This window comes from Python bivittatus, unplaced genomic scaffold (genome assembly GCF_059951505.1).
Source record: "Python bivittatus isolate LINGU-HERP-01145 unplaced genomic scaffold, Pbiv_v1 ctg000820_np1212, whole genome shotgun sequence".
NCBI lineage: Eukaryota > Metazoa > Chordata > Lepidosauria > Squamata > Pythonidae > Python > Python bivittatus.
The window spans coordinates 1,428,578-1,571,153 of record NW_028277107.1 but is presented as its reverse complement, the minus strand read 5'-3'; the positions used below and the strand labels follow the sequence as shown (position 1 = coordinate 1,571,153).

General features: G+C 44.9%; 5 protein-coding genes, 2 long non-coding RNA genes and 1 other non-coding gene across 8 annotated transcripts; 4 read left to right on the top strand and 4 right to left on the bottom strand.

The window, feature by feature from the left end:
- The first annotated feature begins 2,301 nt into the window (after window positions 1–2,301).
- LOC148214046 (uncharacterized) lies at window positions 2,302–7,739 on the top strand. Its single transcript, XM_088128906.1, has 5 exons — window positions 2,302–2,733; window positions 3,035–3,149; window positions 3,277–3,344; window positions 4,704–4,833; window positions 5,751–7,739. Exons 1-5 carry the CDS (start codon window positions 2,317–2,319, stop codon window positions 7,607–7,609), a joined length of 2,589 nt encoding a protein of 862 aa, XP_087985032.1. The 5' UTR covers window positions 2,302–2,316; the 3' UTR covers window positions 7,610–7,739.
- A 10,410-nt stretch (window positions 7,740–18,149) lies between these two features.
- Window positions 18,150–18,221, top strand: TRNAE-CUC (transfer RNA glutamic acid (anticodon CUC)). Its single transcript has one exon. It is a non-coding gene; the product is annotated as a tRNA-Glu (tRNA).
- Window positions 18,222–23,590: 5,369 nt separating this feature from the next.
- On the top strand, window positions 23,591–32,104 carry LOC148214045 (uncharacterized). Its single transcript, XM_088128930.1, has 5 exons — window positions 23,591–23,802; window positions 25,076–25,685; window positions 25,984–26,098; window positions 26,226–26,293; window positions 31,555–32,104. The coding sequence occupies exons 2-5, from the start codon at window positions 25,572–25,574 to the stop codon at window positions 31,597–31,599; spliced, it is 342 nt and encodes a 113-aa protein (XP_087985056.1). The 5' UTR covers window positions 23,591–23,802; window positions 25,076–25,571; the 3' UTR covers window positions 31,600–32,104.
- A 22,971-nt stretch (window positions 32,105–55,075) lies between these two features.
- On the bottom strand, window positions 55,076–103,834 carry LOC112543067 (uncharacterized). The gene is given in 11 exon segments (XM_088128880.1): window positions 55,076–56,181; window positions 57,069–57,177; window positions 77,179–78,140; window positions 78,143–78,466; window positions 82,786–82,939; window positions 97,416–99,253; window positions 100,143–100,272; window positions 101,150–101,217; window positions 101,345–101,456; window positions 101,763–102,366; window positions 103,620–103,834. Coding segments are annotated over 10 exon segments (5,118 nt in total). The 5' UTR covers window positions 102,255–102,366; window positions 103,620–103,834; the 3' UTR covers window positions 55,076–55,252.
- Window positions 57,188–59,329, bottom strand: LOC112543063 (uncharacterized). Its single transcript, XM_088128929.1, has 4 exons — window positions 59,140–59,329; window positions 58,722–58,833; window positions 58,527–58,594; window positions 57,188–57,807 (listed from the first exon to the last, which is right to left on the bottom strand). Exons 1-4 carry the CDS (start codon window positions 59,302–59,304, stop codon window positions 57,769–57,771), a joined length of 384 nt encoding a protein of 127 aa, XP_087985055.1. The 5' UTR covers window positions 59,305–59,329; the 3' UTR covers window positions 57,188–57,768.
- On the bottom strand, window positions 90,288–93,764 carry LOC148214044 (uncharacterized). Its single transcript, XR_015793538.1, has 5 exons — window positions 93,532–93,764; window positions 91,814–92,383; window positions 91,390–91,504; window positions 91,195–91,262; window positions 90,288–90,463 (listed from the first exon to the last, which is right to left on the bottom strand). It is a non-coding gene; the product is annotated as an uncharacterized LOC148214044 (long non-coding RNA).
- A 10,358-nt stretch (window positions 103,835–114,192) lies between the features above and the next one.
- Window positions 114,193–121,505, bottom strand: LOC148214043 (uncharacterized). The gene is made up of 3 exons (XR_015793543.1): window positions 121,446–121,505; window positions 115,578–115,747; window positions 114,193–114,559 (listed from the first exon to the last, which is right to left on the bottom strand). It is a non-coding gene; the product is annotated as an uncharacterized LOC148214043 (long non-coding RNA).
- Window positions 121,506–127,096: 5,591 nt separating this feature from the next.
- On the top strand, window positions 127,097–129,884 carry LOC148214042 (uncharacterized). The gene has a single exon (XM_088128921.1). It carries the CDS (start codon window positions 128,534–128,536, stop codon window positions 129,791–129,793), a length of 1,260 nt encoding a protein of 419 aa, XP_087985047.1. The 5' UTR covers window positions 127,097–128,533; the 3' UTR covers window positions 129,794–129,884.
- Window positions 129,885–142,576: the final 12,692 nt, after the last annotated feature.

Below are 142,576 nucleotides of genomic sequence, written 5' to 3'. Positions count from 1 at the left end.
AGCAGGCAGGGTCATGGACAGCACCCTCTGGAGAAATGATCCCGTGCCATCCGTGTGAAGTTGCCTGGGCTCGGTCCGCTGACCCGGTTAGACTCGGGCTCCTGGCTGCCTTGCCAAATTGTTAGAGAGAAAGCTTATGAGGTTCGCCTCTGAGCCAGGAATAAACACGCAGGCAGTTGCTTGAAGGAGAGGGAAGACTTCCACCATCAGGACCTCAGGAAGGAGGAGACCCACTGCAAAGCAGGGCATTCCCTCAGACACGTTGCAGAAGAAGGCCACGGTCAGGGGGACTGAAGGCCACTGAGAGACCTAGGAGGACTGCACTCCCCCAATCCTGGTCTCTCCATAAGTCATCCAGAAGTGCAACCAATGCGATTTCCATCCTGCATCCAGGCCAGAATCTGAGTGTCAGCCCTTTCAGGCAAGCCAGGTCAGGAACTGGACACCAAAAAGCCTGTGGGAGCTCTGCGATGTTGTTGTGGGGCTCAAGAACAGAATCTTGAAAGCTTGTCAGAGTTTCCCACTGACCTCTTTTCTGGATACAGAATCAAGACAGGATTATTTTTGGTCTCTTAAGTTAGAAAAATGCTGAATTTCATTTCCTGTCTGCTCCAGAACCTCTCTTAAAAATGGAAGCCTGGAGATGTTCTACAGTTGTCGAAAGCAGCTGGATGGAGAAGGCTTCCTGATCAGGGGGACACCACAGCCCCCTTCCTCCTGACCCCATGGAAATAACCCCCTTTCTCCCCTCCTTGCACGAGGTCTTGCATTGCACACGGCATCCACCAGGGGGCTCCCTCTGCAAAGAGAGGGCAACACCATGTGTTCCACTGGGGATGGGGGGAGAGGGGAGGGGGAGAGTTTGCATTGCAAATCTCCAGCAGGGAAGAAGAAAAGCCCTGCAAGGAAGGAGGGCTAGAGATTGTGCTGCATTCTCACCAGGCGCTGATGAGGCTGAAATAGTGCTGGATCCTCTGAAATTCAACAGGAGGGTGAGTGAACCAGGAGATCCTCTTAAGCTTCCTTCCTGCAAGCCCTGTGCTTTGTGTGAACTCGGCCCCTGCGGTTGGGGGATGTGTTTGGGTTTAGGGCATGTTGTCTGAACCCGCCTGGGTGTCCTGGTGTGACTTGGCTCTTAAAAGCAAACCCTGAAGAAGGGGAAATGGAGCATCCCAAGCCAGGCTCACTTCACTGGCATTTGATTTATCTGAACTGAACTTTGGTGGTTTCTTAACCTGTTTGGGGTTTGGCATGTTGTGTGAATCCCGCTTGTAGAGAAGTGTAGATATGGGTTTTTGAAAAGCCAGCCCTTCCTTCTGAGAAAAAGAAAAGGAAAATGCTCCGAGATGCATTTATTGGGCATTCCAAGTCCCTGATGGAAGTCAGTCCCCTATTTTGCATCATACACACCCACACACAGAGTACACACACACTACACACACACAAGTAAAGAAACACAGGACTGTTGGTCACAAAGTCTGCCAGATTCGTTTACCGGCAGGCAACACCAGCCAGTCAGGGGAAGTCTCCTGTTGAAGCGCTTCGGCAAAGAGGTCCCGTCTCTCCAAGGAGAGGAGCCTTGAGCGAAGCTTTCTGTTAAATGTTCTGCATTTCACGGATGAGGAAGTAGCTACAGGAAAAATTGAATCGCTTGCATTTTGTCACATTTTCGGGCAAGTGTCCTTGGTTCCATGCTACATGCTACCATCCCATAATGAGCTTAGCATGTTCTATGCTTTCTGAAATCTCCACCTTGGGCGGGGGGGTGTTTTAGTACGTTAATTAACTTTTAGGTGACAAGTAGGTCAGCCGGTGGACTCACAATTGTGGTTTTTGAACATCTCAAAACCTTATCTTCCCCTCCCCAGAGCACCCTCCCTGCCAAGTACCCACAACAGCCAAACCTTTCACTTGTATCATCCTCTTGCAGCTTAGTAGTATGCAGCCCTTAAGAGGTAAGATTCAGGTTATGCCAATCAGCTGCCCGCCCCTCAGTTCCTATCTGCTCAATGCCACCCCAGTCCTCTACCAGCTCAGAAAAATGGTGCCCTCCATGGGGATGAGTGTTGTTCAATGGTGAAATCCATCACTTTCTAATTCTTGGAATGTCTTTTCTTTTCCATCCCAGACACACAACCTCGAAGCCTTTTGTAGGTCTTTGCGTACAGACAAAATTCTCCCTTGGGCAAAGAGGGCTGAATGGCCTGCTGTGGTCATTCCTGCAGCTAGAGGAACAATCCTGTGAACGAAAAGGCATTTGGAGAGCCACAAGATTCCTCAGACCCCTTTGGAGTTGCATTACAGGACAGAGAAAGAATGGAGACACAACCCTTAGCAAGTGAGGGAAGTGGAGAAGGCCCTTCTGCTGTTCAGCCTGGGAGCTGTGGGGAGATCTGGGCAAGAACTGGGCAGAGGATCCTGGAGGAGGAAACCATCCATTCAGACGTTCGGCCCCAGAACTTCAGGAGCATCCAATACCAGGAGGCTGAAGGTCCCCGAGGACTTTGCAGGCGTCTCCACTACTTTTGTCATCAATGGTTGAGACCAAAAAAGCACACAAAGGCACAGGTGCTGGACCTGGTTGTTCTGGAGCACCTCCTGGCCCTTCTGCCCTTGCAGATGCAGAGCTGGGTGTGGGAGTGTGGAGCAGAGACCAGCTCCCAGGCAGTGGCCCTGCTGGAAGGCTTCCTCCTGAGCCAGGCAGAGGAGCAGAAGGAGCAGGTCGAGTTGCAGGTGAGAGACCTTCATTTTGGGAGCCCAGAAGGGGTCTGAACAGAATAAACTATCTGCTTGAATTCTTAACCCCTCCCGATGAGAGTTTTCTGGCATTTGTAATATGTGGAGATGTTTCACTAATTCTTATGGGACATTGTTGCTTTATCTATTCTAGAAGATAGATTTGGGACAGCCGTTCCTTTCTCACTTTTGAGCCTCGCTTCTGGACAATGGGGGGTTTAAAGTTGTGTTTAGAATCCACTTCATGTTGTGTGATGTCTGTTAATTCTTCTTCTCTTCTCCTGCCTCCTATTTCAAGTCCTTCGCTGTGGACATCAGAGATCCTGAGGGAAGGAGGAATCCATCCAGTCCCGCTCAGGAGCCGTTTTTCAGGAGGATCTCTCAGGAAGATCCAAGTGAGGACACCTCAGGAGGTAATCGAAGTCCCTCCCATTCCCCAGAGAGATCCCAGCTGTCTCATCTTCTCTATGTCTTCTCTTCTCTAGAATGCCTCCTCCTTTTTTATTAATTCTGCACTTTAAAATTCTGTCTCCCTCACAGGGAAGACTCGAACGAAGTTGTCTGCTCTTTCTGGTGGAGCTGAAACAGTGGCTGAACCTCCAGCTCCAGTAAGAGGAGGAAATTTATCTATTAGATTTGTATTCTCCTGTTGCTTCAGGAAGTCAAGCTGGTGAATGCAGAACTCTGTCCTTCCATTTCCCCCCCTTTTTTGGCCTTCGGTGTTTTCTTGTCTGTGAGCAACATGGAATTGGGAATGGAAGATTGAAGTTGCCCTCAGTCAGCTCAGCCTCATCTGAAGTCTTTGGTTTGGATGCAATGGTTTGTAATTTCTCCCCTGAGATTCTTATCAGGAAATCTTTTCTTTAAACACCAGCACTTAACTCTCCTTCTGCTAGTTATTCTTCCTACTAGTTGTTTACAATAACTGATTTTTTAAAAAAATTCCTCAAGTGATAGGAATAATATTATTACAGCCATAGCAACCGCTAAAGAGAGACCCATTCTTTTTTTAATTCTTTAACTTGGAATTGTGCAAGCCTGCTCAAAAATAACTAAATACTCAGATTGGCACATTGACATTTTTAAAAAGCCTTGTATCCAGCCAGTGATAAGAAATATAAGCAAATCAGATTAAGACATGACCCAGGAAAATCAAAATCCAATGAAGGTGGCCAAATAGAAAAGTCTATAAGTAGAAATTGTTCTGAAAGAGCATATAATCAAGGCCCTTTTGCCTTGCAAAGTAATTTCTAATCCTCTGTTTTCTACCTGGATTTGGAGGCCAGGGAATCCACCTTGGCAAAGGCTGAGAAATGTCCTTCCCAGAAAATTGCCTCCACTTTCTTGTCTCCCATTCAGCCAATGGCTCAGACTACTAGCAGCTTTCTTGCAATCTGAGGAAGAGAAGAACCCGGCTTGTGTGCCTCTGGATATTCATGGCCCCCCACCCAAATCCCTGGGCTGTGCTCTCCCAGCACTTTATGAAGTTGTTGAGGTGGGCACAATTGGTCCTTCTGGGGACACTGTAAGCCCTTTGCTAAAATGCTAGAAAGAATCTCCCCGCCCCCCGTTTTCTTCTGCAAACATAGGAAGGATTGGAGACACTGATAGGTGGAGTTTCTGAAGACGATCTGCCAGTTGGTCATCTCAAGGTGGGTGCATGGATCGCTTGATGGATCGATCCAGAAGAAAATTGGGGTTGCTTTCACTGAATGTCACTGGAAGCCCTGCAGAAGCAATCAAGTTGATCAAACCTGCCAGAAATATTTCTTCTGTCAAAAGCTTTTGGCTCTTTCCATTTTCTGACCTAGACCTTGGAATCCCACCAAGCGTTGCCATTTAACTTAGTGCATATCTTTGCTTTGGGAATTTGTGAAGAATAGGACAGATCTTGCAAATCCTCCTCTTCTGTTCTGTTCTGCTCTGCTCTGCTCTGCTCTGCTCTTTTCTTTTTTTTCCTTTTTCAGGAGGGTCTTGTGTCCTTCGAGGAGGTGGCTGTGTATTTCTCCGAGGAGGAGCAGTCTCAGCTGGATCCTCACCAAAAAGCGCTGCATTGGGAAGTCATGCTGGAAAATTATAGGAACGTGGCCTCTCTGGGTAAGGGTTTGCTTCTCTCCCATCAGAGAGTTTGGAAGACATTTTGTAGTTAGATGCCATCAGCTCTATCTTATTAAAACATCGCCAGCCATATCTCAACTCTTGGGAGGGAGAAGGAAAAGATCTGGCCTTCTCCTGCTCCAAGGAAGGAAGGAGGTAAACGGCTCTCTGCTTAGATGCATCCCCTGCCATTTCTCATCTGGTGGATTTTTCCATTTCTTTTTAAAGGTATCAGTGAGAAACTCACTCCTTGGCTTGAGGAGATGCTCAACTCCATCACACTGATTTCATCCTTTTGGGCGCAGATGTTTCCCTATCTGTCCTCTGAAGGATTGTCATTTCTTCAGGCTGTTGGGTTAAAGACTTGTCTTCCTTTTGATTTCTATCCTGAGACTTGGGGTTAAGGGCAAAATGGTGCTGTTTTTCCATTGCAAACATGCTGTTTAGGGTTAATAGAAGAGCTCTAGAATTGTTTTCTCTGCAACCATTTGATTTTGGCCAGAGAAAAATGAATAGCAAATGGAAGGCAGTTTGGGTAGGAAAAAAGGACAAATTTCAAAAGTGATTTAGTTCTCACTGGTCTTTCCTGTTATTGAGCGCCCTCCGATAAATGTTAGGTTTTCTCCTAATGCCTACCTGGATGTTTCCCCAGATTCTTCCTGAACTCAACGCTGACTCTGGGTAAGGTTTGACTATATAAGGATAATTTTAAACAAACCGGATGCTGTAGATGTTTTCAAAGCTTTTATGGCTCATGATTATAGAAATTGTCAAATCTATACCATGTGATTGTAAGGATATAAATGTGCAATATATTGGAATTTGGCAAAAATTCAGAAGGAAAATCATATGACCTCCTACAGTCTGATCTTTTCCCCCACCCTTGCTATCACATTCATTTCTCTTTTCCTTCGAAGGTGATCATGGCTATGAGAATAAAGATCCCAATGAAAAATTCCAAATGATCAGGGATGGAGGCGGAATGGACAAGGAACTGGAGATGCAACTAGAAAGTCATGAGAGAAGCCAGTCAAATAGTTGGAATCAGGAAAGCTTATCTTCCATGGATGCCGAGACGCAAGGCTTTCTTGCCCAAGAAGGAAAAATAAAGGAAATTGGAAAAAGTGAAAGACTATTAAAAAACCAATTAGTTGTAAATGAACACTCTCCAACCGAAAGCAGAGGAGAAGATTCTATCTGCAGAGACAATAGAAAAAACCACAATTGGACTTTCATGCTTTCCTGTGAAAATGGGTCCCTTACTTCTCATAAAAGGATCCACACAGGGGGAAAACCATATAAATGTTTGGAATCTGGAAAGATTTTCAGGACAAGTTGTCAAGTTACTTCACATGAAAGGATCCAGACAGGGGAGAAACCACATGCATGCACGGAGTGTGGAAGGAGCTTCAGGACAAGCAGCCACCTTATTTACCATACAAGGATCCACACAGGGGAGAAGCCATATAAATGCATGGAGTGTGGAAAGAGCTTCAGAATAAGTAGTCACCTTATTGCACATAAATGGATCCACACAGGGGAGAAGCCATATGAATGCATGGAGTGTGGAAAGAGCTTTCGTACTAGGAGTGAACTTACTTCCCATAAAAGGATCCACACAGGGGAGAAGCCATATAAATGCATGGAGTGTGGAAAGAGCTTCAGAGTAAGTAGTCACCTTATTGCCCATAAATGGATCCACACAGGGGAGAAACCATATGAATGCATGGAGTGTGGAAAGAGCTTCTCTAAAAATATATGCCTTATAAATCATAAAAGGACCCACACAGGGGAGAAACCATATGAATGCATGGAGTGTGGAAAGTGCTTCGCTCAAAATGCGTCCCTTATGCGTCATAAAAGGATCCACACAGGGGAGAAGCCATATAAATGCATGGAGTGTGAGAAGAGTTTCTCTAAAAATACAACCCTTATGATTCATAAAATGATCCACACAGGGGAGAAGCCATATAAATGCCTGGGGTGTGGAAAGGCTTTCCGACAAAACAATACTCTTATTTCCCATCATAAAAGAATCCACACAGGGGAGAAGCCATATAAGTGCATGGAGTGTGGAAAGAGCTTTACTACTAGTAGTGATCTTACTTCCCATAACAGGATCCACACAGGGGAGAAGCCATATAAATGCATGGAGTGTGGAAAGAGCTTTCGTGGTAGGAGTGAACTTACTTCCCATAAAAGGATCCACACGGGGGAGAAACCATATAAATGCATGGAGTGTGGAAAGAGCTTTACTTACAGCAGTCATCTTATTTCCCATAACAGGATCCACACAGGGGAGAAGCCATATAAATGCTTGGAGTGTGGAAAGAGCTTCTCTCAAAATGCATCCCTTATGAGTCATAAAAGGATCCACACAGGGGAGAAGCCATATAAATGCCTGGAGTGTGGAAAGAGCTTCTCTCAAAATGCATCCCTTATGAGTCATAAAAGAATCCACACGGGGGAGAAACCATATAAATGCCTTGGGTGTGGAAAGGCTTTCCGTCGAAACAATACTCTTACTTCCCATCATAAAAGAATCCACACAGGGGAGAAACCACATAAGTGCATGGAGTGTGGAAAGAGCTTTTGTAGTAGGAGTGAACTTACTTCCCATAAAAAGATCCACACAGGGGAGAAGCCATATAAGTGCATGGAGTGTGGAAAGAGCTTTACTACTAGTAGTGATCTTACTTCTCATAACGGGATTCACACAGGGAAGAAACCATATGTGTGGAGCGTAGAAAGAGCTTCAGGAGGAGGAATGACCTAATTTCACATACGCAGATCTGTTTCGGTGAGAATCTATGTAAATTCTAGATTTGGTTGTTTAAATCTATACATTCTCTATTTGTTTACACTGACCTGGGAAAAGAAGGTTTCTTTGAGTCTGACCCTCATAACCGGCAACCCAAGGGAAATTAATTTACTACTGAAAATAAAAGGGCTGTTTTAATTATCAACTGGATTTTCGAGCATACTCTTATTAGAGGTGGCCAATTCTATTGCACACCAATAAGAGGAATTTATTTTTTATTAAGTTTACGTTTATCCCATTATGCCTAATATTTGATTGTTAGAATGAAAGCTTACAAGGTTCATCTCCCAGCTGGGAATAAACCCGCAGGCAGTTGCTTGAAGGAGAGAGAAGAGCTGATTTTCCAGAGCCAGATACACAAGAGGATCAGCTGTGGGGCAGCCATGCTCGGGTTTCCCCAGGAGTTCCCTTATAGGGCAGATCCTCTTGTTCCTGGAAAGGTGTGAAGGAATGCTGGCCCTCGAGGAATGCTTGGAGAAGGTGATTCCCGGATTCCAAGAGAGGTGAAATTGGTTGGATCTTTAGAAGGGAGCGGTTTAAGACCAGGTGCCCTCCTGCACTGGGGTTTCCTGTGGTTCCCTTACCTGGCATAGTCTAACTGGCATCTAGATACCTTCAGAGAAGAAATCTTCAAATGATCTGATTAACACTTCAAGGAATGTTGGCCCTTCCTGCCAGGTCTTTAGTTATTTAATTGTGGGCTGGGCTGGAGGACTCTTGATTCTTCCTGCTACATTTTTATCCCTTTTAGGTGAGCCCGTTCTTACTATAATTTGATCATATGCATTGATTGCTGTTCAGATAAATGAGCTCCAGGACAAGGAGTCAACTTATTGGCCATAAATGGATCCAGACAGGGGAGAAGCCATATAAGTGCCAGGAGTGTGGAAAGAGCTTTCGTACTAGGAGTGATCTTACTTGCCATAAAAGGATCCACATGGGGGAGAAACATTATAAATGCATGGAGTGTGGTAAGACTTTTTGTCAAAACTGTAAACTTACTTCCCATAACAGGATCCACACAGGGGAGAAGCCATATAAATGCATCAAGTGTGGAAAGGCTTTTAGTAAAAACTGTAATCTTACTTCCCATCATAAAAGGATCCACAGGGGAGAAGCCATATAAGTGCATGGAGTGTGGAAAGAACTTCTCAAATAAAACATGCCTTATAAATCATAAAAGCCCGGCAATGTTTGGTAATCAGGAGGTAAGCCATGAGAAATCAAAACAGCCTTGACTGTAGCCAATGTTGTCAACCAAAGTTTTGAATTCCTCTATGCTTCCCTCTATCAATTTGGAATTATCAACAAAATTAAAACAGCAAATGTCTCTAGGAGGGAGAAGGAAAATGGCTCAGGCGGGTGAATATAGGGCAGTCCACCCCTCGGGAGTCCTTGGGGCTCTCTGAGCTTGGTTGTTTTCTTGCAAACGTTTCTTGCTATTACTGAAGATAATAGCAGGTAACGAAATGTTTGCAAGGAGACAACGAAGCTCAGAGAGCCCCAAGGACTCCACAGTTCGACCCTGAACCACAGATATTCTCTCCTATTGGTCAGTCCACCCCTGTAAGCTCTCTTACGATCAGTGCGCCCAGCCCTCCACAGGATCCCCCGAGTTTCACTTGAGGGGCTTTACCTGCCCATCGTATGTATTTTAGACAACAATAAAAGCCTATTTAGAGTTTTGGTTGATCATTAGAGAGTGCTGAATTCGCATCCGCTCTCGTGCAAACTCAAAATAGTCACCAATCTTAGTCATTCAGTAGCTTTGTATTGACAGGGAATGTCCCTTGCCAGTCGTGGAGACCCAATATTTATACTGCTGTTCAGCGATGGCAGTCAGGCAGTTGAAATGTCAGTGAATGCAGCGGGCAGGGTAAGAGGCAGGCGTTTTCAGCCAGCACAGGCACCTTTGCTTTAAGCAGATCCATGCCCCAAGTCAGGAGCTTGGAAGACTCCTCCTGAGGTGACCGCAATCCTCCTTGTGAGTTCCTATTGACGTCCACTGAAGAAAAGGACAATCCTTCACCACTCTTGTAGGTAATATTATATTTGGAGATGCGAAGCATTTTTCCCTGCAGGGCAGAATACTTTGCCTGCTTTCAAACGCCCGGTGCCTCCCTTCACCCACACTTTTGCTCCTGTGGCCCCGAATTGTCTTTCCCCCTTTCCTCTCCTCTGGGCAGGGGGTTCCCTTTGTCACAGGAGGGGAGGGGATGTTGTGCAGGATCAGTTGCGCCGCTCTCTCTCCTGCTGTGAGGCTCCCTTCAGGTCTCTCTGGGCCTAGCTGGAGAAGCATTCCTTGGTGCCCAGGGTCTATTGCATCCCCCCGCCCCACTTACATCTATGCCCAGTAGCACCAAGTTAGTTATTTTTTATTGACATTGATGCCGCTGGGCACTCTCGGTTTTGCTCCTGAAGCTTCCTTGGTTCCGAGTAGCAGCAGGAGAGCATCAAGGTCCGACGTCCATAGATGGAGCATGTACACCTTCTCTCCTGGGGGAGGTTTTGATATTGGGCAAGACTAGGTGGGGGTCAACAAAGCCTTGATGGAGCTTCAGGATGGCTTGATCCAATAGTGGTCTCCTCCCCTTCAACCATTTGTGGCCAGAGAGGAGGTGGACTGGCTGCCTTGGGAGGCCTTCCGTGTGAAAGCCCAGTGCCAGTATCCGAAGAGATCTCCAAAGATTGGCTTTGCCTCACAGGGCAGAGAGTGGCCAAGTCCCAGATCCAGTTGATCACCTTCGTGAGGATCCTTGAGCCTTGTTAGGGTTAATTCCCTGATCATGCAGTGAAAGATGAAGCTGCTCAGCTGATTCTTACTGCCACAGGAAAGACAAATCATGGGAGGTCAGCATAACTCTAGAAATGCACCCCCAGATTGCAGGCCCTCGTGCTGTGAACGGGTGTGGGTGAATGCCAGCAGCCCTGAGACAAAACATGGACGGCTCATCGCATTTCTACTTCGATGAAAACATCAGTATATACTTCAACTGCTAAAGACTTTAATACCTTCTCATTCCTAATAATTTTCTAGAATGAGATCTTGAGAAGCTGGAGAGAAGGAATCTACATTGACATAGGATTCTCAGGCATCCAGGTGGAATTGTCTGGAGGTTGAGTCCCGGCAACTGGACTTCTTTTCTTATTCTCTCAACAAAAACTAAAGAAGTCCAGTTGCTGTGACTCAACCTCCAGACATTGACACAAGAATTGATAGAGTATCTGGATGGCCTCCACAGCCAAAGGTTGTTAAAAAATATTTTCCCTGTTTTCAGATAGACCATACCAGTCCATGGAGGCTCTACCAAATATTGTCCTAAACTACGTTTCCCTTTTGTCCTTAATATCCATATTGAGGGACAAAGATGAAACCTAGTAAACGTTTCCTCATCACCCCTTTAGTTTAAAGGGAAAACACAGGAAGACCCTCTTGAGGGCCAATGCTGGATTCTCCTTGCAAAGCAGAGAAGGAGATTGCTGATCAAAGTGGAAATGCAAAGCACTCCTGGGGGCAGCCCAGCAATTCAGAAATAGGGCAAAAATGGACCTCCCTCCCCCTTCTCTGAGCTATTGCTCCTCTGAGGTTGCCAAGGTCTTCCTGAGAAAACTGATCTCTTTTTCCTAACTAGCTGCTGGAAGAAAATAAATTTGCAAAAGAAAACCTTTGAAATGCAGGTCTTTATTCTAAAAAGAAAGACTGACATTGTCCATTTCCTGCAATCACCTTTTTTACCTTAGAGGGGAAGCAAGCTCCCCCCCACCCCCCCACAGCTTCAGGTCTGAGAGACTGGAAGGAAAGTGGATCTTTTGAAAAACAGGATCAATATCAGAGATTACAAGATTGGTTACACAGTTGAGCATGCGCACTTAATAAGTAACATCCCATAATAACATTACACGTTTTCAACCCATAGATGTGACGGTGTCCATGATGACCTGTGGTTTTCTGCATCTGGGACGCCTGGGGGGCTTGGGGCCTTTGCTGTGTTAAGTCTTGCCTGGGCTTATCTCTGCCTTTTCCTGCTTTAAGCAGTCTGCATGCTTAATCCCAGAGCTCCTTGACATGTCCTGTGAGGGAATGCGAGTCTAATGGTGTATCCTTGACATGTTCTGGTGGGGAGTGCGAGCCTGATAGCTTATGACTCCAGTCTGACTCCCATTTCATTAATTAACTCCCCTTTTGCTGATATCACCACCTTGATATCAGCCCCTCAGACAGAGTTGCCAGTAAACGGACGTCCACCTTCATCTTCCCTGTTCACAACACACTAACCCCTCACACACCCTCTTACAACATACAGTGTTCTTTTCTTTGCTTTCATCCGTGTTCATCGTCTGATGCCTTTCAAAAGACCACCTCGCCCCTTCGCGCTCCCTCTTCTGCAACCTCGCCCAGCCCTTCCGCCTTCATGGAGACCCACTCCCAGCAGTTCAAAGCAGTCCACACAGACTTCCGTCTTCCTCTACTGAAGGTTGCCACTTCCTGACCACGGGAGCTCTCCTGGGCCTTTCCACGGAGAGGAGATTTCCTCTCCTCTGACCCAGAGCTCTATTAAAAGGCCTCAGAATCCCAGATCTGTTGGAGGGCGGGAACACGGATAGGTCTCCTACCCCCACACCACCCCAATGGGTCAGGTATGTATGGCTTTGCTTCACCTGATAACATTGTGAATTGGCTTTACAAACCATACAGCAGCACACATGCCTCAAGAAGAGAAATGAAAAGGAGAAAAGGACAGTTCTGAAAGAGAAATACACAGAAATCAAAGTACAAGAGGAGTCTCTATGAAAGTACTTTAAAAAAGATTAAATATATGGCATGTCAGGAATGTGCACCACCAAGTATAGAACTCCAGTCATCATTCAGATTTTATTGCCCATTGGCAATACTTGGTGGTGCCTCTTCTCTTCTCTTCTCTTCTCTTCTCTTCTCTTCTCTTCTCTTCTCTTCTCTTCTCTTCTCTTCTCTTCTCTTCTCTTCTCTTCTCTCTTCCCTTCCCCTTCCCTTCCCTTCCCTTCCCTTCCCTTCCCTACCCTTCCCCTTCCCTTCCCTTCCCTTCCCTTCCCTTCCCTTCCCTTCCCTCCCCTCCCCCCTTTCCTACATTGGTTCAGTAGGAATTTGTGGAGCAACCAGGGGCAGAGAGGAAGACAAAAATCAAAAGGGCAGAGTTAAGGAAAAGAGCAGCCTTACATTTTCAGCTAGAGTATTAGCTACAATAGAAGTTTGTATATATTGCATAGACATATATTTCATATTTAGTATTTACACACAAATATATATACACATATTTAGTGTTGAGGCATTTGGGCTTTCATTAAGGATTTCTGAATCCTGTTTCCTCCCTTAATTTTGTAAGCTTGGAGGCCTTTTTACTAACTTTGAGACATCCCAATCTGTCCCCATAGAGACAAGTTAAGGTCTCCATTCCAAGGACAGTTTTCCTGGGGAAAAGGTGCTTCGTTAAGGGTCGAGGGGCCGGGAAAGGAAGGAAGGAAGGAAGGAAGGAAGGAAGGAAGGAAGGAAGGAAGGAAGGAAGGAAGGAAGGAAGGAAGGAAGGAAGGAAGGAGGGAGGGAGGTCCGTCCGTCCTTGTATGGAATGGTGCTGAGGTGGGACACGGGGGGCTGAGGAAGGGGTGGGATTCTGAAGCAGGGCCTGAATGAAAAGCCTCCATTGTGCCAAGGGGGGGGGGGTAGTCAGGCGCAGCCGCCCACCTATCAGCCTGCCATCACTGCTCTGGCTTTCGGGTGAAGAATAAAGAGCTGAATTTCGTGCAACTGCCTGTTGTCTCTTTGATCCTGGCTCAGAAACGAACTGGGAAGAAATAATTGTAATAGCTATACGGGCTGAGACTTCGGGAAATCCAGGGTTAGGGGTGGAAGGTCCCAAGGTCTAAGGATATCCATTGGAAAGAAATCTCATGTCCCTACTTACATAGAGCTGAGGGAAAGGGGAACACACACACACACACACACAACATTGGGAGTAGAGCAGGAGGCACACACAAGAACTTAACCAATTAGTGGAGGCATTAAAAGTTACACTCGGGATTAGAAAGTCCTGCCCAGAAGAACCAACAGGGCAGATGGGAAGCTCTTAGTTTTGATCGCAGAGATTTTAATATGCCACCATCAAAGGTCCCCATTGCTGGCCAAATTGGTCTACCAGCGGTGTGAGCCCATCCCAGACACAAACCTTGTGCACAACTCTTCCTCGTCCCCACCTGTACGGGTAATAACCCACATCCCAGGCGAGGAGCATCTTTCCGGAGACCTTGGGCTGCTCCCCAACCGATGACACGCATGTCCCCCAAGGTGTTAGGCGTATCCTTTACCCCCAGAGACATCCCAGTGAATTCCTGGCCCTCCTCCTCACTCCCTGGTTCTGGACTAAGAGAGGGACAAGACAAGCAGGCCGGTATTTGCCAGATAGATAGTCTTGTCAGCCCCCCTGGCTTTCTAGGACCTCCCAGTCCTTGTTCAAGAAGGACTGGCGGAAGTCTGGAGGCGGCTGGAACTAAGTTTTTAGACCCACAGCCGTGGTCAACAGTGTGGATTGAAACATAAAGAGGGAATCTCACACACACACATTCACTGAGCACAAGACGCAAAAAAGGGCACTTGCCAACTATGAACTCTCAGGTTCAAGCAGCTGTTGGGCTCAAAACCAAAACCAAAGCAGGGTCAGGGACAGCACCCTCTGGAGAAAGCAGGGCATTCCCTCAGACACGTTGCAGACGAAGTCCATGGTCACGGGGACTGAAGGCCACTGAGAGACCTAGGAGGACTGCACTCCCCCAATCCTGGTCTCTCCATAAGTCATCCAGAAGTGCAACCAATGCGATTCCCAACCTGTATCCCGGCCAGAATCTGAGCGTCAGCCCTTTCAGGCAAGCCAGTTCAGGAACTGGACACCACAGAGCCTCTGGGAGCTCTGCGATGTTGTTGTGGGGCACAAAGACAATATCTTGAAAGCCTGTCAGAGTTTCCCACTGACTTCTTTTCTGAGATACAGAATCAAGACAGGATTATTTTTACTCTCTTAAGTAAGAAAAATGCTGAATTCCATTTCCTGTCTGTCCCCCATACCCGGGACGCAACTTTCTCCAGAACCCTTCTTAAAAATGGAAGCTTGGAGATGTTTACAGTTGTTGAAAGCAGCTGGATGGAGAAGGCTTCCTGATCAGGGGGACAGCACAGCCCCCTTCCTCCTGACCCCATGGAAATAACCCCCTTTCTCCCCTCTTTGCATGAGGTCCTGCGTTGCACAACGCATCCACCAGGGGGCTCCCTCTGCAAAGAGAGGGCAACACTAAGCACTTGGGGGGTGGGGGGAGACGGAGAGTTTGCATTGCAAATCTCCAGCAGGGAAGAAGAAAAGCCCTGCAAGGAAGGAGATGCAGAGATTGTGCCTGCATAAACAGGGTTGGATCCTCTGCAGTTCAACACGTCTTAGGAGGGTGAGTGAAAGCTTCGTTCTGTTGGATATTTGCAAGATCTGCAGCTTTAACAGAATTAACTATGGAGTTAACAAGAGACTGTTTTTGGCTGTGAACATCATTGAATCAGGTGGCAAACTCTGTATAAGAGAAGTCTTCTCCTTCTTACTTGTTCTCCTGCTTCTTTGATTTTACCTTTTTAGGCTCACTGCTTCTTCCCTGTTGTCTTGGTACATTTGTATTATATTATTGATATTCTTTGTTGTCACTTTTGTATTGTTGAAGATCTATTTTATGCTCAAGTTTTCTCTTTTGTATATTTTAAACAGAGATAAAGGTTGACATTTATATTCCTTGTCTCCTCTTAATCTCGTTTCCCAACAAATGGGTAGCAGAGGATGGTTGGGCTTGAGAAGCTGATCAACCTTTTTAAGAGAAGACGTTAAAAGTGATTATTAAGTTTGGTGTTTTTCCTTTTGATCCAGACAGCAAAGCAAAGAGGGCTTTTTCTTTTTTCTTTCTTTTTAATGGTAAGAATTTTTTGAAGAGATAAGGTGATTTATGTAAGTGAAATATTGATAATAAATCTTTTAAACTAAAGGAGAATTTAGCAGAGGAGTTTGCATAGAGTGGCTTTAAAATGTTTGTAAAGAGATGGAGGTATTCCATCTACTCAAGGTTTCCAACAGAGTGTAAGTAATAACAACAGCCTATTTGTAATTCCAAAGTTGAATAGGAATAACTTTCAAATGTGGGCTGCAAGGTTAAGAGTTTCCCCTCAAGTACAGGACTGTTTGGACATCATAGATGAAGATATGCCTGAAAGCCAATTGGAGCAAAAGGAGTATAAAATGAAAGAAGCAAAAGTCTGAATGATATTTTATGCCTGTATAGAAGACCATGAAAGTCCACAGAAAATAAATAAAGAACAGCTAAAGGTTTATATAATGCTCTTAAGGGAAAATTGTTTATTATATATGGCACCTTTTATTTCCCAAGTTTCAAACAAAAACTTGAGATGAGACTTCTTAAAAATAGCAGATGTATTTTGATCAAGACACAGCTGGGTGACTCCAATCAACACCCGTTAGAAAGGAATGTTGAAGGAATCACACCTCACAAAGCAAACATCAGAGTTTTATGGGCATTCACAAATGTATTCAGATGGTACATTCCCCTATATCCATACAAGGAATTTTTGGGATGGTCTAAGGAGGGGTTAAGGTGGTCCCTAAAAAGGTGAATCTAAGTTTAACTTTTTTCTTCTTCTTATCTCTTCTTTGGAATTCAAAACTTCTTTCTCTGGACACCAGCCTAACACCAGCCTGGTACGGGATTAATTTATGGCTACAGGCATCTGTGCGAAGAGAGATCTCTTTGGAGAAGACCCTGATGCTGGGAAAGATTGAAGGCAAAAGGAGAAGAGGACGGCAGAGGATGAGATGGTTAGATAGCATCACTGAAGCAATGAGCATGAAACTGAGCAAACTCAGGGAGGCAGTGAAGGACAGGAAGGCCTGGCACAATATGGTTCATGGGGTCACGAAGAGTCGGACACGACTTAACGACTAAACAACAACAACAACAGGCATCTGGCTAATTGCTTCTAAGGGAGATGAGGTGGGGGAATGGTGTGCTCTTTATAAAGTAAGTTAACCCTTTAAAATAGAGTGCACTCTTACAGGTATGGTTATACATTATGTGAAACATATATATATATCTATAAAATATATATAGAATATAAAATTGTGTACTAAAATAATGGCCTTCAATTAGATCAAATAAGAATGTGATATTTATGAAAGAAAGATTGCATAGTATGAGGCTGAAAGAAGGAACTAGTATTGATAAGCACTGAGAGGAAAGGTTAAAGCTTATTTCAGAGCTTCAGTCTGCAGGAGCAGAGATATCTGACTCTGAGTTTCACACCTGTATGTTACTTAGTCTACCCCAATCCTTTGCAAACCAAAAGACTATGCTTGAGTCTATTGCAAAAGTGGATTTAGATTATACAATTGCTTATTTGAGAGACTCTGGCCTTAAAAGGGTAATGGATACCACACCTGGGGAAAGGTCAGTATTAAGAACAAGACCTGATCTTAAGGAAAGGAGATGTTATGTGTGCTCAAGGATTGGGCATATTGCTAAGTATTGTAGATTTAAAGGGGTAGAAAGTCAAAGGCCAGAGGAGTAAATGTTCTACAGAAAGAATGTCTTTCAGTAAACAAGGACATTTTAATAGCCACAGAGACTTTAAACCATTAAATGGTAGACCAAATAAGAGATATAATCAAAGTTTTAATAATGGTATGAATGCTTGCAATGATAATCGTTTCAAATATCTGATTATCAAGGTGTAAATGATAGAAGGCATTTTCTCCTTGATAGTGGCAGTTTTATCCATATTTGTCGGTTTAGAGAAAGTTTCAGTGAACTTGATATGGAAAATCAACAAAGGCTAAATGTTCTTGGAATTGGAACTGCACCTTTAAGAGTTTTTACTTCTACAGGTGAGGTAGTGAACCTGACATTAACAAGTGTTGCTTTTGTTCCTGAAGCCTCAAATAATTTGCTTGGTACCAAAAGGATCGTGAAGAATGGTTATCCTGTAATCCTTAAATCTAATACAGGAAAAATGATCAATGATAGAACTGGTCTGGTGCTTAAAGTTGATGAAAAAGATGGATTCCATTCTATCATTAATGTTAATGATAATATAACAAATGAGGGGAGGCCTATATGTCAAAGTAGGCAAGATATCTGTGATCATAAAACTTGTCTTTATTCATGGCATGTGAAGTTTGCTCATAGGAATATGCAAAGTATTGAAAAGTTATTGACAGAAAGTGGAATTAATGCTGTTAAATGCGATAAAGCAAAAGAAAGGTGCGAAATCTGTATAAAAGCAAGTTATTCAGGAAAATCCAATGTACAAGATAAGGATTTTCTGGAAGAGGTTTATTCAGATCTAGTGAGTCCTATGCCATTATCTGCAGGAAAGAACAGATATTTTCTTCCCTTTACTGAATTTAAGAGTGAATATAGTTATGTAACTTCCCTGGTGGTCTAGTGGTTAGGATTCGGCGCTCTCACCGCCGCGGCCCGGGTTCGATTCCCGGTCAGGGAACATGTTTCTCCTTCATGGATCACTGCCTTGTCGTGGCAAAGGGACTTGCGTAACTCAGTGAAGCCATGAGCTATACCGTGCAGGGCCACCCAAGACGGACAGGTCATGACAGAGAGTTCTGACAAAATGGGGTCCACTGGAGAAGGAAATGGCAACCCACTCCAGGATCCTTGCCAAGAAAACCCCATGGACAATGTTAGAAGGCTAAAAGATATGACACTGGAAGATGAGCCCCTCAGGTCGGAAGGTGTCCAATATGCTACTGGGGAAGAGTGGAGGGCATTTCCAAGTAGCTCCAGAAAGAGTGAAGCAGCTGGGCCAAAGCCGAAAGGACGTTCAGCTGTGGATGTATCTGGAAGCTAAAAGAAGGTCCGATGCTGTAAAGAACAATATTGTATAGGTACCTGGAATGTAAGATCTATGAACCAAGGCAAGCTGGATGTGGTCAAACATGAGATGACAAGATTGAACGTCGACATCTTGGGAATCAGCGAATTGAAATGGACAGGAATGGGTGAATTTAATTCAGGTAACCATTATATCTACTACTGTGGCCAAGAAACCCTTAGAAGAAATGGAGTTGCACTCATAGTGAATAAGAGAGTGGGAAAGGCAGTAATGGGGTACAACCTCAAAAACGACAGAATGATCTCAGTGCGTATCCAAGGCAAACCATTCAACATCACAGTCATCCAAGTCTATGCCCCAACCACTGATGCCGAAGAAGCTGAAGTTGACCGGTTCTATGAAGACCTACAACACCTTCTAGAACTAGCACCAAAAAAAGATGTCCTTTTCATCATAGGGGATTGGAATGCTAAAGTAGGAAGTCAAGGAGTAATCGGAATAACGGGCAAGTTTGGCCTTGGAGCACAAAATGAAGCAGGGCAAAGGCTAATAGAGTTCTGTCAAGAGAACAAGCTAGTCATAGCAAACACTCTTTTCCAACAACACAAGAGACGACTCTACACGTGGACATCACCAGATGGTCAATACCGAAACCAGATTGATTACATACTTTGCAGCCAAAGATGGAGAAGCTCTACACAGACAGCAAAAACAAGACCAGGAGCTGACTGTGGCTCAGATCATGAGCTTCTTACTGCAAAATTTAGGCTTAAATTGAAGAATGTAGGGAAAACCACTAGACCACTCAGGTATGACTTAGATCATATTCCTTGTGAGTACACAGTGAAGGTGATGAATAGATTTAGAGGATTAGATTTGGTAGACAGAGTGCCTGAAGAACTATGGACGGAGGTCCGTAACATTGTACAGGAGGCAGCAACTAAAACCATCCCAAAGAAAAAAAAATGCAAGAAAGCAAAATGGCTGTCTGATGAGGCCTTACAAATAGCTGTGGAAAGAAGGAATGCGAAAAGCAAGGGTGAAAAGGAAAGATATAAGCAACTGAATGCAGATTTCCAGAGAATAGCAAGGAGAGATAAGAAGGCCTTCTTAAATGAACAGTGCAAAGAAATTGAGGAAAACAATAGAATGGGGAAGACTAGAGATCTCTTCAAGAAAATTGGAGATATCAAAGGAACGTTTAGTGCAAAGATGGGCATGATAAAGGACAAAAAAGGCAGGGACCTAACAGAAGCAGAAGAGATTAAGAAGAGGTGGCAAGAATACACAGAAGAACTATACAAGAAAGATCTTAATGTCCCTGATGTCCATGCTGGTGTGGTCACTGACCTTGAGCCAGACATCCTAGAGAGTGAAGTCAAGTGGGCCTTAGGAAGCATTGCTAACAACAAAGCTAGTGGAGATGACAGTATTCCAGCTGCGTTATTTAAAATACTAAAAGATGATGCTGTTAAAGTGCTGCACTCAATATGCCAGCAAGTTTGGAAAACGCAACAGTGGCCACGGGATTGGAAAAGGTCAGTTTATGTTCCAATTCCGAAGAAGGGCAATGCCAAAGAATGCTCAAACTATCGCACAATTGCACTCATTTCACATGCTAGCAAGGTTATGCTCAAAATCCTACAAGCTAGGCTTCAGCAGTACGTGAACCGAGAACTACTGGATGTACAAGCTGGGTTTCGAAGAGGCAGAGGAACTAGAGATCAAATTGCCAACATTCGCTGGATCATGGAGAAAGCACGAGAGTTCCAGAAAAATATCTACTTCTGCTTCATTGACTATGCAAAAGCCTTTGATTGTGTGGATCACAACAAACCGTGGCAAATTCTTAAAGAGATGGGGGTACCAGACCATCTTACCTGTCCCCTGAGAAATCTGTATGCGGGCCAAGAAGCAACAGTTAGAAACAGTCACGGAACAACCGATTGGTTCAAAATAGGGAAAGGAGTACGACAAGGCTGTATACTGTCACCCTGCTTATTTAACCTATATGCAGAGTACATCATGAGAAATGCCAGGTTGGAAGAATCACAAGCCGGAATTAAGATTGCAGGGAGAATCATCAATTACCTCAGATATGCAGACGATACCACCCTAATGGCAGAAAGTGAAGAAGAACTAAAGGGCCTCTTGATGAGTTTGAAGGAGGAGAGTGCGAAAGCTGGCTTGAAACTCAACATTAAAAAAACGAAGATCATGGCATCTGGACCCATCAATTCCTGGCAAATAGAAGGGGTAGAAATGGAAGCAGTAACAGACTTCATTTATTTGGGCTCCAAGATCACCGCAGACGGAGACTGCAGCCATGAAATTAAAAGACGCTTGCTCCTTGGGAGGAAAGCTATGGCAAACCTAGATAGCATATTAAAAAGCAGAGATGTCACCTTGCCAAAAAAGATCCGCATAGTCAAAGCTATGGTTTTTCCAGTAGTAATGTATGGCTGTGAGAGCTGGACCATAAAGAAGGCTGAGCGCCGAAGAATTGAGGCCTTTGAACTGTGGTGCTGGAGAAGACTCTTAAGAGTCCCCTGGACTGCTAGGAGGTCAAACCAGTCAATCTTAAAGGAAATCAACCCTGACTGCTCATTGGAAGGACTGATAATGAAGCTCAAGCTCAGATACTTTGGTCACCTAATGCGAAGAGAGATCTCTTTGGAGAAGGTCCTGATGCTGGGAAAGATTGAAGGCAAAAGGAGAAGAGGACGGCAGAGGATGAGATGGTTAGATAGCATCACTGAAGCAATGAGCATGAAACTGAGCAAACTCAGGGAGGCAGTGAAGGACAGGAAGGCCTGGCGCAATATGGTTCATGGGGTCACGAAGAGTTGGACACGACTTAACGACTGAACAACAACATAGTTATGTATTTATACTTAAACCTTTCAAGGGTCTCATCCTTGTTTTTAAGTGCTTTGTTGTTGTTTAGTCTTAGACCCTTGCCAGTCATGAGGCACAGACGTGGAGACCAAACAATTGTACTGCGGTTCGTCTACGGAGCGGTCAGCGGGAGGAAGAGGCAGGCGTTTTCAGCCAGTGCAGGGACCTTTGCTTGAAACAGATCCATGCCCAACTCAAGAGCTTGGAAGACTCCTCCTGAGGTGACCGCAATCCTTGTGAGTTCCTACTGAAGTCCACTGAAGAAAAGGACAATCCTTTGCCACTCTTGTAGGGGAATCTTCTGTTTGGAGATGCGAAGCATTTTTCCCTGCAGGGCAGAATACTTTGCCTGCTCTCAAACGCCTGGTGCCTCCCTTCACCCACACTTTTGCTCCTGTGGCCCCGAATTGTCTTTCCCCCTTTCCCTTCCTCTGGGCGGGAGGCTCCCTTTGTCATAGGAGGGGAGGGGATGTTGTGCAGGATCAGTTGCGCCGCTCTCTCCTGCTGTGTGGCTCCCTTCAGGTCTCGGCCTAGCTGGAGAAGCATTCCTTGGTGCCCAGGGTCTATTGCATCCCCCCCCCCCACTTATATCTATGCCTAGTAGTGCCAAGTCTGTTATTTTTTTATTATTATTTACACTGACATCACTGGGTACACTCAGGTCTCCTCCTGTAGCTTCCTCGGTTGCAACCAACAGCAGGAAGCATCAGGGTGTGACTTCCACTCATGGAGCGTGCAAAGCTTCTCTCCTGGGGGAGGTTTTGGTATCAGGCAAGACTAGGTGGGGGTCAACAAAGTGTTGATGGAGCTTCAGGTTGGCTTGATCCAATAGTGGTCTCCTCCCCTTCAACAATTTGTGGCCAGAGAGGAGGGTGGAAGGTCCCAAGGTCCTTGCCCTACCTGTGAAGGCACATGAGTCTTGTCAGCCCCTCTTGCTTTCTAGGACCTCCCAGTCTTTGCCAAGAAGGACTCTGGGGGCGGCTGGAACTGAATTTTTAGACACATAGCCCTGGTCAACAGTCGGGATTGAAACAGAAAGAGGGAATCACACATTCACTGGACACAAGACGCAAAAAAGGGCAATTACCAACTATGAAGTCTCACGTTCAAGCAGCTGTTTGGCTCAAAACCAGAACTCCTTTTACTACGAATGTCAAAGCGGGCAGAGTCTGGGGCAGAACCCTACCAACTAATGGTCTGGTGCCTGTTCGGTCCGTTGACCCCGTTAGTCTCGGGCTCCTGGCTGCCTCACCAAATTCTTAGAAAGAAAGCTTATGAGGTTTGCCTCTGAGCCAGGAATAAACACGCAGGTGCTTGCTTTAAGGAGAGGGAAGACTTCCACCATCAGGACCTCTGGAAGGAGGAGACCCACTGCAAAGCAAGACATTACCTCAGACATGTTGCAGAAGAAGGCCACGGTCAGGGGTACTGAAGGCCACTGAGAGACCTAGGAGGGCTGCACTCCCCCGATCCTGGTCTCTCCATAAGTGCAACCATTGCAATTTCCATACTCTATCCTGGCCAGAATCTGAGCGTCAGCCCTTTCAGGCAAGCCAGGTCAGGAACAGGACACTACAAAGCCTACGGGGGCTCTGTGATGATGTTGTGGGGCTCAAGAACAGAATCTTGAAAGCCTGTCAGAGTTTCCTAGTGACCTCTTTTACAGGATACAGAATCAAGACAGGATTATTTTTGCTCTCTTAAGCAAGAAAAATGCTGAATTTCATTTCCTGTCTGCTCCTTTGCTCCATCTGAGGATGCAACTGTCTCCAAAACCTTTCTTAAAAATGGAAGCTTGGAGATGTTCTACAGTTGTCCAAAGCAACTGGATGGAGAAGGCTTCCAGATCAGGAGGTGGGTGGGAGGACACCACAGCCCCCTTCCTCCTAACTCCATGGAAATAACCCCCTTTCTCCCCTCTTTGTGTGAGGTGCTGCAGTGCACACAGCATCCACCAGGGGGCTCCCTCTGCAAAGAGAGGGGACACCATGCGCCTCAGCGTTGGGCCACCGGAGGGCGATGGCCACAGGTGTCTTTTCAGAGGAAGGTGGGAAAGGAGTGACATCACTACTTCTTGCCTCTCTAGGAAGCTGCGCTCTCTCTCTTTAACCCTTTGAGCTTCGCAGGAGGTAAAAGGCTGTAGAAAAGTCTTGCAGGGAAGAGATCCAGAGGAGGCCCTAGGGGAGGAAGGAGAGTTTGCGTTGCAAATCTCCAGCAGGGAAGAAGAAAAGCCCTGCAAGGAAGGAGGTGCCCAAGATTGTGCCTGCATTCTCACCACGTGCTGATGAGGCTGAAATAGGGCTGGATCCTCTGCAGTTCAACAGATCTTAGGAGGGTGAGTGAACCAGGCGATCCTCTTAAGCTTCGTTCCTTCACGCCCTGTGGTTTGTGTGAACTCGGCCCCTGTGCTTGGGGGGTCTGTTTGGGCATAGGGCATGTCGTCTGAACCTGCCTGGGTGTCCTGGTGTGACTTGGCTCTTCAAAAGCAAACTCTGAAGGAAGGGAACTGGAGCATCCCAAGCCAGGCTTTCTAAAACCATTTAAATTAAAAGGGTTTGCTGACCAAGTTTCCTGCAAAAGAAGACAATCAAAAGAGGTTTAAAAATTTATAAAATCCATGTCATGCATTTTGTTTCTCCACCCTGCTACGTTCCAGGAGACCAAACTCAAGGAACCGGGGGGGGGGGTTATAAGTACTTAGTCAATCCAGCTCAGTGATGTAATTCAGAGAATTCGAAGGATCATTGAATATGCAACCATTTTGGGGAATGGACTTTGAGGCAGAGTGTATGGCTTCCGTGGTTGTAAAGCTTGAGTCAGTCAATACCTCCTGGGGGTTAGGAGTAGTCAGGCTGGTCTTTAAGCCTTTAGGGATCATTAGGGTAGGCTTCGCAGAAGGACTCAGTGGAGAAAGGATCATAGACCCTTTGTTGTTCACTGCAGAGCAGGGAACCTCATCACCTCTTATGTTTTGTAGTCTCTTTTTAATTAAATCTAATATTTCTAAAATCATTTGTTGTTGGAGTGGGTAGCGTTCCAAAAGAACAAAGAAGATCTTCAACTGAGTTTTCTAAAATATTGTAGAGTGTACTGCTCTGAGGTTGAGTCCACTGTTCACCGATGGGTTCTAAGGGCTGTTGGAATTATTTCACTGGCATTTCATTGTCTCTGAACTGGACTTTGGGGGTTTGTTAACCTGTTTGGGGTTTGGCATGTTGTGTGAATCCCGCTTGTAGGGAAATGTAGATACGGGTTTTTAAAAAGCCAGCCCTTCCTTCTGAGAAAAAGAAAAGGAAAATGCTCCAAGATTCATTTATTGGGTATTCCAAGTGCTTGACCGAAGTCAATCCCCTATTTTGCAAGACACACAGAGAAACACACAAATAAACACTTGTTATCATCCTCTTGCAGCTTAGTAGTATGCAACCCTCAACAGGTAAGATTCAGGTATGCCAATCAGCTGCCTGGCCCTCAGTTCCTATCTGCTCAATGCCACTGCCATCCTATACCAGCTCAAAAAAGTGGTGCCCTCCATGGGGATGAGTGTTGTTCAATGGTGAAATCCATCACATTCTAATTCTTGGAATTTCTTTTCTTTTCCATCTCAGACACAGAAACCGGAAGCCTTTTGTAGGTCCTCGCGTATAGACAAAATTCTCCCTTGGGCAAAGAGGGCTGAATGGCCTGCTGCGGTTATTCCTGCAGCTACAGGAACAGTCCTATAAATGAAAAGGCTTTTGGAGAGCCACAAGATTCCTCAGACGCCTTTGGAATTGCGTTAGAGCACAGAGAAAGAATGGAGACACAGCCCTTAGCAACCCTCCTGAGGGAACTGGAGAAGGCCCTTCTGCTGTCCAGCCTGGGAGCTGTGGGGAGATCTGGGCAAGAACTGGGCAGAAGATCCTAGAGGAGGAAACCACCCATCCAGACATTCAGCCCCAGAACTTCAGGAGTGTCCAATACCAGGAGGTTGAGGGTCCCCGAGGGCTTTGCAGCTGTCTCCACTACTTTTGTCGTTGATGGTTGAGACCAGAAAAGCACACAAAGGCGCAGGTGCTGGACCTGGTTGTTCTGGAGCACTTCCTGGCCCTTCTGCCCCTGCAGATGGAGAGCTGGTTACGGGAGTGTGGAGCAGAAACCAGCTCCCAGGCGGTGGCCCTGGTGGAAGGCTTCCTCCTGAGCCAGGCAGAGGAGCAGAAGGAGCCGGTCGAGTTGCAGGTGAAGGACCTTCATTTTGGGAGCCCAGAAGGGGTCTGAACGGAATAAACAATGTGTTTGAATTCTTAACTCCTCCCAACGAGAGTTTTCTGGCATTTGTAATATGTGGAGATGTTTCACTAATTCTTATGGGACATTGTTGCTTTATCTATTCTAGAAGATAGATTTGGGACAGCCGTTCCTTTCTCACTTTTGAGCCTCGCTTCTGGACAATGGGGGGTTTAAAGTTGTGTTTAGAATCCACTTCATGTTGTGGGATGTCTGTTAATTCTTTTTTTCTCGTGCCTCCTATTTCAAGTCCTACACTGTGGGCATCAGAGATCCTGAGGGAAGGAGGAATCCATCCAGTCCCCCTCAGGAGCTGTTTTTCAGGAGCATGTCTCAGGAAGATCCAAGTGAGGACACCTCAGGAGGTAATCGAAGGCCCTCCCATTCCCCAGAGAGATCCCAGCTGTCTCATCTTTTCTATGTATTCTCTTCTCTAGAATGCCTCCTCCTATTTTATTAATTCTGCACTTTAAAATTCTCTCTCCCTCACAGGGAAGACGCGAACGAAGTTGTCTGCTCTTTCTGGTGGAGCTGGAACAGTGGCTGAACCTCCAGCTCCAGTAAGAGGAGGAAATTTATCTCTTGAATTTGTATTCTCCCTTTCCTTCAGGTAGTCAAGCTGGTGTACATTGGACTCTCTCCTTCCATTTTCCCCCCTTCTTTGGGCCTGGGTGTTTTCTTGTCCTTGAGCAACATTGAATGGGGAATGGAAGAAACAGATTGCTCTCAGTCACCTTAGCCTGCTCTGAAGTCTGTGGTTCAGATAAAAGGGTTTGTAATTCCTCCCCTGAGATTCTAATTAGGAAATCTGTTTTTTTAAAGACCAGTACTTAACTCCTTCTGCCAGTTACTCTTCCTACTATTTGTTTACAATAACCGATTTTTTAAAAAAGTTCCTCAAGCGATAGGAATAATATTATTACAGCCATAGCAACCGCTAAACAAAGACCCATTCTTTTTTTAATTCTTTGACTTGGAATTGTGCAAGCCTGCTCAAAAATAACTAAATACTCAGATTGGCACAGTGCCATTTTTAAAAAGCCTTGTTTCCAACCAGTGATAAGAAATACAAGCACATCAGATTAAGACATGAGCCAGGCTATTAACATCCAATGAAAGTGGCCAGATAGAAAAGCTTTTAAGTAGAAATTGTTCTGAAAGAGCATATAATCAAGGCCCTTTTGACTTGCAAAGTAATTTCTAATCCTCTCTTTTCTACCTGGATTTGGAGGCCAAAGAATCCAGCTTGGCAAAGGCTGAGAAATGTCCTTCCCAGAAAATTGCCTCCGCTTTCTTATCTCCATTAAGCCAACCGCTCAGACTACTAGCAGCTTTCTTGCAATCTGAGGAAGGGAAGAACCCGGCTTGTGTGCCTCTGGATATTGATGGCCCCCCACCCAAATCCCTGGTCTGTCCTCTCCCAGCACTATCATGAAGTTGTTGAGGTGGGCACGATTAGTCATTCTGGGGACACCGTAAGCCCTTTCCTAAAATGCTTGAAAGAATCCACCCCGCCCCCCGATTTTCTTCTGCAAAGACAGGAAGGATTGGAGACACTGATAGGTGGAGTTTCTGAAGCCCATCTGCCAGTTGGTCCTCTCAAGACGCTGAGAGTCTTTTGAAGGTGGGCACATGGATCGCTTGATGGATCGATCCAGAAGGAAATTGGGGTTGCTATCACTGAATGGCACTGAAAGGCCTGCAGAAGCAATCAATTTGATCAAGCCGGCCAGAAATATTTCTCCAGTCAAAAGCTTTTGGCTCTTTCCATTTTCTCACCTAAACCTTGGAATCCCACCAAGCGTTGCCATTGAACTTAGTGCGTATCTTTGCTTTGGGAATTTCTGAAGAATAGGACAGATCTTGCAAATCCTTCTGGGCCTGTTCTGTTCTTTCTTTCCTTGTTCAGGAGGGTCTTGTGTCCTTTGAGGAGGTGGCTGTGTATTTCTCCGAGGAGGAGCGATCTCAGCTGGATCCTCACCAAAAAACGTTGCATTGGGAAGTCATGCTGGAAAATTATAGGAACGTGGCCTCTCTGGGTAAGGGTTGGCTTCTCTCCCATGAGAGAGTTTGGAAGACATTTTGTAGTTAGATGCCATCAGCTCATCTCTTGGAGGGGGGGAAGGAAAAGATCTGGCCTTCTCCTGCTCGAAGGAAGGAAGGACGTCGATGGCTCTCTGCTTAGATGCATCCCCTGCTATTTCTCATCTGGTGAATTTTTCCATTTCTTTTTAAAGGTATCAGTGAGAAACTCACTCCTTGGCTTGAGGAGATGCTCAGCTCCATCACGCTGATTTCATCCTTTTGGGCCCAGATGCTTCCCTATCTGTCCTCTAAAGGATTCTCATTTATTCAGGCTGTTGGGTTAATGACTTGACTTCCTTTTCATTTCTATCCTGAGACTTGGGGTTAAGGGCAAAATGGTGCTGTTTTTCCATTGCAAACATGCTGTTTAGGGTTAATAGAAGAGCTCTAGAATTGTTTTCTCAGCAACCATTTGATATTGGCCAGAGAAAAGAGAAGACCAAATGGAAGGCAGTTTGGGTCGGAAGAAAAGGACAAATTTCAAAAGTGATTTAGTTGTCACTGGTGTTTCCTGTTATTGAGCGCCCTCCGATAAATGTTAGGTTTTCTCCTAATGCCTCCCTGGATGTTTCCCCAGATTCTTCCTGTACTCAGTGCTGACTCTGGGTAAGGTTTGACTATATAAGGATGATTCTAAACAAACCGGATGCTGTAGATGTTTTCAAAGCTTTTATGGCTCATGAGTATACAAATTATCATTTCTATACCATGTGATTGTAAGGATACAAATCTGCAATATATTGGAATTTGGCAAAAATTCAGAAGGAAAATCATATGACCTCCTACAGTCTGATCTTTTCCCCCACCCTTGCTATCATGTTCATTTCTCTTTTCGTTTGAAGTTGATCATGGCTATAAGAATAAAGATCCCAGTGAAAAATTCAAAGTGATCAGGCATGGAGGCGGGATGGACAAGGAACTGGAGATGCAACTAGAAAGTCATGAGAGAAGCCAGTCAAATAGTTGGAATCAGGAAAGCTTATCTTCCATGGATGCCGAGATGCAAGGCTTTCTTGCCCAACAAGGAAAAATAAAGGAAAAATATACTGGAAAAAGTGTAAAACTATTAAAAGATAAATTAGTTGGAAATGAACACTCTCCAGCCCAACCCAAAGGAGAAGATTCTATCTGCAGAGACAATAGAAAAAACCACAATTGGACTTTCACTCTTTCCTGTGAAAATGGGTCCCTTACTTCTCATAAAAGGATCCACACGGGGAAAACCATATAAATGTTTGGAATCTGCAAAGATTTTCAGAAGAAGCCAAAAAGTTACTTCACATGAAACGATCCAGAGAGAGGAGAAACCACATGCATGCACAGAGTGTGGAAAGAGCTTTCGTACTAGGGGTGAAGTTACTTCCCATAACAGGATCCATACAGGGGAGAAGCCACATGAATGCTTGCAGTGTGGAAAGAGTTTCAGAATAAGCCGTCACCTTATTGCCCATAAAAGGATCCACACAGGGGAGAAACCATATAAATGCTTGGAGTGTGGAAAGACTTTTCGTCAAAAGAGTACTCTTACTTCCCATCATAAAAGAATCCACACAGGGGAGAAGCCATATAAGTGCATTGAGTGTGGAAAGAGTTTCTCTAATAATACTATGCCTTATAAATCATAAAACCATGGCAATGTTTGGTAACCAGGAGGTAAGCTGTGAGAAATCAGAGAAGCCCTGACTGTAGCCAATGTTGTCAACCAAAGTTTTGAAATCCTCTATGCTTCCCTCTATCAACTTGGAATTATCAACCGAATTAAAAGAGCAAATGTCTCCAGGAGGGAAAAGGAAAATGGCTCAGGCGGTTGAATACAGGGCAGTCCACCGCTGGGGAGTCCTTGGGGCTTTCTGAGCTTGGTTGTTTTCTTGGAAACGTTTCTTGCTAGCACTGAAGATGTAACCTAGCCAGGTAACGAAACGTTTGCAAGAAAACAACCAAGCTCAAAGAGCCCCAAGGACTCCACAGTTGAACCCTGAGCCACAGATATTCTCTTCTATTGGTCAGTCCACCCCTGCGAGCTCTCTTACGATCAGCCCCCAGCCCTCCGCAGGATGCCCTGAGTTTCACTTGAGGGGCGTTACCTGCCCATCGTATGTACGGTAGACACATGGCCTATGAAGAATAAAAGCCTATTTAGAGTTTTGGTTGATTATTAGAAAGTGCTGAGTTCGCATCCGCTCTCTCACAAAGTCAAAATAGTCACCAATATTAGAATCATTCAGTGGCTGTGTCAACAGGGAATGTTCCTTTCCAGTCGTGAAGACCCATTTATACTGCTGTTCGGCGATGACAGTCTGGCAGTCGAAATGTCACTGAATGCAGCGGGCAGGATAAGAGGCAGGCGTTTTCAGCCAGCACAGGCATCCTTCCTTTTAGCAGATTCTCGCCCCAAGTCAGGAGCTTGGAAGACTCCTCCTGAGGTGACCGCAATCCTCCTCGTGAGTTCCTACTGAAGTCCACTGAAGAAAAGGACAACCCTTCGCCACTCTTATGGGGGAATCTTCTTCTATTTGGAGATGTGAAGCATTTTTTTCTGGCAGGGCAGAATACTTTGCCTTCTCTCAAATGCCCGGTGCCTCCCTTCAGCCACACTTTTCCTCCTGTGGCCCCGAATTGTCTTTCCCCTTTTCCTTTCCTCTGGGCAGGGGGTTCCCTTTGTCACAGGAGGGGAGGGGATGTTGTGCATGATCAGTTGTGCTGCTCTCTCTCCTGCTGTGTGGCTCCCTTCAGGTCTCTCTAGGCCTAGCTGGAGAAGCACTCCTTGGTGCCCAGGGTCTATTGCATCCCCCCCCCCCGTACATCTATGCCCAGTAGTGCCAAGTCTGTTGTGTTTTATTGCCACTGATGTCGCTGGGCACTCTCCGTGTGCTCCTGCACCTTCCTCATGGTGACCACCAGCATGAAAGCATCAGGGTCTGACCACCTCACATGGAGCATGCGAAACTTCTCTCCTGGGGGATGTTTTGATATTGGGCAAGACTAGGCAGGGGACAACAAAGCGTTGATGGAACTTCAGGATGGCTTGATCTGATACTGGTCTCCTCCCCTTCAACCATTTGTGGCCAGAGAGGAGATGGACTGGCTGCTTTCGGAGGCCTTCCATGTGAAAGCCCAGTGCCAATATCCCAAGAGATCTCCAAAGATGGCTTTGCCTCTCAGGGCAGAGAGTGGCCGAGTCCAGGTCCAGTTGGTCACCTTCGTAGGGATCCTTGATCATTGTTAGGGTTATTTCCCTGATCATGCAGTGGAAGATGAAGCTGCTAGGCTGACTCTTACTGCGACAGGGAAGACAAATCTTGGGAGGTCAGCATAACTCTAGAAATGCACCCCAGATTGCAGGCCCTCCTGCTGTGAGCGGGTGTGGGTGAATGCCAGCAGCCCTGAGGCAGAACATGGACGGCTCATGATGTTTCTACTTGGATGAAAAGGTCAGTATATACTTCAGCTGCTGAAGATTTTTATACCTTCTCATTCCTAATAATTTCCTAGAATGAGACCTTGAGAAGCTGGAGAAAAGGAATCTACATTGACATAGGATTTTCAGGCATCCAGGTGGAATTGTCTGGAGGTTGAGTCAGGGCAACTGGACTTCTTTTCTTTTTCTCTCAACAAAAACTAAAGAAGTCCAGTTGCCGTGACTCAACCTCCAGACATTGACACAAGAATTGATAGAGTATCTGGATGGCCTCCAGAGCCAAAGGTTGTTAAAAAATATTTTTCTTGTTGTTTTCAGATAGACCACACCAGTCCACGGAGGCTCTACCAAATATTGTCATAAACATCATTTCCCTTTTGTCCACAATATCCATACTGAGGGATAAAGATGAAACCCAGTAAACGTTTCCTCATTACTCCTTTAGTTTAAGGGGAAAACACAGGAAGACCCCCTTGAGGGCCAATGCTGGATTCTTGTTGCAAAGCAGAGAAGGCGATTGCTGATCAAAGTGGAAATGCAAAGCGTTCTTGGGGCAGCCCAGCAATTCAGAAATAGGGCAGAAATGGACCTCCCTTCCCCTTCTATGAGCTATTGCTCCTCTGAGGTTGCCGAGGTCTTCCTGAGAAAACTGATCTCTTTTTCCTAACTAGCTGCTGGAAGAAAATAAATTTGCAAAAGAAAACCTTTGAAATGCAGGTCTTTATTCTAAAAAGAAAGACTGACATTGTCCATTTCCTGCAATCACCTTTTTTACCTTAGAGGGGAAGCAAGCTCCCCCCCACCCCCCCTCAGCTTCAGGTCTGATGGACTGGAAGGAAAAGATATCTTTTGAAAAACAGGATCAATATCAGAGATTACAACACCTTCTATATTTATATTTATATTGTATGGCACCTTTTCTTTCCCAAGTTTCAGTAAAGCCAAATAAGAAGACTTGAGATGAGGCTTTTAGTTAACAGAGGTTTTATTGGCCAATAAACCACCTGGATGGCTCAAGGAGTGTTGCCCAGAACCACACCTTGCAAAGCAAGCAACAAAGATTTTATAGGCATATTCAGATGTATTCAGATAGTACATCCCCTCATATCCATACAAGGGAATTTTGGGATGACCCAGGGAAAAGTAAAGGTGGGCCTAAAGAGGTGAATCTAAGTTTAACTTTTTTCTTCTGGTTATCAAGGAAATACCTAACTTCTTTGGAATTTAGGGCCTCTCTCGTTGCAACTTCTTTGCCTGATACCGATCTAATTTATGGCTTCAGGCATCTGGCTAACTGCTTCTAAGGAAATGGGGTGGGTGGGTGCTGTGCTCTCTTAGAAGCCAATCAGGCATTCAACAAAGAGATAAGGTGGGGGAAAGAAACGCTGTGCTCTTTACAAAGCAAGTTAATCCTTTGTAAATAAGATAGAGTTCACTGTCACATGCATGCCCACACATTATGAGAGAATGTAAAATTGTGTATCAAAACAATGCCCTTCAGTTGCAGATGTTCTAACTTTGTCCAAAGCAGCTGGATGGAGAAGGCTTCCTGATCAGGGGGGACACCACAGCCCCCTTCCTTCTGACCCCATGGAAATAACCCCTTGCTTTTGAACATAAGATGCTTCTTATTTATGTGATTCCACTTATACATTTTCGGAAGAAAGCGAAGGATCATAAGTTTGGCAAATGTTTGGGCTTGATTTCTGGGGGCTGCAATTACAGTTAAACCATCAATTGTGGAAACTGTCAGGTTCGGTCAGCACAGGGCTTCGGGGAAGCTCGCAGCCAGACCACGCGGAATCCACCGGCGGTAGCTAGCGGGGAAAAGAGGAACTGAAAGCGCTGCTAATTAACGGGCCACCTGCGCCCAGCCAAACAGGAAAACCACAGCGGAAGCTTTTAACTATAAACTGATAACGGCGCTCCCGGGTGGCTCCGACCGTCCCTCCTTGAGTCTGGGTTCCTCGTGCTCCAGCTGACCCACGGATTCCTCGTCGCTGGTCATGCCTGTATTGGAAAAGGAAACGCTCCTCGGTGGTACCGGGTAGCGCTAACGGTCAGTCCTGGCTTTATGTAAGGTTTACCCCGTTCGACAGAGAAACTCTCGTGACACGTGTGGTTCACAAAGAAGGTTTACTCATGCGTAACGTAGTAGTCACAAGCACCTCAGCCGGCACTGCCCACGATGCCCCGGTCGGTGGACCGACGGGCGGCAGACGCCCTGAGACTTCGAGGTATCACTGGGAAGTTCTCAGGGGACCCTGAACAGCTGCCGCACTTTTTGACTCACGTTAGGGGGTTCATGCAGAGGGGTGGTCACCTATTCGCTAGGGACGAGGATAGAGTATCCTACGTGGCCGAGCTGCTAGATGGTCAAGCAGCTAGCTGGGTGATCGGACTATACGATGCCAACGCGGCGGAACTACGGAGTTTCCCGGACTTCATGCAGGCACTCCGGGACAGATTCGAGGACACATTGAGCGCCAAGCGGGCGGAGGACGACATCCTGCAGTTCAGACAGCGGGGCACGTCGGTATCAGAGTACGCCCTGGAGTTCCGGAGGTTGGCAGAGAAGCTCACGGACTGGCCGGAGTCCCTGAGGGTGAAGTATTTTAAGAGGGGGCTCAATCCAGAGATCCTGGAGCGGGCACTGGGGCGGGACGACCCGTCCACAGTGAAAGATTGGATCTGGCTGGCCGGAACGGCGGAATCAGCATGGCGGCAGATCCAACAGAGCGCGAGGCGACGGGACCAGACGAGGGACCAGCCGAGGGAGAGAACCCCCGAGGAAAGGCGGAGCAGTCGGCGGCAGTCCACCGGGGTGCGAGAGGCGACCAGAGCCCCGAACCTGTGCTTCCGGTGCGGAGGCAGAGGCCACCGAGCGGCGCAGTGCCCAACGGAGCGGGAAGGAGCCTCACCACGGCCTGAAGTCAAGCCCCCGCATGCGACCGGGAAAGGGCCGGCGACCGACCGCAGAAGGGGGCAGTGGCGGCGGTGACCGAGAAAGGACGCGGGGGGTGGTCGACCCCGGAGACGGCGTCCTCCGGAGAGGACTCGGAGCCGGCGGGAAACGAGGCGTGCTCGCACTGAACGGCGTCCCAGTGCGAGCAGGGGAGTCGAGGCACACGGACCCAATAGGAGATGAGGACTGCCCTCCGTTCCGGGTGAGAATACACATCCGGGGGGTGAGATCCGGAGGGGAGGCACAGCTGCGGGCGCTACTGGATTCAGGCTGCACCCACTGCTTGATGCACCCAGCTGTGGTCTCGGGACTCGGACTACAGCTGAGGCGCCTCCGGGAGCCCATTGCATTCAGCCAGCTAGACGGCACGCCGGCAGGGGGGGGCAGCTCAGTATTACACCGAGCCGGTCCAGATGACGATCGGGAGTCACCGGGAAGAACTGAGATTTGTGGTGGTCCCAGTGGCCGACTACGTGGTGGTACTCGGCTTGGCGTGGCTGCGGCAACGGAACCCACGGGTCGACTGGACGGCGGAGGCAGTGCGGTTCGGGGTCGACAGACCGGCGAAGTGCGAGAGCAGAGGGGACCGAGCCGTGGAGACGGGTGCGGCCGCAACCACAGACGGGCAAGTGAAGGGTCCGGGACACCGGGAGACGGGGCGAGAGCAGACGGAGCCTGAGACCCGGGCGGCAACAGCAGCAGCAGCAGCGCCGGGACCCCGGAGACCCGCAACGATCCCGAGGCGTGGGGAGGCAGCGGCGACTGGCGAGACAACCGCAAAAAGAGAGGCCGGGCCCGGGGAACCCACGACGGGCGGCAGAATCCCGAGGCAGTATCGAGACCTGGCGGCAGTGTTCGGGGAGAAGGAGTCCGACCAGCTCCCACCACACTGGCCCAGTGATTGCGCTATCGAGTTAGAGCCAGGGGCGACCCTGCCTAAGCCAAAAATGTACTCCCTGTCAAGGAGAGAGATGGGGGCTCTGCGGGAGTTCATAGACAAGAACCTAGTGCGGGGATTCATCCAACCCGCGAAGTCACCATTAGCGGCCCCGGTACTATTCCGGGAGAAGAAGGATGGCTCGCTCCGAATGTGCGTGGACTACCGGGGGCTGAACGCAATCAGCACGGAGTACAAATACCCCCTCCCCCTGATGAAGGACTTGATGTCGCATCTGTCTAAGGGGAGGGTGTTCACAAAACTGGACTTGCGCGAAGCTTACTTCAGAGTCAGGATCCGCGCAAAAGATGAGTGGAAGACGGCGTTCAACATGCCGCTCAGAAGCTACCAGTTTTCTGTGATGCCGTTCGGATTAAAAGGGGCCCCGGGGGTATTTATGCAGCTAATAAATGAGGTGCTGCACGACCTACTCTACCGGGGCGTCCTGGTCTACCTGGACGACATCCTCATCTACACCGAAACCCTGGCGGAGCACGTGAGCCTGGTGCGCACGGTGCTCCAGAGACTGCTGAAGGCACAGCTGTACGCGAAGCTATCGAAATGCGAGTTCCATCGAGAGCAACTAGACTACCTCGGCTACCGAATATCCAGCCGGGGAATTGAGATCGACCCGGCGAAAGTAAAGGATGTCCTGGGCTGGGAAGTGCCGCGAACCCGGAGGCAACTCCAAAGCTTCCTAGGGTTTGCGAACTTCTATAGACAGTTTATCCCGAACTTCGCCCAAATCGCCCTTCCCCTAACCGACCTGCTAAAGACCAAGTGCACTGGGAAACCCCCCAAGCCCAGCATGGCACTTGCGTGGACTGCAGAATGCCAGGGGGCGTTTGAGGAGCTAAAACGACGGTTCACAGCGGAGCCGATCCTGCGCCATCCCGACCCAGATCGGCGGTTTATAATCCAAGTAGACGCGTCAGACGTGGCAACGGGGGCAGTCCTGCTCCAGCCCAGCCCGGAGGGGGCCATCCACCCATGCGCCTACGCCTCCCGCAAATTCACCGAGACGGAGAGGAGGTGGATGGTGTGGGAGAAAGAGGCGTACGCAGTCAAGTGGGCACTGGCCACGTGGAGGCATCTACTGGAGGGGGCAGCTGAACCGTTCAAGGTGTGGACAGACCATAAGAACCTCGAGGCCCTGAAGACCCCGCGTAAGCTATCCCCCAAACAGGCGCGGTGGTCCCAATACTTCGGGAGGTTCAGGTTCACACTAAAACACATCCCCGGGAAGCGCAACTTCCTAGCAGATGGACTGTCTCGCATGCCCCAGCACGCCAGCCTACGGGAGGAGATCGTGGACTCCATCATCCCTGCCAGCAGACTGGCTGCAAAGGCGGTGACCCGAAGCCAGACCAAGGGGGAGCGACGGGACGCGGCGCCTGAAGTAAGGCAAGGGTTCGCGGAGGCGGCGGAGCGGGACGCTTGGCTCAAGCAGAACCGAGAGGCGCTAACCAGCCAAGAGGGGCTCTGGTGGCACGAAGGAAAGCTGTACGTGCCGGAGGGTTGCCGACGGGAGGTCATGGAAAGAGCCCACGACAGCCGGAGCACGGGGCACTACGGTTTCGTAAAGACGCTCCACTTAATCCGGCGGCAGTTTTGGTGGCCCACGCTCCGTAAGGACGTGGAGGCGTACTCGGGGGGTTGCCCGGTGTGCGCGACGGCGAAAGGGGCCAAAGGCAAACCTAGAGGGCTACTCCAATCGGTAGCGGAACCCGACGGCCCATGGCAAGAGGTCGCCATGGACTTCATAGTAGAGCTCCCGGAGAGTAAGGGGAAGACCGCCATTTGGGTGGTTACGGACTTATTCTCTAAACAAGCGCACTTTGTAGCGTGCCGGCGAGTCCCCACGGCAGAGGGGTTGGCGAGACTGTTCGTGCAACATGTTTACCGGCTCCACGGCGCGCCCCGACGGGTCGTCAGCGATCGGGGCGGCAACTTCATCGCGCGGTTCTGGAGGGAGTTCCTGAAGCGGGTGGGGACGAAACAAGCCCTTTCTTCGGCGGCGCATCCGCAGACGGACGGAGCCACGGAACGCCTGAACGGGGGGCTCGAACAGTACCTGCGCTGCTACGTGGGGCACCAACATGACGATTGGGTGGAGCTACTACCATTCGCGGAAGTGGCATACAACAACGCCGTCCACAAGAGTACCGGGTTCTCTCCGTTCAAAGTAGCCACCGGGAGAGACTTCGTCCCCATGCCGGAGTTGCCTCAGCCGGAATCCCAGATCAACTCCCTGTACGCCTGGTTCGCCCAAATCGACGCAACCCGGCGAGCGGCGCACACGGCATTGCAAAGAGCCAAAGCCGACTACAAGAAACACGCGGACCGCAAGAGGCTCCCCGAGGAGCAGTGGAAAGTGGGGGACCAGGTGTATCTGTCAACCAAAAACCTAAAGACGCACCAGGCATCGAAAAAACTCAGCCCGAGGTTTGTGGGGCCGTTCCCCATTGCAGAGGTCATCAATCCAGTAACCGTCAGGCTGACGCTCCCGAAAAGCCTCGGGAAGATCCACCCGGTGTTCCATTGCAGCCTGCTAAAGCTGCACCAGCCGGGGAACGCCTGGCACAAGACAGAGGGAGTGCCACCACCCATCATGGTCGGGGGGGAGCAGCATTTCGAGATCAACCAGATACTGGACGCCCAGAGGCACAAGGGGCAGACCCAGCTCCTAGTGCAATGGAAACATTTTCCCAAGTCCCACAGCGAATGGGTGAGTAAAACCCACATAAGGGCACCGGACCTAGTGCGGGACTTTTACAAATAACACCCCGGGAAGCCGAAATAGAGCCGGGGGGGGAATTGTCTTCAGGGGGGCGGTATGTCAGGTTCGGTCAGCACGGGCCTTCAGGGAAGCACGGGGCTTCAGGGAAGCTCGCAGCCAGACCACGCGGAATCCACCGGCGGCAGCTAGCGGGGAAAAGAGGAACTGAAAGCGCCGCTAATTAACGGGCCACCTGCGCCCAGCCCAACAGGAAAACCGCAGCGGAAGCTTTTAACTATAAACTGATAACGGCGCGAGCCAGCAATCAACGGGGCCGCAGGCAGCGAAACAAGATCGCAATGCAGCACAGAACCCGCGGGCTTGCACGTAACGGGGAGGAACCAACCCAGCCGGAGGGGGACTGGGAATCAAGGACAATGGACCCTGACCGATCCTGCCATCATGAACAATCAAGGGGGATTATTGGGGGTCAATAATCCGCAGCTGCAACGTGATCGCGGGGCGGGAATAAAAGCGCGGGAAGAGGGGAATATAACAAGTGATGCAATTGTACCAAGCCAGTCCTGGCTTTGCTTGTGACTACTACGTTACGCATGAGTAAACCTTCTTTGTGAACCACACGTGTCACGAGAGTTTCTCTGTCGAACGGGGCAAACCTTACAGAAACAACAACAACCTTTCCTTTCCTTTCCTTTCCTTTCCTTTCCTTTCCTTTCCTTTCCTTTCCTTTCCTTTCCTTTCCTTTCCTTTCCTTTCCTTTCCTTTCCTTTCCTTTCCCTACATTGAAAGGAATGAAGAGATTGCCCTTCATTCAGCCAGTCATCTTTTTGATTTCAGGTGAACCACTTGTGTGGTTGCGTTCACACAGTGTACTTTCCACTGTGCTTTTCTAATGCTAATTTTCTTACTAAAGGAACTATACATGGAATGAATATTAATCCAGCAAATGAACATAAGAGCAAAAATAATACTTGCCTTATCCAGGCGCTTCCAGGTAGCCAAGATAACCATTGATCTGCATTTGTAAGTCTTTGTCTTATTTCAGAAGCTTTTTCTTGCAGGTCTTTAACAACCTGTCGAACTACTCCGGATTTGTTAGTATAAAAACAGCATTCTTCTTCCAAAAAGAGACAGAGGCCCCCTTTCTCAGCTGTGAGAAGATCCAGGCCTCGTCTGTTTTGGAGAACTACAGCTGCCAATGAATCCAGTTGGTTCTGGAGTTCAAGTACTCCTTGTGCAATTTGATTCAGGCTACTTTGGAAATCTTTTGACAGTTGTTGAAATGTGATAGCAGAATGGGTTATTCCGGCAATCCCAGTTCCCGTGGCTACTCCTATAGCTATTAACAGGGGAAGAAGAAGTGGGACTCTCTTCCTCCGAATATGTCCTATCAAAGGGATTGGCGGTTCTTGCTTATTTACAATAACCCCAATATCAGGAGACAGGAAGGCTAAAGTACATATTCCTTCCCAGTCAAGGGACAGGCCTTGGAACGCCTTGTCTCCACAGAGAAAGAAAACTCCTCCCTCTTCCAGGCATGGTCTCAAAGTGAATTCAAAAACTTTTTCCCGTGAGCTTTCACTAAACCTCCCAGTGAAAGTCTCAGTCAAATACATCCCAACCAATGGTTGCACCCCTTCTTGTGGTTTTACAGGGGCTTCCATTGATTTGTTTACTACCACGCCTGGCAGGGAAGGGTCCACAAAATATGAGGAGTCTTCCCACTGTTCCTCTTGGGACCTTTGGGGAATAGGGAAAACAATTTTGTCCCTTCTTGCTCTTTAAGTCCCAAGGGGGGAGATCGAACTGGGCGCAGGCAGGTTTATCCAGACTCCAGTTCTCTCTCACTTTTCCTTGCAGAATAGTTATTCTGGATCCTTTGGTTAAATACACATTTTTTATCTGTTTTGTAGGTGCATACATAGCTTTCATCATCGTGAGGGTATGATTGCAAACCATTGAAATCACCATAGAACAAACATTCACATCAATTCTTCCCACTTCTACTCCTTTCTTAAGTTCATGAGGATCATGTTGCTGAACACATTGGTGGTTTTATCCAACATTTCTACTCCAAGAACAACAGGCCCATCTATGGGGAGGCCCTGTTTCAGTCCCATTCCCAATATCATCCTCTTAAGTGTATCAAAATAAGCTTGAGCAATTCCACTCTGGGATCTTTTCTCAGTGAAAATCAACTTAGTCCTGATTTTGTACCATCATTCTGCTGGGACAGGAAGGGCTTAGTGAACCCCTGGGGCTATAGGTAAACATATCCAACAATCCTTTACTATTTTGGGGTTGCCTTCCTGCAGCAGAGTTTGGGACAGAATCACAATATGCATTATATCTCTTATTAAGCCATAAACGGGACACAAACTCCTCTTTATCTTTCTACTATTACCTTATAAGTCAGTGCAGGAGGAGTGGTTTCCAAACTCCATACCTTTGGATATAAGCATCAATATTGTCAACCAAAAGGAACACTTCAATTATCAATAGGCTTATGATCAAATTTTTCAAACAAACACTCTTTGATCTGTCCCTGAGTATCCAGGGCATTAAGACATCTTCCCTTCAGTAAATAGTAATTCTTTTCCCCAAAAGGCGCAAGGAAGCCAACAACAAAGGAAAAGTATTTCAGAACAAACAACACAATAAAAACAATATCAGTTTCACAACTTAGTTTGTGACAAAGCCAGTATGTCTAGGGGTCGTGTGGCTGGTAGAATCTATGATGCCAAATCTTCTGGTTGTTCTTGAATTAGGTCGCTACCGGTGGACCTAATCAGTCTTTGAAAAGATCTGTTGGAGAAGCTAGGAGCGCTGCAATTTTAATTTGAGTCTATCGACCGAGGAAACTTGCCAAATGTCTGGGGGTTCCTTCACCTGTTCGATCCTGGATCCATGCACCCAAGCTTTGATGCCCTCGATTTTTACAGCAGTTGGCATGTTCAGTAGTACTTGCTTTGTCTCGGACCACTTCAGATCAGTGCAGGATGGGAACAGCTCCTTCACTCTGACCCACTGGCCTGGCTGGGCGATGGGTGGTACATCGGGAGCAATTGGCAAGACATCTCGGACCTGCAGGGAAATATAGAAGATGCACCAACTTCCCCTGTCCATACAGTTTGCACTTCATGGGGTACAATGGTCTCCCATAAAGCATTTCGAAGGGGGACAGCAATAGTGGCCCTCTGGGCATAGCCCTGATACGTGTTAAAGCAAGGGGCAGTATTTTGGGGCCACAGCAACTGAGTCGCTTTGCAAGCTGAGCTTTTAAAGTACAATCTTCAGCCCCCTTTCATGTCTTCAGCCCTGGCTGAAACCTGAGGCTTGTAATTAGAATGTGAATACCAAGGAATGTCCAGCAATTTACTGACTTGCTGAATGACTTGAAAGGTGAAGTGCCAGCTGTTATCTGATTTAACCTTTTAGGGACCGAAAATCTTGGGACAATGTGCTCCACTAGGCCCTAACCATTTTTCCCCGCAAGCTGAAATGAAGCAGGGAAGGCTTCAGGCCATCCGGAGAACAAATCCACAAAGATTAAAAGATGATTTTTGGGTCCCTTTTTGGGAAGTTCATTAAAGTCCACTTGCCAGGCTTCTCCTGGGTATCGAGCAGTACGGAGGTGGCCTGGAGCGGTAGGTTTATCACTCTTTGGGTTATTTCTATGGCAGATAGCACATTAAGCTACAGCTGATTGGCAAAGGTGCCTCAGCTTCTTGTTGTATCTTTGAGAAAGCCACTTTCACAGGATTTGAAGAGGTAGTTGAACACGATTGTTAACAATCCACCACCCATCTTTCCACTTTCCTTGTGGATCAAGATGATCTCTCTAATCATAGAGAGGGGAAATGGGCGATCAGGCTCTACAGGAATGAGGGGCAAAAGTTGGTGAGGTTCTGCAGGCATGACATCACCCCCACAAGCAGCTTGTTTTGCCCAATAATCAGCAGCACGATTGCCTCGGGAGATTTCACCTCGATCAGTCTGGTGGCCTCTGCAATAATCTATTGCTAATTGGGTAGATCAAAAAGAGATTTCATTTTCAGAGCTTTTCCATTCCACATATCCTCGGGCCTTCCAAAAAGCAGCACGTGTGTGAGCGGCTGTCAGTAAAAATATTGGCAAGATAACAAGCTTCTATGAGGGCGAACAGTCCAGCTGCTTGGGCTGACCAGTGAAAGGGCAGCTTACGTAGTAAAAAGGGTCCATCAGTGGTGACCACAGCCAAACCTGTCAGGCGGACCCCATATTCAACAAAAGAAGAACCATCAGTCCAAAACTGACATTCTGCCAAGTTAAAAGGTTCAACTTGGAGGTCAGGGCTCGTTCCAACAATAGTCTCTAAAACCTGATGGCAGTCATGGGGGCCTTCTGATGAGCTAGCTTCCTCTGATGGTCGAAGCAGGAGGGTGGCTGGGTTGAGCTGTTCACAGCGAAACAGTTTAACTGAATCATTTTCCAAAATTAAGCTGGCATATTTAGTCAATCGGGCTGAAGTAGCCCATGCAGGAAGTTTTGTTCCAGCAATGTTTGAACAGAGTGGGGGGTGCAGACATCTTTTGAATTAAAAGCGCGGTAGCTGCAATTGAATGAAGGCAGCCTTTTACCATAGCATCCATGACTTTTGGATAGATAAGCAATAGGAATCCTTTTCAGGTCTTAATTTCTGGGTAAGGACTCCTAATATGCATCCTTGTTTTTCAATAACTGTATACCATATTTAGTCACTAGACAAGGTGGTCAATTAATATTTTAATTCCCAGGCATGCTTCCCATCCGATAGGACATTGCTTGATTGAGATGGGTTGTGCCTCAGGGAACAACTGAGCCATGTGGGGCTTGACAAACCGAGCAAGCCCTGGTTTCCCTTAATACCACACCCGTGGGTCAATCTGGGTGTTATCAAGTGGGCTGGCTTCAGTTGGCTTGGATAAAAACAAAGATAAGCCTGTTCTGGGGGAATGTGAAGACTCAAGCCTTGATCATTGAATTAAATGGTAGCTCTTAATTTTCCTAAAAGGTCCCAACCAAGAAGATTGATGGGACAATGTGGCATAAACAAAAAAGAATGATCCAGTTGAGGTCCCTGGGAGCAACAACTGAAAAAAGTTAGCTGTTTGGCGCCATTTCCATAACTCCTGTTGCACCAATTACAGGAGCAGAGGGAGTGGTCAGGCAAGGAATATTTTTGTCATTTAAAACACTATAAGTTGCACCCGTATCAATGAGAAAATGATAGGGTTGGCATTTAACTCAGCCAGAGGATCAGGGGAAAACAAAAGTCCTCTGGAGCCCCTTCAGTATGAATTGTCCTCAGGGTAAAATTCAGGGGCTTGAGCACTTAAAAGAGGCAAGGGGGGTCCAGACCTCTGCTGGGAGTTTTGAGGTCGGCCTCTTTGTGGCTCTTGTCCTTGCAGTGTTGGTCCTCTTCGCCCTCTATTGGCCCTTAAAAGTTGGGCATCAGGCTTGGCATTCCACAAACATTCATTTCTCCAGTGGCCAATTTGCTCACATTTTGCACATTGATCTTTCTATATGAGTCTCTGAGGGGGAGGATTCCTGCCTCCCTTTGCTTTGTGGGCAAATGGCCAGTGCAAGAAGAGATGCTTGTTTATGCATTCTCTTATCTTCTTTCTTTTCATCTTTTTCTTTTTCTTCGAGCTCTCTCTGAGAATAAACAGTGAAAGCCATCTAGATAGGAGTTTCAAAATTTTGGGTTGATGGGGCAGGTATCTTTTGGAGCTTTTTCCTAATATCTGGAGCACTTTGGCCAACAAAAGCAGCTTTGATCATAACTTCATTGGCAGAGGCTTCTGGGTCAAGGTCAGTGAAGCGGTGGTGGCCATCTTTAAGGTGTGTCAGGAATTCCATAGGGGATTCTTTAGATTCCTGAACAATTTGATGAACACAATGAAAATTCACTGTCTTTAGCACACCCAATCGCAGTCCCTGAAGGAAAGCAGTTCTAACCCTTTCCAAAACTAGTGCTCTATCTGGGGTGTTGGGGTTAGCCTCATAACTGGGCGGCTAGTCAGGAACCCAGTGGGTGGCCAGCCTGTGCATCCAAGTTTCTTGCAGCTGTGTATGCTTCAGTAGCTGCTTTAAGCACTTGGCATTTTTCTTCTGATGATAAGAAGGCTGACATCAAAGTAAAAAGATCTGGGATAGTAGGCCTGGGAGTAAAAATAATGCGTTGAACAAGATCCACATATTGCTGGAGAGACTCACGATAAGGAGGCAGTCCTTCTCTTCAGTTAAATAAATCACTAGTGGTGAAAGGAGTGTGAATAAAAGCCACTTGGTTGCCCATTGGTACTTGTCTAAGTGGGGCAAGGAGATTAGGGTCCTGCCCCCGTAGTGAAGCAACAAAAATGTCAGGACAGTCAGTGTTGTAACAAGTCCTAACTAGAGGATTTCTCGGGTCTTTCCTTCGACTCGGGATTTCTGTGAACTTCACCAGGAGAATTTCTCGGGCTTTTTATTTTCCCTCCCTGTCCGTCTTTCCCTTGACGCAGGGTTCAGCTCGGAATTTCTAGGGATTTCTCGGGCCAATTTTTCCTTTCATCAGCTCGGGGTCTGGCCAGTGTACCCTCCCTAATGTGAAATCCTTCTCCATGTAACGGTGAGTCCTCCTAACCTAAAATCCTCCTCTAGGACAATATATTCCAACAACCACACATACTGCACTCACTTCGTAGGCAAGCCCCTAGTGGAATTTCCCATGTCTCACTGACGCACTCTCAAGGCAGCTCTCCCCACCTAATAAAAACATACTCACCCTTTTCCAGTTTCCCAAATCCACTTTATACAACAAATATAAAAGAAAAAGCCTCAATTTTGAGCGTTCAGGTTCAGCTGGAGCGGAGTCTGTCGACGGTGCCCAGCACAAGGTCACTAGCCAGACCCCGAGCTGATTGAAGGAAAACTCGGCCCAGGAAATCCCTAGAAATTCCAAGCTGAACCCCTCTGTCGAGGGAAAGACGGACAGGGAGGAAATAACGAGCTCAAGAACTTCTCCGGTGGAGTTCAGGAAAAAAAAAAGGAAAAAGAGAATCCCGAGTTGAAGGAAAACCCGAGAAATCCTCTAGGTGGCGCCAAGGCCCAGGTCAACAGAAGGCTTAGAAAAAGAAAAAAAAGGAAAAAGAAAAAAAAAAGAAAAAGAGGAAAATCCACTAGGTGGCACTATGGGAAACAATAACAGCCATCTGAGTGAGACAGTGACAAAGGAACCGATGGCAAAAAGTTTTACTCCGTTGCAATGTGTTATTAAACACTGGGAAATTTTAAAACCCAGAGTTGCAATGAAAAGGAGTTTTAAAAAGAAAAAACTAAAAACTCTGTGAATTCGTTTGGCCGCATTATCATATTGGCCCAAATGTAGGATTTTGGCCACCAGAGGGTACTGTTGATGGAGAGTTCATAAATACTTTTGCCAGCTTTTTGGCTTCAAGAGGCAGACTTGAGGAAGAGATATATGCTAAATATTTTTTCAACCTCTACCTTTGCCGGGACATTCAAGATCTATGTGGGCTAAAAACCAACCCTGCAAAACTTTTTTCCCTGCGGCCAAGAGCTGAGCAGAACACAGAAACAAAGCTAAAGCACAAAACAGAGGAGGAGGAGTAGTTCCCCCCCCCCTTATTGTACTCCAAGGGCTCCTCCTCCGCCCCCTGCAGCAGCTCCTCAGGCACCTCCATCGCTGGCCCCCACGGGCTCTGCTGTTGCAGCAACCCCCGCAGCTGGGACTGCCCCCCCCCCCCGCTGCCTTTAACCTCTGCAGCTGCTTTTCAGCCAGCTCCTCAAGAATCTTTAGTGGCAGCTTCACAGTCACCAGTGGCTGTGAGTAGCCCTTCACATACCAGGACAGGACTTGTTTATAACACTGACTGTCCCAACGTTTCTGTTGCTTCACTACGGGGGCAGGACCCTAATCTCCTTGCCCCCCTTAGACAAGTGCCGATGGGCAACCAATTGGCTTTTATTCACACCCCTTTCACTACCAGTGATTTACTTAACTGGAGGGAAGGATTGCCTCCTTATCGTGAGTCTCCCCAGCAATATGTGGATCTTGTTCAACGCATCATTTGTACTCACAAACCTACCATCCCAGATCTTTTTACTTTGATGTCAGCCTTTTTACCGCTAGAAGAGAAATCTCAAGTACTTAAAGCAGCCACTGAAGCATACACAGCTGCAAGGAATCTGGATGTGCAGGCTGGCCGCCCTCTTGGAGCTTGGCCAGCGGCCCAGGATGTCCTGGTGCCCAGTTATGAGGCTAACCCCAACACCCCAGATGGAGCACTTGTTTTGGGAAGGGTTAGAACTGCTTTCCTTCAGGGACTGCGATTGGGTGTGCCAAAGACAGTGAATTTTCATCGTGTCCACCAAATTGTTCAGGAACCTAAAGAATCCCCTATGGAATTCCTGACATGCCTTAAAGATGGCCACCACCGCTTCACTGATCTTGACCCAGAGGCCCCTGCGAATGAAGTTATGATTAAAGCTGCTTTCGTTGGCCAAAGTGCTCCAGATATTAGGAAAAAACTCCAGAAGTTACCTGCCCCATCCACCCAAAATTTTGAAACCCTTATCCAGATGGCTTTCACTGTTTATTCTCAGAGAGAGCTAGAGGATGAAAAGAAAGAAGACAAGAAGATGCGTAAGCAAGCATCTCTTCTTGCACTGGCCATTCGCCCCCAAAGCAAAGGGAGGCAAGACTCTTTTCAAAGACCAGATTTTTTCCAAAGGAATCCTCCCTCTTAGAGGCGCTTACAGAAAGATCAATGTGCAAAGTGTGAACAAATTGGCCACTGGAAAAATGAATGTTTGTGGAATGCCAAGCCTGATGCCCAAACTTCAAGGGCCAACAGAGGCCGAAGAGGACCAACACTGTGAGGTCAAGAACCATAGAGAGGCCGACCTCAAAACTCCCAGCAGAGGTCTGGACCCCCCTTCTCTCTTTTAAGTGCTCAAGCCCTGAATTTTACCCTGAGAACAATTCATACTGAAGGGGCTCCAGAGGACTTTTGTCTTCCCCTGATCCTCTGGTTGAGTTAAATGTCGGGGGGCAACCCTATCATTTTCTCATTGACACAGGCGCAACTTATAGTGTTTTAAATGACAAAAATATTCCTTGCCTGACCATTTCCTCTGCTCCTGTAATTGGTGCAACAGGAGTTATGGAAATGGCTCCAATCAGTGAACTCCTCTCCGTTGTTGCCCCCCAGGGACCCCAATTGGATCATTCTTTCCTGCCAATGCCCCATTGTCCCATCAACCTCCTTGGTCGGGACCTATTGGGAAAATTAAGAGCTACCATTCAATTCAATGATCAAGGCTTGAGTCTTCACATTCCCCCAGAGCAGGCCTATCTTTGTTTTTTATCCAAGCCAACTGAAGCCAGCCCACTTGATAATGCCCAGATTGACCCACGGGTGTGGTATCAAGGGAAACCAGGCTTTGCTCGATTCGCCAAGCCCCACATGGCTCAGTTGTTCCCTGAGGCGCAACCCATCTCGATCAAACAATATCCTATCAGACGGGAAGCATGCCTGGGAATTGAAACACTAATTGACGTCTTTTTGGAAAATGGCCTGTTGATTCCTATTTAATCTCATTGGTCAACACCTATTTTCCCGGTCCCCAAGCAAGATGGCTCCTGGAGAATGGTCCACGACCTTAGAGAGGTCAACAAGAGGGTTCAGCCGTTGCACCAGGTTGTGGCCAACCCTTACACCTTATTAACTACCTTGTCTAGTGACCAAGTATGGTACACAGTTATTGATCTCAAGGATGCCTTTTTCTGCATTCCTTTGGCTAAGGAGTGACAGCAATATTTTGCTTTTGAGTGGGAGGATCCCACTATAGGACAGAAATGTCAGCTTTCCTGGACAAGGCTCCCCCAGGGGTACAGAAACAGCCCTACAGCGTTTGCTGCTGCTTTGTCCCAAGATTTAAAGGACTTTTCCCCCAATGGGAATTCCCTGCTTCTTTATGTTGATGATCTCCTTTTGGCTGGAAAGACTAAAGAAGCCATAGAAACCACCTCTGTACTTCTCCTCAATCACCTGGCTGCTAAAGGATATTCCTGGGTATTCCCTCCTTGCCAAGCCTCTTTACCAACTCACTCAGAAGGCTATGGCTTGGGAATGGACTGGAGAACATCAATCTGCTTGGCAGGACCTAAAAGACTCTCTTGCTAGAGCTGTAGCCCTTGGTCTTCCTGATCAGTCTAAAGGCTTTGATTTGTTTGTTACTGAGAAACAAGGATGTGCACTAGGAGTCCTTACCCAGAAATTAGGCCCAGAAAGGGTTCCTGTTGCTTATCTATCCAAAACCATGGATGCTGTGGTCAAAGGCTGGCCTGCTTGCCTTCGCTCAATTGCAGCGATTGCACTCTTAATTCAAGAGACAGAGAAAATTTCCTTAGGAGCACCAGTAGATGTATATACCCCCCACTCTGTTCAGACATTGTTGGAGCAAAAACTTCCTGCATGGGCTACTTCAGCCCGATTGACTAAATATGCCAGCTTGATTTTGGAAAATGATTCAGTTAAACTCTTTTGCTGTGAGCGGCTCAACCCAGCCACCCTCCTACCTCGACCATCAGAGGGGGCTGGCCCATCAGAAGGCCCCCATGACTGCCATCAGGTTTTAGAGACTATTGTTGGAATTCGCCCTGACCTCCAAATTGAAACTTTTAACTTGGCAGAATGTCAGTTTTGGACTGATGGTTCTTCTTTGGTTGAAAATGGGGTCCACCAGATAGGTTTGGCTGTGGTCACTACTGATGGACCTATTTTACTGCATAAGCTGCCCTCTCACTGGTCAGCCCAGGCAGCTGAATTGTTAGCCCTTATAGAAGCCTGTTATCTTGCCAAAGGGCAGACAGCCAATATTTTCACTGACAGCAGATACGCCTTTTTAGCTGCACACACACATGCTGCACTCTGGAAAGGCCGAGGCTATGTGGGGGCAGATGGCAAAGCTTTGAAGATGAAACCACTTCTTGAAAAATTAGCTATTGCTGTGCGTTTGCCTACCCAATTAGCCATAGTTCATTGCAGAGGCCACCAGACTGATTGAGGTGAAATCTCCCGAGGCAATCGTGCTGCTGATTATTGGGCAAAACAAGCTGCTCGTGCGGGTGATGTCATGGCTTCAGAAACTCACCAGCTTTTGCCCCTCATTCCTATAGAGCCTGATCACCCACTTCCCCCTCTCTATGATCAGAGAGATCATCTTGATCCACAAGGAAAGTGGAAGGATGGGTGGTAGATTGTTGACAATCGTGTTCAGCTACCTCTTCAAATCCTATGGATGGTTGTCAGAAGGAGTCATGCCATGGCCCATTGTGGCCCCAAACCTCTTTTCAAGTGGCTTTCTCAAAGATACAGTAACAAGAAGCTGAGACCCCTTTGCCAATCAGCTGTACCTCAATGTACTATCTGCCACAGAAATAATCCAAAGAGTGGTAAATCTATCCCCCCAGGCCATCTTCGTACAGCTCAATACCCAGGAGAGGCCTGGCAAGTGGACTTTACAGAGCTTCCCAAAAAGGGACCCAAAAATAATCTTTTGGTCTTTGTGGATTTGTTCTCTGGATGGCCCGAAGCCTTCCCTGTCTCATCTCAACGTGCAGGAGAAGTGGTTAGGGCTCTGGTGGAGTACATTATTCCAAGATTCTCGGTCCCTAAAGGGTTAGAGTCAGATAATGGGAGGCACTTCACCTCTGATGTCACTCAACAAGTCAGTAAATTCCTGGACATTCCTTGGCATCTACATTCCAGTTATCGGCCCCAGGCGTCAGCCAAAATGGAATGGATGAACTGTTCTTTAAAGACTCAGCTTGCCAAGCTTTGTCAAGAGACTCAGTTACCATGGCCTAAAGTGTTACCCCTTGCTTTAACACGCATCAGGGCCATGCCCAGAGGGCCACTGTTGTTGTCCCCTTTTGAAATGCTTTATGGGAGACCATTTGTATCACATGAAGTGCAAACTGCATGGACAGGTGAAAAGAACATTTCTCAATATTTGCAGAAGCTGGCACACGTTCGATCTTCTATTTCCCTGCAGGTCCAAGACGCCTTGCCGGTCACTCCTGATGTATCACCCATCGCCCAGCCAGGCCAGTGGGTCAGAGTGAAGGAGCTATTCCCATCCTGCACAGACCCAAAGTGGTCCGAGCCGAAGCAAGTTCTTCTGAGCACCCCAACAGCTGTGAAAGTTGAAGGCATTAAGGCCTGGATACACGGGTCCAGAATCAAGCAGGTGGAGGAACCCCCAGACACTTGGCAAGTTTCCTCAGTCGATGGACTTAAACTAAAATTGCAGCACTCTCCAGCTTCACCAGCAGATCTTTTCAAGGACTAATTAGGTCCACCGGTAGAGGCCTAATTCAGGAACAACCAGAAGATTTGAAACCATAGACTCTCCCAGCCATACAACCCCTAGATGTGCTGGCTTGGTCACAACCCAAGTTGTGAAACTGATATTGTTTTCATTGTGTTGATTGTTTGTTTTGGAATACCTTTCACTTGTTGCTGGTTTCCCCGCACCTTTTGGGGAAGAGATAAAGATGGGGCTGACTACTATTTTCTGGAGGGGGGATGTATTAATGCCCTGGATGCCCAGGGATAAATCAAAGAGTGTGTGTCTGAAAAATCTGATCATAAGCCTATTGGTAATTGAAGTGTTCCTTTTGATTGACAATACTAATGCCTATATTGAAAGGTTTGGAATTCGAAGACCACCACCCCCTACACCAACTTACAAGGTAATACGCAGAAAAGATACAGAGGAGTTTGTGTCCCGTTTACAGTGCAATAAGACTTACATTTATGATACTGTGGTTTTGTGCCAAAATCTGCTGCAGGAAGGTAACCCCAAAATAGCAAAGGATTGTTGGATATGTTTACCTATAACCCCAGGGGTTCACCAAGCCCTTCCTGTCTCAGCAGAATGGTGGTACAAACTCAAGACTAAATTGGTTTTCACTGGAGAAAGACCCCCAAGTGGAATTGCTCGATCTTATTTTGATGCACTTAAGAGGATGATACTGAGAATAGGACTAAAGCAAGGCCCCCCCATAGATGGGCCTGTTGCAATTGGAGTAGAAATGCTAGATAAAACACCAATGTGTGTTCAGCGTCATGATCCCCATGAACCCAAGAGACGAGTGGAAGTGGGGAGAATTGATGTGAATGCTTGTGCCATGGTAGTTTCAATGGTTCGTGATCATACTTTCACAATGGTGAAAGCTATGCATGAAGCCACAAAACAGCTCAAAGATGTGTATTTAACCAAAGGATCCAGAGTAACAATTCTGCAAGGAAAAATGAGAGAGAATTGGTGTCTGAATAAACCTGCTTACGACCAGTTTGATTTCCTCCCTTGGCTCTTAAAGGGCAAGAAGGGAAAGGATTGTTTCCCTATTCCCCAAAGGTCCCAAGAGGGACAATGGGAAGACTCCTCATATTTTGTGGACCCTTCCCTGCCAGGCGTGGCAGTAAACAAATCAATGGAAGCCCCTGTGAGCCCACAAGAAGGGGTGCAACCATTGGTTGGGATGTATGTGACTGAGACTTTCACTGTGAGGCTCAGTGGCAGCACACAGGAAAAAGTTTTTGAATTCACTTTGAGACCATGCCTGGAAGAGGGAGGAGTTTTCTTTCTCTGTGGAGACAAGGCGTTCCAATGCCTGCCCCTTGACTGGGAAGGAATATGTACTTTAGCCTTCCTGTCTCCTGATATTGGGGTTATTGTAAATAAGCAAGACCCGCCAATCCCTTTGGTAGGACACATTTGGAAGAAAAGATTCCCACTCCTTCTTCCCTTGTTAATAGCTGTAGGGGTAGCCACGGGAACTGGGATTGCTGGAATAACCCACTCTGCTATCACATTTCAACAACTGTCAAAAGATTTCCAAAGTAGCCTGGATCAAATTGCGCAAGGAGTACTAGAACTCAAGAACCAACTGGATTCATTGGCAGCTGTAGTTCTCCAAAACAGACGAGGTCTGGATCTTCTCACAGCTGAGAAAGGAGGCCTCTGTCTCTTTTTGGAAGAAGAGTGCTGTTTTTATACTAACAAATCAGGAGTAGTTTGACAGGTTGTTAAAGACCTGCAAGAAAAAGCTTCTGAAATAAGACAAAGACTTACAAATGCAGATCAATGGTTATCCTGGCTACCTGGAAGCGCCTGGATAAGACAAGTATTATTTTTGCTCTTATGTTCATTTGCTGGATTAATATTCATTCCATGTATAGTTCCTTTAGTGAGAAAATTAGTGATGTCTGCAGTAGCTGACAAGGCTGTGGTGGCTCCCCCCACCACGAACCTTTCAGCCCACAGACCAGCGGCAATATTGTTCCTTAAACCTATTCCCAAGGACTGTGTTCCATTGATGAAGAACTCATAAACATTAACTGCTTGTTTGCCTTTGTCCCTTTAAGCTTTTGCTGACATACTAACCAATAAAACTGTTAATGATGTATCTTGCTTAATTAACTGACTACATAAGAAGCATCTTATGTTCAAAAGCAAAGGGAGGAAATGAAGGGCATTATTTTGATACACAATTTTATATATATATATATATATATATATTTATATTTATATATTTATATATATATTTCACATAATGTTTAACCATACCTGTAACAAATGGACTCTATTTCACTTATAAAGGGTTAACTTGCTTAAGAAAGAGCACAGCACCAATCCCCCACCCCATTTCCCTTAGAAGCAACTAGGCAGATGCTGCAAGCCATAAATTAATTCGGTGCCAGGCTGGAGCTGGCAGAAAGAAGTTTTTGGAATCCCAAGGGGGAGATAAGAGGGGAAAAAAAATTAAACTTAGATTCACCTTCTAAGGACCACCTTTCCCTTGCTCAGACCATCCCAAAAATCCCTTGTATGGATATAGGGGAATGTACCATCTGAATACTTTCGTGAACACCTATAAAACTCTGATGTTTGCTTTGTGAGGTGTGATTCCTTCAACATTCCTTGCTAATGTGTTGATTGGGGTCACCCAGCTGTGTCTTGATCAAAATACATCTGCTATTTTAAAGAAGTCTTGTCTCAAGTCTTCTTCTTATTAGCTTTATTGAAACTTGGGAAAGAAAAGGTGCCATACAAAAGGAAAGGGGGAAAGACAATTCGGGGCCACAGGAGCAGAAGTGTGGGTGAAGGGAGGCACTGGGTGTTTGAAAGCAGGCAAAGTATTCTGCCCTGCAGGAAAAAATGCTTCACATCTCCCAATAGAAGAAGACTCCACTACAAGAGTGGTGAAGGATTATCCTTTTCTTCAGTGGACTTCAATAGGAACTCACCAGGAGGATTGCAGTCACCTCAGGAGGAGTCTTCCAAGCTCTTGAATTGGGCGTGGATCTGCTTCAAGCAAAGGTGCCTGTGCTGGCTGAAAACGCCTGCCTCTTACCCTGCCCGCTGCAATCACTGACCTTTCAACTGCCAGACTGCTATTGCTGAACAGCAGTATAAATATTGGTCTCCACGTCTGTGCCTCATGACTGGCAAGGGACATTCCCTGTCGACACAAAGCTACTGAATGACTCTAAGATTGGTGACTGTTTTGACTTTGTGAGAGGGTGAATGCGAACTCAGCACTCTCTAATAATCAACAAAAACTCCAAATATGCTTTTATTCAGTTAGTATATTGTTGATAGGCCATGTGTCTACGGTACATACGATGGGCAGGTAAAGCCCCTCAAGTGAAACTCAGGGCATCCTGTGGAGGGCTGGGCATGATGATCGTGAGAGAGCTCACAGGGGTGGACTGACCAATATAAGAGAACATGTGTGGCTCACGGTTGAACTGTGGAGTCCTTGGGGTCTTCTGAGCTTGGGTGTTTTCTTGCAAATGTTTCGTTACCCGGCTCGGTTACATCTTCAGTGCTAGCAAGAAACGTTTCCAAGAAAACAACCAACCTCAGAGAACCCCAAAGACTCCACAGAGGTGGACTGCCATACATTCAACTTTCCTTTCCTTCCTGAAGGCATGTGCTGTTTTAATTTCGTTGATAATTCCAAATTGATAGAGGGAAGATAACAGGATTTCAAAACTTTGGTTGACAACATTGGCTAGACTCAGGGTTGCTTTGATTTCTTAAGGGCTACCTCCTGGTAACCAAGCTTTGCCAGGCTGAATTAAACATTCCTGGGAATTATGGGCTTGGTGGTAATAGGAATATTTGTTTGCTGTTTTGCTCAGGGCTTATCCTCCTGTTTTGGACGTTGTAGGGGATGCTCTTCTGTTCTCAAAGCAAGATCAACACCTTCCCCCAAGGCAGGGATCCCTAATCTTGATGCAGAATGATCAAAAATACGAATCTGAGTCACAGGATGATGTATAGCTACAAGACTCCCTAACTTATTGTGCATAAAATATTCTGTTTTTGCACAAAAGGAAAAAGGGAGTGTGAAAAGGAAATCAAATTCTCTCCCCCCCCCATCATGTCAGCAGAAAGTCAAAGCTTCCCATTTCTCTCACCTTTCCTTTCTTTATCCGAACAGCAATGAAGTCATATGACTAAATTATAGTAAGAACAGGCTCACCTAAAAAGTTTAAGACGTAACAGAAAGAATCAAGAGTCCTCCACCCCAATCCAAAATAAAATAACTAAAGACCTGGCAGGAAGGGCCAACATTCCTTGAAGCCTTAATCAGATCTTAAGAAGATTTCTTCTCTGAAGGGATCTAGGTGCCAATTAGACCATACCAGGTAAGGGAACCACAGGAAACCCCACCGCAGGAGGGCGCCTGGCCTCAAAACGCTCCCTTCTAAAGACCCAACCAATTTCACCTCTCTTGGAATTCGGGAATCACCTTTTCCAAGAATTCCTCAAGGGCTGGCATTCCTTCGCACCTTTCTAGGAACAAGAGGACCTGCCCTATAAGGGAACTCCTGGGGAAACCAGAGCATGGCTGCCCCACAGCTGATCCTCTTGTGTATTTGGCTCTGGAAAATCAACTCTTCTCTCTCCTTCAAGCAACTGCCTCCATGTTTATTCCCAGCTGGGAGAGGAACTTTCTAAGGTTTCTTTCTAATGCTGGGATAAACGTAAAGTTAATAAACAATAAATTTCTCTTATTGGTGTGCATAGCATTGGCCACTTGAGATAAAAGTATGTTCAAAAATTCATTTCATAATGAAAACAGCCTTTTTATTTTCAATAGTAAATTAATTTCCCTTGGGTTGCTGGTTGTGAGGATCAGACTCAAAAGAAATCTTCTTTTCCCAGGTCAGTGTACACAAATAGAAAATGTATAGATTTAACCAATTGAATCTAGAATGTACATGGATTCTCAACGAAACAGATCTGCGTATGTGAAATTAGGTCATTCCTCCTCCTGAGCTCCTTCCATGCTCCACACATATGTTTTCTCCCCTGTGTGAATCCCGTTATGGGAAGTAAGATGACTGTTAGTAGTAAAGCTCTTTCCACACTCCATGCATTTATAGGGCTTCTCCCCTGTGTGGGTCCTTTTATGAGAAATAAGATTATCGTTTTGACTAAAAGTCTTTCCACACTCCATGCATTTATATGGTTTTTCCCCTGTGTGGGTCCTTTTATGAGAAATAAGTGAGCTGTTTTGAGTAAAAGTCTTTCCACACTCCATGCATTTATATGGCTTCTCCCCTGTGTGGGTCCTTTTATGGGAAGTAAGATGACCATTTTGAGTAAAGCTCTTTCCACACTCCGTGCATTTATATGGTTTGTCTCCTGTGTGGATCCTTTTATGGGAATTCAGATTAGACTGCTGAATAAAGACCTTTCCACACTCCATGCATTTATGTGGTTTCTCTCATGTCTGGATCCTTTCACGTGAAGTAACTTGACAACTTGTTCGGAAAATCTTTGCAGATTCCAAACATTTACATGGCTTCTCCCTTGTGGAGATCCTTTCATGAGACATAAGGGACCCAGTTTTACAGGAAAGAGTGAAAGTCCAATTGTGGTTTTTTCTATTGTCTCTGCAGATAGAATCTTCTCCTTTGGTTTGGGTTGGAGAGTGTTCATTTACAACTAATTGGTCTTTTAATAGTCTTACACTTTTTCCAGTATATTTTTCCTTTATTTTTCCTTGTTGGGCAAGAAAGCCTTGCGTCTCGGCATCCATGGAAGATAAGCTTTCCTGATTCCAACTATTTGACTGGCTTCTCTCATGACTTTCTAGTTGCATCTCCAGTTCCTTGTCCCTTCCGCCTCCATGCCTGATCACTTCGAATTTTTCACTGGGATCTTTATTCTTATAGCCATGATCACCTTCAAAAGAAAAGAGAAATGAACATGATAGCAAGGATGGGGGAAAAGATCAGACTGTAGGAGGTCATATGATTTTCCTTCTGAATTTTTGCCAAATTCCAATATATTGCAGATTTGTATCCTTACAATCACATGGTATAGAAATGATAATTTGTATACTCATGAGCCATAAAAGCTTTGAAAACATCTACAGCATCCGGTTTGTTTAGAATCATCCTTATATAGTCAAACCTTACCCAGAGTCAGTGTTGAGTTCAGGAAGAATCTGGGGAAACATCCAGGGAGGCCTTAGGAGAAAACCTAACATTTATTGGAAGGTGGTCAGTAACAGGAAAGACCAGTGAGAACTACATCAATTTTGAAATTTGTCCTTTTTTCCTACCCAAACTGCCTTCCATTTGCTCTTCATTTTTCTCTGGCCAAAATCAAATGGTTGCAGAGAAAACAATTCTAGAGCTCTTCTATTAACCCTAAACAGCATGTTTGCAATGGAAAAACAGCACCATTTTGCCCTTAACCTCAAGGCTCAGGATAGAAATCAAAAGGAAGACAAGCGATTAACCCAACAGCCTGAATAAATGACAATCCTTCAGAGGAGAGATAGGGAAGCATCTGCACCCAGAAGGATGAAATCAGTGTGATGGAGTTGAGCATCTCCTCAAGCCAAGGAGTGAGTTTCTCACTGATACCTTTAAAAAGAAATGGAAAAATCCACCAGATGAGAAATGGCTAGGGATGCATCTAAGCAGAGAGCCATCGACGTCCTTCCTTCCTTCGAGCAGGAGAAGGCCAGATCTTTTCCTTCCCCCTCTTCAAGAGATGAGCTGATGGAATCTAACTACAAAATGTCTTCCAAACTCTCTGCTGGGAGAGACGCAAACCCTTACCCAGAGAGGCCACATCCGTATAATTTTCCAGCATGACTTCCCAATGCAGCGCTTTTTGGTGAGGATCCAGCTGAGACCATTCCTCCTCGGAGAAATACACAGCCACCTCCTCGAAGACCCTCCTGAACAAGGAAAAAACAACAACAACAGAGCAGAACAGAATAGGCCAGGCCAGGAGGATTTGCAAGATCTGTCCTATTCTTTACAAATTCCCAAAGCAAAGATATGTACTAAGTTAAATGGCAACGCTTGGTGGGATTCCAAGGTTTAGGTGAGAAAATGGAAAGAGCCAACAGCTTTTGACTGAAGAAGTATTTCTGGCAGGCTTGATCAACTTGATTGCTTCTGCATGACTTTCAGTGCCATTCAGTGAAAGCAACCCCAATTTCCTTTTGGATCGATCCATCAAGCGATCCATTTGCCCACCTTCAAAAGACTCTCAGCGACTTGAGAGGACCAACTGGCAGATGGGCTTCAGAAACTCCACCTATCAGTGTCTCCAATCCTTCCTGTCTTTGCAGAAGAAAATCGGGGGGCAGGGAGATTCTTTCTAACATTTCAGCAAAGGGCTTACTGTGTCCCCAGAAGAACCAGTCGTGCCCACCTCAACAACTTCATGAAGTCCTGGGAGAGCACAGCCAGGGATTTGGGTGGGGGGCCATCAATATCCAGAGGCACACAAGCCGGGTTCTTCTCCTCCTCAGACTGCAAGAAAGGTGCTAGTAGTCTGAGCCATTGGCTGAATGGAGACAAGAAAGCGGAGACAATTTTCTGGGAAGGACATTTCGCAGCCTTTGCCAAGCTGGATTCTTTGGCCTCCAAATCGAGGCCCAAATTAGAGGATTAGAAATTACTTTGCAAGTCAAAAGGGCTTTGATTATATGCTCTTTCAGAACAATTTCACTTATAGACTTTTCTCTCTGGCCACTTTCATTGGATTTTAATAGCCTGTCTTATGTCTTTGATGTGCTGATATTTCTTATCACTGGTTGGAAACAAGGCTTTTTAAAAATGGCAATGTGCCAATCTGAGTATTTAGTTATTTTTGAGCAGCCTTGCACAATTCCAGCTCAAAGAATGAAAAAACGAATGGGTCTCTGTTTAGCGGTTCCTAAGAATATTATTCCTATCTCTTGAGAAAGTTTTGAATAAATTATTATAAACTAATAGGAAGTGTAAGTAGGAAAAGGAGAGTTACATACTGGTCTTTTAAAAAAAAAGATATCCTAATAACAATCTCCAGGAGAAAGTACAAACTAATTTGTATCCCAACCAAAGACTTCAGGGCTGGCTGAGCTGACTGAGGGCAACTTGAACCTTCCATTCCCCATTCAATGTTGCTCAAGGACAAGAAAACACCCAGGCCCACAAAAGGGGGAAAAATGGAAGGAGAGAGTCAGCTTGACTGCCTGAAGGAACAGGAGAATACAATCTAATAGATAAATTTCCTTCTCTTACTTGAGCTTGAGGTTCAGCCACTGTTTCAGCTCCATCAGAAAGAGCAGACAACTTCGTTCGAGTCTTCCCTGTGAGGGAGAGAGAATTTTAAAGTGCAGAATTAACAAAATAGGAGGAGGCATTCTATAGAAGAGAAGACATAGAGAAGATGAGACAGCTGGGATCTCTCTGGGGAATGGGACGGCCTTCAGTTACCTCCTGTGTCCTCACTTGGATCTTCCTGAGAGATCCTCCTGAAAAATAGCTCCTGAGGGGAACTGGATGGATTCCTCCTTCCCTCAGGATCTCTGATGCCCACAGCGAAGGACTTGAAATAGTAGGCAGGAGAAAAGAAGAAGAATTAACAGACATCCCACAACATGAAGTGTATTGTTCTCTGAACACACATTTAAAGCCTCCAGTGTCCATCAGGGAGGCTGGAAAGTGAGAAAGGAATGGCTGTTCCAAATCTATCTTCTAGAATGGATAATGCAACAATGTCCCAGAAGAATTAGTGAAACATCTCCACATATTACAAATGCCAGAAAACTCTCGTCACGAGGGGTTAGGAATTCAAGCAGATCATTTATTCCGCTCAGACCCCTTCTGGGCTCCAAAAATGAAGGTCTCTCACCTGCAACTTGACCTGCTCCTTCTGCTCCTCTGCCTGGCTCAGGAGGAAGCCTTCCGCCAGGGCCACCGCCTGGGAGCTGGTCTCTGCTCTGCAGTCCCGCACCCAGCTCTCCATCTGCAGGGGCAGAAGCGCCAGGAAATTCTCCAGAACAACCAGGTCCAGCATCTGTGCCTTTGTGTGCTTTTCTGGTCTCAACCATCGATTACACAAGTAGTACAGATGGGGACAAAATAGGGGACTGACTTCCATCAAGGACTTGGAATGCCCAATAAATGCATCTCGGAGCATTTTCCTTTTCTTTTTCTCAGAAGGAAGGGCTGGCTTTTCAAAAACCCATATCTACACTTCTCTACAAGCGGGATTCACACAACATGCCAAACCCCAAACAGGTTAACAAACCCCCAAAGTCCAGTTCAGATACAATGCAATGCCAGTGAAGTGAGCCTGGCTTGGGATGCTCCATTTCCCCTTCTTCAGGGTTTGCTTTTAAGAGCCAAGTCACACCAGGACACCCAGGCGGGTTCAGACAACATGCCCTAAACCCAAACACATCCCCCAACCGCAGGGGCCGAGTTCACACAAAGCACAGGGCTTGAAGGAAGGAAGCTTAAGAGGATCTCCTGGTTCACTCACCCTCCTGTTGAATTTCAGAGGATCCAGCACTATTTCAGCCTCATCAGCGCCTGGTGAGAATGCAGCACAATCTCTAGCCCTCCTTCCTTGCAGGGCTTTTCTTCTTCCCTGCTGGAGATTTGCAAGGCAAACTCTCCCCCTCCCCTCTCCCCCCTCCCCCAGTGCAGGGCATGGTGTTCCCCTCTCTTTGCAGAGGGAGCCCCCTGGCAGATGCTGTGTGCAACGCAGGACCTCATGGAAAGAGGGGAGAAAGGGGGTTATTTCCATGGGGTCAGGAGATTGGGGGCTGTGGTGTCCCCCTGATCAGGAAGCCTTCTCCATCCAGCTGCTTTGGACAAAGTTAGAACATCTGCAACTGAAGGGCATTGTTTTGATACACAATTTTACACTCTCTCATAATGTGTGGGCATGCATGTGATAGTGCACTCTATCTTATTTACAAAGGATTAACTTGCTTTGTAAAGAGCACAGCGTTTCTTTCCCCCACCTTATCCCTTTGTTGAATGCCTGATTGCCTTCCAGGAGAGCACAGCACCCCCCCCCCCCATTTCCTTTAGAAGCAGTTAGCCAGATGCCTGACTGAACAAGTGAGCTATAAATTAGATTCGTACCGGGCAGGCAGAGACACCAAATTCCAAAGAAGTTACAAAGAAAGCCAGAGAAGGATAAGGAGGTAGGTATTTCCTTGATAACCAGAAGAAAAAAGTTAAACTTAGATTCACCTCTTTAGGGCCCACCTTTACTTTTCTCTGAGTCATCCCAAAATTCCCTTGTATGGATATTGTGTGAAACAAGCACCACAAATCTCTCTCTCTCTGGGTTAGTCAGAAGTAAAGTTTATTGAAGCGTTTGCAAAGGCTGGTGGAACTCAAAAGCTGCAAGCTGGAGTCCGCACCGAAGCACAGATCTCAGCAATATTTAAACCTCTCTACCCCTGGCCATAAATCCCTTCTTGTTTCCTCATTGGTCCAAGTACTCCAAGTTACATTCTACACGACCGCCTATTTCATACTAACCCCCTTCTACAGACCCCTACCTACTGCATACTACATACTATACACATCACATGTTCATGGTAAATAGGTGATCAGCTATGCGGGGTGTGGTTTTGGTTATGGTAATGAAGGTTGAGAGGGCAAGGGTTCACTCACTCCTCTGCTAAATGTCACTTTGGACAGGTCAAGCCACCCCAAACTGGCTCTGCTTTCCCCCTCCCTATTTCCTGTGCCCCTGGGGGCTGCTTGGAGGCCCCTGGGTAACCATGGCGATGTCTCCTAGTTTGAGGTCCTTTCAAAAACAAAGGCATGGGCAGCTAGGTATTTAGTATTGCAGCTGCACTCTTAGCATGCTCAAGTTACTATTTCTTTGTCAATAATAACAGATATCTTATCCATCTCTCACAATCCACCCTTTTTCTTTTCATTCTTTTATTATTGACACTTATTACTTTCTGTCAAGCTCTTGTAGCATTATTACAGCTCCTTGTTGCCTTTGGCTCCTAACACCTCTGAGTGGGTGATGAGCTACCACTTCAAACCCCCCTCCAATTGGGAAAGCCTATTTTCACATTCCCTTTCTCTGGGGTTCTCTGCTAAATCCTCTAAGAGGAACACACTCTCACTGTAAGGTGATGGTTTCAGAGGCATTTGTTTGGATATAGCTGTTTCCATCAGCCTCTGGGCTAGGCCCCTAACACAACAATTATACAGCGTCCCAATGCAGTTAAAATCCCTATCACTACTATCAGGGAAGCTAGTATTGATACCACCATATCCTTCCACTTCCCAAACCAAGATTCTAGCCATCCTGTCAGGGAAATATCTATCCCTGAATTCTCAGCTAGTTCCTCTGCCAAAGTGCTTAGCCCCTGCAAGGCTTTAGTTATTGTTCCATCAGGAGCGGTGTTATTGGGTATAAATGTACAGCACTTACCTCCCAACGTTACACAAACTCCCCCTTTCTCTGCCAATATCATGTCCAGAACCATCCTATTCTCCCAAGCTATCCGGCTAGTGGCATCTAACTGTTCTGCTATTCCTTTTATGGCATTCCTGGTGTAATTTATAAACCTTTGCTGGTTGTAATAAATGTAGTTTATCCAGTCCACATTCTTATTTATGGTTAACCACCAAAACAAGAATGATTCAAATCCTGCAGCTATTTGATTCCTAGCTTTGAACTCATCAGGAACTCCCCTGGGTACCTCTATAGTGTCACTATAAATTCAGTCATCAAAAGATGTTGCTAGGGTGTCTCTTCTTACTCTAAGTTCCTTTCTAGATACTGTTTCCTTTTCAAATGCCAGGGTAAATGGAATAGCCAATTGTACAATTGCACAAGTGCCTGTCCAGAAGGGAGGAAGTGTGGATCTCAAGGCCTCCCCCCCCCCCCACAATACCACCATAAATCAGCCCTGGGAACTTTCAGGTTAGAGTAATTCCCATGTCCACCAATTATTTGACTTACATTCAGCACATCAGTGCATGTTTCTAATTCCCCTACAGCTGTGAATCCTACACCCTGCCTGGTAAGGCATGCCGTGTGGTTCCCATACACTGCAGAGAATGAGGGTGGCACTTTGTCTTAAATTCTCTTTCCATCCCAAGGGAAAGGGGACCACTTGGGCTACAGATTTGCCAGAGACACATGCGTAGCAATTGCTCTTGTTTAAGTTTTTTACTGTATATTTGACCCATTCTACCCAGACATTTGCATCTCCATACTCTGTCTCTATTTCAGTAGTTTGTTGCCAATCAGTTACCTCAATTATTCTTACTCCTACTGGATCATCCAGTAGTAATGTATGGCTGTGAGAGCTGGACCATAAAAAAGGCCGAGCGCCGAAGAATTGATGCCTTTGAACTGTGGTGCTGGAGAAGACTCTTAAGAGTTCCCTGGACTGCTAGGAGGTCAAACCAGTCAATCTTAAAGGAAATCAACCCTGATTGCTCATTGGAAGGATCGATAATGAAGCTCAAGCTCAGATATTTTGGCCACCTAATGCGAAGAGAGATCTCTTTGGAGAAGACCCTGATGCTGGGAAAGATTGAAGGCAAAAGGAGAAGAGGACGGCAGAGGATGAGATGGTTAGATAGCATCACTGAAGCAATGAGCATGAAACTGAGCAAACTCAGGGAGGCAGTGAAGGACAGGAAGGCCTGGCGCAATATGGTTCATGGGGTCACGAAGAGTCGGACACGACTTAACGACTAAACAACAACAACAACTACTGGATCAGTATTTAATCTTACCTTAGATCTTGGGTCTGGTTGTCCAGCTGTCTGCCTCTGTTCTATGATTAGCTGGAAACAACAACCTTGCACTAGTGTTGTCCTGTGTAACCTTGAGGACATCCATACTTCCATCCCTAAAAGTGTGCCATTAGATTTAGTAGACCTTTTAGGGTCTAACATGATAGATATTTCTCACACCGGGGACTGGCAGGTTTTCTATAAAGCTCTGCAGTTAGTTCCCCCTTTCCCGGGGCATATGTGGAATTGGTTTCCCATGGACAACCCAGTTTATCTTCCACAACACATAGAATTTTACCTAAGGTTCTAAGCCCTCTGTGAGTAATAAGACCCCCTTCAAGACCAGTACACTCTAGTACTTTGCAAGCATCAATTGAATTACCTGGGGGTTACTGGTTTCCTATATCCACACTGTAAACTTTATCCCTTCATTCCCCTTCTTACCCTGAGTTTGACTCAACATCAGACTCAGAGGAATTATCAAATAATTCCACATTTTCCCAATTCTCATTTTTCTCCCCAATGATGATACTTAAATCTATATTATCACACTCCCTTTTGTACACTCAACATGCACCACACAACAATCCACACAATGAGCACAATTAGTTATACACTTACAATCACAAAACACACACATTCTTACACATGGGTCATTTCCACATGATCTGTTTCCTCTTTCACTTCTTCCTCACAGAAGAACTGACGTTTCACACAGCAAACTACAATCAACCCGATAATGACAAATAGAACAAATCTCCCATCCCCAGGACACCATACTCCAGCATGACTTTATTTTCTCTGGAACTTCAGGTCCATCGGGTCCTCTGAAGGCTTGGATTGTCCACTCAGGTTTTGGCTCTTTCACTGGGCCCTTGACTCTGGTGCAGTGGGTCCACCCTTTTCCTTTTGTCCTCACTGCAGCCTCAGTGAGAACTTGGTATGGTCCTTCCCACTCTGGTTGCAGTTTAGACTCTTTCCAGGACTTGATCAGGACCCAGTTTCCTGGTTGGATATTGTGGACTGCAAATTCTAAGGGTGGTGTTTGTGCTAGAAGTCCTTTATTTCTGGGAAAAGATAAAGAAGAGGACAACCCTAGTATATATTCCAACACAACCATATTTTCTAAGCATTAGATCATCCATTGCTTGTGCTCCCTCCCCCCCCCCCGGTTTCCTTGAAATAAAATTGCCATTAACTCTCTCATAATTTGTTTATTTACCATTTCTCTTCCGTCTAGGAGAACCCATTTCCCCATTAACAATTGCATATAAACAATCATGTTCAAGATCTTGGTTCTCTGTTTCTCCTCTCCACAGGAAGGTGGCTGGATTGAGGCAGAAATCAGTCATCAGAATTGCCTCATATTTCAGAATCCTTGAACCTGTAACCCACCTGCCTGCCCTTTGAGTTAGAATTGTTCTGACCTGGTAGAGGTGCTTACCACCAATGCTCCTCCAAAAGTTAACTTTCTGCTTTAGACAAATAGGCCCCCAGTTGTCACTTATCTCCCCATTTTTGAGTTAGGACTCCTAAAGCTGTTCCTCTGTTCACCTTGGCAAACAGATAGAAGGGCTTGTTTAGGGAGGTAAAGCTAACATGAGGGCAGTAATCAAACTTTGTTTTAAATTATGCACCAATTCTTCCTCCTGAGGTCCCACCTTTAAATTTCTCAAGGGTTCTTGGTGGGACCTTAAGTTAAAAAAAAAACTTCCTGACTCCCCTATTCACCATCCCCAAATGTCATCAACGGAATGATTCTCTCTTCCCCCTGTAATTTAGGGCAATGCCGCATAAAATGCCCTGGCTTCCCACAATGGAAACATTTTGCTGGGGGTCGAACGGGCCCTGTTCGATTTCCCCATCTCATTTCTCCTCCCTTACTTCTCATTCCCATCTCTCTCTGCCTCTATTCTCCCAACCTCTGTGAGACTAGGCTGAAGCTGCCATAGCCTAAAGATGAATCAGGCACGTAAGCAGAGAGGAAAAAGCCAGGGATCTTGTCTGTGAGATCCAAAATGGGAGGCAGATAAGAAGGAAGCAAGTCGTTAAGGAAACAAAGGACCTGAACCAGAAAAAAAAATTGGGCCTGATCACATGGGAACCCTCACCCCAATCCCATCAATTTGTAAATCAGCCCAGCAAGGACTTTGGGGGATGAAAGGGATCCCAAAGCCCTCCCACTCTGAGTCACCTTTGGATCCAGACTTGGCTGTTTCAGTCCCTCTAGCTAGTGCCTGGCAGCCTAGTTGGGAAGGACATGGGTAAGTGTGGATAAGTGTGTGTGTGTATGAGAAAGAGCAAATGTATCTTGCAACCAGTAAAGTTTTGCTGTTACTTTAAATTCACTGGGTCTCCATGTATTACAAAGAACCTCTTGTGCCTCAGTGTTTGGTTGGGAGTGATTTGTGTGTATCCCTAATTATTTCCTGGCTGTTGACCAGGGCTGTGTGTCTGTCTGCTCCAGCTGCACCTATCTGGAAGACCCAGGTAGAAAGCAAGGGAGGCTGACAAGATCCGCGTGCCTCAACAGGCTGTGAGTGTGTGAGTGAGTGGCCATAAGTTGAACCTGGGAGCAGCGTGTGTAACACCTCCCTTTAACAAACACTTTCTGAGCTTCTTTTAACAATTCTTCAAATGGTTTCTCATTCCAAGCATCTATTTTCTGAATCTTTTTCTGAATATCAGGTCATGCTTTGGTAACAAAATGGACTTTTAACAAACTTTGATTTACTGGGTCCTCTGGATTCATACCAGAATATTTCCTCACTTGATCTCTCAGACGCTGTAAAAACGCTGAGAGTGCCTCTCCTTTTTCCTGTTGTATCTCAAATGTTTCATTAAAATTTTGAGACTCAGGCACAGCATTCCTTATGCCTTGAATCATCATATTTCTTAGAACTTTCATATTATTTCTCCCATTTGGATTGCTGTTATCCCAGTTAGGGTCCATACTTGGGAACTTCTGATCTCCTGCTACTATTCCCTCCCCTGGGGGATTTCTCCTATCCCCTTCCACAATAGCTGCATTTCTAATTAATCCCCTCTTCTCCACTGAACAGAATACTCATAACAGACATCAACTAGGACCAAGTATATAAATTTGGTCCCCAAAACTGTTCCAATGGTTCTGCCAATCCTACTGGATCCTCTATGAGATTCTTCATTTCCGTTTTTTTTTTCCCCCCACTTGTTTCCCTTCAGTTTTACTTTTTACCACAAATATTCCATTAGAACTCCCTACCCAACAGGAGGCATAGTCTGATTCCTCCTGGGACCAAAGTTTCTTGTTATTTACATATATATATTTAAAGTCTTATCACCAGACACCCCCCCCTCCTTTTCTGAGAGTTTTCAGATGCACAAACACCATCTCCCTAGGCAGCATTAATGCCTGCCTCACCTTTTTCCCAGCTCATCATGTGTTAACCCTTTTCCTTTGCTTGTCATTAACCCTCTTTCTATCCAGATATTTCCAAATGTTCGTACAACTCCAAATGCATATTTGGAGTCTGTATACACAGTCCCTATTTTCCCATCTAGAAGACAGAGAGACCGTTTAAGTGCATACAATTTGCAAGTCTGGGCTGGCCAATGCTTTGGCAAACTTCCCACTTCCAGTACCACTCTCTCGCTACCATCAATTACAACATATCAATTCTGCCTTTTCCCCTTTATTACTCTAGAAGATCCATCTATAAATAGGTGGCATCCCTCCTCTACAGGGTCTGGTTTGACTTTTGTTTGTAATTCTATTACATCTACACAGTAGTGTTCTAGTTCCCTTTCACCTTCATGTTCATTGGCTAAGAACTGGGCTGGGTTCACAATTGGATCTGTAGTCAATATCAAGTCTGATTTTTCTATCAAAATGGCTTCATACTTTAGGATCCTTGAGTCAGTCAGCCACCTCCCTGCCTTCTGATGCAGAATAGTCCCTACTTGGTGACGGGTGCTTACAATTAAAGTTCACCCAAATGTTAGCTTTCTGCTCTCCTGTACCAAAATAGCAGTGGCTGCAACTGCCTGTACACAACTGGCCATCCTCTGATTACTGGGTCCATAATTTTGGATAGGAAAGCCACTGGCTTTCTCTGTCCAGCCCACTTCTGCGTCAATGCCCCCTTTGCTATTCCATTTTCAGTATTTACAGATTCACATAAAGCATGGCACTGGAAGTAGTCATTAGACCCATCCCAGGGCCATGCAATTTGTTTGTTTTCCCACCAAACATAACAACACAAATTTACCATATCCTCTTTATTCAATTTCAATTTTTCTATTTTTTTCCTATAAGGGGAGGAGGTCCAGCCTCGTAATAATTTTCCTAAAGGGCCCTCTGGATCAATCTTAAATTCAGGGTTTTTCCGGATCCTCTTAACACAGTCATAAAGGGCGGCACCCTGAAAGTAATTTGTGGTGCCCTCCCTGGGCCACTCCACCTTTTCATCTTCCCACCACACAAAACAGCAAAGGTTTCTCATTGATACGGGTGCAACTTATAGTGTTTAAATGACAAAAATATTCCTTGCCTGACCATTTCCTCTGCTTCTGTAATTGGTGCAACAGGAGTTATGGAAATGGCACCAATCAGCTAACTTTTTTCAGTTGTTGCTCCCAGGGACCTCAACTGGATCATTCTTTTTTGTTTATGCTACATTGTCCCATCAATCTTCTTGGTTGGGACCTTTTAGGAAAATTAAGAGCTACCATTTAATTCAATGATCAAGGCTTGAGTCTTCACATTCCCCCAGAACAGGCTTATCTTTGTTTTTGTACGTCGGGAGCAATTGGCAAGACATCTCGGACCTGCAGGGAAATATAGAACGTGCGCCAACTTCCCCTGTCCATACAGTTGCACTTCTTAGGGTACAACGGTCTCCCATAAAGCATTTCGAAGGGGGACAGCAATAGTGGCCCTCTGGGCATAGCCCTGATACGTGTTAAAGCAAGGGACAGTATTTTTGGGGCCACGGCAACTGAGTCGCTTTGCAAGCTGAGCTTTTAAAGTACGATCTTCAGCCCCCTTTCATGTCTTCAGCCCTGGCTGAAACCTGAGGCTTGTAATTAGAATGTGAATACCAAGGAGTGTCCAGGAATTTACTGACTTGCTGAATGACTTCAAAGGTGAAGTGCCGGCTGTTATCTGATTTAACCTTTTAGGGACCGAAAATCTTGGGACAATGTGCTCCACTAGGCCCTAACCATTTTTCCCCACAAGCTGAAATGAAGCAGGGAAGGCTTCAGGCCATCCGGAGAACAAATCCACAAAGATTAAAAGATGATTTTTGGGTCCCTTTTTGGGAAGTTCATTAAAGTCCACTTGCCAGGCTTCTCCTGGGTATCGAGCAGTATGGAGGTGGCCTGGAGCGGTAGGTTTATCACTCTTTGGGTTATTTCTGTGGCAGATAGCACATTGAGCTACAGCTGATTGGCAAAGGTGCCTCAGCTTCTTGTTGCTGTATCTTTGAGAAAGCCACTTTCACAGGATTTGAAGAGGTAGTTGAACACGATTGTTAACAATCCACCACCCATCTTTCCACTTTCCTTGTGGATCAAGATGATCTCTCTAATCATAGAGAGGGGAAATGGGCGATCAGGCTCTACAGGAATGAGGGGCAAAAGTTGGTGAGGTTCTGCAGGCATGACATCACCCCCACAAGCAGCTTGTTTTGCCCAATAATCAGCAGCACGATTGCCTCGGGAGATTTCACCTCGATCAGTCTGGTGGCCTCTGCAATAAACTATTGCTAATTGGGTAGATCAAAAAGAGATTTCATTTTCAGAGCTTTTCCATTCCACATATCCTCGGGCCTTCCAAAAAGCAGCACGTGTGTGAGCGGCTGTCAGTAAAAATGTTGGCAAGATAACAAGCTTCTATGAGGGCGAACAGTCCAGCTGCTTGGGCTGACCAGTGAAAGGGCAGCTTACGTAGTAAAAAAGGTCCATCAGTGGTGACCACAGCCAAACCTGTCAGGCAGACCCCATTTTCAACAAAAGAAGAACCATCAGTCCAAAACTGACATTCTGCCAAGTTAAAAGGTTCAACTTGGAGGTCAGGGCTCATTCCAACAATAGTCTCTAAAACCTGATGGCAGTCATGGAGGCCTTCTGATGAGCTAGCTTCCTCTGATGGTCGAAGCAGGAGGGTGGCTGGGTTGAGCTGTTCACAGCGAAACAGTTTAACTGAATCATTTTCCAAAATTAAGCTGGCATATTTAGTCAATCGGGCTGAAGTAGCCCATGCAGGAAGTTTTGTTCCAGCAATGTTTGAACAGAGTGGGGGGTGCAGACATCTTTTGAATTAAAAGCGCGGTAGCTGCAATTGAACGAAGGCAGCCTTTTACCACAGCATCCATGACTTTTGGATAGATAAGCAATAGGAATGCTTTTCAGGTCTTAATTTCTGGGTAAGGACTCCTAATATGCATCCTTGTTTTTCAATAACTGTATACCATATTTAGTCACTAGACAAGGTGGTCAATTAATATTTTAATTCCCAGGCATGCTTCCCATCCGATAGGACATTGCTTGATTGAGATGGGTTGTGCCTCAGGGAACAACTGAGCCATGTGGGGCTTGACAAACCGAGCAAGCCCTGGTTTCCCTTAATACCACACCCGTGGGTCAATCTGGGTGTTATCAAGTGGGCTGGCTTCAGTTGGCTTGGATAAAAACAAAGATAAGCCTGTTCTGGGGGAATATGAAGACTCAAGCCTTGATCATTGAATTAAATGGTAGCTCTTAATTTTCCTAAAAGGTCCCAACCAAGAAGATTGATGGGACAATGTAGCATAAACAAAAAAGAATGATCCAATTGAGGTCCCTGGGAGCAACAACTGAAAAAAGTTAGCTGATTGGCGCCACTTCCATAACTCCTGTTGCACCAATTACAGAAGCAGAGGAAATGGTCAGGCAAGGAATATTTTTGTCATTTAAACACTATAAGTTGCACCCGTATCAATGAGAAAATGATAGGGTTGACATTTAACTCAGCCAGAGGATCGGGGGAAAACAAAGGTCCTCTGGAGTCCCTTCAATATGAACTGTTCTCAGGGTAAAATTCAGAGGATTGAGCACTTAAAAAAGAAAAAGGAATCCAGACCTCTGCTGGGAGTTTTGAGGTCTGCCTCTCTGTGGTTTTTGGTCTTGCAGTGTTGGTTTTTTTCAGCCTCTGTTGGCCCTTGAAAGTTGGGCATCAGGCTTGGCATTCCACAAACATTCATTTCTCCAGTGGCCAATTTGCTCACATTTTGCACATTGATCTTTCTATATGAGTCTCTGAGGGGGAGGATTCCTGCCTCCCTTTGCTTTGTGGGCAAAGGGCCAGTGCAAGAAGAGATGCTTGTTTATGCATTCTCTTATCTTCTTTCTTTTCATCTTTTTCTTCTTCTTTGAGCTCTCTCTGAGAATAAACAGTGAAAGCCATCTAGATAGGAGTTTCAAAATTTTGGGTTGATGGGGCAGGTATCTTTTGGAGCTTTTTCCTAATATCTGGAGCACTTTGGCCAACAAAAGCAGCTTTGATCATAACTTCATTGGCTGGGGCTTCTGGGTCAAGATCAATGAAGCGGCGGTGGCCATCTTTAAGGCGTGTCAGGAATTCCATAGGGGATTCTTTAGGTTCCTGAACAATTTGATGGACACAATGAAAATTCACTGTCTTTAGCACACCCAATCGCAGTCTCTGAAGGAAAGCAGTTCTAACCCTTTCCAAAACAAGTGCTCTATCTGGGGTATTGGGGTTAGCCTCATAACTGGCATCCAAGTTTTCTTTTGCAGCTGTGTAAGCGTCAGTAGCTGCTTTAAGCACATTTTTCTTCTGATGATAAGAAGATTGATAGCAAAATAAAAGAATACAAAATCTTGCCACTTTTTCTTTTCTTTTTCTTTTCTATTTTTTTTTCTTTTTCTTTTCTTTTTTCCCCTAGGCCTTTCCCTCGGCTTGGGTTTTGGCACCAAGAGGATTTCTCAGGTTTTTCCTTCAACTCGGGATTTCTGTGAACTTCACCTGGAGAATTTCTCGGGCTCTTTATTTTCTCCCTGTCCATCTTTCCCTCGATGCAGGGGTTCAGCTCGGAATTTCTAGGGATTTGTCGGGCCGATTTTTCCTTTAATCAGCTTGGGGTCTGGCCAGTGTACCCTCCCTAATGTGAAATCCTTCTCCATGAAACGGTGGGTTCACCTAATACAAAATCCTCCTCTAAAACAATATATTCCAACAAGCACACATACTGCACTCACTTCGTAGGCAAGCCCCTAGTGGAATTTCCCATGTCTCACTCACGCACTCTCAAGACAGCTCTCCCCACCTAATAAAAGCATACTCACCCTTCTCCAGTTTCCCCAAATCCATTTTATACAACAGATATAAAAGAAAAAGCCTCAATTTTGAGTGTTCAGGTTCAGCTGGAGCGGAGTCTGTCGACGGTGCCCAGCACAAGGTCCCTGGAAAACTTTCCAGGCGTGCGCTCGACGTTGTTAAAGTCCCCGTCGATTTCCTCCGTCCGCTGTAGTGAAGGCAATTTAGAGAGGGGCTAAAAGCAGCCTCCCCAAGGAATCCCTGCCTTTGGGATTCCTGGCTGGCTCACCAAAAATGTATGGCACCTTTTATTTCCCAAGTTTCAGTAAAACCAAATAAGAAGACTTGAGATGAGGCTTTTAATTAACAGAGGTTTTATTGGCCAAGGAAACCTTCTGGATGGCTCAAGGAGTGTTGCCCAGAGCCACACCTTGCAAAGCGAGCAACAAAAATCTTATAGGCATATTCAGATATTTCAGATAGTACATCCCCTCATATCCATACAAGGGAATTTTGGGATGACCCAGGGAAAAGTAAAGGTGGGCCTAAAGAGGTGAATCTAAGTTTAAATACCTAACTTCTTTGGAATTTAGTGCCTCTCTCGTTGCAACTTCTTTGCCTGGTACCGGTCTAATTTATGGCTTCAGGCATATGGCTAATTGCTTCTAAGGAAATGGGGTGGGTGGGTGCTGTGCTCTCTTAGAAGCCAATCAGGCATTCAACAAAGAGATAAGGTGGGAGAAAGAAATGCTGTGCTCTTTACAAAGCAAGTTAATCCTTTGTAAATAAGATAGAGTTCACTGTCACATGCATGCCCACACATTATGAGAGAGTGTAAAATTGTGTGTCAAAACAATGCCCTTCATCTCTTTTGGAACAGACCTTTCTCCTTTTCATTTCTCTTCTTGAGGCATGTTTGCTGGTGTACGGTTTGTAAAGCCAATTCACAACGTTACCATGTGAAGCAAATCCATACATACCTGAGCCATTGGGGTTGTGTGGGGGTAGGATACCTAACCGTTTACCCCCCTCCAAAAGATCTGGGATTCTGGGGCCTTTTAATGGAGCTCTAGGTCAGAGGAGAGGAAATCTGCTCTCCGTGTAAAAGCCCAGGATGAAACCTTATGAAAAGGGGCTCTCAGTTTCTCTCATCTTTTTCCTTACATTTGGGGAATCAAGGGATAACAAGGAAAGTAATGTTCATGAACCTTCACACATTCCTCTCATTTCTGTTATTGTTGTCTCATTTCTGTTATTGTTGAAAGACATTGGGCAGACATCCAGTCTCCTTAAGTGTTGAGGCCATAAAGATATGGGGGGAACTGACCCCAATTGATAGCCTCCAGAACACCTTTCAGTTGCTCTGGAGATGACTCTGCACTCCAGGAAACAATAAATATCAGAAGACAACCGAACTTTGACTGGCAACCAATGGGTCATCGGGGAGATAAGTTTCCCCCAATAATAAGGAGGATCTCAAATTTATGCCAATTTTAGCCAATCAATTTGTCAATCACTGTATCTCTAAGAAACGTGTATAAAATCTTTTTCTTTGAGTGTAATCAGGGTACTCCTGTGCCTTAAGGGGAGACCCCAGCTGACTCTGTTGGCTTACTTTCAATAAAACTTTAAAATCTCAGCTCGTACTTCCGTGTCTGATCTTCTGCCGGACTGAATCCTAATTGGGGTGAGTCAGAAACTCTCAAATTTTGCTAACAAGGAGAGCTCCAGTGGTCAGGAAGTGGCAACCTTGAGTAGAGGAAGACTGAAGTCTCTGTGGACTGCTTTGAACTGCTGGGAGTGGGTCTCAGTGAAGGTGGAAGGGCTGGGCGAGGTGGCAGAAGATGGAGCGCGAAGGGACGAGGTGGTCTTTTGAAAGGCAGCAGACGATGAACACGGATGGAAGCAAAGAAAAGCACATTGTATGTTGTAAGAGGGTTTGTGACGGGTTGGTGTGTTGGGAATGGGGAAGATGAAGGTGGATGTCTGTTTACTGGCAATTCTGTCTGAGGGGCTGATCTCAAGGTGGGAAAGCAGTTGATCTAAATGCAGAGTTGCAAAAAGGAGCTATCAGCTCTTTGAACGGCCCACCGGAAACGCTACCACGAATTGGCCCAGGAAGAAGTGGAGTGCATGTTCCTCTGTTTCCCTTTTTTTTCTTCCTGGCTCAGGAGAACATCTGCCCAGAAGTGAGGGTAGGGCTAAAGGTCTGAAGGCTCAAATACTATTCTAATGGCAAACATCTTTGCAACATCGTCCAGTATTTTGTAGCTTATACATGCTATTACAAAATAACTCCAGCTCCATGGGATATGTTTTATTTGAGAAACATCGGGGGGAAACCCCAGCCCAATGTTTTCCAGGAGAATGTTATGAAAAGTCTCCTACCCTTCCTATGGCTTTGGAGCATTAGTTCCCTGAAGACAGAAGCCCCTGTAAGGTTCACTAGCCTGGATTCTATAATTTCCAATGAGGCTCCAGACCGAGGTTTTTCCAAAGAAGGTTCAGCTTTTATTGTTGGCCAAGAGAAAAGCAGGGTGGACCACTCTCTGTCTGGCTGGCAGAGAAAAGACAGAACGGCCACACCTAGAACAGTTAATACAGAAGCAAAATAGGCAGTTATTCCAACTGTATGGCACTTTTATTTCCCAAGTTTCAATGAAATGCCAATAAGAAGACTTGAGATGAGACTTCTGATGAATAGCAGATGTATTTTGATCAAGACACAGCTGGGTGACCCCAATCAACACATTAACAAGAGATGTTGATGGAATCACCCCTCACAAAACAAACATCAGAGGCTTTATAGACATTTAAATCTGTAATCAGATAGTACATCCCCTCATACCCATACAAGGGATTTTTGGGACGGTCTGAGCAAGTGAAAGGTGGTTCTTAGGAAGGTAAACTTAAATGTAACTTTTTCTTCTGGTTACCAAGGGAATGGCATACCAGATTCTTCTTATCTTTCTCTAGAATGTAGGGCCTCACAACTGTTGCAAAAAGCTTGGTACAACATTGAGCTTGTACTCGGCTAATTGCTTATTCGAAGACAATCGGGCATTCAACAAAGAGATGGGGGAAGAAACCAGTGCTCTTTACAAAACAAAAGCAAGTTAACCCTTTAGAAATAAAATAGAGTGCACTGTTGCAGGTATGGTTATACATTATGTGAAGCATATATATATATATGCTTATATATATGTCTATATATATATATATATATATATATATATATATATATATAATATAAAATTGTGTATATATAGAATATAAAATTGTGTATCAAAATAATGCCCTTCACAACCATTCCTTACACCCCGAAGCAATCTTTTCCTTCCAGTCTATCAGACCTGAAGCTGTGGGAGGGTGGGTGGGTGGGAACTTGCTTCCCCCTCTAATGTAAAAAAGGTAATTGCAGTAAATGGGTAATTTGAGTGTTTCTTTTTTAGGATAAAGATCTGCATTTCAAATGTTTTCTTTTGCAATTTTATTTTCTTTCACTGGTACTGTTAGGATAAAGTGGTCACTTCTCTCAAGAAGACCTGAATTGCTGGGCTGCCCCCAGGAGTGCTTTGCATTTCCACCTTTATCAGCAATCTCATTCTCTGCTTTGCAACAAGAATCCAGCAGTGGCCCTCAAGGGGGTCTTCCTGTCTTTTACTTTTAAACTAAATGGGAGATGGTTTTCATCTTTGTCCCTCAATATGGGCATTATGAACAAAAGGGAAACAGTGGTATGGTCTATCTGAAAACAAATGAAAAAATTTTTAAAGAACTTTTGGGTCTGGAAGCAATCAAGGGACTTTATGAATTCCAATGTCAATGTAGATTCCTTCTCACCAGCTTTTCAAGTTCTCATTCCAAAAAATTATTAGGAAGAAGAAGAAATTAGTCGTTAGCAGTTGACGTATATAACGTTTTCATCAAATTAGAAATGTGATGAGCAGTCCATGTTTTGTCTCAGGGCTGCTTGAATTCACCCACACCATTTCACAGCACGAGGGCCTGCAATCTGAGGGTGCATTTCTACAATTATGCTGACCTCTCAAGATTTGTCTTCCCTGTGGCAGTAAGAATCACCCTCATGGCTTCATCTTCTACTGCATGTTCAGGGAATTAACCCTAATAAGGCTGAAGGATCCCTACAAAGGTGATCCACTGGACCTGGACTCGGCCACTCTCTGCCCTGTGAGGCAAAGCCAATCTTTGGAGATCTCTTGGGATACTGGCACTGGGCTTTCACACGGAAGGCCTCCCAAAGCAGCAAGTCCACCTCCTCTCTGGCCACAAATGGTTGAAGGGGAGGAGACCACTATTGGATCAAGCCAACCTGAAGCTCCATCAACACTTTGTTGACCCCCACCTAGTCTTGCCCAATACCAAAACCTCCCCCAGGGGAGAAACTTCGCATGCTCCATGTGAGGAAGTCAGACCCTGATGCTTCCTGCTGGTGGTTGCAATGAGGAAGGTGCAGGAGCACATGGAGAGTGCCCAGCGACATCAATGTCAATAAAAAAACAACAGACTCGGCACTACTGGGCATAGATGTACAGGGGGAGGATGCAATAGATCCTGGCCACCAAGGAATGCTTCTCCAGCTAGGCCCAGAGAGACCTGAAGGAAGCCGCACAGCAGGAGAGAGAGCAGCGCAACTGATCCTGCGCAAAATCCCCTCCCCTCCTGTAACAAAGGGAACCCCCTGCCCAGAGGAAAGGAAAGGGGGAAAGACAGTTTGAGGCCACAGGAGCAAAAGTGTGGGTGAAAGGAGGCACCGGGCGTTTGAGAGCAGGCAAAGTATTCTGCCCTGCAGGAAAAAAACCTCCACATCTCCAAAAAGATGAAGACTGCCCTACAAGAGTGGCGAAGGTTTGTCCTTTTGTTCAGTAGACTTCAATAGGAACTCATGAGGAGGATTGCAGTCACCTCAGGAGGAGTCTTCCAAGTTCTTGAGTTGGGTGTGGATCTGTTTCAAGCAAAGGTCCCTGCGCTTGCTGGAAACGCCTGCCTCTTCCTCCCACTGACCGCTGCATACACGGACATTTCAACTGCCAGACTGCCATCACTGAACAGTAGTATAAATATTGGGTCTCCACATCTGTGCTTCATGACTGGCAAGGGACATTCCCTGTCTAAACAAAGCCATTGAATGACTCTAAAATTGGTGACTATTTTGACTTTGTGAGAGAGCAGATGCAAACTCTAATAATCAACCGAAACTCTAAATATGCTTTTATTGTTGATTATGCCTTGTGCATACAGCACATACGATGGGCAGGTAAAGCCCCTCAAGTGAAACTCAGGGCATCCTGCGGAGGGCTGAGCGTGCTGATTGCAAGAGAGCTCGTAGGAGTGGACTGACCAATAGAAGAGAATGTGTGGCTCAGGGTTGAACTGTGGAGTCCTTGGGGCTCTCTGAGCTTGGTCGTCTTTTTGCAAACGTTTCATTACCTGGCTGAGTTACATGTTCAGTGCGAGCAGGAAACGTTTGCAAGAAAACAACCAACCTCAGAGAGCCCCAAGGATTCCCCAGGGGTGGACTGCCCTGCATTCCCCCCCCCCCCCCGAGCCATTTCCCTTCTCCCTCCTGGAGACATTTGCGGTCATTCCTCAGCTACAGGAACAGCCCAATGAATGAAAAGGCATTTAGAGAGCCACAAGATTCCTCGGACCCCTTTGGAGTTGCGTTACAGCACAGAGAAAGAATGGAGACACAACCCTTAGCAAGTGAGGTAAGTGGAGAAGGCCTTTCTGCTGTTCAGCCTGGGACTTGTGGGGAGATCTGGGCAAGAACTGGGCCGAAGATCCTGGAGGAGAAAACCACCCCTTCAGACATTCAGCCCCAGAACCTCAGGAGCGTCCAATACCAGGATCCCTGCTAGTAGAAAAACTCTTTCCACGCTCCACACATTTATATGGTTTCTCCCCTGTGTGGATCCTTTTATGGGAAGTAAGATAACTGCTATTAGTAATCTTTATACACTCCATGCATTAATATGATTTCTCCCTTGTGTGGATTCTTTTATGATGGGAACTAAGATTATTGTTTCAACGAAAAGTCTTTCCACACTCTGTGCATTTATATGGTTTCTCCCCTGTATTAATCCTGTTATGAGAATTAAGATCACTGCTAATAGTAAAGCTCTTTCCACACTCCATGCTTTTATATCGCTTCTCCCCTGTGTGGATCCTGTTATGGGAAGTAAGATAACTGCTAGTAGTAAAGTTCTTTCCACACTTCATGCATTTATATGGCTTCGGTCCTGTGTGGATCCTGTTATGGGAGATAAGGTAATGGCTGTTAGTAAAGTTCTTTCCACACTCCATGCATTTATATGGTTTCTCCCCTATGTGGATCCTCTTATGTGAATTCAGACGATCCTTCCGAGTAAAGCTCTTTCCACACTCAGTGCATTAATATGGTTTCTCCCCTGTGTGGACCCTTTTATGGGAGGTGAGATCACGGCTAGTAGTAAAGCTCTTTCCATGCTCCAGGCATTTATTTGGCTTCTCCCCTGTGTGGATCCATTTATGGGAGGTAAGTTGACTGCTCTTAGTAAAGTTCTTTCCACACTCCATACATTTATATGGTTTCTCTCCTGTGTGGATCCTGTTATGTGAATTCAGATGATCCTTCCGAGTAAAGCTCTTTCCACACTCAGTGCATTTATATGGCTTTTCCCCTGTGTGGACACTTTTATGGGAGGTAAGTTGACTGCTATTAGTAAAGTTTTTTCCACACTCCATGCACTTATATGGGTTCTCCCCTTTCTGGATCCTTTTATGAGACATAAGGGACCCATTTTCACAGGAAACAGTGAAGTCCAATTGGGTTTTTTTCCATTGTCTTTGCAGATATAATCTGCTCCTTTGGTTTGGGTTGGAGAGTGTTCATTTACCACTAATTTGTCTTTTAATCGTCTTATACTTTTCCCCATATATCTTTCCTTTATTTTTCCTTGTTGGTCAAGAAAGCCTTGCATCTCAGCATCTATGGAAGATGAGTTTTCCTGATTCCAAATCTTTGACTGGTTTCCCTCATGCCTTTCTAGTTGCATCTCCAGTTCCTTGTCCATTCCGCCTCCATGCCTGATCATTTGGAATTTTTCACTGGGATCTTTATTCTCACAGCGATGACCACCTGCAAAGGAAAAGAGAAATGAAAATTATAGCAAGGTTGGGGGAAAAGATCAAAATGTAGGATTTGCATGTTTGCATGGTTACAATGGCATGGCATAGAAACGATAATTTCTATGTTCATGAGCCATAAAAGCTTTGAAAACACCTGCAGCATCTGGTTTGTTTATAATTATCCTTATATAGTCAAACCTTACCCACAGTCAGTGTTGAGTTCAGGAAGAATCCGGGGAAACATCCAAGGAGGCATTAGGAGAAAACCTAACATTTATTGGAGGGGGGTCAATAACAGGAACGACCAGTGAGAACTAAATCAATTTTGAAATTCGTCCTTTTCTTCCTACCCAAACTACCTTCCATTTGCTATTCATTTTTCAAATGACAAAATCACATGGTTGCAGAGAAAAAAATTCTAGAGCTCTTCTCTTAACCCTAAACAGCATGTTTGCAATGGAAAAACAGCACCATTTTGCCCTTAACCCCAAGGCTCAGGATAGAAATCAAAAGGAAGACAAGTCATTAACCCAACAGCCTGAATAAATGAGAATCCTTCAGAGGACAGACAGGGAAGCATCTGGGCCCAAAAGGATGAAATCAGTGTGATGGAGTTGAGCATCTCCTCAAGCCAAGGGAATAGTTTTTCATTGATATGTTTAAATAGAAATGGAAAAATCTCCCAGATCAGAAATGCATCTAAGCAGAGAGTCATTGACCTCCTTCTTTCCTCGGAGCAGGATGTGAGGGGAAAATTATTAGTAGTTTTTATAATGTTTTAATGTAAGTTAGAGTGCATTTAATAAGGCCTAGATAACTGATGTATGACCTGTGGGGGCATTTACGGGAAATAAGAAGAACTTACAAAGTGAAGGAAATTATACAGATTTGTTGACAGGAACAGAAGGGCTAAATGGGCACCGACACGATATGTGTCGACATCTGTTCTGGGAATGATCTGATCGTCATAATGTGGTTTGTGGTTTAACGGAATAAAAAGGATAGCAACCAGGCAAATGGCACCTCTTGAACGAGCTGTCAGTTTGACAGCTCGGGCAAGCAGGTCGGCATTGCAATGTGTAAGTACCTTGTATGTTGTGACTGCATTTATTTTTATGCTGCATTTTATTTTCAATAAAGTTTAAGTAGAACTTAGAACTTTGAAGTGACTTGTTTTATGGTGTTTCTGCCTCCCATGTTTAACGTGGTTTTTTCCCTGACAGTTTTGGTGCATTGGCCAGGAAAGTTCAAGCTGAGCATTTGCTCTCAGCTGCTCCTTCCTGGAACTACCCACACCATTGCTTCAAAGGTCTAAGGTAAGAAGGTACGTTTTTGGAACATTCCATTGGGGTTTTTGGTTTCTTTAGAATTTCTGATATGTATCTTATTATGTAAGAAGTATTCTGGCTATGGAATAGTTGCTATGTTCGAGGGCGAAACAGTTCAGGAATTCCTGTAACTGGGAACTTGTTGAAGCTGGCGTTCAAGGAGCTCCGTTAAAGTGGTGTTGTAATCAAGGTCGCGCCTTGAAGTTTATTTCTCTATCCTTTTATCTATTCTTTTATTTCAGAGATCTATACATTTATTTTGATGACTATTTTTCATACTTTGGTTTCCATTTTCTACCTGATAGGGTGGTTTGGGTTTTGCTATGAGATTTCTCATTATTGGGTGATTATTATGTTGCTCATTTATTTTTGTCCATGTTGTTTGTATTGAATTTATTGTGGGTATTTAAGGTCATTATTGTTTTATGTTTTTTGTTTAGTTGTTTGTCTAGCTGCTCTTTTGTATTTCACATAGGGGCGTGGACTTACAGCATTTTAGTTTGTTTTGCCCTAATTGGGGTTTTTTGCCCTTTTTGGGTTCCATTACCTTTCCCATACATAAGGGTCGGCTGCCTTGCCGAGGTAGAATGACCCTTGCCCCTGTAGGCTTGCATAGTGGGAGTGGCCCTTTTCTGTAGATAAGGACTTCTTATTGACGGGGGCCAGCTTCCCTGAACCTCTGGATTTGCACCCGGAAACAGGAAGAAAACAGAAAAAAAAAACAGAAGAAGTAGTAGCTGATTGTGTGTTGTTTTCCTTATATTTTCCCCCGTGGACCAGGGCTGAGCGAGAAATCAATTACAGCCGCACCCAACTCCCTGCAAGGCCAATGGTCAATGACCAGGGTGTTTGGAAAGCAAGGGTGATTGGTGGACCTCTCGTGCCCCCACAGAAGTGTGCTGGATGAATGAGTGTGATTGTATGCTAATTGGGTTGTTGGTTGAGGCGCACTATTAAGTACGCAGTGAGTGTGGAGCTCTGAAGTCTAGCGTATGAGGTGTATGAGTAATATAAAAGTAACCATAAGCACTTAATTCAGAAAGGAACATAAGGAGAACAAATTATAAAGTAACCATATGATTTATTGCCTGGCTATTTGAGTTAATAGCCTGACTTCCTCATTGCATTGTTATTTTTGCAATTACACTTGAGTTGTCTTTGTTTGAAAAATATGGGGAATAGAAAGTCTAAGATAAGTGACGCTCCTGAGAAAGGTACTCCAGCTTGGTTTATTTATACTCATAGGGGGCCCAGATTTTGCCACTTTTTAAAACAATGGCATTTGCTTACGGCTAAAGATTCTAAACGTCAGTTTCCTGTGGAAGGTACCTTTGATCGGGACCGAATTAATTTTTTGCAAGCATGTTTAGAGGGTGCTGATGATTCCTTGAAGACAGGAAACTGGGCTGCCTTTATGATTTGGTATGCTGAGATGGAGAAAAGACGTAGGGATCACCATTTGCAATCTTTTAAGCATTCTAAGGAGAAAATGGAAAAATCTATTGCTGATTTACAAGCCTCAATTAAAGATATTCAGAAAGATGATGAGATGGAGGCCCGTAATCGATTGAGTACTTCTAAATTGTGCCCTTTGGGTACTGTCTCTGTTCCTGTTAATGAGGAGGCAGAGGAGGATCTTTTGATGGATTTTCCATGTTTTTCTTCCTCTCGTCCTCCCCCATATGTTCCTCCTTCTCCTCCTCCCTTGCCCGTGGCTCTAGCTCCATTGCCTCCTTCTATGGCAATACCTGCTCCTTCCATTTCTTCTCCTTCTCCAGCTACTGTGTCTGGACCCCCTCTAGCCTCAGCATCAATGGCCTCATCTTCTTCTCCTGCACCTGAATCTTCTCCCTTACCTGCTGACCTTTCTACTCTTATTCAGGAGGTGCAAAGGACTTTACAGGCAGCAGACAATTTGCTTGTTAGTCCTCAATCATTCCTTAAGGCTGAGGTGGATAGGGTTAGCCAGACGTTGGGTCTGGACACAAGTTTTGCTTTATCTCCTTCCTCAACACAGCCACTTTCTCCTGCCCTTGCATCTATTCTTTCTGACTTACAGTCTTGAGATCAAGTGGCACTTCATACTCGTGGTGCAACTCCTTTCTCATCTACTCCAAAGGGGGCTGATTTGGTTTTCCCCCCTCGCGCTGCGCAGACTTTAGATTTCTCTGAGCAGCCAATAGGACAGTTTCCTCTTCGAGCTATGCCTGAGTCAACAGAAACTGTTAATGGACAGTCAGTTCCTAAGGTTATCCAGGTTCATGTGCCATGGTCTCAGACTGAGATTCGTAATATGGCTAATTCATTTCCTAATATCCGAGATGAACCAATTAAATTTAAAGAAGATTTAGAAACTATAATTGAGGCTTATAATCCGACCTGGGTAGATCTTAACCAACTTATGCATGCAATTTGCCCTGAAGGGGTATGGGAGCGTCTGAAGAAGAAAGCTGCATGGCCCCCTTAGGCACCAGCCCCTGGTGAGTTGACTAATATTCGTACACGTTTACTTGCTAATATTACTGAGGTTTGTCCTGTAAAAACGGACTGGAGTAAAATTAAAAACTATCATCAACTTGATCGGGAAGCACCGGCAGAATACATGGAGCATCTCACTGTAGTTTTTGAACAGCATTCTGGAGTGGCTGAGCCACGAACTAATGCTCGAGAAGGCATATTTTCCTTTTTTGTTAATGGCTTACGTCCAAAAATTTCTGAGGCCATCCGACTTAATGTTATTGGATGGAAGGCCAAGTCTCTCTCTGAAATTGTTGATATAGCTGACCACTATTCCTCTTCCCTTAAGAAACAAAAGGAGGAAAAGGAGGTTCAACTTATGGCTTTACAGCTTCGTGCTTTGGAAAGCCCAACACCCCCACCTTACCCTCCTCAGCAGAGAATTCCGTATCCTTCTTTTCCACCTGCTAATAACCCAGTACAATCTTCCTATCGCTGTTATAATTGTGGGATGGAGGGACATTTTCGCAATGTTTGCCCGTACCTTGCTTTGGGGATTCAAACCTTGCCACATCCCAGAGGTAGGTTTCCTTCCGTAGCTCCTCTTCCTCCCCTGAGGCCATCACGGTTTCCACGGCTGCAAACCCCTGGGACTCTGCCAGCTCTTTTGCCCATTCCACAATAGGACAGCCCGGTATCTTGCAATTTCAGTCCTTCTATTGTTTGTCCTCTTGTTCCTCTTAATCCTTCTGATCCAGAGCTCCTGGTTGCTATTAATGATCAGCCAGCTAAATTTTTGGTAGATACCAGAGCTGCTTTTTCTACTTTAATGGCTAAGGATTTTCCTCAGATAAAATCTTCTGAGCAAGTGGTAAATGCAATAGGTATTACAAATACTTCTGTTCCGCACCCAGTCTCACTTCCTGTTTCTGTCTCTTTTGGGCCTCTGCAGCAAGAACATGCCTTTCTCTTAAGTCCATGTTCTCCAGTAAACCTTTTGGGCCGAAATCTTTTGTGCAAGCTTGGTTGCACCATTTATTGTCAGCCTGATGGGTTATATTTAGATATCCCTTCTGCTAATGAGTTTGCGGTTTTGGCATGTTTGCATACTTCTGCTTCTTCGGCGTGTTCCAATTTTTTCTTGGAGTCAGATCAAATAACTTCCTCTTTCACTTCATCTATTGTCACTCAAGTTCCTGATTCTCTCTGGGCTACTCATTGTAATGATGTGGGTCGTATTAATTCTGTTGAACCTGCTCGTGTCCAGCTTGACCCCACTAAGCCCCTTCCTCGAATTCCCCAATATCCTTTATCTAAGGAAGCCCAAGATGGAATTCGGCCTGTTATTAAAGCCCTTCTTGATCAAGGTATTTTAGTCCCTACTATGAGCCCTTGCAACACTCCTATTTTTCCAATTTGGAAAAGGGCCACTGGGTGGCGTTTTATACAGGATATGCGTCATCTGAATGAGATTGTTATACCTTCCTATCCAGTTGTTCCCAATCCTGCCACAATTCTTTCTTCTATTCCATCTGATGCTTGTTTTTTCACAGTTGTTGATTTGTCTTCTGCTTTTTTCTCTATTCCTATATACCCAGATTCACAGTTCCTCTTTGCTTTTCAATTTGAAGGTCTTCAGTTGACCTGGCGTTGTCTTCCCCAGGGATACTGTGAATCTCCTTCAATTTTTTCGCAAGTCCTTCACCAGGATCTTGCTACTATTTCTTTTCCGGCAGGCTCAACCCTAGTGCAGTATATTGATGATTTGCTGCTTGCTTCTCCCTCTTTAGAAGCCTCACGAACAGATTCTTTGGCATTGCTGGTTGGTTTAGCTGAACGAGGCCATAAGGCTTCAAAGTCTAAATTGCAGCTTTGTCTCCCTGAAGTAGTTTATTTGGGGGTACAAATCAAGCAGGGTGCTCGCTCTATTTTGCCTTCTCACATTGAAACTATTTTGCATCATCCGAAGCCTACTATCCGGAAGGCCATGCGCTCCTTCTTGGGTATGACTGGGTTCTGTCGCCAATGGATTCCTGCTTATGCTAAGCTTACCTGTCCCTTATACGATTTAACTTTGCATGATGTTCCTGAACCCCTTTCCTGGTCTCCTGAAGCTGAAACTTCATTCACTGCTCTTAAACAAGCTATGGCTTCTGCACCTGCTTTGGGGCTACCTGATTATGATAAACCTTTCTTTCTTTATTGCCATGAACGGGAGGGCTTTGCCCTTGGGGTTCTTGCTCAATCTCATGGCCCTTTGAAAAAACCTGTTGCTTATTTTTCCCTTATGCTAGATCCAGTTGCGAAAGGTTTACCCCTGAGTGCTGTTGCTGCAACTGCTATTTTAGTAGAACGTTCTGCTGATTCAGTCTTGGGACATCATTTGATAGTCTCTGTTCCTCATTCTGTATCCGCTCTTTTATCACGCACTCGCAATAAATTTCTTTCTACTGCTCATTTAACTAAATATGAAGCTATACTTCTCTCCTCTTCCCATATTACTTTGCGTCGTTGTCCTGCCTTGAATCCAGCTTCCTTGCTTCCTGTGCCTACTGATGGAGATCCTCACGACTGTGAGGCTCTTTGTTTGCTTCTTTCTAAGCCACGTCAAGACCTTCTTGATATTCCCCTCCAGAATTCTGATTTCATTCTTTTTGTTGATGGCTCCTGCTTCCGTGATCCCTCTGGGAAGCTGGTAGCAGGCTTTGCTGTCTGTTCTTCGTTTGAGCCTTTAACCTGTGGTCCCCTTATTGGAGTCCGTTCAGCCCAAATTGCAGAACTTGTGGCACTCACTGAGGCCTGTCGTTTTGCATCTGGGAAGTCTGCCACCATTTACACTGACAGTCGTTATGCTTTTGGCGTTGTTCATGATTTTGGTCAATTATGGAAACTTCGTGGATATCTAACAGCCCAAGGGACTCCAATCAGGAATGGACAATATGTTTCTGATCTTCTTTCACCTCTTTCTTTGCCTTCTGAACTTGCCATTGTTAAATGCCTTCCTCACCAGTCCCCTACTTCTGAAATTGCTATGGGAAATGCCTTGGCGGATGCCACGGCTAAATGGGCAGCCCTTATGGCCCCGGGCTCAAGTCCTACTGTCCTTGCTTTTCATGCTTCCAGTATTGATGCAGCCTTGGCCCTAGCTGAATTTGACGATTTGGTTGCTATACAACAATCAGCTCCTCGATCAGAGCGTCGTCATTGGGCCAGGTTAGGCTGTGCTCCTACTTCTGTTGGCCTTTGGAGCCATCCTAGTGGTCGCCCTGTGTGCCCACGTTCTTTGCTGCCATTCCTTGTTCGTGTCCAGCATGGGGTCTCCCATGTTGGTCCGGAGGGCATTGGTGTGGCTATTACTAAGGAATGGATTGTTCCCGGAGTGCATGCTATGGCAAGGCAAATCTGTTCATCGTGCACTACCTGTCAGCAGCATAATGTTGGCCAATCTACTCCAGTTGTTGCTGGATCTCATCCTCCCCCTTGGGGCCCATTTGTACATGTGCAAATGGATTTTATTCAAATGCCAAAATGCTGTTCTTATGAATATGTACTTATCCTGGTTTGCATGTACAGTGGGTGGATAGAGGCTTTTCCCTGTACAAAAGTTGATGCCATTACAGTAGCCAAAAGGTCGCTAAAGGATTTCTGTCCCAGGTTTGGTATCCCCCTTTATTTGGGGAGCGACAGAGGCAGACATTTCGTAAACCAGGTGATAGCGGGATTGTGTAAAGACCTTAAGATTACACAGAAGCTACACTGTGCTCATCCAGAATCATCGGGTAAGGTGGAACGTTTTAACTCCACCTTAAAAAATAAACTTGCTAAGATCTGTGAAGAGACTGGTCTGAAATGGCCAGACTGTTTGCCCCTTGCTCTTATGTCAATTCGGGCAACTCCATCTAAATCTACTGGACTGTCGCCTCATGAAATCTTGATGGGACGGCCAATGAGAGTACCAGCATCTCCCCCTTTGCTACTCCACCTGCAAGACATCCATATGCTGGACTCCCTTATGTTAGAATACTGTCGAGCTCTTATTTTTTCCCTCAGGAATTGTCACTCACGAGTTGCAGCTGCCTTGCCTAAGGAACCTTTGCATCCGTGTCACTCCTTGGACGTGGGCAATTGGGTTTTGATTAAAGTATTTCAACGGAAGAACTGTTTGGCTCCTCGTTGGAAGGGACCGTTCTAGATTTTGCTGACCACAAATACAGCAGTGAAGTGTCAGAGTCTGGACTCTTGGGTGCATGCTTCGCACTGTAAGAAGATACGGCCCCCAGATGAGGAAGTCCCAGAAGAAAAATTTGTAACGTCCACAGAAGCTGTTGACAGAACGGAGCAGAAGAAACCTCTTCCTCTTTCTGCGAGCACTGAAGAAGTGGTCACTGATACGCTTAAGGAGGGTGCACTTGCTAGTAACCTCTGCATGATCCTCTGGATCATCATAAACAACCTATCAGTTACAATCTTCGTTTACGTCATAAGCAGCCTACAGCTCAATTGCCTTGAGGTGAAAATCCTGTAATCCCAAATGGAAGCTCGACTGTGATTAAAAGAGACTTATTATATTAGAAAATGCTTAATGCCTGCAGTATGGTTGATTGTTGTTTTATTGTTTATTGGAACTTGTCTCAATTTGTATCATGTATTACACCTTGTTACAGAGTCAAGGGATCCGGAGCTTGAGAGAATTACACCTACAGTCCCACTGCCAACACAGTCAGAGGAGGAGACAGAGTCTCCATGTAATACAGGGACCCGAGTGCGTAGGACTGTTCCAAGATTCCCTAGAGGTCTTGCTGTTAATAAGAATCCTAGGAGTCTGGAACATGATAATATGTATTTGCGTTTAGTAGATATGTATAGAGCTACTCATTCAATCACAAACTTAAGCAATTGTTGGATATGTAATTATAATTTAGGATCTAATCAGCATGTTATCCCTCTGTTGCTAAGACAGTTCCTACTCATTGGTTTCTCAATACCTTATGGAGCACTAGTGGCTTAATATCTTTGACTCCATATGGGAAAGATAGCGGATTGATGTCAGTAGATGATTATAGGAGCATTCCCAAATGCAAAACAAATCCCAAATTGTGTTCTTTTCAATACCATCTGCTTCCAGAACCAGTCTATGGGGATGTATGTATAAGTACTAGTGGTCCTAATTCCTCCCCTACACCAGTTTTGGTCCCCGAGTATTCTAAAAATGTTGGAACTAGCCAATGTAATATGACCATTTTATACAAATATACCTAGAGTGACTATTTCCCTGATTGTCGTAGACCCTGTACTTATTCTGGGGATTATTGCAGTCCACTTACAATTGCTAGGGGTAAATGTTCCTATTCGCTTCCACCTCGAACCTGTTATGATTATTCACGAATCTTGGAGGGTCCTTCAGGACCGGCGTGGGTACGAAAGGCTTCCATGTGTTGCCGGATAGCTCCTGAAGGTACTTGCTCTCTCTCACTATGTTCTTTGTTAGTTAAAATGATGAAATATGATATTCCACCTATCTATAGACCTGCTATGGAGCTAATAAATGCTTCAGTAGCAGATAGATTGATTTTTGATCCAAATCAATGGGTCAATGGTATAGTTGCTCCCCAAGGCCTATCATTTATTTGTGGAATGCGAGCTTATAAGGCTTTACCTCCTGTATGGGATGGTTCCTGTCATCTAGGAGTGTTGGGACCTGGCTTAATGCCTCTGAAGGAACCGATGGATTTAGTCCTTGAAGCCTGGATTCGTTCAATATCTTCTAACACGTCACATTCGACCATTCTTAATAGGGTTCAACGATCCCTCCCAAAGCCCACTTTAGATAATGGATGGTATAGATTCTTTGGTCTTTTGTTTCCCAGAGCTGGCGTATATATGCTCTGGGAGCAGAGTAAGAAGTTTTCTACCTTGTTAGAACAAGTTACTAATATTTCAACCTCTAAGTTTTCACGTATTGCTACTGAGATGGCTGCCATCCGCCAGACTACATTACAAAATAGAATTGCCTTAGATTATGTTTTGGCAAAACAAGGTGGGGTATGTAAGCTTATCGGACATTCTTGTTGTATCTTTATTCCAGATGGAAATAAGACATTATTTGATAATATTGGGGCATTGAAGAAGGCCGTGGCAAATTATAAAAAAGACACATTGACCCCCTTTGGCACATTCACAACAGAAGGTAGCTGGGATTTTCTTTCCTTCTTTTTTTCTGGCCTAGGAGGAAAAATCATTATGTTTCTTCTTACAGTTTTTTGTATTCTTTTTTTGGTCTATTTGGTATTTATGATAATTCGGAAATGCATTTCTGCATACTCAGGGCCTTCTTCAGTTCCTTTGATGGTACAGACTATTAGTCAAAATATTAATTCTTCCAGAATCTCACGTCCCTTGCCTAACCCCGAGGCAACAGACCTTATATCTGAAATATCGCAGGTGCCTTCATGGACAGTCTCTTCCTTAGGTGTCCCTGAAAATGATGCTATTTATGCTACTATTCCAGATGATAGCATCGAGACTTTGTATGCCACCATGAGACAAGGTGTATCCCCTAAACCTGTAGCTATAGAGGCAATAGAAGATCATCCTTATGTCTCCCAATATCCTTAATTTTGCGATGCTTGATAATAATCATTCTAGTTAGCTAGCTTTTGCTATAGTAACTAAGTAGATTCCCTTCTTGATCTTAAATCATAAAGAGTAAGATTATGTACTACGTATTTTCACCCCTGTAGATCATAAATCACAGGAGATGCTACAGCTCGTCTTGAATGTATGGAATTGTCTGTAGGACAAGAAGTGGGGATTGTGAGGGGAAAATTATTAGTAGTTTTTATAATGTTTTAATGTAAGTTAGAGTGCATTTAATAAGGCCTAGATAACTGATGTATGACCTGTGGGGGCATTTACGGGAAATAAGAGGAACTTACAAAGTGAAGGAAATTACAGATTTGTTGACAGGAACAGAAGGGCTAAAAGGGCACCGACACGACACGTGTCGACATCTGTTCTGGGAATGATCTGATCGTCATAATGTAGTTTGTGGTTTAACAGAATAAAAAGGATAGCAACCAGGCAAATGGCACCTCTTGAACGAGCTGTCAGTTTGACAGCTCGGGCAAGCAGGTCGGCATTGCAATGTGTAAGTACCTTGTATGTTGTGATTGCATTTATTTTTATGCTGCATTTTATTTTCAATAAAGTTTAAGTAGAACTTAGAACTTTGAAGTGACTTGTTTTATGGTGTGTCTGCCTCCCATGTTTAACGTGGTTTTTTCCCTGACAAGGAGGAAACCAGATCTTTTCCTTCTCCCTCCCAAGAGATGACATCTGGTTTGAGATTTTCTTAATTAGATGTAGCTGATGGCACATAACTAAGTCATCCCAAACTCTCTGATTGGAGAGAGGCAAACCCTTACCCAGAGAGACCACGTTGTGATAATTTTCCAGCATGACTTCCCAATGCAGCGCTTTTTGGTGAGGATCCAGCTGAGACCTCTCCTCCTCGGAGAAATACACAGCCACCTCCTCGAAGGACACAAGACCCTCCTGAAGAAAGAAAGAAAGAAAGAAAGAAAGAAAGAAAGAAAGAAAGAAAGAAAGAAAGAAAGAAAGAAAGAAAGAAAGAAAGAAAGAAAGAAAGAAAGAAAGAAAAAAGAACAGGCCCGGAGGATTTGCAAGATCTGTCCTGTTCTTCACAAATTCCGAAAGCAAAGATATACACCAAGTTAAATGGCTGGGCTTTGTGGGATTCGAACATTTTGGTGAGAAAATGGAAAGAGCCAAAACTTTTGACTGAAGAAATATTTGAGGCAGGGTTGTTCAACTCGATTGCTTCTACAGGACTTTCAGTGCCATCCAGTGATAGCAACCCCAATTTCCTTCTGGATCGATCCATCAGTTGATCCATTCACCCATCTTCAAAAGATTCTCACCTTCTTGAGAGAAGGAACTCGCAGATGGGCTTCAGCAACCCCACCTATCAGTGTCTCCAATCCTTCCTGTGTTTGCAGAAGAAAATTGGGGGGCAGGGGGATTCTTTCTAGCATTTCAGCAAAGGGCTTATGGTGGCCCCAGAAGGACCATCAACTCCATGAAAGTGCTGGGGGAGCACAGCCAGGGATTTGGGTGGGGGGCCATGAATATCCAGAGGCACACAAGCCGGGTTCTTCTCCTCCTCAGACTGCAAGAAAGGTGCTAGTAGTCTGAGCCATTGGCTGAATGGGAGACAAGAAAGCGGAGACAATTTTCTGGGAAGGACATTTCGCAGCCTTTGCCAAGCTGGATTCCTTGGCCTCCAAATCGAGGAACAAATCAAAGGATCAGAAATTACTTTGCAAGTCAAAAGGGCCTTGATTATATGCTCATTCAGAACAATTTCACTTATAGACTCTTCTCTCTGGCCACTTTCATTGGATTTTAATAGCCTGTCTTATGTCTTAATCTGATGTGCTGATATTTCTTATCACTGGTTGGAAACAAGGCTTTTTCAAAATGGCAATGTGCCAGTCTGAGTATTTAGTTATTTTTGAGCAGCCTTGCACAATTCGAACTCAAAGAATGAAAAAACAAATGGGTCTCTATTTAGCAGTTCCTAATAATATTATTCCTATCTCTTGAGAAAGTTTTGAATAAATTAATTATTATAAACTAATAGTAGGAAGAGTAAGTAGCAAAAGGAGAGTTACGTACTGGTCTTTTAAAAAAACAGATATCCTAATAACAATCTCCAGGAGAAAGTACAAACCAATTTGTATCCCAACCAAAGACTTCAGGGCAGGCTGAGCTGACTGAGAGCAACCTGAATCTTCCATTCCCCATCCCATGTTGCTCAAGGACAAGAAAACACCCAGGCCCACAAAAGGGGGAAAAATGGAAGGAGAGAGTCAGCTTGACTGCCTGAAGGAACAGGAGAATACAATCTAATAGATAAATTTCCTCCTCTTACTTGAGCTTGAGGTTCAGCCACTGTTTCAGCTCCACCAGAAAGAGCAGACAACTTTGTTCGAGTCTTCCCTGTGAGGGAGAGAGAATTTTAAAGTGCAGAATTAACAAAATAGGAGGAGGCATTTTAGAGAAAAGAAGACATAGAGAACATGAGACAACTGGGATCTCTCTGGGGAATGGGAGAGCCTTCGATTACCTCCTGAGGTGTCCTGACTTGGATCTTCCTGAGAGATCCTCCTGAAAAACAGCTCCTGAGGGGGACTGGAGGGATTCCTCCTTCTGTCAGGATCTCTGATGTCCACAGTGAAGGACTTGAAATAGGAGGCAGGAGAAAAGAAGAAGAATTAACAGACATCCCACAACATGAAGTGGGTTCTTGTTCTCTGAACACATATTCAAAGCCCCCAGTGTCCATCAGGGAGGCTGGAAAGTGAGAAAGGAACGGCTGTTCCAAATCTTTCTTCTAGAATGGATAATAGAACAATGTCCTACAAGAATTAATGAAACATCTCCACATATTAGGAATGCCAGAGAACTCTGGTGGGGAGGGGTTAAGAATTCAAATGCATTGTTTATTCCGTTCAGACCCCTCCTGGGCTCCAAAAATGAAGGTCTCCCACCTGCACGTCGACCTGCTCCTTCTGCTCTGCTGTCTGGCTCAGGAGGAAGCCTTCCGCCAGGGCCACTGCCTGGGAGCTGGTCTGTGCTCCACACTAGCCATACCCAGCTCTCCATCTGCAGGGGCAGAAGGGCCAGGAACTGCTCCTGAACAACCAATCCAGCATCTGCGCTTTTGTGTGCTTTTCTGGTCTCAACCATTGACGATAAAAGTAGTGGAGACGGCTGCAAAGTCCTCGGGGCCCTCAGCCTCCTGGTCTGAACGGGTGGTTTCCTCCTCCAGGATCTTCTGCCCAGTTCTTGCCCATATCTCCCCACAGTTCCCAGGCTAGACAGCAGAAGGACCTTCTCCAGTTCCCTCACTTGCTAAGGGTTGTGTCTCCATTCTTTCTCTGTCCTTTACCGCAACTCCAAAGGGGTTGGAGGAATCTTCTGGCACTCCAAATGCCTTTTCATTAATAGGACTGTTCCTGTAGCCAAGGAATGACCGCAGCAGGCCATTCAGCCCTCTTTGTCCAAGAGAGAATTTTGTCTGTATGTGAAGACCTACAAAAGGCTTCCAGGTTCTGTGTCTGAGATGGAAAAGAAAAGAAATTCCAGGAATTAGAAAGTGATGGATTTCACCACTGAACAACACTCATCGCCATGGAAGGCACCATTTTTCTGAGCTGGTATAGGACGGCGGTGGGATTCAGCAGATAAGTCCTGTGTTTATTTGTGTGTTTCTGTGTGTGTATTGCAAACTATGGGATTGGCTTACATCAAGCACTTGGAATACCCAATAACTGCATTTTGGAGCATTTTCTGTTTCTTTTTCTCAGAAGGAAGGGCTGGCTTTTTAAAAACCCATATCTATGTTTCCCTACAAACGGGAGTCACACAATATGTGTGCCAAACCCCAAACAGGTTAACACACCACCAAAGTTCAGTTCAGATAAAATGAAATGCCAATGAAATGACCCTGGGTTGGGATAGGCTTTCTCCAGGGTTGGCTTTTAAGAGCGAAGTCACACCAGGACACCCAGGTGGGTTCAGATAACCTGCCCAAAGCCCAAACACGTCCCCCAACCTCAGGGGCTGAGTCCACACAAAGCACAGGGCTTGAAGGAACGAAGATTAAGAGGATGTCCTCGTTCACTCACTCTCCTAAGACGTGTTGAACTGCAGAGGATCCAGCCCAATTTCAGCCTGACCAGTACATGGTGAGAATGCAGGAACAATGTCTGGCACCTCCTTCCTCGCAGGGCTTTTCTTCTTTCCTGCTGGATTTGCAATGTAAACTCTCCCCCTCCCCTATCCCTCCCCCCCCAGTGGAGCACATGGTTTCCCCTCTCTTTGCAGAGGGAGCCCCCTCATGCAAAGAGGGGAGAAAGGCTGTTATTTCCATGGGGTCAGGAGGAAGGGGGCTGTGGTGTCCCCCCCCCCCCCGATCAGGAAGCCTTCTCCATCCAGCTGCTTTGGACAACGTTAGAACATCTTCAACCTTGCATTTTTAAGAGAGGTTCTGGAGAAAGCTGCGTCCTCATTTAGAGGGAGCAGATGGAGCAAAGGAGCAGACGGGAAATGGAATTCAGCATTTTTCCTACTTAAGAGAGTAAAAATAATCCTGTCTTGATTCTGCAGCCCATAAATCCTCACATGAGGACTTGGCCTGCGTCTCTCCCTTCTCCAGCGAGGGGACCTTCTGCCTCCCTTTGCACGGGAAGAAGCCCCTGCTCACCCAGGGCCTCCTCTGGATCTCTTCCCTGCAAGACCTCCCTGCAGCCTTTTACCTCCTGCGAACCTCAAAGTGTTAAAGAGAGAGAGCGCAGCTTACTAGAGAGGCACGTCATAGTGATGTCACTCTTTTTCCCAACCTCCTGGAAAGCCACTTGTGGCCGTTTCTTCCAGGAGCAGGTGGAGCAAAGGAGCAGACAGGAAATGGAATTCAGCATTTTTCTTACTTAAGAGGTGAAAAATAATCCTGTCTTGATTCTGTATCCCGTAAAAGAGGTCACTAGGAAACTCTGACAGGCTTTCAAGATTCTGTTCTTGAGCCACGCAACAACATCGCAGAGCTCCCATAGGCTTTGTGGTATCCAATTCCTGACCTGGCTTGCCTGAAAGGGCTGACGGTCAGATTCTGGCAAGGATAGAGAATGGGAATTGCATTGGCTGCACTTCTGATTTTATTCTATTTTAAACTTATGATGACTTATCACCTACGAAGGTGATCCACTGGACCTGGACTCGGCTACTCTGCCCTGTGAGGCAAAGTCAATCTTTGGAGATCTCTTGGGATATTGGCACTGGGCTTTCACACGGAAGGCCTCCCAAAGCAGGCAGTCCACCTCCTCTCTGGCCACAAATGGTTGAAGGGGAGGAGACCACTATTGGATCAAGCCAACCTGAAGCTCCATCAACGCTTTGTTAACCCCCACCTAGTTTTGCCCAATACCAAAACCTCCCCCAGGAGAGAAGCTTCGCACGCTCCATATAAGGAAGTCAGACCGTGATGCTTCCTGCTGGTGGTTGCAATGAAGAAGGTGCAGGAGCACACCGAGAGTGCCCAGCGACATCAATGTAAATAAAAAATAACAGACTTGGCACTACTGGGCATAGATGTACAGGGGGAGGATGCAATAGACCCTGGGCACCAAGGAGTGCTTCTCCAGCTAGGCCCAGAGGGACCTGAAGGGAGCCGCACAGTGGGAGAGAGAGCGGTGCAACTGGTCCTGCACAACATCCCCTCCCCTCCTGTGACAAAGGGAACCCCCTGCCCAGAGATAGAGAAAGGGGGAAAGAGCAAAAGTGTGGGTGAAGAGAGGCACCGGGCGTTTGAGAGCAGGCAAAGTATTCTGCTCTGCCAGAAAAAAATGCTTCGCATCTCCGAATATAATATTACCTACAAGAGTGGCGAAGGATTGTCCTTTTCTTCAATGGACTTCAATAGGAACTCACAAGGAGGATTGCAGTCACCTCAGGAGGAGTCTTCCAAGCTCCTGACTTGGGGCGTGAATCTGCTTGAAGCAAAGGTGCCTGTGCTGGCTGAAAACGCCTGCCTCTTACCCTGCCTGCTGCATTCACTGACATTTCAACTGCCAGACTGCCATCGCCGAACAGCAGTATAAATATTGGGTCTCCACGTCTGTGCCTCATGACTGGGAAGGGACATTCCCTGTTGACACAAAGCCACTGAATGACTCTAAAATTGGTAACTATTTTGACTTTGTGAGAGGGCGGATGCGAACTCAGCACTCTCTAATATTCAACCAAAACTCTACATAGGCTTTTATTCTTCATAGGCCACATGTCTACAGTACATACAATGGGCAGGTAAAGCCCCTCAAGTGAAACTCAGGGCATCCTGCGGAGGGCTGGGCACGCTGATCGTAAGAGAGAGCTCGCAGGGGTGGACTGACCAATAGAAGAGAATATCTGTGGCTCAGGGTTGAACTGTGGAGTCCTTGGGGCTCTCTGAGCTTGGTCGTCTTCTTGCAAACGTTTCGTTGCCTGGCTAGGTTACATCTTCAGTGCTAGCAAGAACTGTTTCCAAAAAAACAACCAATCTCAGAGAACCCCAAAGACTCCACAGGGATGGACTGCCCTGCATTCAACTTTCCTTCTCCTTCCTGGAGACATTTGCTCTTTTAATTTGGTTGACAATTCCAAATTGATACAGGGGAAAAAATGGGATTTCAAAACTTTGGTTGACAACATTGGCTACAGTCAGGGCTTCTCTGATTTCGCACGGCTTACCTCCTGGTTACCAAACGTTGCCTGGATGAAGACAACATTCCTGGGAATTATGGGCTTGGTGGTAATAGGAATATTTGTTTGCAGTTTTGCTCAGGGTTTACCCTCCAGCTTGGGGTGTTGTAGGGGATGATCTTCTGTTCTCAGAGGAAGATCAGCACCTTTCCCCAAGGCAGGGATCCCTAATCTTGATGCAGAATGATCAAAAATATGAATCTGAGTCACAGGATGATGTATAGCTACAAGATTCCCTAACTGATTGTCCATAAAATATTCTGTTTTTGCACAAAAAGAAAAAGGAGGGAGTTTGAGAAGGAAATCAAATCTTACTCCATCCCCATGTCAGCAGTAAGTCAAAGCTTCCCATTTCTCTCACCCTACCATTCTTTATCTCAACAGCAATCAATGCATATGATCAAATTATAGTAAGAAAGGGCTCACCTAAAAAGATTAAAAATGTAGCAGGAAGAATTGGGACTCCTCCACCCAGCCCAGAATTAAAGAACTAAAGACCTTGCTTGAAGGGCCAACATTCCTTGAAGCCTTAATCAGATCATAAGATTTCTTCTCTGAAGGGATCTAGATGCCAATTAGACCATGCCAGGTAAGGGAACCACAGGAAACCCCAGCACAGGAGGGCGCCTGACCTGAGAAGGCTCCCTTCTAAAGATCCTACTAATTTCACCTCTCTTGGAATCCGGGAATCACCTTTTCCAAGAATTCCTCGAGGGACAGCTTTCCTTCGCACCTTTCCAGGAACAATAGGATCTTGTGATGGAATGGTTTGATGAAGGCCGCGCTCAGGGAGATAAACATTTCCTTAGCCCCCAGCAGGAGCGTGGGACGGTTAAGAAGATGAGACTGGCACCACCCTAAGAAATTCACGGTGTTTTGGCTTGCTGGCTTGGGAAGTTTAGATTCAGTCTGGAGAGATTCTGTCCTGGAGGTGGAAGCTAATAAGTGCAACAGTGTATCTGTACTCTCTCGTGGAGTTCTTTGGGCTGAACCTGACAGATCTGCCCTATAAAAGGAACTCCCCGAGAAACCGAGCATGGCTGCCCCACAGCTGATCCTCTTGTGTATCTGGCTCTCAGAAACTCAACTCTTCTCTCTCTCCCTGAGTTTTTATTCCTGTATAGGAGACAAACCAGTGCCAGGCACTGGGTTAAATGTAAACTTAATAAAATATAAATTTCTCTTATTGGTGTGCAATAGCATTGGCCACCTAAAATAACAGTACATTCAAAAATCCAGTTCATAATTAAAACGGCCCTTTTATTTTCAATAGTAAATTAATTTTTCTTGGGTTGCCGGTTGTGAGGGTCAGACTCAAAGAAACCTTTTCCCAGGTGAGTGTACACAAATAGAAAATGTATAGATTTAAACAACTAAATCTAGAATTTACATGGATTCTCACACAAACAGATCTGTATATGTGAATTTAGGTCATTCCTCCTCCTGAAGCTCTTTCCACACTCCAGGCACTTATATGGCTTCTCCCCTGTGTGGATCCTTTTGTCAGAGTCTGCCAACTCATTCCCAAAGTTCAGTAAATCCGCTGGAGACTAAACAGTTCCATCAAAGATTTCTTTATTGGGAGAAATGCACAGCAGCAATAGATTGTTGAGTCTAATTCTACAAAGCAAAACCTCTCCTTTTTAAGCCCAAACTGCCCCCCTTGTTCCTTTCTTTTCCCGCTTGAAATTCTTCGCGCTTTGCTCCGGTTCTCACAGTGCTTGGCCTTGGAGATGCCTGTGTAAAGATAACAGCACCTGGCATCCTCTCCCCACTTCAATGGCAGGTCAAGCAAGCGGGCTGCAATTAGCATTTTTACTATTAACCATGTAATATACATTGTGAAACTCAATTAAAAGCAATCAAAGGTTCTGGCTTGTGTAGATCCTGACACCTTTTATGGGAAGTAAGTTCACTCCTAGTAGTAAAGCTCTTTCCACACTCCATGCACTTATATAGCTTCTCCCCTGTGTGTATCCTTTTATGGGAAGTAAGTTTACTGTTCTGAGTAAAAGTCTTTCCACACTCCATGCACTTATATGGCTTCTCGCCTGTGTGTATCCATTTATGGGAAGTAAGTTCACTCCTAGCAGTAAAGCTCTTTCCACACACCATGCACTTATATGGCTTCTCCCCTGTGTGGATTCTTTTATGATGGGAAGTAAGATTACTGTTGTGACGAAAAGTCTTTCCACACTCCATGCATTTATATGGCTTCTCCACCGTGTGGATCCTGTTATGGGAAGTAAGATGACTCCTCCTACGAAAGCTCTTTCCACACTCCAGGCATTTATATGGCTTGTCCCCTGTGTGGATCCATTTATGGGAAGTAAGAGTACCATTTTGACGAAAACTCTTTCCACACTCCATGCACTTATATGGCTTCTCCCCTGTGTGGATCGTTTTATGGGAAGTAAGTACACTCCTACTACAAAAACTCTTTCCACACTCTGTGCACTTATATGGCTTCTCCCCTGTGTGCATCCATTTATGGGAAGTAAGTACACTCCTACTACAAAAACTCTTTCCACACTCTGTGCACTTATATGGCTTCTCCCCTGTGTGCATCCATTTATGGGAAGTAAGTTCCCTCCTAGTAGTAAAGCTCTTTCCACACACTATGCACTTATATGGCTTCCCCTCTGTGTGGATTCTTTTATGATGGGAAGTAAGATTATTGTTCTGACGAAAAGTCTTTCCACACTCCATGCATTCAAGTGGTTTCTCCCCAATGTGGATCCTTCTATGGGAAGTAAGGTCACTCCTACTACGAAAGCTCTTTTCACACTCCATGCACTTATATGGCTTCTCCCCTGTGTGGATCATGTTATGGTAAGTAAGTTTACCGCTTTGAGTAAAAGTCTTTCCACACTCCATGCATTTATATGGCTTCTCCCCTGTGTGGATTCTTTTATGGGAAGTAAGTTTACCGCTTCGAGTAAAAGTCTTTCCACACTCCATGCATTTATATGGCTTCTCCCCTGTGTGGATCCTGTTATGGGAAGTAAGTTCACTCCTACTACGAAAGCTCTTTTCACACTCAATGCACTTATATGGCTTCTCCCCTGTGTGGATACTTTTATGGTAAGTAACTTGACTGCAGGTCCTGAAGTTCTTTCCACACTCCATGCATTTATATGGCTTCTCCCCTGTGTGGATCCTTTTGTGGACAATAAGGTGACTCCTTGTCCTGAAGGTCTTTCCACACTCCGTGCATTCATGTGGTTTCTCCCCTGTCTGGATCCTTTCATGTGAAGTAACTTGACGGCTTGTTCTGAAAATCTTTCCGGATTCCAAACATTTATATGGTTTTCCCCCTGTGTGGATCCTTTTATGAGAAGTAAGGGACCCATTTTCACAGGAAAGAGTGAAAGTCCAATTATGGTTTTTTCTATTGTCTCTGCAGATAGAATCTTCTCCTTTGGTTTGGGGTGGAGACTGTTCATTTACAACTAATTTGTCTTTTAATAGTCTTACACTTTTTCCAGTATACTTTTTCTTTATTTTTCCTTGTTGGGCAAAAAAGCCTTGCGTCTCGGCATCCATGGAGGATGAACTTTCCTGATTCCAACTATTTGACTGGCTTCTCTCATGACTTTCTAGTTGCATCTCCAGTTCCTTGTCCATTTGGCCTCCATGCCTGATCACTTCGAATTTTTCACTGGGATCTTTATGCTCATAGCCATGATCACCTTCAAAGGAAAAGAGAAATGAACATGATAGCAAGGATGGGGGAAAAGATCAGACTGTAGGAGGTCATATGATTTTCCTTCTGAATTTTTGCCAAATTCCAATATCTTGCACATTTGTATCCTTACAATCACATGGTATAGAAATGATAATTTGTATACTCATGAGCCATAAAAGCTTTGAAAACATCTACAGCATCCGGTTTGTTTAGAATCATCCTTATATTGTCAAACCTTACCCAGAGTCAGTGTTGAGTTCAGGAAGAATCTGGGGAAACATCCAGGGAGGCCTTAGGAGAAAACCTAACATTTATCGGAAGGCGGTCAATAACAGGAAAGACCAGTGACAACTATATCAATTTTGAAATTTGTCCTTTTTTCCTACCCAAACTGCCTTCCATTTGCTATTCATTGTTCTCTGGCCAAAATGAAATGGTTGCAGAGAAAACAATTCTAGAGCTCTTCTATTAACCCTACACAGCATGTTTGCAATGGAAAAACAGCACCATTTTGCCCTTAACCCCAAGTCTCAGGATAGAAATCAAAAGGAAGACAAGCGATTAACCCAACAGCCTGAATAAATGACAATCCTTCAGAGGACAGATAGGGAAGCATCTGCGCCCAAAAGGATGAAATCAGTGTGATGGAGTTGAGCATCTCCTCAAGCCAAGGAGTGAGTTTCTCACTGATACCTTTAAAAAGAAATGGAAAAATTCACCACATGAGAAATGGCAGGGGATGCATCTAAGCAGAGAGCCATTGACGTCCTTCCTTCCTTCGAGCAGAAAAAGGCCAGATCTTTTCCTTCCCCCCCTCCAAAGAGATGAGCTGATGGCAACTAACTAGAAAATGTCTTTCCAAACTCTCTCATGGGAGAGAAGCCAACCCTTACCCAGAGAGGCCATGTTCCTATAATTTTCCAGCATGACTTCCCAATGCAGCGCTTTTTGGTGAGGATCCAGCTGAGACCGCTCCTCCTCGGAGAAATACACAGCCACCTCCTCAAAGGACACAAGACCCTCCTGAACAAGGAAAGAAAGAACAGAACAGGCCAGGAGGATTTGCAAGATCTGTCCTATTCTTCACAAATTCCCAAAGCAAAGATATGCACTAAGTTAAATGGCAACGCTTGGTGGGATTCCAAGGTTTAGGTGAGAAAATGGAAAGAGCCAAAAGCTTTTGAGTGAAGAAATATTTCTGGTAGGCTTGATCCACTGGATTGCTTCTGCAGGGCTTTCAGTACCATTCACTGATAGCAACCCGTTTCCTTATGGATCGATCCATCAAGTGATCCATGTGCCCACCTTCAAAGGACTCTCAGCGTCTTGAGAGGACCAACTGGCAGATGGTCTTCAGAAACTCCACCTATCAGTGTCTCCAATCCTTCCTGTGTTTGCAGAAGAAAATTGGGGGGCGGGGAGATTCTTTGTAGCATTTTAGCAAAGGGCTTATGGTGTCCCCAGAAGGACTAATCATGCCCACCTCAACAACTTCATGAAAGTGCTGGGGGAGCACAGCCAGGAATTTAGGTGGGGGGCCATCAATATCCAGAGGCACACAAGCCATGTTCTTCTCCTCCTCAGACTGCAAGAAAGGTGCTAGTAGTCTGAGCCGTTAGCTGAATGGGAGACAAGAAAGCGGAGGCAATTTTCTGGGAAGGAAATTTCGCAGCCTTTGCCAAGCTGGATTCCTTGCCCTCCAAATCCAGGCACAAATCAAAGGATTAGAAATTACTTTGCAAGTCAAAAGGGCCATTCCCCATTCAATGTTGCTCAAGGACAAGAAAACACCCAGGCCCAAAAAAGGGGGGAAAATGGAATGAGAGTCCTACATACACCAGCTTGACTGCCTGAAGGAAAGGGAGAATACAAATTCAATAGATAAATTTCCTCCTCTTACTGGAGCTGGAGGTTCAGCCACTGTTTCAGCTCCACCAGAAAGAGCAGACAACTTCGTTCGAGTCTTCCCTGTGAGGGAGACAGAATTTTAAAGTGCAGAATTAATAAAAAAGGAGGAGGCATTCTAGAGAAGAGAAGACATAGAGAAGATGAGACAGCTGGGATCTCTCTGGGGAATGGGACGGCCTTCAGTTACCTCCTGTGTCCTCACTTGGATCTTCCTGAGAGATCCTCCTGAAAAATAGCTCCTGAGGGGAACTGGATGGATTCCTCCTTCCCTCAGGATCTCTGATGCCCACAGCGAAGGACTTGAAATAGTAGGCAGGAGAAAAGAAGAAGAATTAACAGACATCCCACAACATGAAGTGTATTGTTCTCTGAACACACATTTAAAGCCTCCAGTGTCCATCAGGGAGGCTGGAAAGTGAGAAAGGAATGGCTGTTCCAAATCTATCTTCTAGAATGGATAATGCAACAATGTCCCAGAAGAATTAGTGAAACATCTCCACATATTACAAATGCCAGAAAACTCTCGTCACGAGGGGTTAGGAATTCAAGCAGATCATTTATTCCGCTCAGACCCCTTCTGGGCTCCAAAAATGAAGGTCTCTCACCTGCAACTTGACCTGCTCCTTCTGCTCCTCTGCCTGGCTCAGGAGGAAGCCTTCCGCCAGGGCCACCGCCTGGGAGCTGGTCTCTGCTCTGCAGTCCCGCACCCAGCTCTCCATCTGCAGGGGCAGAAGCGCCAGGAAATTCTCCAGAACAACCAGGTCCAGCATCTGTGCCTTTGTGTGCTTTTCTGGTCTCAACCATCGACGACAAAAGTAGTACAGATGGCTGCAAAGTCCTCGGGGACCCTCAGCCTCCTGGTATTGGACGCTCCTGAAGTTCTGGGGCTGAACGTCTGGACGGATGGTTTCCTCCCCCAGGATCCTCTGCCCAGTTCTTGCCGAGATCTCCCCACAGCTCCCAGGCTGGACAGCAGAAGGACCTTCTCCACTTCCCTCACTTGCTAAGGGTTGTGTCTCCATTCTTTCTCTGTCCTGTAAGGCAACTCCAAAGGGGTCCGAGGAATCTTGTGGCTCTCCAAATGCCTTTTCATTCATAGGACTGTTCCTGTAGCCAAGGAATGACCGCAGCAGGCCATTCAGCCCTCTTTGTCCAAGAGAGAATTTTGTCTGTATGCGAAAACCTACAAAAGGCTTCCAGGTTCTGTGTCTGAGATGGAAAAGAAAAGAAATTCCAAGAATTAGAAAGTGATGGATTTCACCATTGAACAACACTCATCCCCATGGAGGGCACCACTTTTCTGAGCTGGTAGAGGACTGGGGTGGCATTGAGCAGATAGGAACTGAGGGCTGGGCAGCTGATTGGCATACCTGAATCTTACCTCTTCAGGGTTGCATACTACTAAGCTGCAAGAGGATGATAACAAGTGTTTATTTGTGTGTTTCTCTGTGTGTGTGGAAAATAGGGGATTGGCTTCCGTCAAGGACTTGGAATGCCCAATAAATGCATCTCGGAGCATTTCCTGTTTTTTTCTCAGAAGGAAGGGTTGGCTTTTTAAAAACCCGTATCTACATTTCCCTTCAAGTGGGATTCACACAACATGCCAAACCCCAAACAGGTTAACAAACCCCCAAAGTCCAGTTCAGATACAATGAAATGCCAGCGAAATGATCCTGGCTCGGGATGCTCCATTTCCCTTTCTCCAGGGTTGGCTTTTAAGAGCCAAGTCACACCAGGACACCCAGGCGGGTTCAGACAACCTGCCCGAAGCCCAAACAGACCCCCCAACCGCAGGGGCTGCATTCACACAAAGCACAGGGCTTGCAGGAACTGTAAGGTCCGCTGGCCTGGATTCTATAATTTCCAATGAGACTCCAGACAGAGGTTCTTCCAAAGCAAATACAGCTTTTATTTCTGGCCAGAAGCAAAGCAGGGTGGACCACTCTCTGTCCGGCTGGCAGAGAAAAGACAGAGAACAGCCACACCTAGAACAGTTTGCAACAGCTTTTATCCCTTTTTGTCATCAGGAAACATCTAGGAGGAGGGACACACACACACACACACACACACACACCCGTGTGCCCGCCTTCCAAGGCTGTCAAAGCATTAGCTTAAGCAGCATAAACCAATCGTTAAGTTATTAGTTCTCATTTGCTACCGGGGGTCATAAAGCATTGCTAAGTTTTTGGCTAAGAAACTAACTTATTGCAGAGGATGTGGTTACATAATGTGGTTAAAGAACAATAGGTGCAAAGGTTCATGCATGCTCAGGAAATGCGTCCAGGAGCTTGAAAGCAAGACATTAGTTTAACTACATCTTTGCATTTCCTTTTCTACCTCTGCAAAGTGTTAAAAATGTCCCTTCACAATCAGCAGAAGCTTGAGGTACAGAAGCAAAATAAGCAGTTAGTCTAACCATTCCTTACAGAACGAGGCTTAAGAGGCTTTCCTGGTTCACTCACCCTCCTAAGACACGTTGAACTGCAGAGGATCCAGCCCCATTTCCGCCTCATCAGCGCATGGTGAGAATGCAGGCACAATCTGGGGCACCTCCTTCCTTGCAGGGCTTTTCTTCTTCCCTGCTGGGGATTTGCAACAACGCAAACTCTCCTTCCTCCCCCAGGGCCTCCTCTGGGTCTCTTCCCTGCAAGACTTCCCTGCAGCCTTTTACCTCCTGAGAACCTCAAAGTGTTAAAGAGAGAGAGCGCAGCTTCCTAGAGAGGCAAGAAGTAGTGATGTCACTCCTTTCCCACCTTCCTCTGAAAAGCCACCTGTGGCCATCACCCTCCAGTGGCCCAATGATGAAGCGCATGTTGTCGCCTCTCTTTGCAGAGGGAGCCCCCAGGTGGATGCTGTGTGCAATGCAGCACCTCATGCAAAGAGGGGAGAAAGGGTGTTATTTCCATGGGGTCAGGAGGAAGGGGCCTGTGGTGTCCCCCCCCCCCCCCCCCCCCCCGATCAGGAAGCCTTCTCTGTCCAGCTGCTTTCGACAACTGTAGAACGTCTCCAAGCTTCCATTTTTAAGAGAGGTTCTGGAGAACTTTGCATCCTCATTTAGAGGGAGCAGATGGAGCAAAGGAGCAGATGGAAAATGGAATTCAGCATTTTTCCTACTTAAGAGAGCAAAAATAATCCTGTCTTGATTCTGTATCCCAGAAAAGAGGTCAGTGGGAAACTCTGACAGGCTTTCAAGCTACTGTCCTTGTGCCCCACAACAACATCGCAGAGCTCCAACAGGCTCTGTGGTGTCCAGTTCCTGACCCGGCTTGCCTGAAAGGGCTGACGCTCTGGAACTGCAGAGAACCTTAGAGGAAGGAGACGATTTCGCTCCTTGGCAATCGGTTTCCTGCCGGGATACAGGATGGGAATTGCATTGGTTGCACTTCTGGATGACTTATGGAGAGACCAGGATTGGGGGAGTGCAGTCCTACTAGGTCTCTCAGTGGCCTTCAGTACCCCTGACCGCGGCCTTCTTCTGCAATGTGTCTGAGGGAATGCCCTGCTTTGCGGTGGTTCTCCTCCTCCCAGAGAGCCTGATGGTGGAAGTCTTCCCTCTCCTTCAAGCAACCACCTGCGTGTTTATTCCCGGCTCAGAGGCGAACCTCCTCAGCTTTCTTTATACAATTTGGCGAGGCAGCCAGGAGCCCGAGACTAACAGGGTCAGTGGACCGAGCCCGGACAACTTCACCCGGCTGGCACTGGATCATTTCTCCGGAGGGTGCTGTCCCTGACTCTGCCCGCTTCGACACTGGTAGTAAAAGGATTTTTGGTTTTGAGCCAAACAGTTGCTTGCACCTGAGACTTCATAGATGGTAATTGCCCTTTTCTGCATCTTGTGCCCAGTGGATGTGTGCGTGTGAGTTCCCCTCTTTATGTTTCAATCCACGCTGGTGACCAGGGCTGTGGGTCTAAAAATTCAGTTCCAGCCACCCCCAGACTTCTGCGAGTCCTTCTTGGCAAAGACTGGGAGGTCCAAGGAAGCAAGAGGGGCTGACAAGACTCATGTGCCTTCACAGGTAGGGCAAGGACCTTGGGACCTTCCACCCTCCTCTCTGGCCCCAAATTGTTGAAGGGGAGGAGACCACTATTGGATCAAGCCAACCTGAAGCTCCATCAACACTTTGTTGACCCCCACCTAGTCTTGTCCGATACCAAAACCTCCCCCAGGAGAGAAGCTTTGCACGCTCCATGTGTGGAAATCAGACCCTGATGCTTCCTGCTGGTGGTTGCAACCGAGGAAGCTGCAGGAGTAGACCTGAGTGTGCCCAGTGACATCAATGTAAACAACAACAACAACAACAATAATAATAATAATAAAAATAAAAATAAAAATAAACAGACTTGGCGCTACTGGTCATAGATGTAATGGGGGGGGGATGCAATAGACCCTGGGCACCAAGGAGTGCTTCTCCAGCTAGGCCCAGAGAGACCTGAAGGGAGCCTCACAGCAGGAGAGAGAGCGGCGCAACTAATCCTGCACAAAATCCCCTCCCCTCCTGTGACAAAGGGAATACCCTGCCCAGAGGAAAGGAAAGGGAGAAAGACAGTTTGAGGCCACAGGAGCAAAAGTGTGGGTGAATGGAGGCACCGGGCATTTGAGAGCAGGCAATGTATTCTGCCCTGGTGGAAAAATATACTTCACATCTCCAGATAGAAGAAGACTCCCTGACAAGAGTTGCGAACGATTGTCCCGTTGTTCAGTGGACGTTAATAGGAACTCACGAGGAGGATTGCGGTCACCTCAGGAGGAGTCTTTCAAGCTCTTGAGTTGGGCGTGGATCTGTTTCAAGCAAAGCTCCCTGCGCTGGCTGAAAACGCCTGCCTCTTACCCTGCCCGCTGCATTCACTGACATTTCAACTGCCAGACTGCCATCGCTGAACAGCAGTGTAAATATTGGGTCTCCACGTCTGTGCCTCATGACTGGCAAAGGACATTCCCTGTCTACACAAAGCCACTGAATGACTGTAAAGTTGGTGACTATTTTGACTTTGTAAGAGAGCGGATGCGAACTCAGCAATCTCTAATGATCAAACACAACTCTAAATAGGCTTTTATTCTTGATAGGCCACGTCTCTACGGTAGATACAATGGGCAGATAAAACTCCTCAAGTGAAACTCGGGATGTCCTGTGGAAGGCTGTGTGCGAGGACAGCGAGAGAAAGCTCTTGGGGGGGATGGCCCTGCATTCAATTGCCTGATCCACTTTCTTCCTCCCTCCTGAAGGCATGACTTGATCTTTCTATCACCTTTCGAGCTGAATGTTGCAAGCGAAGGACCCGCTCTTCCAAGCCTCTCCCCAGAAAGAGAGACTTGTACTTCTTGTTTCACATCCTGACCTGCCTCAGCTGACCGCTCATCCTGCCTCACCACTTCAGTATCTGGACCTCTGCCTCGCACATTTGACCTTGTGCCAAGAGGGACAGTGGTAGAAGTTTACAAGTGGACTTCAGGGGGGTTCAGGGTCCCTCTGTCTTGAGAGCAGGCACCCAACGATCATTGCAATAAACACTTCTCCTCAGCATTGAGAACTTTCATTCATTATATTGATCAATAGTTTGGCTTCAGGTTTTCCTATTTAGAGAGAGGGGAAATCATGCTTATTAAAAAGTGGTTATCCATTTAGCCTTTGTCCTGAAACAAACCAGGACTTCTTTTAAGAAATGATCAAGTGGGATCTGTGAGAACTAAGCATAGATCAGACCACATTCCACTGATAGCAGATTTGATTGATCTGCAGAAAAACAGAAAAAGATCACACATCCACACACACACACACATACACACACACACACACACCTGTGCTATCTTGTGATGTGGAATAAGTTCTTAATAAAGGTAACAGGCATTGTGATTTATATGAGCTTCACCATATGTGGATGGCCCAAAGGCTCTGTAAGATGGGTCTGGATTCCCTGTGCAGCCCCCAAAGTGAAGATGAAGGTCAATGGTCTTTTTCATCTACTTCTTCTGTCTGTGAAGGCTTAACAGGGATGTCCACTTTCCACTTTGATTTTTGATACTTCTTTGGATTCAATAGCTAGGTTATTACTAGCCATGGTTTCTGACCTAACTGATTAGTCCATCAATCAGTATTATATCCTGACGATCTTTCCATAGAGGCTGTGGTGCACTTGATGAACCCAGTTAGGCCAATTGGAGGATTACTGGTCTAAGTCAGAACGAATGCCAGATGACAAAGATCTGGGTGTTCGTAGAGAAAGTGATGATGATTTTTCTATGTGTACTGAATTTAACAACTCTTTAGCTATTCTTTGATCTGTCTCTGATAATTCCATGAAAGTTGGATATAAAGAGGTTTTATTGGAGGTCGATTTGGGAGAGTTTCTACCTCTCCCTTTTGGATAAATTAAACACTTTCAATGGGAAGATAAATGACTTGATATGATGCATGCAATTCCTAGACACAGGTACGTTCAATATATATTTATTTATACATTATATATTAAATATTTATCAATGTATTGTTCCATATGGTTATCTAGAGTTCTCCATTCTGAAGATATTTTTGAAAAAGATGCACTTGTCAGTTAAGGATGGGGGCTTCGGTTTCCTAAATCTTGAATTCTACCATTCTGCATAGCAATATATACACTTGATTTGATTTGATTTGATTTGTTACTAGCCCAGCATTTTAACCCCTAGACCAAACTGCCTGTCATAGCTGTATCTAGATTTGTATTAAAGTTTTGGTCTCTTCTTTCTTTTTTCTTTTATTATTGCTTCTTTCTGTCTCTCTCTTCTCTGTCCCTTTTCTGTTAAATAAAGAAAGTCAAAATATTTGTTTCAGTGTTTCTCCACTTTTATCAAGACATAGAATTAAAAGAACTTCATGGGCTGTTTGTTTGTTTAGGAGTTTCAATTCTTAAATACTATTCTTTGGTCTTACTGAGGAAACAGCTGGCTAAAGTAACTTTTCTGTTCTATTCTAGCATCAGATGTTTTTGATATCCACATCAGCCCTGAGTTGGTGCAACATGGGGAGGAAGATGCAGCCCAGCAGCCCAGCCCCGGAGGCCAAGATGCAGAAAACCTGCACAGATACCAAGGGCTTCCCCCGTGGTAGCCCTTTGAGGTAGTCCAGACAACAAGCACTACCAGGAGTATCAGCACGATCTCTATTGTAAGGTTACCTGGCTGTGGGTTGGGGGCTCCTCTGTATCCAGAAGTTTACCATCTTTGGTTCTGGATGGGGTGGCACTACCCCAGACAGACCCGGTTTGTAATCTGGGGGTCCTCCTGGACTCTCGACTCCTGCTCAAAGAGCAGGTGGCAGTCATGGCCAGGAGGGCCTTTGCTCAACTACATGTTGTGCACCAGTTAGGCCCTTTCCTGGATCAGGAGTCCTTCCAGTCACTCACACATGGCCTAGTCATCTCCCGTATAGACTATTGCAATGCTCTGTACATGGGGCTACCCTTGAAAGGTATCCATAAGCTAAAGCTGGTACAAAATGCAGCCATGTGGGCAATTTTGGGTGCCCCAAAGATGACACAGGTCACACCTTTGCTGTGTGAGCTGCATTGGGTCGCAGTTTGCTTCTGGGTCCAATTCAAGGTGTTGGTTATCACCTTTAAAGCCCTACATGGCATGGGACCGGGTTAACTGAGGGACCGTCTCACCCCCATTGTATCGACCTGTCCCACCCAGTCAAGCAGAAAGGATATGCTGCAGACCCCATCGATGAAGGAAAGTTGACTGGTGGGGCCCAGAAGGAGAGCCTTGTCTGCTGTGGCTCCCGCCCGATAGAATACCCTTCACTTAGAGGTGAGGCAGGCCTCTACTCTCTTGACCTTCCAGAAAGTGGTCAAGACGTGGCTCTGCCAACTTGCAGTTGACTTTGTATAGCACCAGGAATTCACAGATCCATGAGTGTGGCACTGAGTCGTAGGCTTTCCTGTAGTAGCATTCCATCAATTCCAAGTTCTCTTCTCTCCATGTATATTTGGAGTAGGCAGGTGAAGCGTTAGGGGGTCTTTGCCCAAGGACCCCTACTGGTAAGGTAGGTACCAGCCGGGATTTGAACCCCGGTCTCCTGAATCAAAGACGGTGTTCTAACCACTACACTATCCAGCCGCTTATATATATAAATATATATTTAATATATATAAATATATATTAAAATAAATTTATATAAATATTTATATATATAAATATATATTTATATACTTTATATTTATCATACATTATCACTGTCATATGTATAGCTAACTGCCCAGAGTCCCCCATTAGGGGGAGATGGGCAGAGATAATTTTAATAAATAAATCTCTAAATTGAATACTAATTTGAACTCTAAATCTAAATCTAGACCTACACCTATGTGTATCTGCATTTATATCTCCGGTTCTCTTCCAGAAGAGGTGGACTGGACTTGTGCTTGCTACATCGGTAGAAGGAGTTCCCCAAAGTAAGAATACAGGGAATGTCCATAATCAACTGCCCCTTAAGAGGGAATGTGGGAAACATAAACTTAGATGCATTTCTCATCTGGTGAATTTTTCCATTTCTTTTTAAAGGTATCACTGAGTAACTCACTCCTTAGCTTGAGGAGATACTCAGGTGGTCATCGCTGTGAGAATAAAGATCCCAGTGAAAAATTCGAAGTGATCAGGCATGGAGGCGGAATGGACAAGGAACTGGAGATGCAACTAGAAAGTCATGAGAGAAGCCAGTCAAATAGTTGGAATCAGGAAAGCTCCATGGATGCTGAGACGCAAGGCTTTCTTGCCCAACAAGGAAAAATAAAGGAAAAGTATACTGGAAAAAGTGTAAGACTATTAAAAGACAAATTAGTTGTAAATGAACACTCTCCAACCCAAACCAAAGGAGAAGATTCTATCTGCAGAGAGTGGCCGAGTCCCAGATCCAGTGGATCACCTTCATAGGGATCCTTCAGCCTTGTTAGGGTTAATTCCCTGATCATGCAGCGTAAGATGAAGCTGCTAGGCTGATTCTTACTGCCACAGGGAGGACAAATCATGGGAGGTCAGCATTACTCTAGAAATGCATCCCCAGATTGCAGGCCCTCCTGCTGTGAATGGGTGTGGGTGAATGCCAGCAGCCCTGAGACAAAACATGGACTGCTCATGACATTTCTACTTCGATGAAAAGATCATTATATACTTCAACTGCTAAAGGCTGATCACTTTTTCCTAACTGTAGCTGCTGGAAGAAAATAAATTTGCAAAAGAAAACCTTTGAAATGCAGATCTTTATTCTAAAAAGAAAAACTTTTCTTTTGCCCATTTCCTGCAGTCACCTTTTTTACCTTAGAGGGGAAGCAAGCTCCTGCCCCCCCCCCCCCCCGAGCTTCAGTTCTGATAGACTGGAAGGAAAATATAACTTTTGAAAAACAGGATCGATATCAGAGATTACAAGGTTAGTTACATAGCTGAGCATGTGCACTTAATAACTAACATCCTGTAATAACATTACACATTTTCAACCCATAGATGTGACGGTGTCCATGATGACCTGTGGTTTTCTTCATCTGGGACGCCTGGGGGCCTTGGGGCCTTTGTTATGTTAAGTCTTGTCTGGGCTTATATCTGCCTTTTCCTGCTTTAAGCAGTCTGCATGCTTAATCGCAGAGCTCCTTGACATGTCCTGTGAAGGAATGTGAGTCTAATGGTGTATCCTTGACATGTTCAGGTGGGGAGTGCAAGCCTGATAGCTTATGACCCCAGCCTGACTCCCATTTCATTAATTAACTCCCCTTTTGCTGATAACACCACCTTGAGGTCAGCCCCTCAGACAGAGTTGCCAGTAAACGGACTTCCAGCTTCATCTTCCCTGTTCACAACACACTAACCCCTCACACACCCTCTTATGACATACAGTGTTCTTTTCTTTGCTTCCGTCCGTGTTCATCGTCTGATGCCCTTCAAAACACCACCTCGCCCCTTCGCGCTCCCTCTTCTGCAACCTCGCCCAGCCCTTCCACCTTCACGGAGACCCACTCCCAGCAGTTCACAGCAGTCCACACAGACTTCCGTCTTCCTCTACTGAAGGTTGCCACTTCCTAATCACTGGACCTCTCCTGGGCCTTTCCCCGGAGAGGAGATTTCCTCTCCTCTGACCCAGAGCTCTATGAAAAGGCCCAGAATCCCACATTTGTTGGAGGGTGGGAACACGGTTAGGTCTCCAACCCTCACACCACCCCAATGGGTCAAGTATGTATGGCTTTGCTTCACGTTGTGAATTGGCTTTACAAACCGTACACCAGCACACATGCCTCAAGAAAAGAAATGAAAAGGAGAAAAGGTCAGTTCCAAAAGACAAATACACAGAAATCAAAGTTTTTCCGTGTTCATTTCAAAAGCATCCCTTCTCCATTAAAGGCCGGTTGAGATGTAAAGAGAATGAAGACATGGAAAGTGTGCAACAGGTTGAAGCCACCCTTTCTCTCGACAGCCACCACGTTTACAACTCCGCCTGGGCTGTGGCACAAGCCCTGAATGCTGCCTGTGTCTCCAGATCCAAGAGGAGGATGCTGAAGGAAGGTGGGCAGACCTTGGGACTGGAAGGGCTACAACCTTGGCAGGTATTTCCTTTTCCATCGAAGAATCTCAGCTGAACACATCCATTACTTTTAAAACTACTTATACAGGAGAAATTTAGCAAATGAAGAGGAGAAGCCAGATTGTTCTGAGGAAATAATCCCAAACACACTCCTTCAAACAAATGACGGTTTCATGCTGACATTAACTATCATGCTTGTATGGTAGATAAAGGGAGGGAGGAGATGGCTAGGATAACAAAGGGCAATTGGAAAATTTTATCATCTGGATCCTTCTATATCTTGGTCCTGTTTCTTGCACCCTCATCTTGCCTCCCTTGTAGCAGGCAATGTGGTAACAGCTGCCACATCTGGTGAGACTCCTCTGTCTCTGGAGAATGGCGTTTTCCCTGCTCCTTCTCTGCAGAAAGCTGCCATCCTCCCATCCAGGTGGGAGGGTCTTCTCACAGGATTAAACTGGCTGCCTCTCCTGGAGCCTTCCATCCTCCTAACCAGTCATTGCCAATTAGGCAGCCCTGTAAATTGAATAAATGCATAACACAGTTTCTAACTGTGCATTTGCTTGTTTCTGCAGTGACGCCTCCCTCGCTCTATCATTCTCCCCCCATCCTCACTACCAAAATGGATGGTGCTGGGACCCTGTCCAAAGCATCTCCATTCTTTAGGGGCTATCAGCAATATATCCTTTCTACTGCTTATTTCTTTAACTTTTAAACTAATAGTAAGTTGAGTGATTTAAATTCAGACTGGGGTTGGTACAACAAAGAATACTTGGGTGTGAGGAGCAAAATGTGCCCAATGAAGTGGCCATAGTAGGGTTTCCTAAAGAGAAGTTTATAGCTCTGTGTTTACAGAGACATTTGAAGAAAGCGTGAAGTTTGTGGCTCAAGCTGCTTCTTAAATTGAGAATAATGTGGTCAGGCTCCTGCCATCCATCTCAAACTGGGCCAAAGATTCCCAGAAATTCAACACAGAATGTTTATCAACTCATATTTAATGTCATTCCCAACTGAATCCATTCCCAGCAGCTAATTTCTTCTTCCCTCAAGACAGACATCTCCAGGTTGAGTTCCAAGGACTTCACCTCCCACCTTTTCCATGGAAAACCATTTTATGTTTCCCACATTCCCTCTTAAGGGGCCGCTGACTATGGACATTCTGTGTATTCTTGCTCTGAGAAACTCCTTCTACCAATGTATCAAGCACAAGTGAAGTCCCTCTCTTCTGGAAGAGAAACATAGATGTAGATGTATATAGACACAGGTGTGGTGTAGGTCTCGATTTAGATTTAGAGTTCAAATTAGTATTCAGTTTGGAGATAAAAATGCCAAATCTCCTAACACAGAGAAAAAAGTATTCATGAATAAAATTCGGGTCCTTCAAACATGAATGAGTTTCATAGCCATTCAAGTAGAGAACCACGATCAATCAGGACTGAAGAGGTGGCTGTAGCTGGCCCTTTATGTCTGGGCTTAGAAGTCATGGAGGGTCAGGCCTGAAGAGGATGGGGATGGGACACCACCAGAAAGTCCTAGGGCTGTAAGGTAGGCTGAGAAATTGAAAAAAACTACAAGAAAACCTGGGCAGATGACACCCATGTTCTTCTTGACCTGGAGGCTTTACCTATCTAGTGAATCAGAAGATCCTAGCTTGAGAATGGCACAAGAGAGACTCATTCTTTCTTGTGTAAAAGGCTGCAAGATTTTTGTTGATGATGTTCTTCCCTTTCTAGCTCCATGCTTTCCTACAAACCCCCCAGTTTCACAACCATTCCATGGATGGGGTGTATTTGGACAAGAACGGAGAGCTGGAAGCTGCCTTGGAGATGGTGAACTGGTTATGGTTTCCCAACCAGTCTGCTGTCAGGGTGAAGTTTGGAGTTTTGCAAGACAGAAATCCCAGGAACCCAAGTTTGTGATTGACCAGGATGCTGCTATCTGGCTCCAAAGGTTAAGCAAGGTGGGGAAAACTATTTCATTCCCATTTGTCCTCTTCAGCATTGTCTTAATTTAACACATCCTCTGTGGAGCTTCTTTGAAGTCTCTGAAGCCCTTCAAGGGTTCAGAAGAGTTGCAGAGAACCTCTCCTGACCTTTGTGGCTTACATGTCCACTGCTATGCCTGATTAAGTCTGGATTCCCAATTCAAACAATGCCATTTTGCTTTTATTTTTATAATGCTTTCCATAGTTGTCATGTTTTACAGATGTGGACTGGGGAGCCACCAGTCCCAAGATGTCTGCAGACGAAAACTGATGAGGAACAGTAGACAAATATGCCAAAAATTGAGGCAGCTTATTCATTTATTTGTGTCTTTTTTATATATGCAATTTTGGACTGACATAATCATGTGCCTCTCGGTGGTTTACAAAAATGAAACACACACAATACAATAACCAATTCCCGAAATGCTAGGCTGGCTCTTATAAAGGACTCCTGGAAGAGCTCCATTTGACCATTTCTCTCAAAGGCCAACAGAGTCAAGGCAAATCTAATCTCTCATTGCAAACTATTCCACAGTCTGGAGGTGAAAAAGAAGAAACATCTCCTAGACTCAGATCCCTTGATCTCCCAGAAGGGAGATTCCAGGATAAACAGCTGCTTCCGTTACATGTGTCAGATTCACCGGCACGGCACACCGAACGCCGCTGTTCAGTTGCACCACCCCTAGTCAGTTTCACCGCCTCAGGCGCAGGCAGCAGAAAAGAGGAAGTTGGGCGGAACGCAAGTTAATTGCCCGTATGTGGCGGTGATTAACTCAGGGCAGAAGCGGATACTTTGTAACAAAGCCGGCTTCCCTCGAGCGCCCCAGCAGACCGCAGCGGCTCGGAAGTACAGCGATCAATCAAGGATTCCCGGCTTAGCCTGCAGACGAAAAGCCCAACGAACTCAACAACCCCACAGACAAAGGACAGCAATGAGAGAGACAAAGAAACACAGCTGAATCTGCCATTTGGGCGAGGGGGAAATACCCCGGGCAACTCAGTAACTGAGGCAACGGGGAGAAGGGCGGGAAAGAGGGGGTAAATCTGGGTCAAGGAGGGAGCCGTATAAAACCGCTCTGTATAACCGTGCCAAATCAACCCTGGCTTTGTTTGTATCTACTTGCATTACACCTGAGTAAACTTCTTTGGTTGAACCTGTGTTTCGCGAGAGTTTCATTTGGTGCTGAATGTGGTAACTCGTACAACATGGACCTAGTCTACTTTTTCTTTCCTTTGATAACAATCCTAATCTACTCTCCTTTATGTTCCCCTTTTTCTGCTCAGACTCTCCTTCCCTCCAGGTGTGTGGAAAGTTGTCAGTCTGGATTTTTCAAGGTGGGTCAGGAAGGGGAGCCCATCTGCTGCTACGACTGTGTTTTCTGTGTGGAGGGGACCTTCTCCTCTCAGGAAGGTGGGTGACTCCAAAGTGAAGCAGCCCTTCAGTAAGAAGGCTGACACTTCTCCCTCTGTGAAGATCCCACCTTGCTTCGTTTATTTCTGAAACATATTTAAAAATAGACAGACTAGGAAGCCAAGGTATGAAAGATGAACTGCTACCTCATTCACATGCATCCTCCACCAGGGTTAAAAAGCAGAAAAATGCCCTCAGAGTTTCATAAAGTTGGTCACAGTCCCTAAAATTGCACCTTCTTTCATTTTTTCTGTTTCTTACCCCATGCAGCGTCTTTGCTGGTGGCATAGAATAGACTAGATTAGTGGCTGAACCTGGTAAATATTACTTTTCTTCTCTTCAGATGCAGATCATTGCACCAAATGTCCAGAAGACCAGCATCCAAATAAGGACCGAGATAAATGTGTCCCTAAGGAAATAAGCTTTCTGGCCTACAATGAATATCTGGGGACCATCTTGGCTTCCCTTGCACTTTTCTTGTCCTTACCTACTGTATTTGTACTAGCAATCTTTGTGAAACACAAAGACGCTCCCATCGTCAAAGCCAACAACCGGGACCTCTCTTACATCCTCCTTGTCTCTCTCCTGCTTTCCATCTTGACCACCTTCCTCTTCATTGGCCGGCCAAGGAGAGCCACTTGCCTTCTCCGACAAATTCTAATGAGGAAAAGAAAAAGATAGCACAGAAATATTACGAACAGTTATATCAACAAGAAATAACCTCCAAAGATGAAACTAAAATGTATTTAGAAAATGCTAAGTTACCTAAAATACTGGAGTTGACAAAAAAAATGATGGAGGAGAATATAACAATGATGGAGTTGGTGGAGGCAATCAAGAGACAAAAAACGGCAAGGCCCCAGGACCAGATGGATTACCAGCGGAATTATATAAAACTCTACAAGATGTGTTAGCCAATCCTATGCTGGAAGTCTTTAATGAATTGATAGATACTGCAAAAGTTCCAGAGTCATGGTTGGAAGCTTTCATCACTCTTATTCCAAAAGAAGAATCAGATTTAAGTCAAATAAAGAACTATAGACCTATTTCATTACTAAATGTGGATTAAAAAATATTTGCCTCTATAATAGCAGAGAGACTCAAGAGATTTTTAAAGGAATTTATTCACACGGGTCAAAATGGTTTTTTGCCTAAGAGACAGATTAGAGACAACTTGCGAACAATTTTGAATACCCTGGAATATTATGAAACTCACTCTGAGAAACAGATGGCACTAATTTTTTGGGACGCATAGAAAGCATTTGATAACGTGAATTGGCATTTCATGTTATCACAATTGAAAGTTATGAATTTTGGGGATAGATTTGTTAAAATGATTAATATGATTTATCATAAACAAACTGCAAGGATAATACTGAATGGAGAAATGACAGATAAGATTGATATTCAAAAAAGTACAAGACAGGGGTGCCTGTTATCACCATTGCTATTCGCGTTAACATTGGAGGTCTTGAATAGAAAGATAAGACAAGATAAAGAAATAAAAGGCTTGAAAATTAAAAAGGAAGAATATAAACTACAGGCATTTGCAGATGATTTGGTTTTTATTTTGGAAGAACCCAGGAAATCAGGGAAAAAATTGTTGGAAAGAATAGAAGAATACGGTAAGGTTGCAGGGTTGAAAGTTAATAAAGAAAAAACTAACTTAATTGTGAAAAACCTTACAGAAAAGCAGAAAAAAGAATTGATAGAGGAATTAGGTATGCAAATTACAAAGAAAATTAAATACCTGGGGATATATTTAACAGCAAGATGTGTAACAGTTAGGAATGATAACTATGATAGACTGATGAAACAAATTAAGAGTGACCTGGAAAAATGGAAACACCTGCAACTTTCATTGGTAGGAAGAATAGCAACAATTAAGATGAATATACTGCCAAGGTTGTTATTTTTATTTCAAACAATACCGATAAAATTAGAGAAGAAATTCTTTGAGGATCTTAATAAAATTGTGTTGAAATTTATCTGGCAGGGAAAAAAGGCAAAAATAAATTTGAAAATGCTACAAGATGCACGAGGTAGGCGGGTGGTTTGGCCTGCCGGACTGGGAATTATACTATCAAGCAGCAGGGCTAGTTTGGATAAAAGAATGGATAGAATTAAGGAACATAAGACTATTAACATTGGAAGGGCATGATTTACAGACTGGTTGGCATACATTTTTGTGGTACGAAGGAGGTAAAACCCATAGTTATTTCAAGACACACTATATAAGGAATGCTTTACTAATAATTTGGGAGAAAATAAAAAAAACAACAATATGGGAAAATTCCGGTGTGGGTTTCAGCAATAGAAGCACTCACACATCCAAATCTTATAGAAACGGAGAATGTGATTAGATATAAAGACATATTAAATGATAAGGGGGAGCTAAAAAAAAACATGAGTTGGTGGAGCAGGGAATTGATATGACTTGGTATGTACAATGGCAAATACAATCAAGATATGAGAAGGATGTTAAACAATATGGACTTTATGGGAAATTAACAGAATTGGATGAGATATTGACAGGGAAAGATGAGAAAATGATTAAAAAACTATATGACTATTTATTAACATTTAAGATGGCGGAAGAACAAGTTAAAGGAACTATGATTGCATGGGCAAAGAATTTTGGACATTCAATAGATTTGGAAAAATGGGAGAATTTATGGGAGAAAAATTATACTTTGACAATGTCAACAGCATACAAAGAGAATCTTTATAAAATGTTTTATAGATGGCATTTTCCCCCTTCAAGATTAGCAAAGATGTTCAAGAATAAATCTACTAAATGTTGGAAGTGTCATCAAGAATTAGGATCCTATTACCATATGTGGTGGACCTGCTCAGAAGTTAAAAAATATTGGATGAAAATACGTGAATGGCTAGAAAGAATGATACTTCAGTACATAGAAATGAAGCCAGAGATATTCCTATTAGGAATGATACCAGAAAATTATAGTAAAGAAGATATATTTTTGATTATCCATGTTTTGACTGCAGCTAGAATTGCATTTGCTCAGAATTGGAAAGGGGAAAAGATACCGAATGATGAAGATATAATAAGGAAGATAATAGACTGTGCAGAAATGAATAGGTTGACACTGGAGATTAGAGATAAGGAAGATACTGAATACTATAAAATATGGCAGGTATTTTATGCCTGGCTAGAGAGTAAATATGAGAAAGAGTAATAGAAAAAGTTAAGGAGTTTAATTAGGTAATATGTGATGTCTTACTTTTATTGATGATACATATGTACTTGGATTTATTGGTAATATGATAATATGATTATGCACATTTGTATTTGTAACCCGCTTTGACTCGCTGCTCGATGTTTGATAAAATTGTTTTTTAAGAATAAAAAAGTTAAATAAATAAAAAAAAGAGTTTGCTGCAGGAGAGGCAAGGGGGAGGAGGGAGAGCCCCAGCTTTGTTTTATTATTTTTCCTTCACACCCTACAACCCAGAGTGCCCAGGTATACTTAGGTATCATCAGCATATTGATCGTACACACACCAAATGCTTATTTTTATCTCTATTTATATTTCAAATTTAGACACCACCCCTCTCACAAGGAAGTGACTCTGGGCAGTTTACAATAAAAACAACAAGTAAATACTACTTAAAATATAATAAAAATAGTATAAAAGCACAATAAAACCGAATACATACATAAATAATAATATCTTCCAAGATCCTGGTGATGAAAAAGATATTAACATACGAGAGCAACTTCAAGGTGCTAGCCATCCCCAGGGTTGGTTGCCCTTTTTCTCGCCCCATGGCAGTTGGCATAGCCAGGTCTTGACCACTTTCTGGAAGGTCAAGAGAGTAGGGGCCTGCCTCACCTCTAGGGGAAGAGTATTCCATAGGGTGGGAGCCACAGCAGAGAAGGCTCTCTTTCTGGGCCCCACCAGTCAACTTTCCTTCATCGATGGGGTCTGTAGCGTATCGTCTCTGCTTGACCGGGTGGGACACATCAATATTATGGGGGCGAGACGGTCCCTCAGATAACCCGGTCCCATGCCATGTAGGGCTTTAAAGGTAATAACCAACACCTTGAATTGGACCCAGAAGCAAACTGCGACCCAATGCAGCTCGCGCAGCAAAGGTGTGACGTGTGCCATCTTTGGGGCACCCAAAATTGCCCACACAGCTGCATTTTGAATCAGCTGTAGCTTCTGGATACTTTTCAAGGGAAGTCCATGTAGAGTGCATTGCAATGGTCCATACAGGAGATGTCTAGGGCATGAGTGACTGATTGGAGGGACTCCTGATCCAGAAAAGGGTATAACTGGTGCACAATATGGAGTTGAACAAAGGCCCTCCTGGCCACAACTGCCACCTGCTCTTCGAGAGGAGTCATGAGTCGAGGAGGACCCGCAGATTACATGCTGGGTCTGTCTAAGGTAGCACCACCCCATCCAGAATAAAAGATGGTAAACTTCCGGATACAGAGGAGCCCACAACCCACAGCCACTCCACCTTACGATGGTTTAGCTGAAGCCTGTTGCTCCCCACCCAGACCCCCACAGCCTCCAGGAAGACCCCCTTGAGGGCCAGTGCTGGATTCTTGTTGCAAAGCAGAGAAGGAGATTGCTGATCAAAGTGGAAATGCAAAGCAGTCCTGGGGGCAGCCCAGCTATTCAGAAATAGGGCAAAAATGTTCCTCCTTCTCCCTTCTCTGAGCTATTGCTCCTCTGAGGTTGCTGAGGTCTTCCTGAGAAAACTGATCACTTTTTCCTAACTGTAGCTGCTGGAGGAAAATAAATTTGCAAAAGAAAACCTTTGAAATGCAGATCTTTATTCTAAAAAGAAAGACTGACATTGTCCATTTCCTGCAATCACCTTTTTTACCTTAGAGAGGGAAGCAAGCTTCCCCCCACAGCTTCAAGCCTGATAGACTGCAAAGAAAAGATTCGGGGCTTCTGTCTTCAGGGAACTAATGCTCCAAAGCCCTAAGAAGGGCAGGAGACTTTTCATAACATTTTCCTGAAAAACATTGGACTGGGGTTCCCCCCAGTGATTCTCAAATAAAACTTATGCCATGGAGCTGGAGTTATTTTGTAATAGCTTGTGTAAACTACAAAATACTGGAGCGTGTTGCAAAGATGTTTGCCATTAGAATAGTATTTGAGCCTTCAGACCTTTAGCCCTACCCTCACTTCTGGCTAGATGTTCTCCTGTGCCAGGAAGAAAAAAAGGGAAAGAGAGGAACATGCACTCCTTCACGTCTTCCTGGGCCAATTCTTGGTAGCGTTTCCGGTGGGCCGTTCAAATAGCTTATAGCTGGTTTTTGCAACTCTGCATTTAGATCAACTGCCTTCCCACCTTGAGATCAGCCCCTCAGACAGAGTTGCCAGTAAACAGACGTCCACCTTCATCTTCCCGGTTCACTAACACACTAACCCCTCACACACCCTCTTATGACATACAGTGTTCTTTTCTTTGCTTCTGTCTGTGTTCATCGTCTGATGCCCTTCAAAACACCACCTCGCCCCTTCGCGCTCCCTCTTCTGCAACCTCGCCCAGCCCTTCCGCCTTCACGGAGACCCACTCCCAGCAGTTCAAAGGAGTCCACACAGACTTCCATCTTCCTCTACTGAAGGTTGCCACTTCCTGACCACTGGAGCTCGCTTGGGCCTTTACACAGAGAGCAGATTTCCTCTCCTCTGACCCGGAGCTCTATGAAAAGGTCCAGGATCCCAGATCTGTTGGAGGGTGGAGACACGGTTAGGTCTCCTACCCCCACACCACTCCAATGGCTCAAGTATGTATGGCTTTGCTTCACCAGGTAACGTTGTGAATTGGCTTTACAAACCATGCACCAGCACACACGCCTCAAGAAGAGAAATGAAAAGGAGAAAAGGTCAGTTCCAAAAGAGAAATAGACAGAAATCAAATACAAGAGGAGGTCTCTACAAAAGTAATTTTAAAAAGTTTAAATATGTGGTATGCCAGGAATGCACACCACCAAGTATAGAATTCCAGTCATCATTCAGATTTTATTGCCCATTGCTATACATGGTGGTGTGTTTTCCTCCCCCGCCCCCCCCCTGCTTGGTTCAACAGAAGTTTGTGGAGCAACCAGGGGCAGAGAGGAAGACCTAAATCAGAAGGGCAAAGTTAAGGAAAAGAGCAGCCTTACATTTTCAGCTAGAGTATTAGCTATGCCAGAAGATTTTATATATTACCTACACATATATGTCATATTTAGTATTTACACATGCATACACACATATATATATACTTATATTAAGTATTGACGCGTTTAGGCTTTCATTAAGGATTTCTGAATCCTGTTTCCTTCTTCAATTTTTGAAGCTTGGAGGCCATTTTCACTAACCTTGAGAGATCCGAATATGTCTTCATAGACACCAGGTAAGGTCTCCATTCCAAGGACGAGGGGCCTGGAAAGAAGGAAGGAAGGAAGTTCCTTGTACGGAATGATGCTGAGGTGGGACACGGGGGGCTGAGGAAGGGGTGGGATTCTGAAGCAGGGCCTGAATGAAAAGCCTCCATTGTGCCAAGATGGGGGGTCAGGCGCGGCCGCCCACCTATCAGCCTGCCGTCACCGCTCTGGCTTTCGGGTGAAGAATAAAGAGCTGAATTTCATGCAACTGCCTGTTGTCTCTTTGATTCCGGCTCAGAAACGAACTGGGAAGAAATAATTCTAACAGCTATACTGGCTGAGACTTAGGGAAATCCAGGGTTAGGGGTGGAAGGTCCCAAGGTCTAAGGACATCCCTTGAAAAGAAATCCCATTTCCCTACTTACAGAGAGCTGAGGGAAAGGGGAACACACACACACACACACACATACACACACAAACAACGTTGGGAGTAGGAATGAGCAGGAGGCACACACAAGAACTTACCTAATTAGTGGAGGCATTAAAAGTTACACTCGGGATTAGAAAGTCCTGCCCAGAAGAACCAACAGGGCAGATGGGAAGCTCTTAGTTTCGATTACAGAGATTTTAAAATGGCGCAGTCGAAGGTCCCCGTTGCAGGCCAAATTGGTCTACCAGCTGTGTCGGTCACCCAAGCCCATTCCAGACACAAACCTCGTGCACAACTCTTCCTCGTCCCTGCCTGTCGGGTAATAACCCCCATCCCAGATGAGGAGCATCCTTTCCGGGGGGAGGTCGGGAGACCTTGGGCTGCTCATTCCCCATCTTCCCTAACCGATGACACGTGTGTCCCCCAAGGTGTTAGGCGTATCCTTTACACCCGGAGACTTCCCAGTGAACTCCTGGCCCTCCTCCTCACTCCCTGCTTCTGGACTGAGAGAGGGACAAGGCAAGCAGGCCGGTATTTGCCCAGATAGAGTCCAGCGCACGACCTTGCGCTACCTGTTGAGGCACATGAGTCTTGTCAGCCCCCCTTGCTTTCTAGGACCTCCCAGTCTTTGCCAAGAAGGACTCGCGGAAGTCTCGGGGTGGCTGGAGCTGAATTTTTAGACGCACAGCCCTGCTCACCAGTCTGGATTGAAACATAAAGAGAGAATCTCACACTCACACATTCACTGGGCACAAGACGCAAAAAAGGGCAATTACCAACTATGAAGTCTCAGGTTCAAGCAACTGTTGGGCTTAAAACCAAAGCTCCTTTTACTATCAATGTTGAAGCGGGCAGAGTCCAGGTCAGCACCCTACCGGCTAGTGGTCTGGTGCCAGGCGGGTGAAGTTGCCCGAGCTTGGTCCACTGACCTGGTTAGTCTCGGGCTCCTGGCTGCCTCGCCAAATTTTTAGAAAGAAAGCCCATGAGGTTCGCCTCTGAGCCAGGAATAAACACGCAGGCGGTTGCTTGAAGGAGAGGGAAGACTTCCACCATCAGGACCTCTGGAAGGAGGAGACCCACTTTAAGGCAGGGCATTCCTTCAGACACGTTGCAGAAGAAGGCCACGGTCAGGGGTACTGAAGGCCACTGAGAAACCTAGGAGGACTGCACTCCCCCAATCCTGGTCTCTCCATAAGTCATCCAGAAGTGCAACCAATGCAATTCCCATCCTGTATCCCGGCCGGAAACCAATTGCCAAGGAGCGAAATCGTCTCCTTCCTCTAAGGCTCTCTGCAGTTCCAGAACATCAGCCCTTTCAGGCAAGCCAGGTCAGGCATTGGACAGCACAGAGCCTGTTGGAGCTCTGCAATGTTCTTGTGGGGCACAAGGACAGCAGCTTGAAGGCCTGTCAGAGTGTCCCACTGACCACTTCTATGGGATACAGAATCAAAACAGGAGTGTTTTTGCTCTCTTAAGCAAGAAAAATGCTGAATTCCATTTCCTGTCTCCTCCTTTGCTCCATCTGCTCCCTCTAAATGGGGATGCAACTTTCTCCAGAACCTCTCTTAAAAATGGAAGCTTGGAGATGTTCTAAAGTTGCCCAAAGCAGCTGGATGGAGAAGGCTTCCTGATCGGGGGGGGGGGGGACACCACATCGTCCTTCCTCCTGACCCCATGGAAATAACCCCCTTGCTCCCCTTTTTACAAGAGGTCCTGCATTGCACACACCATCAAATAGGGGGCTCCCTCTGCAAAGAGAGGGGAACACCATGTGCTCAACTGGGGGAGGGGGGGAGGGGAGGGGGAAAGTTTGCATTGCAAATCTCCAGCAGGAAAGAAGAAAAGCCCTGCAAGGAAGGAGGTGCCCAAGACTGTGCCTGCATTCTCACCACGCGCTGATGAGGCTGAAACAGGGCTGGATCCTCTGCAGTTCAACGCAACTTAGGAGGGTGAGTGAACCAGGACAGCCTCTTCAGCTTCCTTCCTGCAAGCCCTGTGCTTTGTGTGAACCCAGCCCCTGCAGTTGGGGGATGTGTTTGGGCTTAGGGCATGTTGTCTGAACCCGCCTGGGTGTCCGGGGTGTGACTTGGCTGTTCAAAAACAAATCCTGAAGAAAGGGAACTAGAGCATCCCAAGCCAGGCTCATTTCACTGGCATTTGATTTATCTGAACTGAACTTTGGTGGTTTCTTAACCTGTTTGGGGTTTGGCATGTTGTGTGAATCCTGCTTGTAGGGGAACATAGATTAAGGGTTTTAAAATGCCAGCCCTTCCTTCTGAGAAAAAGAAAAGGAAAAGCTCCAAAATGCATATATTGGGCATTCCAAGTACTTGATGGAAGCCAATTCCCTATTTTGCACCACACACACACACACACTATACACACACAAGCACATAAACAAAGGATTGTTGGCCACAAAGGCTGGCAGATTCGTTTACCGGCAGGCAACAGCAGCCAGTCAGGGGAGGTCTCCTGGTCACTCTGTTGAAGCGCTTCGGCAAAGAGGTCCCGTCTCTCCAAGGAGAGGAGCCTCGAGCGAAGCTTTCTGTCAAATGTTCTGCATTTCACGGATGAGGAAGTAGCTATAGGAAAAGTTGAATTGCTTGCATTTTGTCACATTGTCGGGCAAGCGTACTTGGTTCCATGTTGCATACTACCATCCCATAATCAGCTTAGCATGTGCTATGTTTTCTAAAATCTCCACCTAATGGGGGGGGGGGGGGTGTTTCACTATGCTAATTAACTTTTAGGTTACAACTAGGTCAGCAAGTGGACTCACAACTGTGGTTTTTGAACATGTCAAAACCTTATCTTCCCCTCCCCAGAGCACCCTCCTTGCCAAGTACCCACAACAGCCAAACCTTTCACTTGTATCATCCTCTTGCAGCTTAGTAGTATGCAACCCTCAAGAGGTAAGATTCAGGAATGCCAATCAGCTGCCCGGCCCTCAGTTCCTATCTGATCTATGCCACCCCAGTCCTATACCAGCTCAGAAAAATGGCGCCTTCCACGGGGATGAGTGTTGTTCAATGGTGAAATCCATCACATTCTAATTCTTGGAATTTCTTTTCTTTTCCAACTCAGACACACAAACCCAAAGACTTTTGTAGGTCCTCACGTACAGACAAAATTCTCTCTTGGGCAAACAGGGCTGAATGGCCTGCTGTGGTCATTCCTGCAGCTAGAGGAACAGTCCTATGAATGAAAAGGCATTTGGAGAGCCACAACATTCCTCAGACCCCTTTGGAGTTGCGTTATAGGACAGAGAAAGAATGGAGACACAACCCTTAGCAAGTGAGGGAACTGGAGAAGGCCCTTCTGGTGTTCAGCCTGGCAGCTGTGGGGAGATCTCGGCAAGAACTGGGCCGGAGATCCTGGAGGAGGAAGCCATCCATTCAGAAATTCAGCCCCAGAACTTCAGGAGCATCCAATACCAGGAGGATGAGGGTCCCCGAGGACTTTGCAGCAATCTCTACTACTTTTGTCATCAATGGTTGAGACCAGAAAAGCATACAAAAGTGCAGATGCTGGACCTGGTTGTTCTGGAGCACTTCCTGGCCCTTCTGCCCTTGCAGATGCAGAGCTGGGTGTGGGAGTGTGGAGCAGAGACCAGCTCCCAGGCAGTGGCCCTGCTGGAAGGCTTTCTCCTGAGCCAGGCGGAGGAGCAGAAGGAGCAGGTCAAGTTGCAGGTGGGAGAAATTCATTTTGGGATCCCAGAAGGGGTCTGAATGGAAGAAACAATGCATTTGAATTCTTAACCTCTCCCGACGAGAGTTTTCTGTCATTCCTAATATGTGGAGATGTTTCATTAATTCTTGAGGAACCTTCTTCAGTAATCCATTCTAGAAGATAGATTTGGGACAGCCATTCCTTTCTCATTTTCCAGCCTCCCTGATGGACACTGGAGGCTTTAAATGTGTGTTCAGAGAACCATAATACACTTCATGTTGTGGGATGTCTGTTAATTCTTCTTCTCTTCTCCTGCCTACTATTTCAAGTCCTTCGTCGTGGACATCAGAGATCCTGAGGGAAGGAGGAATCCATCCAGTCCCCCTCAGGAGCTGTTTTTAAGGAGGATGTCTCAGGAAGATCCAAGTGAGGACACAGGAGGTAATTGAAGGCCGTCCCATTCCCCAGAGAGATCCCAGCTGTCTCATCTTCTCTATGTCTTCTCTTCTATAGAATGCCTCCTCCTATTTTGTTAATTCTGCACTTTAAAATTCTCTCTCCCTCACAGGGAAGACTCGAACGAAGTTGTCTGCTCTTTCTGGTGGAGCTGAAACAGTGGCTGAACCTCCAGCTCAAGTAAGAGAAGGAAATTTATCTATTAGACTGTATTCTCCCATTGCTTCAGGAAGTCAAGCTGGTGTATGTAGGACTCTCTCCTTCCATTTTTCCCCCTTTTGTGGGCCTGGGTGTTTTCTTGTCCTTGAGCAACATTGAATGGGGAATGGAAGATTCAAGTTGCTCTCAGTCAGCTTAGCCTCCTCTGAAGTCTGTGGTTCCGATACAAGGGTTTGTAATTCGCTCCCTGAGATTCTTATTAGGAAATCTCTTTTTTTAAAGACTAGTACTTAACTCACCTTCTGGTACTTAGTCTTCCTACTATTAGTTTACAATAACTATTTTTTAAAAAAAGTTGCTCAAGGGATAGGAATAATATTATTACAGTGATAGCAACATCTAAACAGAGACCCATTCTTTTTTTAACTCCTTGACTTGGAATTGTGCAAGGCTGCTCAAAAATAACTAAATACTCAGACTGGCACAGTGCCATTTTTAAAAAGCCTTGTTTCCAACCAGTGATATGAAATACAAGCACATCAGATTAAGACATGAGCCAGGATATTAACATCCAATGAAAATGGCCAGATAGAAAAGCTTTTAAGTAGAAATTGTTCTGAAAGAGCATATAATCAAGGCCATTTTGCCTTGCACAGTAATTTCTAATCCTCTGATTTGTGCCTGAATTTGGAGGCCAAGGAATCCAGCTTGGCAAAGGCTGCGAAATGTCCTTCCCAGAAAATTGTCTCCGCTTTCTTGTCTCCCATTCAGCCAATGGCTCAGACTACTAGCACCTTTCTTGCAGTCTGAGGAGGAGAAGAACCCGGCTTGTGTGCCTCTGGATATTCATGGCCACCCACCCAAATCCCTGGGCTGTGCTCTCCCAGCACTTTCATGCAGTTGTTGAGCATGGGCACGATTGTTCCTTCTGGGGACACTGTAAGCCATTTGCTGAAATGCTAGAAAGAATCTCCCCGCCCCCCGATTTTCTTCTGCAAACACAGGAAGGATTGGAGACACTGATAGGTGGAGTTTCTGAAGACGATCTGCCAGTTGGTCATCTCAAGGTGGGTGCATGGATCGCTTGATGGATCGATCCAGAAGGAAATTGGGGTTGCTATCACTGAATGGCACTCAAAATCCTGCAGAAGCAATCAAGTTGATCAAGCCTGCCAGAAATATTTCTTCAGTCAAAAGTTTTGGCTCTTTCCATTTTCTCACCTAAACCTTGGAATCCCACCAAGCGTTGCAATTTAACTTAGTGCATATCTTTGCTTTGGGAATTTGTGAAGAATAGGACAGATCTTGCAAATCCTCCTGGGCCTGTTCTTTTCTTTTTTTTCCTTGTTCAGGAGGGTCTTGTGTCCTTTGAGGAGGTGGCTGTGTATTTCTCCGAGGAGGAGCAGTCTCAGCTGGATCCTCACCAAAAAGCGCTGCATTGGGAAGTCATGCTGGAAAATTATAGGAACGTGGCCTCTCTGGGTAAAGGTTTGCTTCTCTCGCATGAGAGAGTTTGGAAAGACATTTTCTAGTTAGATGCCATCAGTTCTATCTTATTAAAACATCGCCAGCCAGATCTCAACTCTTGGGAGGGAGAAGGAAAACATCTGGCCTTCTGGTCCAAGGAAGGAAAGTGGTCATTGGCTCTATGCTTAGATGCATTTCTCATCTGGTGAATTTTTCCATTTCTATTTAAAGGTATCAGTGAGAAACTCATTCCTTGGCTTGAGGAGATGCTCAACTCCATCACACTGATTTCATCCTTCTGGGCCCAGATGCTTCCCTGTCTGTCCTCTGAAGGATTCTCATTTATTCAGGCTGTTGGGTTAATGAATTGTCTTCCTTTTCATTTCTATCCTGAGCTTTGGGGTTAAGGGCAAAATGGTGCTGTTTTTCCATTGCAAACATGCTGTGTAGGGTTAATAGAAGAGCTCTAGAATTTTTTTCTCTGCAACCATTTGATTTTGGGCAGAGAAAATAGCAAATGGAATAGCAGTTTGGGTAGGAAGAAAAGGACAAGTTTCAAAATTCATTTAGTTCTCACTCTAGGTCTTTCCTTTTATTGACCCCCCTCCAATACATGTTAGGTTTTCTCTTAATGCCTCCTTGGATGTTTCCCCTGATTCTTCCTAACTCAACACTGTCTCTGGGTAAGGTTTGACTATATAAGGATAATTATAAACAAACCGGATGCTGTAGGTATTTCAAAGCTTGTATGGCTCATGAACATGGAAATGCAAATCCTACAGTCTGACCTTTTCCCCCAACCTTGCTATCATTTTCATTTCTCTTTTCCTTTGAAGGTGATCATGGCTATAAGAATAAAGATCCCAGTGAAAAATTCGAAGTGATCAGGCATGGAGGCAGAATGGACAAGGAACTGGAGATGCAACTAGAAAGTCATGAGGGAAGCCAGTCAAATAGTTGGAATCAGGAAAGCTTATCTTCCATGGATGCCGAGACGCAAGGCTTTCTTGCCCAACAAGGAAAAATAAAGGAAAAATATACTGGAAAAAGTGTAAGACTATTAAAAGACAAATTAGTTGTAAATGAACAGTCTCCACCCCAAACGAAAGGAGAAGATTGTATCTGCAGAGACAATGGAAAAAATCACAATTGGACTTTCACTCTTTCCTGTGAAAATGGGTCCCTTGCGTCTCATAAAAGGATCTCCACAGGGGAGAAGCCATGTAAATGTTTGGAATCTGGAAAGATTTTCAGAATAAGCCGAAAAGTTACTTCACATGAAAGGATCCAGACAGGGGAGAAACGGCACGCATGCACCGAGTGTGGAAAGAGCTTCAGGAGGAGCAGTCACCTTATTGTCCATAAAAGGATCCACACAGGGGAGAAGCCATATAAGTGCAAGGAGTGTGGAAAGAGCTTCAGAATAACCTGTCACCTTATTGCCCATAAAAGGATCCATACAGGGGAGAAGCCATATAAGTGCAGGGAGTGTGGAAAGAGCTTCTCTAAAAATACATCCGTTATGAGTCATAAAAGGATCCACACAGGGGAGAAGCCATATAAGTGCATGGAGTGTGGAAAGAGCTTCTCTAGAAATACATCCCTTATGAGTCATAAAAGGATCCACACAGGGGAGAAGCCATATAAATGCATGGAGTGTGGAAAGACTTTTCGTCAAAACAGTAATCTTACTTCCCATCATAAAAGAATCCACACAGGGGAGAAACCATATAAGTGCCTGGAGTGTGGAAAGAGCTTTTGTAGTAGGAGTGAACTTACTTCCCATAAAAGGATCCACACGGGGGAGAAACCTTATAAATGCGTTGAATGTGGAAAAAGCTTCACCACAAATGGTTCTCTTATTTCTCATAAAAGGACCCACACAGGGGAAACAACATATAAATGCATGGAGTGTGGAAAGACTTTTACTCAAAGCGGTAAACTTACTTCCCATAAAAGAATCCACACAGGGGAGAAGCCATATAAATGCATGGAGTGTGGAAAGAGCTTTACTCAAAGCAGTAACCTTACTTCCCATAAAAGGATCCACATAGGGGAAAAACCATATAAATGTGCGGAGTGTGGAAAGAGCTTCAGGAGGAGGAATGACCTAATTTCCCATACTCAGATCTGTTTGCGTGAGAATCCATGTAAATACTAGATGTAGTTGTTTAAATCTATACATTTTCTATTTGTTTACACTGACCTGGGAAAAGAAGATTTCTTTGAATCTCACCCTTACAACTGGCAACCCAAGGGAAATTAATTTACTACTGAAAATAAAAGGGCTGTTTTAATTATGAACGGGATTTTTGAACATACTGTTATTTAGGTGGCCAATGCTATTGCACACCAATAAGAGAAATTTATTTTTTATTAAGTTTATGTTTATCTCAATGTTAGAAAGAAACCTGACAAGGTTTGTCTCCCAGCTCGGAATAAACCCGCAGGGGGTTGCTTGAAGGAGAAATAAGAGCTGATTTTCCAGAACCAGATACAGAAGAGGATCAGCTGTGGGCAGCCATGCTCGGGTTTCCCCAGGAGTTCCCTTATAGGGCAGATCCTCTTGTTCCTGGAAAGGTGCGAAGGAATGCCTGCCCTCGAGGAATTCTTGGAAAAGGTGATGCCCGGATTCCAAGAGAGTTAAAATTGGGTGGGTCTTTAGAAGGGAGTGTTTTAAGCCCAGGTGCCCTACTGAGCTGGGGTTTCCTGTCATTCCCTTACCTGACATGATCTAATTGGCATCTAGATCCCTTCAGAGAAGAAATCTTCTTATGATTTGATTAAGGCTTCAAGGAATGTTGGCCCTTCCTGCCAAGTCTTTAGTTATATAATTTTGGGCTGTAGTGGAGGACTCTTGATTCTTTCTGTTACTTCTTAATCTTTTTAAGTGAACTTGTTCTTACTATAATTTGATTGCTGTTCAGATAAAGAATGGTAGGGTGAGACAAATGGGAAGCTTTGACTTCCTACTGACCTGGGTGTGTGTGTGAAGAATTGGATTTCCTTCTCACAATCCCTCCTTTTTCTTTTTGTGCAAAAACAGAATATTTTATGCAGAATCAATTAGGGAATCTTGTAGCTCTACATCATCCTGTGACTCAGATTCATATTTTTCGCCATTCTGCATCAAGATTACGGATCCCTGCCTTGGGGAAAGGGTGTTGATCTCTCTTTGAGAACAGAAGAGCATTCCCTACTACACCCCAAGCAGGAGGGTAAGCCCTGAGCAAAGCAGCAAACAAATATTCCTATTACCACTAAGACCATAATTCCCAGAATTGTTGTCTTCAGTCAGGCAAAGTTTGGTAAATGAAGGAAGTTTGGAACTTCCTCTCCTCTGACCCAGAGCTCTCTTAGAAGGCCCCAGAATCTCAGGTCTGTTGGAGGGTGGGAACACAGTTAGGTTTCCTCCTCCCAGAAAACTCCAGTGGCTCAAGGTTGTGTGACTTTGTTTCACCTGGTAATGTTCTGAATTGACTTTAGGTATAGATAACAAACAATATGTCAGAACCTGCATCACCCAACTGTTGTTGTTTTCCATCGTATTGCATTCGTTGGGAGTTGGATTGATTTGTTTCTGCCACTTGTAACTAAGGGGGGTGGTGGTGGCTGTTAATGGTTGTAATGGGAGTTGGGAAGCAGCTTAGCCATATATGGGCAATTTAGACTGGCTTGATTGCCGGCAAGGCAGCTGGGGCCCAAAGAACCAGGAAGAAGCTCGGGTAGGAGGGGGAGGAAGGAGAGAGGTCAACAACAGGTGAAGAGGAATCACAACGCCAGGCAATAAGGGGAGGGGGGATAAATAGAGGGAGGTTTACCCAAGGCGTTAGTTTTAGCAATGTTCTGCTTACAAGCTACATGTACCCCTTAATAAAGAAGTATTTGTCTGAACCAAGCCTGGTTGCGTGAGAATGCTTCGAGAGAACTGAGAGAACTGAGAGTTGGACATTGTGGACTTGACACAGTACACCAACACACATGCCTCAAGGAGAGAAATGAAAAGGAGAAAAGGTAAGTTCCAGAAGAGAAATACACAGAAATCAAAGTACAAGAAGAGGTCTCTACAAAAGTAATTTAGAAAGATTAAATATGTGGCATGTCAGGAATGCACACCACCAACAAATAAAGAATTCCAGTCATATTCAGATTTGATTGCCCTTTGCTATACTTGGTGGTGCCTTTTCCTTCCCAGCCCCATAAGAATTTGTGGAGCAACCAGGAGCAGAGAGTGGGGGGTGGAGATGAGCCTGGGCAAAAGTGGCAAAAGCTAGAGAAGTCCAGGAGAAAACATGCAGAGGTGCGATGGGGTCTCCACCTGGAGCCTGAAAGAGCGGGTGGAACAATCACAAATAAATCAGCAAGGAAGGCATGAATCAGAAGAGGAAAGAGCAGGAGAGAGAGCAGCCCTGCATTTTCAGCTGGAGCATTAGCTAGAGGGGCTGAGACTTAAAGAAATCCAGGGATATGTGGTGGAGGGTCCCAAAATCTCAAAATATCCTTTGGAAAGAAATCTCGTTTCCCTGCTTGGATTCTGGAGAGTGGAGGGAAAGGGGAACACACACACACACACACACACACACAGGGACACTTGGGAGCAGAAATGGACAGGAGGCCTCAAAGAATCCCCTGGGGTCCTACGGGGTGGCTCTACTGCTTGGTCAAGAAAGACAAACCAAACACACATGCAGGCACAAGCATGCGTAAAAACCATCAGACAAACAAAGTACTAATAACTTTTGGGTTGTAGTTACAAATTGGAGATAGTTTGATGAATTTTTTAAAAATATTCCCCTCCCCCTTTTTTTTAGATGAGAGAAAAAGAGAGAAAGAGCTGCTCTTTCTGCGGAGGGGTTTCCTCTGCTAACCACATTAGTATATCCAAAGAAATCTATACCAGATAAATCTATGTTGATATGTGACTGTTCACACCTATGGTAAGGGTCACCCCTGATCCAAACCTGTGATATTAAAAAAAATATTGCGGCTGAAAACTCCTGTCTCACTCATGGGCCCAACTTCTCAGTTTGGAGTCACACCTCAGTTCTCCCTTTGTACACCTGCGTTTGACTCCCTCGAGTCAAAGTTTTTACTGTTTTACTTGCCTCTTTGTTCCCTTGGTACGTGAAAGGCTGAACTATTTTTTTTTTGTAACAATCCTCCAATGGAATGATAAAACGTAGCATCTTGCTTGCTTGCTTTGTCTGATCAAGCAATGACATTAGAGAAAGAAAGAAAAACCAACAGAATCAAAGATAGGACAGTTCAGACAGTGTTCCCTTCTGGACGGAGTGGAGGGGAGATGCACAATGCTCTGGAGGGTTTTTCTCATCAGTCTTCAACATACAGGCCCAAAGAAAGGGAAGTGAATGGGCCTGGCTGTCCAGGCTTAGGTGGGAAGGGGAAGTAATCAGCAGAAAGTACCAGTCTGGGACTTCCGGCAGAGGATGGATGGCGGAAGGTTAATTCCGGCTGAAGCTCTGCTGAAGCCAAAATTTTAAATGCGGTAAACTGGGTGTCTCAGGAATTTTTTCCGAGACACAAAGCATTCTCTGGGCAAGGAGAAGCCTTCAGATTGTACCTTGTGTCTTCCTGATGGCTATAGCTTATCGAACGATTGTCGATGGTGACCGAACTGTGAGCAATCCGATGGGAAGCGGGTGGAACAGCTTGTTGGAGCCGTGTTTAAAGCCTCCTTAAAGAGGCGTTACTTCCGGCCACCCCACTTCTAAAATCACCTTTATTGTATGTTATTTAAAGAATTTAAAGAGCCTATCCCCATTACAGAAATATTTCTTCTCTTGGTTGGCTTTTCATTATTTTTTGAGACTTCTAAAGTGCATTGTACTGGATTTGAAGGATTGAAATACGAGGATGCAGTCTGGAAGTGTTAATGTTTTGCAGGAAGTTTTTTACATTTTTAGGAGACTATTTTATATATATATATTTTATCTTTGCTTTTAAAAATGTAGATTTTTATGTAAGTGGCTCCACATGGAGCTCAGAACGATCTATTTTTAGATGCTGTGGGAAAGTTTTGGTCTGGAGATTTTCTCAAGCTGTGATTGGCTGTAGTCTCTCTCCCCCCCCCCCCCCCGCCTTGCTTTGTCGCCAGTTGTGGATATCTGGTTACATTTGACTTTGGGGAATATTACTTTGGGCCACAAGAAGAAGCCAAAGCATTATATTTGGACTATTGGTCTACTGAAAGGAAGAAATAGCTTTTTCCTTTCAGTAGGCAAGGGAGGAAAGAAGAAGATAGAAATAGAGACTATGGCTACCAGAAAGTTAACAAGGAGTGGATCTGGTGAATTTGACTGGATAAAAGGTATGATTGAAGAATATTTATTTATTTATTTATTTATTAAATTTGTCCCCACCCATCTCCCCCCAATGGGGGACTCTATAGACTCTATACTCTACACAATATACTCTAAAAACTACACAAATGATTACCCAAAGTGTTAATCAAGCACTTAAAGTTTTTTGAACTTGAAAAAAGGCTTGATCAAAAAATTGATAAAATGGAGAAGAAATTGGAAGGAAGGATGAAAAATCTGAATGACAGAGTTGATTTGCTGGAAACTGAAAGGGAGAAAGAGCTGGATAAAATTGCATTACTGGAATTGAGAGATAAAGAGTTTTGTTTAAGGCTCAGGGGAGTCCCTGAAGCTAACGAAGAAAATTTAATGAACATGATTACATGTGGTTTTTCGAAACTAATTGACTGGGAAGAAGATCAAATGTCAGATTTTTCTACATAAATTCTAGATATGCAATTGTGCATGGTAAGTCTGAGATGTATTAGTACAGTTCTCTAGGAGAAAAACAAGGGATTTGATTTTGCAAGCGCATTTTGACTCTAAATATTGAGAATGTGGATATAATGGTCTTCAAAGAAATACCAGTAAGGATTTTAAGGGAAAAAAAAGAACATGCATTCTTGACAAATGTTTTGAAAAAGAATATAACCCCCTTTCATTGGGAAAAACTGGAAGGGATAAGTTTTTCCCATCATCAACAAAGATTCAAATTAACTTTGATTCCTAAGGCTAAGGACTTCTTAGGTAGATTTGGAACTAACTTGGAACAGGATACATCTGGAATTAAGCAAATGGAGGTTGCTACATATGGGGAAGAGACTGCTGTCATTCCTTCCTAAAGACTGTGGTGAATCATCTGCATAACGATGGCTTTGAAGTGTCTTACATGGAATATAAATGGGGCAAATGCTCCACAGAAAAGAAAAAAAGTTATTCATTCTCTGAATAAATTGAAATATGATGTGATTTGCTTACAAGAAACACATGTAAAGAAGAAAGATATAAAATCTTTGATAAATAAGAATTTGGGACAAGAATTTGTTTCAGCTAATTTGAAGAAAATAAATGGACTCGTATCATATGTTAAAAATCACTTGAAACCATGTTTGTTGTTAACAGATGATCATGGTAGATATGTAGCAGTTGAAGTGGAGATATATGGACTTAAAATGATCATTGTGGGAATATATGCTCTAAATGATGACAAGAGCAAAATTTTTATGCAGGTTTTGAATGAATTGTCAGCTTTCTCATACCAAAGTTGATGTTTGATGGGAGATTGGAATGGAGCTGATCCACTGCTGAATGACAGAATATTTGAAAAGCAAATTCAAATCAATCAAGGAAAATTACCAAAGTTCTTTTTTGATCTAAAGGTTAATTTGGCATTGGTGGATTGCCAAATAATCCTGATAAGTTATTTGATTCCAAATGTTTGTTGGAAATGTTCACAGGGTGAAGGAATCTTTTATCATCTTTGGTGGACTTGTGAAAAGGCTAAAAAAATTTGGGACCAGATATGGATTGCTGTTCAGAAGATTCTTAAAGTGAGCATTCAAAACAAAACAAAACACCCCAGAACTGTTCCTATTGGGTTTGATGGAGGAAAGACTGGAGAAACAACCTGGAACCTTGCTTTTATACATGATCACAGCTGCAAGACTGTTATATGCGCAAAGATGGAAGGATCTACAAATCCCTACAGTGGAAGAATGGATTATTAAATTAATGGACTTGGCTCAAATGGCGAAGATAACAGCGTTAATAAGAGATAATACTGTTCCTAAATTTGTTTCCTCATGGCAGCCCTTATTAGATTACATGCTTGCATGGGGAAAAAATGAAGCTTTGATTGTGGGATTTAATGATTAGATGGTTTGTGCTGATAAAAATAATGTGAATTTGGATTAATTAGTGGTAAGAGATTAATCCTTTTTTAAAATTGTATTTACATCTGTATTAGAGACAGTCGGAAGTCACTTTCTGTCTCATTTTTCTCTCTGTTTTCACTATTTTAGTCTTTGTGTTTTTTTAGGTTAGGGTTAGGGTTAGGGTTCTTCTTTCTTTGCTATATTTTCTGATTTGTATTTTAAGTGTACTATTTATATATCTCAATAAAAGTTTAATTAAAAAAAAAGAGAAACTACCAGTCAGGGTAACCATTGACTGAGCAGAAAAAGTGCATCTCCGGGACCAAATCTGGAAATGCATTCTTTTAAAATTGGCTTCAACCACACCCTGTCTATACATGGCAGGCAGGTAGCTGAGGACACCAGAGAAACAGATGCTCTTTCAGAAGAATCAGACCTGAAGAGACCATTAAGCTGAGGGGTCCAATCACCTGCTCGCTTCAGGAACATAAATAAAAGCCTCCTCAATCCATGGCAGCCCAGCCTCTGCTTAAACAGAAGAACGGAACAGACACACACACACACACACACACACACACACAGCCGCTCATCTCACAAGAAGCTACAGACACATAAAGAAAAATTGGAAGAAAGAAAAAGATATGAAAAGATAAAAGAAAAGTGAGAAATAGTAAAGACAAGAAAAGAGGGGGAAAAGGAGAAAGAAAAAGAAAAATATCTAAAGAAGCAACTTCTGATCTTCTTTGCAGCAGTTACAGACTTTGTAATCACCGTTTCTTCCCTCCCAAATTACATAACATGGTCCCTTCTTCCCATAAACAACCCTTTTTAATGAGTAAATCCAAAGATTATCTTTTTATATAATAATTTTTTTAAAGTTTACAAATACAAAGATAAACCTATACAAACTAAGAAGAGTAGAAAAAGTAAATACTAAATAATAAAAGGTACAGAGAAAAAGAAAAAAAATAAGAAAAAAGGGGGGGGGGAGAAAAAAAGTCATATAAAGAAGTGACTCCTCCCTCACTCCAGGGAAGTAGAAACAACTTCAGTAACTTAACACCTTCTCTAATATTTCAATAAAAATAATCTCTTCTTACCATCTCTCATCTCTCATCAATAAATTAATTGTAAAAACTCATTATTCAGTCCTAATCAGCAAAAGTCCATTAAGAGCTACTAGAAAAAAATAAGATATACATTTTAACCTTAATCAAATAAATCCATTTTACATTCCAACTTATCACTTTCTCTAAAAAAAATGCAACATACATCTCTCTTATCTGTTGTCTATAAATCTGATCTGTTGTCTATAAACAAGTCTTTAAAGCCTTGTCATTCCGTCCTAACAAAACAAAACGTTCCATTAAGAGCTACCAGAAGCCATAACACGTATATTTTAAACCTGATCAAATAAATCCACTTTATATTCCTTTATATATATAAAACAAAAGCTTGAACAACCCACGGGAAATATTTTTTTCAGTCCATCTGGCCCCTGAAGTTTCCAAAATCAATGTTCTAGTCCCTCTTTTGCAGTTTTTCAAAGTACTTTTTTTTTTCTTTTTAATCCTTAAACTTACATAAAACTTCTTTCATCAAGGATAGAAGGAAACTCTCCCGGCCTATTGAAACTTGCCCCTCGGAAGGTTCTTAACATCCAGAAAGTCAATAACAAGCAATTTCCTAAGGTGATTAAGAGAGGAAGTGGGTGAACCCAGTGTCTGTTTGAAGGTGCCAAACTGTGGGTGAGGGAAGATGATCTTCCTCCTGGCTCCCAGAACTCTAAAACCAACCAGAGACCACTATCCTACAATCTATACACAGGGAAACTCTTTATGGAGTAAATTGTGGGTGGTCCTAGTCCTCTCCTTGATCCGGAGAGGATTTCTGAGGAGCTGATCCATTCACCAGCTCCTCCTTCCGCTGCAGCCGTTGGCTCCACTCTCCACGGAGCCGTCTTCAGTCTGCCATTGCTTCCCTGGAAGTGATCAGTAAATCCCGAGATTATCAATTCGGTTTTGTCCATTTTCAGCAAAAAGTCCATAAAGGGTGTCCAGTCTTTTATAAAGGTAATTATTACTCCTTCCCTAATCAGAGAAGTCAACGTGGCCATTTCAGCAAGTTCTGACGTCTTCCCAATCCATTCCTCCATTGTGGGTATTTCTATATTTTTCCATCTCTGTGTGTAGAGTAGACTTCCTGCAGCCACCATATATAACACCAATTGTCCATGAGTCTTTTCTAGTTGGCTGTCCATAAGTCCTAGTAAAAAAATCTCTGGTTTCAACTGAAAATTAAGCTTTAAAATTCTCTGCATCATTGTATATATTCATATCACAGATATAGATATAGATATAGATATAGATATAGATATAGATATAGATATAGATATAGATATAGATATAGATATAGATATAGATACACACATACACACACATATAATGATGTATATATACGCTGTATATTTGCTTTTTTGCAAGTCCACATGTGTGGTAAAATGTCCTTTCATGCTCTTCAGATTTCCAGCCATAGTTAGAAGTACCTTTATACATCTTAGATGGTCTCTCTGGTGACAAATACTGAAGGTACATCACGTTATAGAAATCCTCTTTTAAATTATAAGACAGTGTGACAATCTAATGAAGTTCATGCAATCTATCTGAATGTACAGATGCATCAAAATGGAACAGCATTCTAGGTTGGAGTAAAATAACAACGTGTCAAAGGTCAGGAAACCATCAAAGCATGATTGATGGATGATAGCGCCAAGAGTCAGGAGATGAACTTCCTTGATGAAGAACTGCCCAAGAATAGCCAGACCCTTCTTCAAAGGGTCTTCTAAGTCCTAAAAATATTCCATACCAGCCTCTCCCCTGAGATACAGAGTGCCCCAACTTTCTTCACCTTCTGGAAGGCTATTAAAATATGCCTTTTCCCCCAGATGTCAGGGCTCAATTCAAGGTGTTGGTTGTCACTCCATGGCATGGGACTGGGTTACCTGAGGGACCATCCCACACCCATTATATCGACCTGTTGCACCCAGTCAAGCAGAGAGGGTATGTGTCATGCCCAGCCCAAGAACAATGGTGAAACAGTCCAGTTGAGTCAAGTTCCTTTATTTGCTTACAGCTTCTAGACAGAATCTTGCCAGACTAAAACTATACTACAGCAACTAGTGGATCTACCCTGGGAAAGTCTAGGGAGTGGCTATCCTGAACCTCTTTCACTTCCCACACTCCCCTTGCAGACTGTATTGTCTCTTGTCTCCTTTCCCCTCCTGGAATGTAACTCCTCCTCCCTGATAGCCTTCATCTCTCACATCACCCTCCTCTTCATAGACACATTCCATCATGGCATGCTATGGACCCCGTTGATGAAAGAGTGTTGACTGGTGGGGCCCAGAAAATGAACCTTCTCTGCCATTGCCCCTACCCTATTGAATACCCTCCCACAGAGGTGAGGCAGGCCCCTAATCTATCGATCTTCCAGAAAGGGGTGAAGACCTGGCTCTGCCAACTTGTGTGGGGCAAGAAGGGGGTTGGCTAGCACCTTGAAGATGCTCCTGTATGTTAATAGCCTTATCTACCAGCAGTACCTTGGAAGGTATTATTATTTATGTATGAATATTTATTTTTATTTATTTTTATTGTATTTTAAATAATATTCTTGATTTTACTGTAAACCGCACAGAGTCATTCCCTAGTGAGATGGGCAGTGACCAAATCTGAAAAATACATACATACATACATACATACATACATACATACATAGAGAAAAGTCTCCTTATCCCCCTTTTTCAGGCAGGAGGCTCTGATCCATCTTGCTTTTTTTTGTAATGGTTAAACCTGATGAAAGGTTGTTCTCCTCTGACTATGTGAAAAGAAACTCTCAAAATATTTGGGAGCCTTACATGCCCTGAACATGGATTTATTTATTCAGATAGAATCTGTGTTTGAAACTGCTAAATTTGTCCCCTCATAAAACATCTGAGATGAGGGAACCACATCTGGTCCATCTGGAAAACATGTTTTCTCTGGCTCCATCTCTCCCCCCCCCCCCAAACACACCCCAGTGAATTCAGGATGTGGCAGAGCTGATTTTCTCCTCTTTGCAATTTACAACTGAGGATGGTCTTGTTTGTCTTCTGAACAAATCTCCAGGGATTTCACTCAAGATCGCCTTTGAAACAAGCAGCAGAGCAGAGAGGGACAAAGGACAACATCCTGCCCTGAGCCCGAAAGGACAGCAGCATAGAAGTCTCCTGGACCACTGAGAGTTGGAGCTGAAGACCAGGGCATTTGAGGAGGATTATTTCTCTAAATTCCTTTCAGACGTTCTCTAAGATCCATCCAGACATAAAGCTTTTCCTGGGCTCCCTTTGCATCAGGAGAGTCACCCAAGCTTCAGATTCAGGCTGCTTCTAATCCTTCTGCTGCCTGCTTGTGAGGAGCAAGTGGCTGTGCCAGGCATGTGAGAAATGGTTCTCCTCTTCTTTCTGCTTCTCCTTCCCCAGATATCCTGTGAGATGCTGAAGGCAAAATGCCCCTTGACTTCACAATGAGGTTGGTTAGACTGGGTAAATCACTTCAGGCCAGGCGATTATCTCTTTGGGGGAGTCATCACTGCAAGGAAAGGTCTAAATCCACTCTACACTTTCAGTGAGATTCCGTCCAGCCAACCTTTCCGCTGGTGAGTCATTTTGGGGGGATGCAGTTGCTGCTAGTTGATTTGCTGCTAATTATCTCCAATTTATTTCACTCCCTTCCCATGATCTTGTCCCTCCTAAATTTCGGTTGGAGGTGAGGAGAGGTTTGGAGATGCATCAACACTGAGGCAAAGCCAAATGCCTGACCTGCTTTTTCAGTCGGGGAAACTCCTTTTGGCCTTCAAAACGTTGCCTGAACTTCAGATGCACAGCAAGAATCATGTCTGCTGTGGAAAACATCAGGCAAGGGGCTCCATGGTCAAAACGCTTCTTCTGTGCTTTTTCAGCCCCTAAAGCTCTATCTTTTCTTCAGGTAGCTCTATAAGGAGTTTATCTATTTTGACATTTGACCTTCTCTGAAGTTTCCTAACTTTTAAAAGAAGGCAGATGTTTCCTTTGGCTTCTTCACAACAAAGCACAGCCACTGGGGCTCACAGGAGAAATGAAGTGGAGGGAAATTGGCAAGTGGTTACAGTGAGAAGGGAGGTTGAGGCCGAGGCTCTCAGTTTCCCAGGAAATTGGGGAGCTGAGAGAGTTTCTCTCCTGATATTAAAAACTGGCTTGACAAGAGAGAGAACTCAGTCATTATTCCTGGTAAGTGACACAATGGATGAAACTCCAGACATCTTAGTCCCCAAAGTCCCACAGCCAAATTTCCCCCCTTCTCCCTGCAGCTGGCTGAGCAGGAGAGCCTTCAAGGCCAGGCAGAGCAGAAAGGACCAGGTGGATCTGCAATTCCCACTTAATGTCTGATATTTATGGTCGATCAGCAGAAAGGGAGAGGAGAGGGAAATATGGATCCTGGGGATCTTGGAAAGAAATCAAAGCAAAAGAGATCCAAATCTCAGAAATGAGCAGCAAAAGGAGAAATGCTGGGCAATGTTGCTATGAAGGGGAAGATAATGTTACAGGATCTGGTGGGGGCTATAAAAAAAAAAAAAATGAATAAAAACAGCTTATGACGACAGAACTTTCCAAAAGCTTAAACATCAGCCGAAATGGCTTGAAATTTTCTTTCACCAGGAGACCTACAAGATTTCTTCTTAGGTTTGCACCTTTAATAAAGATTTTTCATATACAATGGTACCTCGGGTTACAAACGCCTCTGCTAATGAACTTTTCAGGTTACAACCAGCTCCGGCTGCAAAAATTTACCTCGATGTGCGAACTCCGCCTGGGGGTATGAACCGGATACGCGGCCATTTTTCCGCCCGTGAGACGTGGTCCGCGGCCATTTTTCCGCTCCTGACACGTGGTCTGCGGCCATTTTTCCGCCCCTGACACGTGGTCCGCGGCCATTTTTCCGCCCCTGACACGTGCTCCGCGGACTCCAGAACGGATTAACGGTAATTACATTGAACCTTATGGGAAAATTTGCTTCGGGGTGTGACCAATTCAGGGTGCGACCAGAGTCATGGAACAAATTAAGATCATAACCCGAGTTACCACTGTACATCAGTTTCAATCTATGTATCTAAATAGCTCACATAAAAAGTACAGATCCTATTAAAATAAAATTAATACGGCAATGAGAGCAATGAGCAAGATTCAGTCATGGAATAATATGAAAGATTACAGTAATTTCAGTCTCATGAATTAAAGATCTCTCCTGGTTTAACAGCTCATAGAAGATCTATAAGTTACTTTTTAAAACATCGAAGTTTTCTCTATAGCATTCAGTGTAAATTTAGTTTTTCTGTAACATTGAAGAATCCATTCTTGCATTTCAATTGTTATCACTAAATTGTGCATCCATATAATGATTTAATTTAAGCTTAGACATTGAATGTACTATTTTTATATTCAGTTAGCTTCCAAAAATATTAGAAGAGAACAGCATCAGTATTTTCCTCCTTTTTATTAAACTTCAGAGTGCTTCCTTTTCTTCAAATGTTGGGTCAAAGCCTGCAGCCCCTCCCCCAATCATGAGTATGATTCCACCCAGGTCCATTCATGCCTGTCCCATCATATTCCCTTCCTGAATTAAGATTACTTCTTCCTCGTGACAGCAATAAGGAAACAAGAACTGAAAGGGATGCTAT

Bases quoted from the DNA above. Each gene is read 5' to 3' on its own strand.
- LOC148214046 (XM_088128906.1), top strand. From the start codon at position 2,317: ATGGAGACACAACCCTTAGCAAGTGAGGGAAGTGGAGAAGGCCCTTCT. The intron at 3,150-3,276 runs GTAATCGAAGTC...TCTCCCTCACAG, and splicing joins AAGTGAGGACACCTCAGGAG to GGAAGACTCGAACGAAGTTG. The intron at 3,345-4,703 runs GTAAGAGGAGGA...TTCCTTTTTCAG, and splicing joins TGGCTGAACCTCCAGCTCCA to GAGGGTCTTGTGTCCTTCGA.
- LOC148214045 (XM_088128930.1), top strand. From the start codon at position 25,572: ATGGAGAGCTGGTTACGGGAGTGTGGAGCAGAAACCAGCTCCCAGGCG. The intron at 25,686-25,983 runs GTGAAGGACCTT...TCCTATTTCAAG, and splicing joins AGGAGCCGGTCGAGTTGCAG to TCCTACACTGTGGGCATCAG. The intron at 26,294-31,554 runs GTAAGAGGAGGA...TGTTGTTTTCAG, and splicing joins TGGCTGAACCTCCAGCTCCA to ATAGACCACACCAGTCCACG.
- LOC112543063 (XM_088128929.1), bottom strand. From the start codon at position 59,304: ATGCTGGACCTGGTTGTTCTGGAGAATTTCCTGGCGCTTCTGCCCCTG. The intron at 58,834-59,139 runs GTGAGAGACCTT...TACTATTTCAAG, and splicing joins AGGAGCAGGTCAAGTTGCAG to TCCTTCGCTGTGGGCATCAG. The intron at 57,808-58,526 runs GTAAGAGAAGGA...GTCTCCATTCAG, and splicing joins TGGCTGAACCTCAAGCTCAA to CCAATGGCTCAGACTACTAG.
- LOC148214042 (XM_088128921.1), top strand. From the start codon at position 128,534: ATGGACAAGGAACTGGAGATGCAACTAGAAAGTCATGAGGGAAGCCAG.